General features: G+C 44.6%; 1 protein-coding gene across 1 annotated transcript; it reads right to left on the reverse strand.

Annotated features, from left to right (window-relative positions):
- Positions 1–32,177: 32,177 nt before the first annotated feature.
- Positions 32,178–95,311, reverse strand: IL6ST (interleukin 6 cytokine family signal transducer). Its single transcript, XM_048851831.2, has 16 exons — positions 95,177–95,311; positions 79,892–79,972; positions 70,250–70,561; positions 68,720–68,852; positions 67,127–67,287; positions 66,232–66,383; positions 59,131–59,290; positions 56,700–56,782; positions 55,208–55,427; positions 48,227–48,403; positions 47,119–47,220; positions 45,269–45,415; positions 43,460–43,600; positions 42,567–42,663; positions 40,491–40,572; positions 32,178–39,615 (listed from the first exon to the last, which is right to left on the reverse strand). Exons 1-16 carry the CDS (start codon positions 95,178–95,180, stop codon positions 38,884–38,886), a joined length of 2,784 nt encoding a protein of 927 aa, XP_048707788.2. The 5' UTR covers positions 95,181–95,311; the 3' UTR covers positions 32,178–38,883.
- Between the last annotated feature and the right edge of the window lie 48,868 nt (positions 95,312–144,179).

The following is a 144,179-nucleotide window of genomic DNA, read 5'->3' on the forward strand; positions in this document are numbered from 1 at the left end:
CAGCACTGTCTTGATAAGAACAATGGCTCTCAACCTTTCCAAATTACTGTACCCCTTTCAGGAGTCTTTGTTTTGCGTAAACCACATTTCACCTCATTTGCTTACAAATTCAGACATAAAACTACAAAAGTGACACAGTACATTATTACTGAAAAATGACTTAATTTCTCATTTTTACCATATAATTATAAAATAAATTGGAATATAAATATTGTACTTACATTTCAGTGTATAGTATATAGAGCCCTATAAACAAGTCATTGTCTATATGAAATTTTGGTTTGTACTGACTTGTGCTTTTTATGTAACTTGCTGTAAAACTAGGCCAATAGGTGAGTTGATGTACCCCCTCTAGAAGACCTCTGTGTACCCCCAAGGGTATGCATACCCCTGGTTGAGAACAACTGGATTAGAGCACCCTTATTCCCTTGTATAAAGACCAGGGAACTGATGAGCAGCTTGGTTTAAATCCCACTGAAAGTAATGGGAGATGGCCATTATTAACTAAAGGAAGTGTTTTGAGTTTGACTTTAGCAATTATGAGTTCTTGTGAAACTTAAAGCAAACCTCCAAACTGTAATAGAATGCTAAACTGTATTATACTGTTTGGCCAGTAGGTGGCACCCTGTGTAAAATATCTTATTTAAATGAAGCCTGGCCATACCTGGGAGAGCATTCCAGATAGGGTGACCATATTTCCCTATGATGAATAGAGGACACCTGGTAAAATTACTCGTATTCAACCACATTCAACGGCAATCAATCGTTTAAACTTTCAAATTAACATAAAGTTGACTGAGCCCCTGTTAAAAAGAAATACTGTGTAGTTGGATTCTTCTTATCTTTAGGGTTCACACACAAAACCTACCTTCCCCCCCCCCAAACACATGGGGAGAGGTGAGAGACATTTTCTTTCTCTCTCTCTCTCTCTCTCTTTTGTACACCTCTCTCACACACAGGGAATAACTGATTGACCTGACTTTCCCTGTCCAAAGCTGTCCGCCCTCCGTGCCTGGTTGGGCCCCCGGGACAGACCGGCCTCTCCTAGTACCTGGCACCTAAGTTCCCTCTAAGCTGTGTGGCTGCACAGTTGCCTATTAAGCCCCCCTCAGGGCTGTGGCGGGGAGAGGTGCCCCTCCCCGCCAGCCCCAGCATGGACCTGCCTCGGCCAGGGGAGGAGCCCCTCCTTTAGCTCGGCCCAGGCCTGCCAGAGCTGCTGGGGAGAGGAACCCCTCCCTGGGCCCAGCCTGTCCCAGCCGAGCCCTGCTGGAGCTTCCGCGGCTGGGGAGAGGCGCCTCTCTCCCAGCCCTGAGCTGCTGCGGTGAGAGAGGGCTGGGGTGGGGAGTCATCTTTCCCCACTACAGCCCCAGGGCAGCCTGCACCCCAAATCCCTCATCCCTGGCCCCACCAAAGAGCCCTTCCCACTCCAACCCTTTGCCCCAGCCCTGATCCCCCGCCCGCACCCCCAGCCAGAGCCCTCATCCCCTCTGCACCTCAACCCTCTGCCCCAGCCCTAAGCCTCCTCCCACACTCCAAACCCCTCAGTCCCACCCCCACCACATGAATTTTATGTGCACCAACATGAAGGTGATGTCCACTATTACCTCCGCACTGGTGCACATAAAATTAATTCCGCACATGGACGTAAAAAATTAGAGGAAACACTGCCTGTCACCGCATCTTCCCAAAGCAACACACTGGGGGAAGGGGGCACGTAGGGTCACATGTCCCCCATCCCCAGATTTCTGCCAGGATTCGCACCAGAATGTGGTCAGTAGCAGCCTTTTGGCACTGTGTTGGAAGGAAGGGACAGGAGCTGCTGCAGGGGCAGGGGTGGGAAAGGTGAGGGATGAACTGGCCTGTGTATTTGTAGAGCTCATCTCTTCTTTTCCACCCCACTCCCCCGGCCCGGGCTGGAATCAGCTTGTCCCTTCCTGTCCACACAGAATCTAAAGGCAGCTAACACCTCCAGGCTGCCGCTGGCCACCAACATAACCCAGCCACCTCCTGTCCCCTGGCTACAGCGTGGGCAGGAAGGGGTTAAGCCCTAAGAATCCATTGTGCACCAGGGCCCAGGGAAGGTGACTGCAGGAACTTCAGTGAACCAGGCCAGAGAGGTGGCTCAGCAGATGAGTGTGCCTAGGGGATGGAGCAGCCCCACGCGCCCTGGGGACAGGCCCCAGGGCAGGGGGAGGGAGATGCGGATGAAGAGGGTGCTAAGCCCCTGCTCTGGAGGCTGCTGTGGATCCTGCAGGGTCGGGGTGTGAACAGGCTGGAAATTGCTTCATCCCCTGCCACTCCAGAGCTTAGAGAGGCTTCCCTGTGCCAGTGCTGGGCGGGGCTTTGGGTAATGCAGGGCTTGGCTCTTCCTGGCCAGCACCCGAAGCTGGAGGGTCTTGGGGTTTCCTGGAGCACCAGACTAGCCAGAGAGGCAGTGAGGGAAGGAAGGAGCCTGCCATCCAGGCTGTTAGTGAGCGGAGTGCTCAGAACAGGGGCTGGTTCTCTGCCAACGCTGGGAGCGGGATACATCCTGCCGGAGGGGATATGGAGAAGCAGTGGGGCTGGTGGGGAGAGGCAAAGCAGGGAGTGGGGCGGAGCACATAAAGGGCTGATGGGTGGGCAGCAGAGGTGACACAGAACTGGCTGCCACCTGGTGCCTGCCCGAACTCACCAACCACTGCAGCTCGCAGCCTGTGCTGGCCGGAAATGGGATGCAGGGCAGGGCCCTGCTGGCTGAGAGCCAGCACGCAGCAGGGGCTGTGCTGATGGACCAGCAGGGGGAGCAGCTGGCCCCACACACTGCATCTTTGCCCCATCACCAGCCTTGCACACCCACCCCCATTGTTGACCAGTGGACCCAACCACTCACTGCTGGTGGGCAGACTGCTGGTGAACAGGGATCCAGCCAGCAGCAGGACCCACCAGTACTGATGGCACGGAGACAGAAAATACAGGGCAATTTGCCCATTTTTAAGAAAAAGTCGGGACACCTGCAGGAGGGCTTAAATACAGGACTGTCCCTTTAAAAACAGGATGTCTGGTCACCCTAATGAAAGGATCTTACCTTATGAGGATCACATCTGCTGTGGATAAGCAAACTCTGAAGTGACTTACAATTGCCTTCAATCCCTCCAAGAGCTGAAGTCACCTGACACAGCTCTGACTTGCCCTGGAGGTACTCTGAACTGCCTGGGCCAGTTCACCACAGAAATGACTTACGAAGACAAAAGCTAGTCGTTCAGCGAGCATGTGATCAACAGCCTCCTTGGGCGTAGCGTGGCAGTCATGATGGGCCTAGTGAGAAAGGGGGAAGAATGCGAGAAGGGATTTGGTGACATTGAACTTTTTGAAAGGAGATCCAGTGCAAATGAACTGAAGAGCCAATGTTGAAAACTATGGGGGTACAAACGCACCTACCAGAGAGATCTTGAAAGACACTAGCTGCAGATTTATACGGATTCAGAGGGCGACATTACCCGGTCGTTGGGGGCTGTTTTCCCAGCTGTATAGCAGTGATGTGTTTGAAAGCCATATTGCACGTTGCTGAGAAACTGAAGCACGTTTTCCCTCCTTTGGTACCTCCCGAACGACTAGTGATGGAGAACGGACCACAATTCGCTGCAGCAGTATTTAAGTCATTCCAAATGAAATAGGGTTTTGATCACATTATTCGTAGCCCACATTACCCATAAGTGAATGGAGAGGCTGAGAGAGCTGTGCAGATAGCCAAGAAAGTCCTACAGCAGGAGTATCTATTACCTGATCTTCTGATTTATGGATCAACACCAACAGCCGCTCTTGGATTTAGTCCAGCAGATTTCCTGATAGAAAGATAACTTAGGCTCTTTTCCAAAGTTGGAACACTAGTTTTCTCTCCCAATTGGCCAGATATGAAGAGAGTAGCCAAATTGGATAAAAACGCTGAAAGAGCTTTTACAACAGACATCACTCAGTTAGAGAACTGTTGGGTCTGGAACCTGGTGAGTGTGTTTGTCAAACTGAATGGAAAAAAGGGATAGACAGTTCCAATTGTTATGAAGAAAAAGAATTCAGCGCCTGGACCATCTGTGATCAAGACCGACAGTGGAGAGTTCAACAGGAACTGTTGGCATCTACAGTTTGTTCCTCAGAAAGAACAATCAACAGAGCAAACTCTACAGCTGGCAGATGCCGAACAAGGTGACTCAAGGATTCCAGACTGATCACAGCCAATCAGGGCTGTCCTTACCCATACGCAAACTATGCAGCTGTGTAGGGCACCAGGAAATTTGGGGCACCAAATTGCCCCAAATTTCCTGGTGCCCTACGCAGCTGCGTGCTGCTCCAGCGGCCAGCCTGATCCCCCGGCCAGCTAAGCCAGCCAAGCCAGCCAGGAAAGCTGCCCCTGCTCCCACCCCAAGCCCACTCCACCCCTTACTCATAGCCCCCACCCCTGCTCCACCCTCATCCTGCCTCTTCCCACCCCTGCTCTGCTCCAGCCCTGCCCCCACTCCACCCCTCCCCCTGAGCTACGTCCTGGGGGACTGCAGCAGGGGTCGGGCAGGCCCTGCACTCACCGGGCGGCGGGAAGTGGATTGACCCAGCCCCAACCCGCTCTGCTCCACTCTGCCGGCTCGTGCTGTGGGGCGGTTTTCCCCCTGCCCCCCTCCAAGCCTGCTCTTGCCCCCCACGGAGGCTTGGAGATGCCAGCCCCCCCTCCCATGGGGGCAGTGCATAAGGCACCACAATGTCTAGGGACAGCCCTGCAGCCAATCATTGCAGCTAATGGACGACCAGATGACCAAGTTGTTTCATGTTCAAGTCATGTAATTTGAAATGAGAGACACTTAACAGACTGATACATACTGAACTTCAAAGACAGTGTGATAGCGTAAATATTGTAAACGGCAGGAATGTAGAACTTAACAAGGGAGATGTAACGAAATGCTAAATTGTATTACTGTTCAGCCATTCGGTGGTGTGGTGTGTAAAACACCTCATTTCAGCTAACCTCATCTGCAGCCTGGCAGAGCGTTGAAGGATCTTATGACGAACACATCTGGTGTGTATCAGGAAGCTCTGTAGCCACTCCATACCTGGTACAGGAGTACAACACCCACCACCAAATATCATAGGACTTTTAATATAATTGCAGGAGTTAATGACTTTGCATTTGCTGGAGAGACTGATCACCGCTAATTGCTCAACTGTAGGTTTCTTTCAGTGATGGCTGAGAAGCTGCACTGCAGCTGCTGGCTCTGTATGGTGCGTTTATCCCTCAGGGGATGGTCCATTTGTCTGTTTTCCCAGAAAGCTTTTTCCAACACTTCTGTTCTAGTGTAAAGTTTTATTTTTATATAGTTAATGGATTTTGTTTGGCAAAATCAAGCTCATCTACCCCATTCTTTGTGTCTGTGTCTAATTTTCTGAATTATCTTTGTAATCTAGTACCAGCAGGTTCTACCAGTGTTGCCAGCTCTCACAATATAGAGTCTTTCCTTAATGCCCCAGCTCCTGGAGTCAAGTGATTATATAAGAAGTTTTTTCATTTAAAAATTGTATGTTTCTTGTATTGTATGTTTCATTTAAAAATTGTATGCCCCATGGCTGTAATGAAAAGCTTGAAAACATGATCCTACAGATTCAGAAACCAGAAGTCAAAGAAAAAGAATCTAACACTATTTTTAAAAAAATCTTATGACTTCCAAGACAATTTCGTGATTTTTGAAGCCTGACTCAAGGTATTTGAATGGCAATATAGCGTACCATTCCTTTTCTATAGCAGGCTTTGGGTTCTCCCATGGCCCTCCAGCAAGATCTGAAATGCCTAAAATGTCTCATGCTCTAATGGTTCCTTGTTCCCGCTAGCCCACTCTCTGGCACAGATGTGATTCCAAAGGAAGTGATCCTAGATTAACTCCTGTATATAAAGATCCTCATATTTCTTTAAGCTGACTTGTTTCCAGAGGGCATCCTGGGGGGTTGCCTTCACCTTCAGCTCTACAGCACCACTACTGAGCCCCTGTTAGCTCTGTAGTGAAGATGCTCCTATGCTGATGGGAGAGCGTAGTTAATTCACCTCCTCGAGAAGTGGTAGCTATGTTGGCAGGAGAAGCTCTCTCACTGACATAGCACTCTCTATGTGGGGGTTTAGGTTGGTATAAGTAGGTTGCACAGGGGTGTGGATTTTTCACACTCCTGAGCAACACAGTTATACCAATATAGCTCTGTAATGTAGACCTGGCTTGGGTTTCTTTTTTCAGATGACCTTTCCCTCAGATCTTTTCCTTTTGTGCATTGACAAATGCTCTTCAATCACCCAAAGCTCACAATCTACCAGAGCCGAGAGCACTGCTGTGAGGTGACTCAGTACGTCCTGCCATTTCTCTTGTTCTCTTTCATGTACATTTTGGAATGCCAAGTCCGTTGTCTGATGTGCTCCAGGCACGTGGGCAGTGGTTTCTTTTGCTGAGTTGAGGAGAGTTTGGGTTGCTTGCAGCCAGTAGAGTGTCCTTTCTATCTTTTAAAAATAATTTTAAAGTTCTGTCTTTCAAACAAATATTGTGAACCAGAATAGTTAAATGGAAATGAGGTCAAATGAAAAGTTTTGTTGCCTGCAGTGTAAGTTAATATGCATGAAATTAGGAAAGAAAATTGAGACTCAAGTACAAGACACTTCTCTTCTAATTCTGAGAAAAACATATGTTTAGCAAATATCAGGCATTTTTTAGAATTGCTGGTTTCCTTTGGAGTCTGCCTTTCATCCAAAGCCAGATTTCTTTGTCCATCAGAATAAGTCTTGTGAATATGTGATTGTTCCAGTTCAATCATAGGACAAAATGTTGGCAGGTTGCCAGCAGTGCACTAGCATTTTTTACATACTACACATTGCTCCCTTACTTGTTTACTCCACACATAGTACTCTAGACGTACCCTGGATGCCATTGTTCCTGAATACCACAGTTTTCCCTTTGAAAATCTCAGATGTTAGAAATGGAGAAAACAATTAAGTCATTCAGTCCAGATGTTTCTCTAACCTACATTGTTCCCCACAGTAACATTTGGGCAACAAAAATGATTAGGAGTCTGGAACACATGACTTATGAGGACAGGCTGGGGGAACTGGGATTGTTTAGTTTGCAGAAGAGAAGAATGAGGGGGGATTTCATAGCTGCTTTCAACTGCCTGAGAGGTGGTTCCAGAGAGGATGGTTCTAGACTGTTCTCAGTGGTAGAAGAGGACAAGACAAGGAGTAATGGTCTCAAGTTGCAGTGGGGGAGGTTTAGGTTGGATATTAGGAAAAACTTTTTCACTAGGAGGGTGGTGAAACACTGGAATGCGTTACCTAGGGAGGTGGTAGAATCTCCTTCCTTAGAAGTTTTTAAGGTCAGGCTTGACAAAGCCCTGGCTGGGATGATTTAGTTGGGGATTGGTCCTGCTTTGAGCAGGGGGTTGGACTAGATGACCTCCTGAGGTCCCTTCCAACCCTGATATTCTATGATTTCTAGTGTCTTTTATCTAATCTAGATGTAAACATCCCAGGTGACTAACCTTTGGAAGATTGTCACAGCTGGATACTTTCACTTCTAGGAAGTTTTCTCTGAGATTGTCTCTCAATTTTTCCTTTCATAATTTCATCTCATTACTCCCATAACACAAAAAGAAAAGGAGTACTTGTGGCACCTTAGAGACTAACCAATTTATTTGAGCATAAGCTTTCGTGAACTACAGCTCACTTCATCGGATGCATACTGTGGAAAGTGTAGAAGATCTTTTATACACACAAAGCATGAAAAAATACCTCACCCCACCCCACTCTCCTGCTGGTAATAGCTTATCTAAAGTGATCACTCTCCTTACAATGTGTATGATAATCAAGGTGGGCCATTTCCAGCACAAATCCAGGGTTTAACAAGAACGTCTGAGGAAGGCGGGGGGGGGGGTAGGAAAAAACAAGGGGAAATAGGTTACCTTGCATAATGACTTAGCCACTCCCAGTCTCTATTCAAGCCTAAGTTAATTGTATCCAATTTGCAAATGAATTCCAATTCCACAGTTTCTCGCTGGAGTCTGGATTTGAAGTTTTTTTTGTTGTAATAGCGCAACTTTCATGTCTGTAATCGCGTGACCAGAGAGATTGAAGTGTTCTCCGACTGGTTTATGAATGTTATAATTCTTGACATCTGATTTGTGTCCATTTATTCTTTTACGTAGAGACTGTCCAGTTTGACCAATGTACATGGCAGAGGGGCATTGCTGGCACATGATGGCATATATCACATTGGTGGATGTGCAGGTGAAGGAGCCTCTGATAGTGTGGCTGATGTTATTAGGCCCTGTGATGGTGTCCCCTGAATAGATATGTGGGCACAGTTGGCAACGGGCTTTGTTGCAAGGATAGGTTCCTGGGTTAGTGGTTCTGTTGTGTGGTATGTAGTTGCTGGTGAGTATTTGCTTCAGGTTGGGGGGCTGTCTGTAGGCAAGGACTGGCCTGTCTCCCAAGATTTGTGAGTGTGTTGGGTCATCCTTCAGGATAGGTTGTAGATCCTTAATAATGCATTGGAGGGGTTTTAGTTGGGGCCAGGCTTAACAAAGAAAATAACAGAACACCATTAGCCGTCACCTTCAGCCCCCAACTAAAACCTCTCTAGCGCATTATCAAGGATCTACAACCTATCCTGAAGGACGAACCTTCACTCTCACAGATCTTGGGAGACAGGCCAGTCCTTGCCTACAATGTGCATGATAATCAAGGTGGACCATTTCCAGCACAAATCCAGGCTCTCTCACCCCCCTCTCCCCCCGGAGAACACACACACACACGCACACACACACACACACACACACTCTCCTGCTGGCAATAGCTCATCTAAACTGACCACTGTCCAAGTTTAAATCCAAGTTTAACCAGAACGTCGGGGGGTAGGAAAAAACAAGGGGAAATAGGCTACCTTGCATAATGACTTAGCCACTCCCAGTCTCTATTTAAGCCTAAATTAATAGTATCCAATTTGCAAATGAATTCCAATTTGTGCTGGAAATGGCCCACCTTGATTATCATGCACATTGTAGGGAGAGTGGTCACTTTGGATAAGCTATTACCAGCAGGAGAGTGAGTTTGTGTGTGTGGTTTTTGAAGGGGGGTGAGGGAGTGAGAGAACCTGGATTTGTGCTGGAAATGGCCCAACTTGATGATCACTTTAGATAAGCTATTACCAGCAGGACAGCAGGTGGGAGGAGGTATTGTTTCATGGTCTCTGCGTGTATATAATGTCTTCTGCAGTTTCCACGGTATGCATCTGATGAAGTGAGCTGTAGCTCACGAAAGCTCATGCTCAAATAAATTGGTTAGTCTCTAAGGTGCCACAAGTACTCCTTTTCTTTTTGGTAACTGTTTATGACTAGATTCCTCAGCTTTTATTGACTCTGGTAAGCACTAACTCATAAGGGTGGCATGACTAGCCCTTAGTTTGTAGCATGGTATCTCTCATAAAGTAGAGGTGCACGTTTGTGTGCAGTAGGGGTCTAGGCTGAGTAAAGGATTGGGGATACTCATGGCTTCTATTTCTGGCTCTGCCACGGAGTTTGTGTTACCTTTGGTTAGTAGTTTAAGCTCTCTGTTCTGCAAAACCCGCTTCTCTAACTCCATTTTGCCCCAGTGATGTTGTGAGATGTAATGTACAGTGCTTTGAGGTCTGAAAATTAAAGATGCTATTTACAAATAGTTCACAGTCAACTTTAATTCTCCCCCAAGGGAGACTTAGACTGGGGATCCACCTCAATTACAGCCAGCTTGTAGTTGCACCATTATCACCTCTGCTGTAGACAGGTAAAGCTGCTGTTTGCACTGTGGATCTTACCTTGATTTCAAGCAGCCTGGATAAAAATAAAGATTTAAAAGAATTGGTTTTAATCAATTGATTTATTCACATTTTGCTTGTTCTTTACTACTTATATTCTAGTCTTAAATTAATAATATGGATATTCTGTGTTTGCTGCTTTAATTACTCCCCTAATTGTTAGTAGAATTTCAGATTTTACATAGAGCCTTTTCTCTGCTAGAAAGCCTCACACTTAATGCCCATCTGTACTGAAAAGGCCAGTATCAAGGCCTCAAGGAATCCTCTGGGGTGAGACCAACACAAATGCATATGTGAAACTGATAAGCAACCAGCTCGTGCTATCCTTGTAAGCAATACTACCTTCCAATATACTGAACATCCATAAGTCAAGACAGGTGAAATGCTTTGACCTAGCCACACACCTTCAGAATGTGCACTGGCAGGATGTCATTTGGATTAAATGTTTCAAGAGGAGAAATCTAATGGCCAGAGCCTCGACGGCTGTAAACTGGTGTTGCTCCACAACAGCGGAGAACCTGACCCCGAGTGGTGTGAGACACTGTCCAGGGAGGTGAATGCGTGCGTCGGAGCATAGGTGGGTGGGGTCACATTCACAATGAACCTGTTATGTGCACTACAGTAACTGCAGAGGGAGGAGCTGTTTGTGCAACAAGCAGTTACACCCCTGGTCATCTTCATTCATTTGAGATTGTAAACTACTTAGTGTGTAAGCTTTTGGGAGCCGGGTCCATCTTTTTGTTCTGTGTTTGTATAACACCTAGCACAGTGGTCCATGAGGTCCTGGTCTATGACTGGCACTCCTAGGAGCTACCTCAATGCAAACAATAAATAATAACAGTACTAACAATTATAAAATCAGTAGCAATATATTATTTCTCACATCTTTAGTAAATGCCACGTGACTAGTTTTTTGCTGAACAATGCAGCCAGTATAGCTAAGCTGAGGAGAGCTTGGCAAGCCAAAAGATTATATGAATGTAATAATGTAGGGCTGTTCTGCACATATTTTATTACTGTCAAAATACAGGAAAGGAAAGAACATCAGCGATCATGTTATCTATGGCCCAAATCCTGTGATGCGATGTACCCAATGTGTTCCATGAAAGTAGTGTTAACTGCTTCTGCTGGAGTTGATTAAGTATTTTAATTATTTGGTTTGGCGTACTAAAAGAAACCTTGCAGAAACAGATAAGAATGTAAAAGCTGCCATACTGGGTCAGACCATGGTCCATCTTGCCCAGCATCCTGTCCCCGATAGTGACTAGTACCAGAGCTTCGGGAGCATTTATGGAGTGATGGAACTTCTGGCAGCCAGAGGTTTAGGGTCGCCCCGAGCATGGGATTGTTTTTTGTCACTGACCATCTTGGCTAATAGCCATTGATGGACCTGTCCTCCGTAAACTTCTCCAGTTCTTTTTTCAACACAGCTATACTTTTGGTCATCACAACATCCCATGGCAGTGAGTTCAACAGGTTAGATGTGCATGTGGAAAAAGTACTTCCTCTGATTTGTGTTAAACCTGTTGCCTATTAACTTCATTGGGTGACTTCTAGTTTTTATATTGTGTGAAAGGATAAATAACACTTCCTTATTCACTTTTTCCATATCATTCATGATTTTATAGATCTCTATCATTTCCCTCCTTAGCGTCTCCTCCTGTGGAAGTTGTTCCATACCCTGGATCACATTTGTTGCCCTTCTCTGATCCTCTTCCAATTCCATTATATCCCTTTTGAGATGGGGTGATCAGAACTGAACATAGTACTCAAGTTGTGGTTGCATCATGAATTTATATAGTGGCATTATGAAATTTTCTGTTATTTTCTATCCCTTTCTTAATAGTTCCTAACATACTGTTAGTCTTTCTGATCGCTGCTATTCACTGAGCGGAAGTTTTCAAGGAACCATGCATGGTGACTCCAAGATCTCCTTATTTGGTTGTAATAGCTAATTTAGAATCCATCATTATATATGCAGAGTTGGGATTATTTTTTCTGTTGTGCATTACTTTTCATTTAGCAATGTTGAATTTCATCTCTCATTTTGTTGCCCAGTCAGCCAGTTTTGTGAGATCCCTTTAACTCCTCACTGTTGGCTTTGGACATAACTATCTTGAATAATTTTGTATCATCGACACACTTTGCAACTTCACTGTTCACCCCTTTTTCCATATCATTAATGAATATGCTGAACAGCACAGGTCCCACCCAGTACAGATCCTTGGGGGACCCCACTGTTTACCTCTCTCCATTGAAAAAACTGACCTTTGTTTCCTATCTTTCAAGCAGTTACTGATCCACAAGACCTTCCTTCTTACACCATGTCTATTTAGTTTCCTTAACAGCCTTTGGTGAGGGACAGTATCAAAGGCTTTCTGTAAATCCAAGTACACTATATTGATCAGATCACCCTTGTCCATATGCTTGTTGACATCCTCAAAGAATTCTAATAGATTGGTGAGGCATGATTTCCCTTTACAAAAGCCATATTGATTCTTTCCCAACAAATCATCTTTGTCTATATGTCTGATCATTCTGTTCTTTACCATAGTTTCTAACCAATTTGAAGTACTGAAGTTAGGCTTTCTGGGCTGTAATTGCAAGGATCGCCTCTGGAGCCCCTTTTAAAAATCAGCCTTACGTTTGCTACTCCTCCAGTCATCTGGTGTTCTCATACTACATGCCACACTTACATACTATAGTTAGTGTTTCTGAAATTTCATATTTGAGTTCCTGAGTATACTTGGGGGAACACCGTCTGGCCCTGGTGACTTATAACTGTTTAGATGATCAATTTGTTTTAACACCTCTTCTATTGATACATCAATTTGGGACAGTACTTCAGATTTCTCACACAAAGAGAATACCTCTGATGTGGGTATCTTCCCCCACATCCTCTGCAGTGAAGATTGTTGCAAAGGATTCACTAGACTTCCCTGAAATGGTCTGGTCATCTTTGAGTGCTCCTTTAATGTGTAGTGACCCCACTGCCTTTTTGGCAGGCTTCCTGTTTCTGATGTACTTTAAAAAATTACTGTTCATTTTTGCATCTTTAGCAAGTTGCTTTTCAAATTCTTTCTTGGCCTGCTGCCTTATACTTTTATATTTTACTTGCAAGACTTTGTGCTCCTTCCTATTTTCCTCATTAGGATTAGACTTCCAAATTTTAAAGGATGCCATTTTGCCTCCAATGGCCTTCATTACTTTGCTGTTTAGCCATGGTGTTATCCTTTTGGTCCTCCCATTTCTTTTTGATTTGGGGTATGCATTTAGTCCAAGCCTCTATTACGGTGCTTTTAAATAGTTTCCATGCTGCTTGCAGGCATTTAACTCTTGTGACTGCTCTTTATTATTTCCATCTAACTAGCATCTTCATTCTTGTGTAGTTCCCCTTTTAAAATGTTACTGTGATGGGTTTTTTTTTTTGACTCCCTCCTCTCTCCACAAGGATGCTAAATTTAATTACTTTATGGTCTCTATCGATCAGATCATCTATAGTTACTGGTTGGACCAGATCCTCTGCTCTAGTTAGGACTAAATCAAGAATTGCCTCTCCCCTTGTGGATTCCAAGAGTAGCTGCTCCAAGAAGCTGTCAGTACTGGTGGGTAGAAATTTTATCTCTGCATCATGCCCTGCGGTGACATTTACCCAATCAGTATGATGATAGTTGAATTCACCCATTATTATTACATTCAAAGAACTAACTCTGATGCCCTTTCCCCAACATTGTAATTTCGAAAGCATCCTCAAAGAGTTTGAATAATGGGACTCAGTGATAATTGCCATGTGATTTTTGGATCATGGATTATAATTCTTATGTTTTAAAATGTTGCATTACAAAATTAATAATGATATGTTAATAGCACAATGTTTGTGAAATTGTGTATATGAAATGTGAACTATATTAATGTTTTGGAGTGCTAAACTTTTCAGTGTTAACACTGAAGTAATTTTTGGTAATGACAGAATGTTTGCCACTTTGGATATAGAAGAGAAAACTCATGAATAAAAATACAATTTTATTATATTCCATATTTTGTTCTTTGTCAACAGCACTTTTAGTAAAATTGTAAAATTCAAATAAGCTACTCTACCAGCTCTGACTCTGACGTGAGACATTTTAAAAATATCATTTATAATTTAGTTTGTTATAAATTTTCATAAAGGGTGAAATCCTAGCCCACTGAAGTCCATGGCAAAACACTGGGGGCAGGATTTCATCCAAACAGCCTATGCCACCAGTTACACAAGTGTCCTCAGACATGGTGCTAGTGTATCAATGGAACCATAGTCTGGACCAGGAAACTACAGAATTTACTTTCCTCATCTTTACATGCTAAAATATTACTTCTTATCAGACACATTTATGTATGAAGCCAATTTTAAAAGTGATGAACTGGTTAATATTTGAAAAGCGTGACCCACAAATTATACAGTCCAGTGATTCTCCAGATGTAAGATGACGGTAGCCTGTGGCCAGGATTTTCAACAGTGAATAGGTATTTCCCATTTTTGGTTGCCCAGATTGACACCTGATTATCAGAGGGTGGGCACTGGTACTCTGCACTTTCTGAAAATCAGGCCCCTTTACGAAGTCTCAAGTTGGACGTCCAAAATTAAAGGCAGCCAAAACCAATACTAACTTTTGCACATCTTGGCCATAGGATATAGACTTCTCTAAGCCTTCAAGGGAAATGCCCTGGATCCAAAAATAACACCCTTACCAAGCCAGTATGAAGGGAAGATAGGGAGGCTAGCATCACCCTGGGAGCAGAGTTGAGGCTGTTTGAGCTGAGCTGTGGATTTCCTTACTTTCAAATGTTTAGGACATTTGGAATGATAATCGTAACTTATCTCCTATTGTTTTAATGTTTGCAAGACTAGTGTTCTTTCACGTTTCTTGTAACATTAATGCTGGATTTCCTGGTTTCCTTAGTGACTCCTGCTTGCTGCCATTTTGTTTGGTCCTTCCTCTTCTTCACTTCTTTGTTAACATTTCAAGATAAAAGTTCCTCATTCTCAGTGGGGCTTTGCAGGTTCTAACACTCCTGTATAATCTTCCATTTCCCAAGAAAATTAGAGTTGCCAGTGTACCTTTCTAATTCCTGGTAACTGGACCCCTGAGGTCCTGCCTCCTTCTCTGCCTCTTCCCCCAGGCCCACCCCTTCTCTTCCTTTTCCCCCCAAGGCCCTGCCCCTGTCATGCACTTCTCTCCCCCATCTCCTCCCCCAATTCCTCGCAGGATCATGTCAAGGAACCTGCCCTGCTGGTGGGAAGCAACCCTGGCTGAGCAGGGGCTGGTGTGAGTTAATGATCCAGCACCTCCCCCTGCCTCGCAGTAACCAGGTTTTTGGTTCGGGTGCCATTTAGGGTTGCCAGATCCCTGAAAACCGGGCACCTGGTAAATGGCACCCAGACACACAAGCCAAAAACTCCACTGTCTGGGTAAAAAACAGATGGGTGGCAATCCTAAAGAGAACTGTCACACAGACTATTCTCAGTCAGAACTCCGAGTTGTTATCGGAATTCTAATTCTGTACCTTTTTCAGATATTCCTTGTGCTTCCAACTGATTAGTTTGTTGTCTTGGTTCAGCTTATAAAGTAAATATTACCCATTTAATTCCTTTAAGTTACTTCATATCTTTACAATTTGATTACAGAATTTCTATCATGTAGCCAAAGTATACGGAGCTTGTGTGTCTTAAACTTCTGTATTTAAAATTTTAAAACTTAAATGAACTTTTCCCATGCTTGTTTGATTATTTTATTTTCTGTTTGTTTACAAGGTTGAAAAGCCAGTGCATTGACATTTTGCTATTTAATTAAAACCACTGTGTTATGTAAATCTCCCTTGAATCAAACCATGAAAATGAGCTCTGGAAACAGACTTTAAAGGCTCTCCAATAGGAGGGCTGAGAGGAGAAGTTTCCTCTTGGCTGATCCTCTTCTGTAAAGAGACTGTTTTGGAATCTGTTTAATCTCAACATATTGGCTAAAACATATGTGTAAACACATGGTGTAGACAGTTCCCAAAGCTTTACTCTCCAAATTGTACAAAGAATAGAAGCTGAATATGGTACAACTCTTTCCTGGTGTATCTAAAAAAAGCCATGGTCCTTTTCTTGTCTCCCCTTCCTTCATGAATTCTTTACAAAGAGTGTATCTGTGGAAAATACCCGCAAATTAAAGCAAGGTTTGATTAATGTGAATACTAAGGTGAACTGAGTTAAACTTGGTTTAAACACTAGTACCTGAGTGACCTGTGTGTTTCCTTAAGAAAGCCATAACCACATTTTCATAGTGCTGTTCAAACACTAACCAATCAAATTGCACAAAGAGGTCAAAACTTTCAGACTTGGGTGTTTGAAGTCTGCCAGCTAAACACATACTTCCACCCTTAACCAGGCCCCCAAATCAAGATCCTTTGACCCGACACACTGCAATCAATGAGAGTTGCAACTGCTCAGCACCTCTGAACATCAGGCCAATCTTTATTTAGGTGCTGATGTGGCTTTGGGTGCCTGACTTTAGCAACCCAAGTTAGAAAATTTTAGCCTGAGTTCCTATTTGTGAGAACACATTATTTATACTGTAGGTGCCTTCAGTGAGTAGCCTAGGAATCAGATTTCAGAGTAGCAGCCATGTTAGTCTGTATTCGCAAAAAGAGGAGGAGTACTTGTGGCACCTTAGAGACCAACAAATTTATTTGAGCATAAGCTTTTGTGAGCTACAGCCGATGAAGTGAGCTGCAGCTCAAGAAAGCTTATGCTCAAATAAATTTGTTAGTCTCTAAGGTGCCACAAGTAGCCTAGGAATGTGGCATTTATGTTAGAGAAACATCTATAGGAGAAACATGACTCTGTGTGAAAGTGTGTGTCTAATGGAGCCTGGGACCATGGTAAAGAATATAAATAACAGTACTCTTAATGTGACCTCAGGCCCCATAGGAAAAAAGATTGAAAACATGTGAGAGTGTTCATGGCATTGATTATAAGATTTAAATCAAGGGTCAAAATCTAAAATGATCACTCAGAATATATCCACAACACAAGTGAACCCAGAGTAGCCCTGTATTCAGAAAAAGGGAGTTAGAGCCCTACCCTGCTGTCCAAGAGAGAGGCAGAGTCTATGCTAGGAAGTTTGACTGGCAAAATTTGCCTTGGGTTTGATACAACCCGGCATGCGTCCATACTTAATTTTGTGTCCTATTGCAACAAACATTCCTCCAACAACAATCCCACAATGCACCTGTCCCTTCAGCTGTGACCTGTCTGGTCAAAGTTTTGAACTCAGCTGCCAGTGTCTGAAAGCCAAGGTCCTATTTGAAATACCTAGCACAGTTGCAGCTACATGTGTTCCTGTAACCAGCTACCTTTCTCACAAATGATGCAAGCATAGCTCCCTCTCATCTTTGTGTTGCTTTGTGGTCTTGGACAGTGGTTCTCCAGCAGGGGTCCTGGGCCCCCTGGGGGCCGTGAGCTGGTTTCAGGGGGTCTGCCAATCTGGGCCAGCCGAAGCCCCACTGCATGAGGCTGAAGCCTGGGGCCCTGAATTCCACTAGCTGGGGTTGAGGCTGAAGCCTGAGCACTGTAGCTCTGCAGGGGCTCCTGTGGTGTGTCCTGCTTGCTACCCCCTCACGCAGGCCCTGGCTTTTATATGTAGAAAACCAGTTGTGACACAGGTGGGCCCTGGAGCTTTTATAGTCTTTTGAGGGAGCCTCAGAAAGAAGAAGGTTGAGAGCCCCTGATCCTGGAGAAAGGGTCTGGATTTTCTCAGCCTGGGGAGAGAGGAGAGCATGTCAGAGAGAAGGGCCGAGGCTGGGCAAAGGGCAAGGAAGAGAGGCTGGCTTACCAAGTCAATCCAAACTCAACCTGACTGCCTCTTGGTGACAACTGCACCATCCCAGGAGGATGGGGATTCTGATGGGTGCAACTTCTCATCACTCCCCTGGTTAAATAAACCAAGGGATGTGGCTTGGAAACTCAGCATGCCCTTCCTCCACCCCATTCCTTCCACCGCTTCTCCATCAACCCTCCTGCCCTTCCTTCCTACCTCCCACCCACACCATAGGCCCTGACTCCGTGGGTGCTCCGGGGCTGGAGCACCCACGGAAAAAAAATAGGGGGTGCTCCGTACCCACTGGGATGACCAGCTGTTGGCAGCCAGGGATCAACTGTTTTGTGGGTGCCTTGGCAGCTGAGCTGTTTCCTAGGGGCAGCCTGTGCACAGATGCGATCAGCTGTTTCCCACCTCCCTGCTCCAGCAAGGGCTGAGTGAGTCTCACCAAAAAAAAAAAAAAAAAGTCCTAGCATTAGGTGTGGGTGGGAGTGCTGGGCTCTCAGCAGCAGCACTGCCAGCCCCTCCTCACCCTCTGCTGCCCCATATCTCTTGGGCTGATGGCCATGTCCTCCACGTGTCTGGTTGCTCCCTGCCAGCCAGGCTCCACTCTGGCCACAGCAGGCACCAGGTGACCCAAGGGACCCCGGGTGCAATAGTGGATTAGGGGGAGGAAAAGCCTTGGACCCCAGTAGGAGCCTCCCTGAGGGGGAAGGGAGGGAGGAGAAGCCCTAGACACCGGCAGGAGCCATGCTGAGGGGGAGAAGCTCTGGCAGGAGACGTGCTTGCGGGGGAGAGAAGCCCCAGACCCCAGCAGTAGCCGTGCAGGGCTGGGGGAGGAGAAGCCCTGGATCCTGGCAGAACATGTGGGGCTGAAGTCCCCAGCTCGGAGCCCCAGCCACCCTAGTGGCAGAAGTGCAGAGCTGAAGCCCTGATCCTACTCTGTGAGGAGCTGGCCTGAACCCCTCTCTCTTCTATCCCCCCTGTGGAGCTGGCTCTCATTCTTTGGCTGTGGAGAAATTCAGCCCAAATCTACCCACCTCGGTATCTCCATTTCCTCCATCATCACAGCCATGAATGGATTTAGCATAGGAGGCAGGGTCAGCTTTAGCCCCATTTGGCAGGTGGGATCTAAGAGGTGACTTTCCCAAGGCTAAGCAGGGAGTCTGTGGCAGAGCAGAGAATCAAAGCCAGAACACCTGAGCCCAAGGCCTGTGCATTAACTACTAGGCAACCTTCCCACCCAAGGAGCGGGAACCTCCTCTGCCACTTTGAGTGGGTGGGTGGGAGCAGGCACTAGAGAGAGCTACCAGGAGGTGGGGAGCAGAGAGAGATGGGAAAAGGGGCAGAGTGGGAAGCAAGAAGGGGGAAACATCAGGAAGGGGAGCAAGGGCTTAGAGAAGAAACAAGGGAAAGGGGTAGGGAGAGCGAAAGGAAGGGAGAGGAGAAAGGGGCAGGGAGAGGGGAAAGACTTTCCATTGCTTGGCCCTCCCATCCACCTTCTTCCCACAGCCATCAGTGGCCTCAGCTCCCAAACAGGCCCCAAGCAGGTGTGAAGCCCAGAGTGAACATAATGTCTTTAAACAAGGATGTTAGTGAAGACAGCTTGTAGCTGAGTGTAATGTTTTTAATATACTGTAATTCATGATAATGTAATGATATATTTCATTACTATTTTAATAATGATACATTGTTAAGATGCCAATGATAGATACATTCAATGACAGAATATAAAAGAAGTCTATAAATATGCTGAAAATTGCCAGTTTTGGGGGGAGGCTGAGCCCCCCCCAAACACACACACCTCGACTTCAAGGTGCGGGGGGGGGCAGAAAGGAGTGAGCAGGGGGCAGGAGATGCTCAGGGGAGAAGACCTAAGGGGAGGGGGCAGAGCAGGGGCAGAAAGAGGTGGCGTGGGGCAGATTGGGAGCGGGGCCTTGGGGAAGGGATGGGGCACCCACAGGCAAAACCAAAAGTCAGCACCTATGTCTCACACTCCAGTGAGTGCACTCATCTTTTAAATGCATCCCAACTAAGTGGATGGGAACCTGGGAGGCAGTGACCATGAGATGGTCAAGTTCAGGATCCTGACACAGGGAAGAAAGGAGAGCAGCAGAATACAGACCCTGGACTTCAGAAAAGCAGACTTTGACTCCCCCAGGGAACTGATGGACAGGATCCCCTGGGAGAATAACATGAGGGGGAAAGGAGTCCAGGAGAGCTGGCTGTATTTTAAAGAATTCTTATTGCGGTTAAAGGGACAAACCACCCCGATGTGTAGAAATAGTAAATATGGCAGGCGACCAGCTTGGCTTAACAGTGAAATCCTTGCTGATCTTAAACACAAAAAAGAAGCTTATAAGAAGTGGAAGATTGGACAAATGACCAGGGATGAGTATAAAAATATTGCTCGGGCATGCAGGAGTGAAATCAGGAAGGCCAAATCACACCTGGACGTACAGCTAGCGAGAGATGTTAAGAGTAACAAGAAGGGTTTCTTCAGGTATGTTAGCAACAAGAAGAAAGTCAAGGAAAGTGTGGGCCCCTTACTGAATGAGGGAGGCAACCTAGTGACAGAAGATGTGGAAAAAGCTAATGTACTCAATGCTTTTTTTTGCCTCTGTCTTTATGAACAAGGTCAGCTCCGAGACTACTGCAATGGGCAGCACAGCATGGGGAGGAGGTGACCAGCCCTCTGCGGAGAAAGAAGTGGTTCAGGATTGTTGAGAAAAGCTGGACGAGCACAAGTCCATGCGGCCGGATGCGCTGCAGCCGAGTGCTAAAGGAGTTGGTGAATGTGATTGCAGAGCCATTGGCCATTATCTTTGAAAACTCATGGCGGTCTGGGGAAGTCCCGGACGACTGGAAAAAGGCTAATGTATTGCCCATCTTTAAAAAAGAGAAGAAGGAGGATCCTGGGAACTACAGGCCAGTCAGCCTCACCTCAGTCCCTGGAAAAATCATGGAGCAGGTCCTCAAGGAATCAATTCTGAAGCACTTAGAGGAGAGGAAAGTGATCAGGAACAGTCAGCATGGATTCACCAAGGGCAAGTCATGCCTGACTAATCTAATTGCCTTCTATGACAAGATAACTGGCTCTGTGGATGAGAGGAACGCAGTGGACGTGTTGTTCCTTGACTTTAGCAAAGCTTTTGACACGGTCTCCCACAGTATTCTTGTCAGCAAGTTAAAGAAGTATGGGCTGGATGGATGCACTACAAGGTGGATAGAAAGTTGGCTAGCTTGTCGGGCTCAACAGGTAGTGATCAATGGCTCCATGTCTAGTTGGCAGCCGGTATCAAGTGGAGTGCCCCAAGGATCGGTCCTCGGGCCGGTTTTGTTCAATATCTTCATAAATGATCTGGAGGATGGTGTGGATTGCACCCTCAGCAAGTTTGCAGATGACATTAAACTGGGAGGAGTGGTAGATATGCTGGAGGGTAGGGATAGGATACAGAGGGACCTAGACAAATTAGAGGATTGGGCCAAAAGAAATCTGATGAGGTTCAACAAGGACAAGTGCAGAGTCCTGCACTTAGGACGGAAGAATCTCATGCACCGCTACAAACTAGGGACCAAACGGCTCAGCAGCAGTTCTGCAGAAAAGGACCTAGGGGTTACAGTGGACGAGAAGCTGGATATGAGTCAACAGTGTGCCCTTGTTGCCAAGAAGGCCAATGGCATTTTGGGCTGTATAAATAGGTGCATTGCCAGCAGATCAAGGGATGTGATCGTTCCCCTCTATTCGACGTTGGTGAGGCCTCACCTGGAGTACTGTGTCCAGTTTTGGGCCCCACACTACAAGAAGGATGTGGAAAAATTGGAAAACGTCCAGCGCAGGGCAACAAAAATGATTAGGGGACTGGAATACATGACTTATGAGGAGACGCTGAGGGAACTGGGATTGTTTAGTCTGAGAAGAGAAGAATGAGGGGGGATTTGATAGCGGCTTTCAGCTATCTGAAAGGGGGTTCCAAAGAGGATGGATCTAGACCGTTCTCAGTGGTAGCAGATGACAGAACGAGGCGTAATGGTCTCAAGTTGCAGTGGGGGAGGTTTAGGTTGGATATTAGGAAGAACTTTTTCACTAGGAGGGTGGTGAAACACTGGAATGCGTTACCTAGGGAGGTGGTGGAATCTCTATCCTTAGAGGTTTTTAAGGTCAGGCTTGAGAAAACTCTGGCTGGGATGATTTAGTTGGGGATTGGTCCTGCTTTGAGCAGGGGGTTGGACTAGATGACCTCCTGAGGTTCCTTCCAACCCTGATATTCTGTGATTCTAACCTGATTCTCAACATGGTAAACCTGGGCCCTGTTGTGCTGGCTGGGATGGGGGTGAGTGAGCGGTGTCCCATTCAGTGTGTGTGTGTGTGTGTTTGTGCGTGCGTGTGCTCTGGAGCACTTCACGGGGCCAGCAGCTGCCTGGACAAGGATTTGGAAAACTTTCCAGGGATGTCATTGTTGAGAAGGAGGGCGGGAGATAGGAAGGATGGACAGGTGCCAAGTGGGGGTTGAGTGGATGAGAGGCTGGGAGGGAGCCCAGCTGAGTGAGTGTTAGGCAGGCTAGGTGGGTAGCAGGAGGAGTGGGTGGATAAGAGCCTGAATGGCTGCTGATCAGCTCTCTGATGAGCCTGTTGGGGATATGGGGACTCAATGGTAGCTGGTTGGTGGGTACGGGGAAGGGCTGCAGCTTAGGAGATGGTGGTGTTGGAAAGGAAACAAGAGAAGGTCACTGGGTTGGGGGGAAGTCAGAGGGCTCTGCGTTGGTGGGTAGAAAGGGGGAGTCTTCTGTGTGGGAAGGAGGAAGGGAGGGGTTCTGGTGTGTGGTCGGGCCTGTGACTTTGGGCGTGATCCAAAGTCTGGTGCAGGTTGGAGGCTCCTTCACTAGGGAGAACAGGGTGAATTGGAAGGAGTTGCTGGTACTGTGAGTGGCAGGAGGCTCCTGCCCACTCCAGCTCACTCTCCCGGCACAGCAGCTGCAGTGAGTAGGGCCAGGATCTTAACGGATGGGTATAGTGTCAGTAGCAGCTGCTCAGCACTTGTTAGCCAACACGCCACTCAATTAGCTGCCTAACTATGACTATTTCAGCCTAAAGCCAGGCTTCTATTTAAAAAAACCCACCATGGCTAAGCTGTGCTGTGGGCTGAATTCATTTAGCCACCCTAGCTGGGATTGCAGCACCAGCCTTAAACTCTGAGAGTGCCCCAGACTCCAGGAGGCACGGTCACGTTCTGCAGGGGACTCCCATCCCCTAACAGCTGGTTGGGCAGGAGCCTCTTCCTGTTATCTCAGGAATGGAAGGGACCTCTGGTGGTTGTCTAGTCCAGCCCCCTGCACAGTGGCAGGCCCAAGTAAACCTAGACCAGCCCTGACAGGTGTTTGTCCGACCCTGTTCTTAAAAACTTTCAAGGACGGGGATTCCACAAGCTCCCTTGGGAGCCTGTTCCGGATATTAACTACCCTTATAGTTAAAAGCTTTTCCCAATATGTAATTTAAATCTCCATCACTGCAGCTTAAACTATGTCTTGTCCTAACTTCAGCCGACATGAAGAACAACTGATCATCGTCATCTTTGTTTCAGTCCTTAACATGTTTGGTGACTGTTATCAGGTCCCCCCATCAATCTTCTTGTTGCATGACTAAACATGACCAGAGGTTTTTTTTAACCTTTCCTCATAGGTCAGGTTTTTTCTAAACTTTGTATCGTTTTTGGTACCCTCCCCTGGACTCTCCCTAATTTGGCCACATCTTTCCTACCTTGTGGCACTCAGAATTGGCCACAACACTGCAGCTGAGGCCGCACCAGGGCCAAGTGCAGGGAACAATTACCTTGCTAATCTTTTTCACAACTGCATCATTTTGTTGGTGCACGTTTAATTTGTGAACCACTATAACCTCCAGATTGTTTTCAGCAGTACTACAGTTAGTCCCGTTTGTATTTGTATTTTTTTCTTCCTAAGGGAAGTACTTTGCACTTGTCTTTATTGGCTTGGCAGCTTGTTACAGCCCCATTCTCCAGTTTATCAAGGTCGTTTTGACTGCAAGTCCTGGTCCCCAAAGTGCTTGCAACCCCTCCCAGCTTGTTGTCAGATGCAAATTTTATATGTCTACAAGCCAGGCCATGCCATTAATGAAAATGTTGGCCAGTACCAGACCCCCGCTGCAAGACCCACTCGCCACACCCACCCAGTTGACAGCAAACCATTGATAGCCACTCTGAGTATGGTCTTTCAAGCAACTATGCATTCACCTTATAGTAATTTCATGGAGACCATAGGGCTCCAGTTTGCATGTAGGTGTGTCAGATGCTATAACACTTGTACAGTTTTCTCTCAGTAACCCTGGCAAAGAAGGAAATGAGGTTGGTTTGCATAATTTGTTCTTGACAACGCCATGTTGATGTGGGGGTGCACCCTATTGCCTGGCACTTAGCCCTCCCCAGCGCAAGCCCTACGCCTGCTCCTTTGCACAGTGAATCATAGCCAGTGTCGGCTTTTACATGCTAAACAACTCACCCTTACTGGGGCTGGGTGGGTCCTAGCCCAAGCCCCACTGTGTTACCTGGCAGCCAAGGATACCTGTTAGAGGATGACCACTGTACTTGCAAAAAAAAAACTGTGCCTAGCTGCATAATCCCTAACTTTTCTCCCCAGCCTGTTGCAAAGCAACACCTTGCCCCAGCCCTACCAGGACGGTAGTGGGGGGGTTTGTATGTCACCTCCCCCTCCTCCACGTATCTGCAGGTCATGCCTAGTGGGAAATGTGTGACCACAAGGGAAAAAGCTGCAGCCACTTTTGCAGGAAGCGTCTGAGTCCTGCTGCCACAGGCCGGAGCCAAAAAAATGGAGCCTCCACAGCAGGGACCTTGCTCCTTACATGCATGACAATATTTACAGCTAGCTACCGCTGCCAGATCATGCTGGCTCATTAGCAATGTCTGAGCCAGAGCTCCATGCTCGCAGCCTCCCAGTATGCGGGTCAGCCCCACCTGCCCCTCCTTCCTCCTCCCCCCCAGGGCCAGGCAAGGCATGAGCCAGCCTCCTTGAACCAGGCCAACCACTACTGGTGCCACCCAGACCCACACACAGGGGCCTGGACTGACTTATGCACTCGGGCGGGGGTTGGGGTTTGTGTGAAAGCTCTGACTGCCAACGAGAGCAATTAATGAAAACAAAGGGAACAAAATACTAAGGGCAAAATGGCTCATTGTTCAATGTAGCGGCTGGGCTAGGCAGGTGCTATGCTGAGTGAACCGCTGCCACCTACTGACAATGGAGGCAATAGGCACACCAACTCATTGATCAAGGGCACGACCACAGTAGGTCCACGGTGCCACCTACTGTGGCTGGTGTTACCAGTACAGCACTGACGTGAACATTTCTGGTTCCCTAATCTTTGGGTTCAAAACGTAGTTGGGCGGGGCCGCTTGTCCCCCCCTCCCCTGAACCTGCTCTGACGTCAGTGCACTGCTCCGTAGTGCCTGCCCCCCAGTCTGGCACGACCAGCGTCATCATGGTGAGCCAGTGCAAGTGAAGGCTTGGGGAACAAATTGAAAAGCTGCTCTTTGACAACGTGAGCAGGCCCGGGCACGCACATGTGTGGGTTTATAGATGACAGTCACGGTGTATTTTTGCTCCCGTCTCATTTTATGGCCCCGGGGGGGGGGGGGGGGGGGGAACCCAGTCAGCGCCCCTGCGTGCTCTGTGTAGTAAAGATTTAGGGCTAACTCTCTAATATATGGTTTCAGAGGAACAGCCGTGTTAGTCTGTATTCGCAAAAAGAAAAGGAGTACTTGTGGCACCTTAGAGCCTAACCAATTTATTTGAGCATGAGCTTTCGTGAGCTACAGTGACGAAGTGAGCTGTAGCTCACGAAAGCTCATGCTCAAATAAATTGGTTAGTCTCTAAGGTGCCACAAGTACTCCTTTTCTTTTCTCTAATATACGAAGGCATCGTAGCACCTAACGCCTGGTCACAGAGGGGAATTCCTATCCAGGAGTTAGGTGCCCAGGTGCTCTGTGCTTTGTATGGGGCATGTTCAGGGCATCTCACAAGGCAGCAAGCTGAGCTGGACATTACCCCCACCTAGGCAGCAGTGACGTGAAGCGGAATGGAGCAGGGCTTAGGCCCTGAGCCTCACACTTATTTAGGTGTCTGAAGGACAGGTCAGATAGAGGCTTGGTATGCTCAGCCATGAACCTTTGCCTGATGGTAGGGCTCTGAGCCAGAGCAGCCCTTTCTTATGACAAATGAGAATCCCAATGGCCAGGAGCCTCACAGTCAAAGCTCTGCACTGCCTGATTTGGACCAGAGACTTTTGCATAGATGCCAATACCAGAGGGGACCCTTGTCCTCGTTGAAACTGGCCTCCTACATGATACCAGCTGTAGCACTTCCCCAAAATAATTCCTAGAGCATAATCTTTTAGCCAAAAGACCACGACCCTCGGTAAAGTGTTCCAGCGGTTAATCCCTCTCACTGTTAAAAAGGTAGGACTTATTGCCACGCTGAATTTGCCTCGCTTCAATTTCTCGCTGTTATAGGACACTCCCACCGCCAGGGGAATGGGCCATAGTATTTGATTTAGAGGCCAAGCTGTCTAATCACTTTGGTAATAAATAGAAGACAAGATTCCCTCCTCTGCAACGATTACAGGATAAAGACAAAAAGAAAAGGAGTACGTGTGGCACCTTAGAGACTAACCAATTTATTTGAGCATCAGCTTTCGTGAGCTGCAGCTCACTTCATTGGATAAGGATAAAGACATCATCGCCACCCCATTCCCTAGCCTCTCCATTTATTTTATTGAAATGTGACCCACATTCTAAGATCCTGGCACTGGTCCTGAGTGGTGCCTCTCATCATGACTTACATGGAGCCATACATGAGAAGCTGCAATATGCCCCTGGAGTTAGAACTCAGCACAGTCCAATTTTGCAAAGAATGGGCCTGGACTCAAATTACTTGAGCACTGAACTTCAACCAGACTATTTGCCATCATCTGGTTAAGTGTTTTTACTGGAGCCTGGGAGCACTGCAATGGGGGAGGGGAGGGGTCTGATCCTTCATCTTGGTGAGGGTTAAGTTGCCATCTTGTCTCTGACAAAAGGGTGCATACAAATGTGTCTCTAGAGCTAGGCACAGGATCTTCATTGCAACCTACAGGTTCTAGGTTGCTTTGTGCTGACAGGAAAAGAGAGAACAGCCCCCACTCAGGGTAATTGTGGTGTCTAGGCTGTTTAATACTCAGCACCACACATAAAACCAAGTGTTGTGTAGTGTTTGTAGGGACAGGTTCTGTATCCATTTGATGTGCTGCAAAGTCCAAACAGTGTTTCCCCCGGTAGCCTGAGTCTGCAGAGTGCTGAACAACATCACAGTCATGGGGAGCGACTGGCAGTAGGCAGGCTCAGTCACATGGAGTAGACCCGGGGAGGTATTCCAAGGCAACTGCTCTCTTTCCTGCTCAGCTGGCAGTAACTGGCTCATCCGGCAGTAACTGGCTCATCCTCCCATCACGCTGAAGAACAACAGAGCCAGGTTGGCCTGGGATTTGCTAAATGTGCCGACCACTCTTAGGAACCCAGCTCCCCCTGACTTTCAAAGGGAGCTAGGCCTGTAATGCCATCATCTCCTTTGAAAAAAATCTCAACCTTCGAGTTAATTTTCTATACACTATGGGGCTGCTGGCCCAAGCTAGTTCTTGTTTTGTGAACATGAAGGACCAGGGAGTCATTTCGTGTACCCTGGTGCCTACCTTAAAAAATTATAAACAGTGCATCTATTTAGAAAAATAAGTAGATAATATTACTGATGGTTTAAGATAAAAACATTCTTTGTGAATACAGCTATTTCAGTACTGGCCTGCTATACCAACTTTGTCCCTTAGAGGAGCTAAGGGTTACCTACTTGTACTTTGCTTGCCTGCTTCCTTTCTTCCACAATTATGTTAATGGAGCCAAATCTGTACTCCCTGAAAGCTGGCATGGTTATACTGTTTTGATGAGTGTTCTACATCAGTATGTATTTCCTGTAGAAAGCAAACCCTTCCCGTCACTCCCCGTTCACTTTCAGTTCTGTGGGTTCCAGTAACTGTTTAAATAAGTAGGTTCAAGTTTCCAGCACTCACTAGCTATTACCCTGTTCATTAAGCTAACTGCTGATCTTGTGCCTATGCAGTCAGAGTGCAGCTGTGTTCATCGTATGTCCAGATGAAGACTAACTGGTTTCACATCCTTCCTAGGAGCTGTAATGCTTCTTGAGAGTGGACGATGCCGATATACAGAATAAAAAGATGCCAGTGCAGCTACTTAAGGAGTCCCAGCTGGAACGAAGGGGTTATCAAGACGACATACTAAAAATACAGCAGCATTTTAAACCTGAAGACTTTCTCAGGAATTATCTATAAAGGGAAAAGGGTCAGAGTCTATTTGAATTATATGCTAATTAACACTGAAGTATAGACTGTGCCCCAATTTATGGTGAACTTTACTTACTGTTCCATTTTATTTTATTTGGTGGTGTAAGACATTTGGGAAATAGAAATAATACAAACTGTGGGGAAAGAGTGGTTTTCATGATTGGACTACATGTAACTCAAGTGTTAAAGATGAGTCAAATTCAGCTCTCGGTAAAATGTTACACGACCCCACTGAAGTCAGCAAATACCCTGCTAGAGAGAAAACTGCCACTTTCTCCCACCCCATACTTGTCCTCAGTTGCCACTCTTGAAAATGAAAGCCACTGACAGTACCTTTTGTCTGAGGATCACAAAATGCTTTGCAAACAATGATTTTAATCTCAGCATAGAAAGTAAGGGACATTCCCTTTTACAGATTGGGAAACTGAGATGTAGAAAGTTTAAGTGATTTACAGAAAGTCATACATCAAGTTGATGGCATAGCTAGGAGCACCCAGACTCCCTTTGTCCCAGTCACGTATGTTAGCTACCATCTCTCTTCATATAGACTCTTTAGATTACATTCGCCATGTTAACTAAGTCTTAAGATACATTTATTTTGCCTCTAATATGATCCATTGCTTTTTGTTCTGCCCCTAGTTTCCATTCTCATGATATATAAAGCAAAATGTCTACCTGCCATGGCAATAGACACTACCATAGTAAAATACATTATTTAAGGTTTTATCTTAACGTAAGAGGGTTCCCCCCCCACCCCAAGAAGCAGAAAAAGTTATCTAAGAAAGGCAAGCTCTGGTATGCTGAGATTTGATCAGTCTTGAAAAGTCAATAGAATTGCAGCCACAAAGAATTATCTATTTAGTCCCAAATTCTTAGTGGGCAGGTAATTTAAGGAAGGGAAGCCTGTGGTCTTCCATGCATAGATATAAATTTTACAGTTGCAAGGGCTGTAACTGTGATTGCACAGCAAATGGCTATTTAGTCTGCTTTGTGTGTCTCCATCACTTCATTTGCAGGGAGAGTACAGTAAATGCAGAACAAGTGGGTAAAAGTTTTAGCACATGAACACTGGGTCTAACTTTTTAAGAGCAGAATTTTATGAATAAGTTATTTCCTCATTATTAGTGTGTTCAATATATTCTCCTCTGTATAAAGAGCTACACTCCTCAGCTCTTTATACTCACTCCCATTCCAGGTATTTTATGTACGTCCTCAACGCTGTTAGAAGTACTATTTCAGCTTTTCATTTTTTTTCCTTCTCCACTTTATTGCACTCATAGAATCATAGACTTTAAGGTCAGAAGGGACCATTATGATCGTCTAGTCTGACCTCCTGCACAACGCAGGCCACAGAATCTCACCCACCCACTCCTGTAAAACCCCTGACCCATGTCTGAGCTACTGAAGTCCTCAAATCATGGTTTAAAGACTTCAAGGTGCAGAGAATCCTCCAGCAAGTGACCCGTGCCCCACACTGCAGAGGAAGGCGAAAACCCCCCAGGGCCTCTGCCAATCTGCCCTGGAGGAAAATTCCTTCCCAACCCCAAATATGGCAATCAGCTAAACCCTGAGCATGTGGGCAAGACTCACCAGCCAGACACCCAGGAAAAAATTCTCTGTAGTAACTCAGATCCCACCACATCTAGTGTCCCATCACAGTCCATTGGGCATATTTACTGCTAATAGTCAAAGATCAATTAATTGCCAAAATTAGGCTATGCCATCATACCATCCCCTCCATAAACTTATACCACCCCCTCCATAAACTCTATTCCACTTCAGTCCCCACTTCCCCATATCCGAGACCAACTTCCCTCTAATTTTTGACAGCCCGTGTGCACAAAACAATTTCTTCTGTGCCAATTTTTGTGCGCGTGTTTTGCTGTGCGCGCGGGGTTTAGGATCTGTGTGTGCGCGCCCAGCTTAGAGGGAACAGCGCCCCAGACCCTTCCTCAAAGGCCTGAGCAAACAACTGAGCTCTGAAAGACAACAGATTCATACAGCACTTAGAAAACCACAACGTGCTAAATCAGGGGTAGGCCACCTGTGGCACGCGAGCTGATTTTCAGTGGCATTCACACTGCTCGGGTCCTGGCCACCGGTCGGGGGGGTGGGAGGGGAGGCGCCTCTGCATTTTCATTTAATTTTAAATGAAGCTTCTTAAAACATTTTTAAAACCTTATTTACTTTACATACAATAACAGTTTAGTTATATATTATAGACTTATAGAAAGAGACCTTCTAAAAATGTTAAAATGTATGACGGGCACGCGAAACCTTAAATTAGAGTGAATAAATGAAGACTCGGCACACCACTTCTGAAAGGTTGCCGACCCCTGTGCTGAATCTTCTCCACATTCCCTTTTATCAGTGTAGAGTGTCTATATAGTTCATATATAGACATTGTATATATTTGATCAGTTCCCTCACCTCTTGTCTCTGTATGCCACTGTGTTCTAGACTGTGCTTTCCTAGGGGGGTATAGAAAAAAAAGGGCCACAATCCTGCCTGAATTAAAGTAGCACCCAGAGGCTACACATTTCAATAATTCACCATAACAGCGACAATTCCCTACCCAATTAAAAAGTAATTGTGGGAACCTATTGGGAGAGCATTTATTGTGAGCAGCATCAGTCATTTATGATGCAACACAAGGAGGCAGAACCTTCCTATGCCCCAAACCACAGTGATTTCACCCCATTTTCTCAGCAACAATTTAGCAGCAGCCCAAGCAGCTCAGACTCCACCAGCCTGGGCCAGGTTGATGCGGAGGATATGAAATATTACCAGACATTAAAGTCAGAGGGCACTCGTCAGGACGAATTTTCCTCGTTTCCTGGGGCCGAGGCACAGGGCAGGGGAAGGATCTTGGGGTTTTTAAATCGGGTTATTTGCTTAATCACTAAACTTACAAAAAAACAGTTTTGGCAGCAAGTGTCCCAGTCACTGCCCTGAACGAGCCAGGTCCCTGTGGCCACCCCACACACCTGGGGGGCCCTGTATAACCGGACAGCGCCCTAAGGGCCCCCTCTCTGCCTCTCTCCACAGCCCCCCACCAGACCATTCGTCCTTGGCCACCTCCCCCAGCCCCCCCGCCCCTTCCCCCAACCGACCCCCCTCCCCCGACCGACACCCCCCCCAGATCCCGTCCTACTAACCCCCCCTTCCCCCCCACATACGGTGCCGAGCCCCGGCTCCTCGGGCTGCTCCGAGGCAGAGGCAGCCACAGCCCGCGCGGCCCTGGTGCTGCTACGCAACCCCCTGCCTCGCCGGAAAAACTCTCAATAGGCCACACTCTGTCCTAAATGACAGCCATTTGCGCCCCCACCACATCGTTGGTCATTCACGAAGTCAAGTGTCAGAACACAATTTGGCTGAGGATGCATCACATGTAGATCAGAACAAGTTAGATTTTACATGGACTATTATAATTCCTCCATGGGAGAAGCCCAACATGCTGGAAAATAAGCATATCTGTCTGTATTACTCAATTAGGGTTGTAGCCTTCCAGTAAAGGCCTGATTTTGACATCTTTACTCCCACTAAACTTAGTCACAAACGACGCTGCCTGGAACTCTATCCTCAAACTTTCAACAAGTTCTCTGCTAACTATCAGACAATGGCATATTCTTTCCTGACAATACCTAGTTTATTATGTGACTTGCCCCCACAGTGTCACATCTAGTCAAGTAAACCCACGAATACAACACAGGTTTTCTGACTCCCAGCCCATGACTCTTTTCACTAGGCTACACTGTCTCCCAGACCAGTTGCCACTGTCACATAGTACCAGAGTGGTAAAAGGCATGACATAAGCAACTAGAAAAGAGTTCAGTGCCCACCAGTCTAGCCGGTGCTCCAATATATACTCACATCCTTTTGCTCAATCTCATGTGAAAGAGACATCTCCACCTCTGGAAAGTTTTTTTGATTTTAGCCTATGGGTACAGTGGCCAAGATGCAATAGTTGCATAACAACTGTAGAAAGCCAAAAAAAAGTTCAAACTTCTTTGTCTTCAATGTCAATACATACAGTTAATCTTAGGACAACACTGACAAATGCAAACAGAGTAATGGCAGGTTTGGGATTTTTTTTTTACTTTATAAAATATAGTTATAGAAAAGCAACGTTAAGGTACAATACAATAAAGAGGAGACAGACATTCAAAGTTACAATAAAAATTGTTGACAGCACAATTCACAACACTTACATAACAATAAACATGCAGTAGCTTGCAAAGGGATTAATACTGGAATGTGATTTCAGCATGTTGCTATACAGAGGAGGCTTAAGCAGCACTTATGAGTTTAAATTCTGGTTAAATGAATTATTGAGAGCTGGCATACAAAATCAATATTAGTTTTGCAAGCCATAATTACTCTGAATATATAAACAGTATTAAACTCCATTTGGTATTTACATTCACTGTCAAATGTTACAGAGGTCTTGAAATTGTGTTGGACATTTTCATTAACAAGAAAGCATCTGTGGCCTATGCCTGAGGTTGTCTAGATGCCTATATAATCACCCACCAGTATTTAATATTTAGTAGTCTTGCCTCTGGAACCCAATAAGAAAATATTACAGCCAGTTTGTTACTTAGTAACTCATTGCCATATCAATATTTTAGGCTACATTTTTACTGCACTGAGTATAGAGAAGCACAAGTATTGTGCGTGTGCTTTCACACCTAGATTTGAAATGCACTCCCTTCCTATCTACCTGTCAGAGGGCAGACAACATGCTAAAAGGAATAACCTTTAAAAAATCGTTTGATTTGGAACAATGAAGAGCACTAGAGTGGGAAAAAAAAATACTTTGCATCCTCAGGTTCACAGTTTCCCCTTTTATTGCATTTTTTCACACATTCAGGAAAATATTTTATAATTAGGAAAATGTGACTGCAAAGTTTTAAGGGGTAGGTGTAGCACGTGTTACTACTTAACTTAAAACAAAAAAGAAACCCCCCCCCCACTAACTTGCACTTTGATAGTGTCCCCTTAAGGAATAAGTTTTGACACGGAAAAGACAAAAAAGAGGTGTGATCTGAAACAAAATAGCAGAGGCTGCTCATTTACTGCTTTAAAAGCCAGTAAGTTTGTAATTGTCAACAAAGAAATGTAACCATTACAGGTAATGCACTGCCTGGAAGACATCTAAGTCCATAAAACAAGATGGAAGTCAAACTGTTCTACTCATTATCGTTATCACAGCTCTAGTGTTATCTACTTATATTAAATCCATTGCAGAAGAAATGTGTTTCTAAAGTATTGACGCTTTTATTGCATTCCTTACTTGCAAAGATCTCTTTAAAGCAAATGTGAAATTGCTAAGGGCTCCATGCTGAGGAGCTCTCTGCTGTGCTGGCAACTGCGGACGCTAAAGTCAACAGGAGTTGAGGCTCAGCACCCATTCGGATTGGGCCCTCACAAAGTATCAGCTTCTCAAGAACAGACATGTTGAAATTACTTTTAGATTAGATTCAATACAATGAAAATGGAGACTCCTTGCTTTCCCTTAAAGAATGGTTTAGTGTGCAAAATCAATGATAAATGAGGAAGCAAATATTGAGAATAGACTGGTAGAACAATAGCTTCACCTTTTCCCTTACTTTATTTTTTTGAGTGCATAACCAAGATTTATGAATCAAGAGTCTCATGAGTCCCTGGCTTCAAAAACTCTTCTCACCCCTCCCCCACACTCCACAAAGTGCAGTTTTCTGTTTCATGAACCAAGTTTATGAGAAAATGTTAAGTTTCTGCTTGGCCCTTAATTGAAATGGGATGATGCCTAAAATAGAGACTTCAGCAATGCATTTTGTTATATTTAAAATGAATTGCAAGCCTATTATAGCCCAGGGATCGGCAACCTTTGGTACGCAGCCCGTCAGGGAAATCTGCTGGCTGGCTGGGACGGTTTGTTTACCTGCAGCGCCCGCAGGTTCGGCTGATCACGGCTCCCACTGTCTGCGGTTCGCCGCTCCAGGCCGATGGGGGCTGCAGGAAGTGGCGCGGGTGCGGGCCAAAGGCTGCCGATCCCTGTGACAGTCAAAGAAAACTGAAATAGCAGCATTTTTAGTGTCAAATTTACTTTTGGTGCAGTAGTAAAGTTAGACGTAAATGGTTAAGACAAGGCTGTCAAAATGTTTGCCCGTTAGGAGGGAGCACATTTTAGCAAAGAGATTGGGAGGACTGGGGGTTCACATGACAGACAGTCCCAATGGTAGCAACTGATTATATGGAAAAATAATATCAGGAAATTTACTTTAGCCTTTTTAAATGCAATTAAATAACTAGAAACAAGGAAGAGCATCCCATGTTCAGTCAGGTCTCCATGGACCATAAACAGCTTGGGAAACTATTTTCGGTTGAGTCAACAGGGTTCAAGCACTGCAATGATGTGAATGATATAAGAACACAGACAATGATTAGGGCTCTGTACCCCCAAAGAGCTGCATGACAGCTACTACTGAAGTCAACAAGAGGGCTTGCAGCAGCAGGCACATGATATTCACACACTAAAAGGCTGATTTAGGTTTCAATCCTCAGAAGGATTCTAAACCCAGCCATAGGAGACTCACTTCCATGCAAGCTGCAGTGGGGTCCCCTGGTGCTGAATAACTCATATAATCACCCCGTGTCAACCCTCTCCCAAATGCCAAAATAAGGAATCCCCAGCCACCCCTGACAATCAACCTTAGTGTGATCCTCAGGCTGCTGTAACTTAAGCCAGGCACCTAGCATGGTGCACAGACAGCCCAATTCTGAGGAACACAAAGGTGGCTTAAAGTCACTTCTGCTCTGCTGCCCCCAGGCTATGCCTTGCAATCCTTGGCCACTGCCAAGGACTGGGGCTTTGTCTGGGCTGACTATTTAGACATAAAGGATCTCCAACAGATCCCAGCTGCAGCCGGACAGAATATTACCAAGCCATGGTTAAGTATGGTATTAAAAAAACATTTATAGTTGTAGGAATAAAGAGACAAGCAACTAGCTAATTTGCATCACGCAGACATTCGAAGTGTGCTGGTGCACAAAAGATGCTTATTCTTAACTCTCCATGTTCCCTGCTGTTGAACAAATAACATATTTTACAAGATTTCTACTTTCCCATCTGAGGCATGCCAGTCTAGGCAATTAATCAAAATGGGCACACAGCAATGTCAGTATTAAGTGTAGTTTTATTTTAATAATGCCTTTATTTTTTCTTGAAGTGCACCATAATAAAAAAAAAGTCTGCCTTTGTGGTGTATAGTAATAGTCAGAAGACTAGGTAGACTGTTAATGCACATCCACATTTAAAAAACTGCTTGCAAGATACAGTGTCCAATATAAAATTAAGTGTAAGGGTATTTTCCAGACTTAAAAGTACAAAACTAAAGTTAACTATTTCAGGTCAAAAGCTGAACACTGCACAGTGTATAATTTTGGCACAGACAAAAATGTCATGAACAGGCTGTAACTGCTCATTACTTTTACCTGTTGTGAATTTTATGAGTACATCTACATAGATGTGGATTTACTACCTTTTCCTTTTATTTCTATCTTCTGCATCAGTCTAAATACTGAAATTTATATAGTAATGAGAAACACAGAGCTTTGTTCCTGGAGGCGGGGTGTGTGTGTGCCTTTCACACAATAGCAAGACAACTACTATTAATCTGTAGTAATGCTGAATATAAGATACCACTAGTACTAGTTCAGAACTATCATTGCTGGGTGCTCCTCTTAAAAATGGGATTCTCTTTTCTTCTGAGATTACATTTAATTTTGGCAGGAGGTGATCTGGGATTTAAAACAATGAGTCTGAAATGGCTTCCATTTACATAAATCAGAGCATGATTGCAATGTTAAGAGTAAATAGTCATCCACTCTCATCCTTCAAAAATACTTTATGTGCTATGAAATAAAGAGCCTGTATCACTGGCTTGAGGAAAGAGCTCCTAAAACTGTATCTGAAGACACTCAGGTCTCTAAACGCTAGTAAAAAGAAAAGGAGGACTTGTGGCACCTTAGAGACTAACAAATTTATTTGAGCATAAGCTTAAAGCTTGTTAGTCTCTAAGGTGCCACAAGTCCTCCTTTTCTTTTGCGAACACAGACTAACACGGCTGCTACTCTGAAACCTAAACACTAGTGTTTGTTGAAAGTCAGAAACCAGCAACCTAATTGGTTAAGTCTCAGTATAAGTTAATGGGACAAGAGCACAAAGGATGCTGAGAATGTGGATGCTGAGGCTCTTAACACACATACTTTCAGGGTTCGTCTGATCCATCTTTTTGGCCAACATGTACTTTACCTAGGGAAACCCTCAAAACAGAATATACAACTTCAATTGCAAGCTTCACAGGACCCTTTGAAATGGGCAATTCTTCTACACATACCAGATGAAGAAGAAATTAGTTCCTAAATTCTCATTTATGTGCTACAAAGATGTATTCTAGTAAAGGGGTACAGTTTGGCCTTTGGAGTACTATGATTCATATTGCAGATTTACATCATCTGGGGAGCTCTAAAGGCTTGTTGGATGCTGTTGGGTCCTCGTCCCCAGAAAAAAAATTCAAGATGGGCAGACCACCCAACTGAAATGCTATGGAGGAGTTTCTGAAAAACAAAACCAGAGTGTGCTGCAACACCAATACTGCAACCCTTACATTTCTGGGTACCAAAGATATGATACATTATTACTGAGAGAAACATGTCAGTAGGATAAGGAATTTTGCAGCACTAACTGAATAAAACAAAAGGTTTTCCAGATATCCTAGTACAGATGTTCTTAAAGTTTCCACAGTGTGGAATGCATCTTAAAGAGAGTCTCAGGGACCATGTCAACACTCTCATTAACATTACTGTGTAACTTCTCTGTGGCAATGATAGCAACTACTTACATGGAGAGTTAGGTAAATTTAAACTTGCCCTTCAACGTGAGTTAGCAGATGGAGATGAGCAAAGTTAAAACTATAGCTCTCCACATCCCACCAGCAAGTACTCCGCAGACCAGTGGTATACGGGCCACAGTTGGGAACCACTGCATTTGAGGACCTACAGGAAGATGAATCTTTATGTACAGAGATCTTGTGAAAAAATAATTATTTTGTTAAATATGAAATGAGGTTTTATTTTTCCAAACACAGCCTGTAGTGTTTCTGAATTACCTGAGAATCAAAGATTTAGAGACGAGCATGACTTATTAATACCAGACTGAAAAACTAAATGGACTAGGTTCAGATATAGTTACAAGAAGATAACGTTGTAAAGCTGATCGGATGGCACCTGGGAAAACTTAAAAAAAAATTCTTTATCAGAGTAACAAGATCTATAAGAAAGGATATCAAGGATTGTTGTCTTCAGGAACTGTATCCTCTCTAGGATGAGAGAATTGGAAAGGAGAAGAATAGAAAAGAGGTAGGTGTCAAGAATTGTAGCAGCAGGATCTAGATATTTTGCTTACAGGCTCATAATGAAAAATGGAAGGATGTTTTTACCTGTTAACTTCCAAGTTCACGGTTCTAGATTTTTCTCGAAGTATCAGCCTTACTTGCGACAGCAAGGTATGGTTTTCCTTATGCCACTTTTGGTTTCAGTGAGCTCATTACACTGTAGCAAGGACAGCGTAGAATCCCAGTATTGGCAGCACAGCAAAAAGGAAGTAGTACTTTTTTTCTAAACCATTTGTAAAAGCTAAACCTACACATGCTAATTCATTTTAGAATATTACATTTTATTACTTCTTGCCTTTCCCTGCCCAAACCTTGTATGATAAATGGGCGAATTCTAAAACAAAGATATATGGTATGGTTAGTCAGTGATTTGAGATAAACAGATATTCATTTTTAAATAAACACTTCAATTCGCCTACAGGGGAGTTTTTCTTACCTACATTTTCCTTCAAAGTTTTTAATGCTAAATATGAAACTTTAATTGCCAGGCATTTGGCTCAGATTACAAGGTCGGTAGTTTTTATGTCTAGTTTCTATATACGGGTTAGTGTATATAAATGTGTGTGTGTGTGTGTGTATATATAGAGAGAGAGGGGGGGGGCAGAATACTGATGACTACACTAGCATTCATAGGGAGTTAAACAGTGATGGCATTTTGATTGCAATTTGTGACAAGTACTTCAGTCCTTTGTTTTACAGTTCTTTATATGAGGCCTAAAATACTTTGAGACATTAGTCTGATGCTATTGCATTACAAATATTGGCCAAATCATCCCTTCTGTATCTCCGCTGAAGTCAACAGAGTTAGTCAGGGATGAAGGTGGGCCGAAATTGTTTGGTCACTGGGTAACTTTTTAAAAATATAGAATACTGTACTTTCATTTTTTCCCTTTGGAGGAACAAACTCTGGTCTAAATCAAGCTTATCCAAAGTAGGCATCTTAATATCATGCACAGCTAGAAGGCTCCTCGTATTTTTTCTCTTAGATGCCCCTTCGCCTATGTAACAAAATAAAACTTGCTACTTTCAATCCATCGAGTTTAAATGTGACATTACAAAGACAAACAAAACTGCAAGGCAGCACAAAGGCCTGTTCAATTATTCAGACAAATAAGAGAATCTATGTAGTGCTTATAGGAGGACCTCCAGTAATTCTGGACTGGAAATATCCCAATGAAATATAGTACTCATGTACCCTCCATCAAATTCTCTTCACTAAATGAATCTGAATATTTTTATCTGAAATCAGATAAAAATACTTAGCTTAACTCATCAGAAACACAGGGGAAAAAGAAATGGATCAGGCACTAGTGAAGGCCTAACAGAGCCAGTCTCTCTCCTTTCACTGGGGCATATAGCCCCCTTGCCTTACAGTTTGTGGCATGTAACTTTTTGGTATCTCATCAACTGTTGCTGTGTTTATCCCCATCGTTTCCAGTCTCAGAATCTGTCCCTCAGTACTTGGGCTTAATACATCTGCCAAAGCAGATTCAGGTTTATTTTTCTCTTGCCCAGAGCCACACGGCTGTGAACTGTGATCCGATATCTGTAGTTGTGTAAGTCCAACAAGATCCTCCTCATTTATTGGAGGAGTAACTTGCTTTGCTCTTTCAAAATGTGACCCATCTGTACTGGTTTCATCCTGACTACTATTTTGTTTGAAATACTGCTGCCTTGGAGTTGCACTTTCACCTCCTCCTGGGTTATCTTCTGGCTTCTCTTCTGAATCTAGCAGCGGCTGGGTGGATTCAGACCTTGAAAAGACTTGAACAGAAGGAATTTGGTCTCTGTAGCCATTGAGTACTACAGTTGAATACTGTACAGTGCTTGAAGTGTTTTGAGCAGATTCACTCTCATCACTGTCAGAAACACTTTGCCTAGGAGAAGACATGCATGAGGATCCTCCAATACCACTGCTATGCCCCTCTGAAGTATTTTTTTCCTTTTTAAGCAAGTTGAAGGGTTTTAGATCTTGCTCTGAAAATGACTTCTTGTCATCTGCTTCTATTTCAACCACGCTTACATCAGTAAAGCTGCCTTCTGGATACATCTGATCTTTGGAACTAAAATTATGCTGAAAGAAAAGAAAAAAAAAAGACGTTAGGTGTTGCCTATGAGGGAAAAAGAGTCACGGTGTCTCACTTTCTATTCTTTATGCACTTTGAGACTACCACAGGCTCTGCTCACTGCAGAATTTGGCAGTTCCTCTTGAGTATTTGCCATAAGATGGAAAATGTGGTTTACGTTTCCAAGTATCAAAGTCTTAAGTACACAGATTCCCTGGAGCCAGAGTTTCATGAAGGGTCTACCCAAACCCTTAATTTTCTGTGATACTGAGAATAAACTGAGCACCATGCATTACATCCTGCAGAATTATTTCAGATTAACGCCTTACAACAGAAATGCTATCTCCTCTACTTGCATATTAAATATCTCATAGGAATTTTCATTAGAGTTTGTCCTGGTTTCTTGATCAGAATTTCCCCTCCTTCCCATCCTCCACTACACACTAAAATACTGTGTAGCATGCCAGCTTGTTGCCAACTCCACATACAGATGGGAATATCTGCTGTACCCCTCTCTTTGTATTTATATTTCATTATATTTCCAATTCTCAACTCTCTAATAATTCTATTGATTTCCACGTAGTTGCTCATGATTTACACATTTGGGGAAGTGAGAGAAGAATCAAGCCCTGAACCTTAAACCTACGAAACTTAAAATTAGCCCCATATTAACAGAATCCAATTTAGGTTGTGAGCTCCTTGTGACAGGGACCGTATCTGCCTAATGCCGAACACATTGATGGTACTCAAATAAATTTTTCCTCCTATATCTCAGGATTAACAGGTTGAAAATCCAAGTTCTCTTTGAATATCCATTTAGAGGGCTCCTACTGGTCAGTTTATTCTTAAGGTCTTTTATGTACTATCAAAGATTCACTCTTACCTTAGTTGGAGTTTGAGGGGACCACTGAGCAATGTTACTTTTGGAAGGATCAGGAACATTAGGCCAGATATGCTTTTTAATTCTACAAGAGGATGAAAAAAAAAAAAGAATGGAAAATACATTTCTTGAACCCTCAAAACTTGCAAACATGGTTACAGTTGTGCTTTATATTCTTAATGTACAATTACTGGTCTTTTAAAATATTTGACAGAAGTGTTACAGATGCCGATTTTGTCCTGTCACATTTGACGTCTGGTGTGCTCATTTGCAAAGTCATACCTAGAACGCTTCATACTCACTGCCACTTCATTTCACGGCAAGTTGAGAAGATTGGCTTTATAGCCTAGTTTTGTGACATTTCTATTTGGGGCTCCCCAACCCACATAAAATAAGATGAAATAAAAGCAAAACAGAATAGTAGGGGGTTTGGGAGAGGTCATAAAATAAATCTATAGCACTTTTGAAGGCACAAAGTGACAGTTAAAACTCACTGGATGAGCATTACTCAATATACTGGAAAAAGTAAATATCTTTGGCTCTGTTTTTTTCTCTTTTCTTTTTTTTAGAACACATATATGGACCATGCGGACAGAGATGCTCTGATGCCATGGTGAGGAGCGTCACAAATGTCTAGACAGACTTTGCAATTAAAAATATAAATAAATAGAAAAAAATATAGAAAAAATGCACACACATTTAAAGACAATCCAACTGAAACTGGTTCATGACATTTTTCCTGATGAAATAGCGACAAGCTCCTTAAACATAACCAGCTATTAAAACCCAGTAATTTGTAAAGACCATCAAATATTAAAACAGTTATAGAATACAATGTGATGGCTGCTCCTAGCTGTTTAAACCTCTTTGCTAAAGAAAGGGAAGAGAATATGCCCTGACAAGTAAATAGTTTTAGTTAACAGGCATTGCCAGATAGTCTTTCAGCTAAGGCCCATTGAGAGGCAGCTCTAGGAGGGACAAGTAAAGGTAGATTGGTAGATCCCCATTATGAACATTTAATTTTGTTGGGGATATCTGCAGGGTACTCTTTAGCCAAGTGACCAGGCATAGAGACAGTTTATATATTTCCCCAGCCAAAGGCAACGTGCCAGCAGCCATAGGCGCTGACTCTGCGGGTGCTCTGGGGCTGGAGCACCCACAGGAAAAAAAAAAAAAAAAAAAAAGTGGGTGCTCAGCACCCACTGGCAGGCTCCGCTGATCAGCTCCTCTCCCTTACCCGCAGCGCCTCCCGCCCACCAAGGATCAGCTGTTCAGCAGCAGGCAGGAGGCGCTGGGGGGGGAGAGGGAGGAATGGGGGCAGAAAGAGGCGAAATGAGGGCGGGGTGTGCTTGAGAGAAGGGGCAGAACAGGGCATGAAGAGGTGGGGTGGGACCTTTGGGGAAGGGGTGGAGTGGGAGCGGGGTGGGGCCTGGAATTGGACGGGGAGTCAAGCACCCCCAGGGAACTCAGAAAATCAGTGTCTATCCCAGCAGCTACTACTTGGAGCAGAGTTTTTGAAAGAGATAAAAGACAGGACAGAAAAAGCTACAACGAAGAGAGAGGGAGACATCTTCTAGTGGTGTGGTGCCTTTGCCTCCCCATTCAAAAAAAGCTGGCTTACGTTATTTAACTCATTTTATTACACAGACTGTGAAAAATAGGTTTTTTTGGTGGGATGTAAAGAATTCCTTAATGGTGCATTAACTATATGAAACTCAGGCAATCAAAAATTTCAGTTTATACTGAAAATCAAGAACTAGCAAGGAAAAGCAAGAATTTCCTATCACATTCAGTTAATAGGCTTGAACAATCGTTTTAAAAAGAGCTCTTTGAAGTATTGTTACAGCGTTGTTATAGCAAAAGTCTCCATATCTCGAAGAGGAACACGGAACCAATTCCTGCCCTCCTCCCAAACCTGTTTTAATATGGTGCAGCTTTACTTACTTCAAAGGAGTTTCTCACAGATATAAATCAGTGAGAGATGAGACTCAGGCCCATGATACGTAAATTACAGTGAAATATTACTGTCATGCTCACATATAGTAAAATGTGATAGAAATACATGCTATATGTACTTACAAGTCCCGTTTGTTAAAGCAGAACAATACTCCCAGAAGGATGGACAACAGGAATGCCAGACACACAGGTACAACTATGGCTTCTATTTCTCCTTTTCCTAAAAAAGGGAAAAAAAGCAACTTTAGTTTTTGGAAAAGGTGCTCAGCAGAGCTCTCTCTGACAATCATTCCAAAAGGAAAAAACAGACTAGTACATACAGTATTGTCTTGTCATGAGCCATAAAGCTTACAAGATTATACCCTAGTAGAATTGAACTGAAATATGATCTGTTTTGTTATCTTTAAAGTCTCAGTGAGTCTTTTTATAGCCAACATTCTTAGCTAATTTTGCTTATTGTATCATCCCTGCATACTTTACAAGAACTATGAACTTACATGAGTAGGGGTAACAAAGAAATCCCACTTTCAGCACCTTCTCATTATAGGAGCATAGAGCAATATAGCAGTGAAGTGAGTCTGTGATATTTGGGGAGAATCTTCAGTTGCAGTTTAGAAGAGTTCATAACATATTTAAAGCACCTAAGAAAGCAGTACTTGACATTTAAGTCACAGATCCAACCATCTGCCTGCAATAGAAAACGACACTATACCTACAAAACTGTGCACACAGCTAGTCTATGAAAAAAAAATACCTGCATTACTCTTATGTGATCCTCTCCCCTTCTCAGCACCCCATTTGTTACATATTATTTTAAATTACGAACACAGAACATTTAGGGAAGAATGCCCTTTACTATATTTCTGTAGAACTCATTGTACAAAGGAGGTGTATAGGTTTGGGGCCTTAGGCATTACTAGAAGAAACAAAAATTGTTTGCATAAAATAAGAGAGCAACTGCATGACTAATCCGTTTTAAAATGAGTCCCTATACATTTTATCTGATCACTTCTTACCAAACTTTTGTGTAGTAAATGTAAATACAGGACCACTTGTGCCTCCTTCGTCTGTATGTGCCTCCATCTTCACCATGTATAAAGTGTCACTGGATAAGGAGGAGAGGGTATATTCTGTTTTGGAAGGGTCCACATTCACAGCTAGAAGAGAAAGGTTTATACAGTTATCTGGTACAACCTGTTTAATATCCACAAACATGTTAGACTAAAACACTACTATATATATATATATATGTACGGGAACAAAGTACTCAAGACATAATTTAATGGGAAGTTACACTCTTCCATAGTATTGAAAATGGACTCAAAGACAAAAATTACTGAAATTATTTTCTATATTCCACATGCAAAAGTGTGTATGCCTAAATGCCTAACTCCCATCATTAAATCTTATCTTCTGTAAAGGCACTGAAAAGAAATTAAAATATGTAATAAGTAAGGCTAAGATTTTGTCACAGTTATTTTTAGTAGAAGTCACGGACAAGTCACGGGCAATAAACAAAAATTCACGGAGCCCGTGACCTGTCCGTGACTTTACTAAAAATAACCGGCGCAGGACTAAGTAGGGGGGAGGAATGGGGTTTCATGTGGGGGAGGGGGAACTGACAGTCCCAGATACAGCAGTCGCAGCAGGGGGCACAGCCACAGGGGGAGCACAGCCCCCGCTCCAGAGCTGGCCGCAGCTGCAGGACAGGGGTGGGAGGAGCGCATGGCCCTTGGAAGCTGCGAGGGGGATACACGGCCCCTGTTGCAGCTGCAGGACAGGGGCACACTGTCCCAGCAGCAGCTCCTGGTAGAAGCCGCGGGCGCAGCCACAGGGAGTGCACAGCTCCCTCTCCGCAGCTGACTGCAGCTGCTGGACAGGGGCACACAACCCTGCAGGGTCTTGGTTCCAGCCATCCAGCCCCAGTTGCAGGACAGGGGTGCACAGTCCCGCCACTAGCCCCGACTTCAGCCGCTGACAGCTGAAGCGGAAGAAGTCACGGAATCCGTGACTGCTGTGACTAAATCACAGCCTTAATAATAAGTAGCTATAAAAGAGATCATGAGACAGAATTGTAGAGGTTAGTAGTGATGTTGTGGATAACAAGTCTTCTAATTACCTATATGTCATAAGGTTCAATAGACATTTAAACAAGTGTAGGTCTATAGTGACTGACCCCTCTCCATTTAATAGATTTTAAGGCTATCTGATCATTTAGTGGGACCTCTTGCTTAATACATGCCACCGAATCTTACCTAGAAATTCCTGTATAAAGCCCAATAATCTGTGATTGAACAAGAGCATTTCTTTTAGAAATACATACAGTTATGATTTAAAGACTTCAAGGCAATGGAGAAACCACTTTTGTTCCAAGGGTTAATTATCCTTACTGTTAAGTGTGCACCTTATTTTCACGTTGAATGTGTTTAGTTTTGTTGTACCTTTGTCTGCTGGATAAAATAGCTCTCTAGTACCAAAGGTCTTTTCCACATGTAGACAATAAAGACTAGGATCAAGTCACCTCTCAATCTTCTTTGATAAACTAAATAAATTGAGCTCCTTAAATCTCATTGTATGACATGTTCTGAACCAGACACTTGGTACTCTTATCAGGGACACTTCTGGTCTCAAATGTAACTAAGCTACAGGGGATCCAATGCAGAATCAAGTATACTTTCTCTCTGTAAAAGGTTTCTCGCTTTAAAAAAAAAAAAAAATTCTCTATCTTGCTTTGTGCAGTAGTCAGTAACTCAATATTTCAGAAAGTTAATATTCAAAGAAATACATTTTAATACTAAAAACTGGTATTATCTGGCCTTTGTTACCTGTTTCATTGCCACTGATAGTTCTGTATAATATAGTGTAATATCTGATAAACCCATTTTGCTCATCCACTGCAAGAGGTTTCCATACTAAAACGGCTTCAGCTTTTCCTACTTTTTTTGTCTGAACAGTGGGTCCTTTTTCAGGCACTATAAAAGAAGACCACAATTAAGAGTACATTATAGTCCTGTTAGGAAAAGCAGCATGTTAATAGACAACACATTTTAACTCTACATAAAACCATGCTCAAACATTTTAGTGGAATATCATCTTGAAGATGTTATCTGCAAAGTCAGTTATTTCACTTCCAGAAAATACAAAAATATTTGTACAGCAAATTCCTCTAAAAATCTGACTTCTACATGAAAAATAAAGCCACACATTTTGAACAATTAGGACATGAGTAATACCTTAACATAATTCTTATAAAAAGCAAGTAAGGGATTACTTGGAAAATGTAAAACACAAACAAATCAGTGGATCCAGACAAAGTGGATTGGTATAGAAACTTTGTTCAACTGATGAACTTTAGAAGATCGGGGAAGTACCAGATGTTTGATAGATGCAAGGATAATACTAATCTTAAAACAAAATTAAAGAGGAAAGATCTTGGCAATAGCAGCATAATAATTTTAACTTCTATCCTTTGCAAAAACTAACACACTAAAAATATGGGGTGGAAGAGGGGAGAATGGGAATTGTCTCACTTAACTTCTGAGACAATTTAAACACAAGTAGATCTTGCCAAAGAAACTTAGTACCTTTTTTGTTATGGAATGGGTACAAGGAAAATGGCTGATATTTGTACTTCAGTAATAAAACATTTGTTGATAATGTCTCATGAAGTTTTACACTCAATTCAAATAAGCATGGAAAAAGTATAATGTCTTCTGTTTAACCACACTTCAGACAAATCTGAGTTCATCTGATGCACGGATGTGTGAAGTATCAAAAGGATCTGCTAGGAGAGATTTTATTTATCATCTTTAAAGATCTAGGAGGTGGTAAATGCTTTAATGAAATTTGAAGACTATTGCTATTAGTTGCAAGTAAAGAGAAATGGTGAAAGAAACCACAAGGATCTAGAGATAAGAACAGAAACGTGGGTAGAAAGCATTCACTGTGGACAAGTGCAAACTAATATCTGTGAAAGAGTGATCCAAAAATCCATACAGGGATTAACGGGGGAGAGAAAAATATGGGAAGCTGATAGGTTTAGGACCAATAATAGACAAGTTTGGACATGAATTTACCACTGATGTGCCAAGGAAGAAGATCAATGCAATTGATAGTTGTATATGCAAAGGTATGTCATGCAGCAAGCACGTGAAAGCCCCCCTCTATACAGCTCTAGTGGGAATACTGCTTTTCGTTCTGGACACCTTATTACTAGAAAGATATCGATAAATTGAAGGGAGCTCAGATTCAGATCACCAAAATTATTAGGAACCTGGAGAGAATGATGTATAATGAATGAGACAATGTAACTTGCCTAAGGAATAATGGGAGTACAACATGAAGAGTGGAAATGCTGAGGAAAACCTTTTAGGGCAATGTGTGGGTATTACAAGAAACACTGGAATGAAGTTAAGAAAGGGAAAGTTTAAGCTGAATATCAGGAAATACCTCCTGATATTAAGACAGGGGAACTGTTTCCCCAAGGAAGGCAGCAAAGTCATTTGAAAATTACAGACGGGATAAAGCCATTAATATAAGAAGTGTACAATAGGGGAAACTGCTGCATGTGCATGGAGATGGGCGACATGACCTAGTCGGTCTCTCTCCCACTTCTATGACTATATTATGTTAGCAAGAAAGGTCAATTGAAATAAGATGTGTATTTTGTACTTACTGCTTTGCTGAAGATATGCCTTTGTAGATTGTCCATTTCCTTGACCATTAGTATACAATGGATAAACAGTTATCAAATAACACTTGAATGGCTTTATATCTCCTAATTCAAAAATTATAAGAAAAAACATTGTTTTAGTAAAGATTTCAGTTAAAATGAAATATTTAGTTCTTTTACTTCAGTTTTGCTAAACAGTTTATCAATGTACCTTACACCTGGAAACACAGTTGAATTTCTTTTTCTGAAGTATTGCCAATCAATCATTCAAAAAGAGACTAGTTAGAGGATCAATTAGATAGTTCAGGTCCAAAATTTTAAAGTTAATGAAACAAAATGTATTTCAATGAATTTATAAAAAGAAGCACAAGTTATTTCCCTGCAATTGTGTACAGGATTGTGCTGCTGTACAAGGATTGTGCTATCACTGAGAACCTGGAGGTGAAACTGGATACCAAGTCTAGTTTTACTGTCCAAGCCAACTGAATTGCCAGAGTAAAACAATGAGAACAGACAGTGGACAAATTAGATTTTAAAGTTCTTTCGTTATTTAATAATACCAGATAATATAACATTGGTTTTTTGTCAAGTCTTAATCTGATGGTGTGCCTTTCAAAGCTACAGTTCCCTTCTTGAATTGTTTCAAACCCAAGGACTTATACGCAGTTTTATTCTGAGTTGCCAGTACACAAGATTATACCAACATTCATATTATCATGTGGTAATTTTTAACTTGTTTAAAAAAAAAAAAAATTGAGGTTTTTCAGCAGTTTTAAATGCCTGCAAAAGATCCACCTGGCACTTATGTCCTGCAGCAGATACCCACTGAGCATTAGCCACCAGCGGCAGCATGCTGTTTACAATTCAGCACATTTTCTATTTTTTACTGGTTAGCTCTCTGTTTTATAAGAGTATGCATTTCTTCCAGATCCTCTTTATTCACAAAGTGAGTCTGTTGCAAAAGAGCCACTGAAAACTTCCAAAATGTATGAAGGATGATAGGTTTTGACTATTCTAGAAACCTTATTGGGTTTGAAAGGTCTTGACTATTCTTAAGGTCTATAATAATAGGTACAATATTTTTAAATATGATATTGTTTGCTAAATATACCTTTTAAAAATGTGCTTTGAGAAGTACCAAGTTCCTGCTGCCATTCTGTGGTGCAGTCCGAGTTGTCAGACACCATGCACCATTCAATCACATATTTAACAACACTATTGTCAGGAGCCGTCCACTCTACCCAAAGCTTGCCATCTTTGGGATATGCTTTAATATCTTTCACAGAAGCTAGAATGAGAAAAAAGGAATGAGATTCCATTAATATAGAACATCTTCATTAGATAGCTCTCTCCTAGCACAAACGCACCTGAACTTGCTATTCTGTGGAATCATAGTTACTCTTGCTCTAAAGTAAATTAAACCATCAAAATTTCAACATGAGAAAAGTTTAGTGGGTATAGAAAGCCATTTTGATGCAATTCTGTAACATATGAACAGGGAGCAGCAAACAGGGGAGAGGGAGAAAGGGAAATCCCCTCCTGAAGAAGGAGCAAGCACTAACTCTTGGGGGTGAGTGAGCTTGTTTGTCTGTTTGGTTTTTCTTTTGGCTTGCTTAAAGCTTACAGTGTAGTCTGTTGGTGATTTTGTATTTGGGAAGACTATGTGGGAGTAGGAGCGAGAGGCCTACTAAGCTGCTAGCTGACTGTTCACTATTAAGGCTCTAGCCTCCTGTCCTTTGATCCTTGTGTGTTACCCTGATCACCCTTCTCTTGTGTGTTAATGAGAGGAGTCGGTTGACCTAGGAGAGATGGGCTTAAAAGCCAGATGCTAAGCGACCAAGGGGAGCTAGTGAACAGGGGGGTGCAGACAGGGGAGTTTGAGAGGAAGAAAAAATAAAATCACCATGGTTTGAAAAGGCACACATTGCTAATACCAACACTGCTCCTGGCTCCTCCACCTGCACCTCTGTCCAGACAGAGAATCCAACAATGGATTCCTCTACCCAGGTCCTGGTATGGATTTGCAGAGACTGTGGCTTGCATTTCCTGGTCTCCTCACAGGCTGAGGAGACCATCTAGTGAGAGATGTGCCTACTGGTAGACTCTCTTAGGAGGCAGATAGGAGAGCTACAGGAAATGGTGGCTAGGCTGAGGAGCATCTGTGCACATGAGGAATTCATTGAAAATATGCATATGGAGACCTCCATGGTTGAGAAAGCAATCCAGCTGGAGAGGACTGCAGTATCACCACCAAGGGAGGAGGAAACAGCTCCTTCACAGGGAGGAACCTGGCTATTGGCTACTTCTAACAGCAGGCAGCGCTCCACTTCTGCTCCCAGCCCACCATCCATAGAGTGAAAAATTGGTATGGTGCCCTGGCAACAAAGTCTCCCCCAAAAGGTGAAGGAGGAGAAGCTATGTACGAACCAGGCTGGAAGGATCGTGGCCATCACTCCCCAGAGGAAATGAAGGGTGGTGGGTCTGTGATTCCCTTTCAAAGGGGGATGGAGGCATTCATCAGCCATCTGACCTGGCATCCCAGGAGATGTTCTGTCAGGGGCCCATATCTGAAACATTACAGAAGGATTGCAGAGGATCATGTGGCCCTACATTACCCTGTCCAGCTCATTCAAGTGGGCACTAATGATACTGCAAGGTATGATCCTGAGAAGATCAGAAACGACTACAGGGTTCTGGGAATGAGGGTGAGGGAGCTGGGGGGTGCAGGTGGTGTTCTCATTGATCCTTCCAACCAAAGGTAGGGACCCAGGCAAAGACATCCTGGAGTTGAATGCATGGCTGTGTGGATGGTGTTGCCAGGAGGACTTCAGCTTCGTTGGCCGTGGGATGCTGTTCTAAGAAGGACTGCTGAGCAGAGATGGGGTTCTACGTGCTAAGGAAAGGGAAGAGTATCTTCGGATACAGACTGGCTAACCTAATAAGGCGGGCTTTAAACTAGGTTTGACAGGGGCAGGAGACAAAAGCCAACAGGTAAGTCCAGAACATGGACACTTGGGGGTAGGGTCGGAATCTGGCAGGAACATGGGCAATCACAGCAGGGACAAGGGAGAGAGAAGAGGGAATAGAGAGAGGAAATCTAATTAACATCTTAGACGTCTGTATACTAATGCAAGTAGTATGGAGAATCAGCAGGAAGAACTAGAAATACTAGTGAATAATCACAATTATGACATAAGTGGCATCACAGAGACTTGGTGGGTCAATTTACATGACTGGAATATTGGTATAAAAAGGTATAGCTTGTTCAGGAAGGACAGGCAGGGAATGAAGGGAGGAGGTGTTGCCTTGTATATCAAAGATGTATACACTTGCACTAAGATTGAGATAGAAGTGGGAGTCAGACCTGTGGAAAGTCTCCACCTAAGGATAAAAGGGGTAAAAAACAAGGCTGATGTCATAGTAGAGGTCTACTATAGACCACTTAACCAGAAAGAAGAGGTGGTTTTTAAACTAACAAAACCATTCAAAGCACAGGACTTGGTGGTGATGGGGGACTTCAACTACCCAGACATCTGTAGGGAAAATAATACAGTAGGGCACAGATTATCAAGTTCTTGGAATACACTTTTTGGAGACAACTTTTTATTACAGAAGATGGAGAAAGCAACCAGAGGAGAGACTGTTCTAGATTTGATTCTGATAAATAGGGAGGAACTGGTTGAGAATTTGAAGGCAGAAGGCAGCCTGAGTGAAAATGATCATGAAATGAAAGAATCTGTTATTCTAAGGAATGACAGGAGGGAAAACAGCAGAAATAAAGATAATGGTATTTCAAGAAGGCAAACTTTAGCAGAACTCAGAACTGAGAGATAAGATCCCGTGGGAAGCAAGTCTAAAATGGGGGAAAAAAAGGCTCAGGAGAGTGGGCAGTTTTTTAGAGAGACTTTATTAAGGGCACAAGAGCAAGCTATCCTGATGCTTAGGAAGTATGGTAAGAGACCACCCTGGTTTAACCAGGATATCTTCAATGACCTGAAACTCAAAGAAGTTGTACAAAAAGTGGAAACTAGATCAAATCACAAAGGATGAATATAATAAAAAACAAGCATATACGAACAAAATTAGAAAGGCCAAGGCAAAAAAAAAAAAGAGATTAAACTAGCTAGGGACAAAAATGGTAAGAAGAAAACATTTTACAAATACACTAGAAGCAGGAGGAAGATGCAGGACACCAGGTAAATTACTCAATGAGGAGGAGAAGATAACAGAAAACGCAGCAATGTTCAAAGTGTTACATGCCTTTTTTGCTTCAGTTTTCACCAAATTGATCAGATGACTAACACAGTGAACATCAGGGTAAATAGGGTAGGAACGGAGGCTTAAAAAACAGGGAAAGAACAAGTTAAGAATTACTTAGACAAGTTACATGTCCAAGTTGGCAGGTCTGGACTAAATACATCTTAGAGGAATACTAAATACATCTTAAGGAACTGGCTGAAGAGATGTTTGAGCCACTAGTAATTATCTTTGACAACTCATGGAGTGGAGAGATCCTAAAGGACTGGAAAAGGACAAATACAGTACCTATCTATAAAAAGGGGAATAAGGACAACCCAGGAAATTATGGACCTATCTGCTTAACTTTAGTACTCAGAAAGATAATGGAGCAAATAATCAAACAATTTGTAAGTACCTAGAAGATAATAACGTGATTAAGTATCAGTCAACATGGATTGGTCAAGAACAAATTGTGTCAAATCAAGCAAATAGCTTTCTTTGACAGGGTAACAAGCCTTGTGGATATGGGGAAGCAATAGGTGTGATGTATCTTGACTTTGCATAAGGCTTTTGATACCGCCTCACAAGACCTTCTCATGAGCAAACTAGGGAAATATAGCCTAGATGAACCTCCTATAGGGTGAATGCAAAACTGGTTAGAAAAGCATACTCAGAATAGTATCAATGGTTCACAGTCAAGCTCGAAGGGCATATCAAATGGGGCCCCACAGGGATCTTCCTAGGTCTAGTTCTGTTCAATATCTTCATAAATGATTTGGATAATGGCATAGAGAGTACAGTTATAAAGTTTGCAGATGATACCAAGATAGGGGTAGCAAGAGCTCTGGAGGAGAAGATTAGAATTTAAAATGATCTTGACAAACTGGAGAAATGGTCTAAATAAATAAGATGAAATTCAATAAGGACAAAGGCAAAGTACTACATTTAGGAAGGCATAATCAACTGTACAGATAGAAAATGGGAAATGACTGCATATGGAATCAGTACTGCGGAAAAGGATCTGAGGGTTATAGTGGATCACAAACTAAATATGAGTCAACAATGTAATACTGTTGCAATAAAAGCAAACATCATTCTGGGATGCATTAGCTGGGGTGTTGTAAGCAAGACTTGAGAAGTAGTTCTTCCACTCAGCTCAGCACAGATACACCCTCAACTGGGGTACTGTGTCCAATTCTGGACACCACACTTTGGGAAAAATGTAGACTAATTGGAGAAAGTCCACAGGACAGTGATTAAAGTGATTAAAAGTCTAGAAAACATGAGCTTTGAGGAAAGATTGAAAAAACTGTGTTTCTTTAGTCAGAAAGGGAAGAGTGAGGGGGACACGATAACAGTCTATAATGACCTTTTACATATTTGAAAAGAGGAGGGTGGTAAATTGTTTTCCTTATCCAATGAGGCCAGAACAAGCAGTAATGGGCTTAAATTGCAGCAAGGGAGATTTAGATTAAACATTAAGAAAAACTGCCTATCTATAAGGGTAGTTAAGCACTGGAACAAATTCCCTACTGAGGTTGTGGAATCTCTGTCATTGGAGGTTTTAAAGAACAGGTTAGACAAATAGCTGCCTGAGATGATCGAGATCAGAGGTTCTCAAACAATGGGGCAGGCCTCCAAAGGCAGGTGTGGGAATGTGTCAAGGTGTGTGTGGCTTTTTTTTTTTTTTTTTTTTTTTCAAAAGAGCTCTGGCCATTAGGCCCGAGTGGCTGGGGCTCCTGCAGAAGGGCTGTGCACACCTGGAGCCCTGCTGGGCTCTCCTTCTCCCTCCCACATTCCCTCAAAGGAGGCAACCCAGGCTCAGGAGGGCTCTCCTTCCTTCTCCTGCCTAATCCCTCAAGCTGGAGGTGGCGGGGCTCTGGCTGTCAGCCCCAGAGCAGCAGCAGCAGCATAGAAGTAAAGGTGACAACGGGGTGCTAAATCTGCTGTGAAAAGTGATATCACTTTTCACACTCCCACCCTTACTTCTGGGCTGCTGCTGGTGCGGCGCTGCCTTCTCAGCTGGGCGCCTGGCCAGCAGCCGCTGCTCTGCATTCTGCCTTCAGAGCTGGGTGGCAGGACAAGTACTTGTGGGAGGGGGAGGTTAAACAACTACAGACACAAAGAAAGAACCAATCAAGTAAATTTGAGAACCACTCATCTAGATAATACTTAGTCCTGCATCAGTGCAGGGGACTGGACTAGATGACCTATCGAGGTCCCTTCCAGTCCTACATTTCTACGATTCTATGGACGTATGAGAGAAGACATTGAGAAATCAATGTTTTTCTGAACATTCATTAGAGACCAAAATTAATCTGCAATTTCTTGGTAGGATAAGAACACAATTTAGCATTCTGCACTTCCCCATATTCACAAGCACTTTTCAAATATCAACTAGTAAGTAACCCCATGTTATAAGGTAGCTGAGAAGAGGGAATATTACAAATAATGCAGAGACAGCAGTGTCTTTTTCCTAAAAAGCTAGGATCACAAGGTTGGGAAAATTATTTTTCTTCCTTATGCCCCTCCTCCACTAAGAACCCGAGCTAATATTCGTGTGACTTTCAGAGGAAGATAATCAGATCCTTTTCCCTAATGCTGTACAACAGCAGCAGAAGAATAGAAAACGCAGATGTTTTGCTCCAACCATTACCTTTCAGTTTGCTCAAACCATTACCTTTAATTTAAAGAAGTGGTTTTCAAACAGTGGTCTAGAGACTGCACCTTACCTTACTGATGGTGTGGAGAGAACTGGCAGGTAACATGATGCTGGCTCCACATTTCTAGCTGCTTGTACAGGTGACATCCAGGCTCTTCTATAGAAAGAAGAGTCTGGAGATCTCAATGGTTGGAAAAAGGAGGAACCAGCTATGCTACCTTTATTAGGGGGCATTCCGATACATTAAGAGGAGAGGGAACAGGTACTGGCGTGACCAGTAAATGGAAGGAAATAAGGGAAGCACAGAGAGATTAGATTACAAAATGCCTGGGTAGCATACACAGAGAAAAGGTGATCAGGTAGCACAGAAAGATGTGGAAAGGCGATCAGAGAAAGAGTAACAGCATGGATGGGAGTGGAGGATGAAATGGAAGGGTTAAACCAGGGGTAGGCAACCTGCGGCATGCGAGCTGATTTTCAGTGGCATTCACACTGCTTGGGTCCTGGCCACCGGTCCGGGGGGCTAAGCATTTTAACTTAAATTTAAATGAAGTTTCTTAAACATTTTAAAAACCTTATTTACTTTACGTTCAACAATAGTTTAGTTATATATTATAGACTTATAGAGACCTTCTAAAAACATTAAAATGTATTACTCGCACATGAAACCCTAAATTAGAGTGAATAAATGAAGACTCAGCACACTACTTCTGAAAGGTTGCTGACCCTTGGGTTAAACTTTTCCACTAAAAACAAAAAGCTTATCACATTACATATGGCTAAAAATACACAAATAATTTAATATTATGACAGTTAGCACAGGGGATGTTATGCAGGAAGTAGTCTGCACAATCACTATGGGGAAGGGAGACTGATTTGTGGTCAATCAAGATGTGGCCATGCTGTGAAAGAGACAGAGAATCCCCAGTTGGAAGAGACCTATAACAAGGAGTGTTCACATTTATTCTCACAGTTTATAAATACAGTGGTAGTTTAAATACAAAGAAATAATACTGGAAGACCCTCAGTTTTCTATTGCAATTATGAGACTTAAGTTAACTCATTAAAAATAATATCTCAAGAGAGTTACTTTTTTTTTTTTTTTTTTTTGAGAATTCTTATTTGGCAGACTTTCCTGATTGTATAATTACAAATACATTTGATTTCTTAAAAATCAAGAAAGAAACTAACCTTTTGAGTTACTTGCTGGAATAAGCAAAACTGATGGGGGAGATCCACCAATCCTGTTATGAGCAGTTACTGTCACATCATATGTTCCATTTGTTAAATTTAAAGTCAGGTGTGTGCTATTAACACTGTATTTTTCAGGTGGACGTGACAGAGATGGTCTTGCTCTGACAGTCACTTCATATCTCAAGATTATTCCATTGGCTTCAGAACGATCCAATTCCTGTTAAAAAGTGGTTTAGTTTTATTTCATGTTTTATTGATGTTGACCTCTATCACCCGTGCCTTTCAAAAATAAAGATTAATTTCTTTACTTAGTCTTAAAAAGTTTGATTTCTTCTGCTGTGTGCATGTGATATTTCTACTCAATTATGAAAAAAGTGTGACAACAGAAACCAAGAGTCCAATCCCATAAAGCACTCTCTCACCAAAAATCCTTACACATGTGAAAAAGGCTTGCATGATTGGGCCTCAGGCTTTAATTGGAATGCAAAATGACATTAAATAGGTTTTCATTAAATGTACTATATATGAGCTAGGTATTATTATTAGTCAGAAAGAAGGAAAAAAGACACTTCTGTCTCTACATTATTTGTAATATTCCCTCTTCTCAGCTATCTGAGCACCCTAAGCAATCCTCCCACTTCTCCTTCATCACCACATATGTTCTCTAAATAGAGATAAGGAATCAGCAAATTTCAGTTCTAAATCCTCTTGTTGAGACTAGTGAACACACCCCCTTTGCAGATGTTAGGTAGTTGTGACATAGAGAAGATAATGGAGTAACCGAAGAGCTTTTCCCACCTTCTTTTTCCAGACAGAGCTAGCAACAGATGAGTGTTAAAAAGAAGAACTCTGGGTCTACCTTGTCCCCAGGTTTCTCAAATTTGGACTGATTAGTCCAAATAAGAAAGATAATCTCTTGCAGATGAGAGTATTGTAGGTGACACCATGGTCTTTAGTTTATGTACCAGTTACATTCAGAAGGTCAAATAACACCTCTCACAGTTGTTTCAGGCTATGACATGGGTAACACTGGGAAGGTGATACTTTTCTTTTTTAATGAAAGCTTGTATTTTACAGAAACTGACTCCAGTAAGCAGGCAAATTATGGTCTGTGGGCGGGGAGTCAGAATATGCCTGAACTAAAAAGAATACTCTGTTCACTGGTTATACCTAATATTTACATCATTTAACTTAGTTCCAATACAGTAAGACAGATGATAGCTATTTTTTCTATCCACACTCCAATGCACATGTAAATATTAATGGAAAAACTATTTTTGTTACACAACGTAAGTGTAGAGAACGCAATAGAGCATCATAAAACATGGACTATTTTGATTACATATTCAAGTTTTGTTAGAGATGAAGAAACTGTTTCACTTCCACACACACACAAAAAATAAATCTGATTTTAAAGCGTGCCTATAAACTTTTTCTATTGTGCCTTAAAGACTTGTGCAATCAGGTAATCATTTTTACTACTACTTACCTTCCATATCAGATGCACAGTCCAGGAGTTTGGAGAGTGAGATATGTCAATCTTCCTCCACAGAGGTGGTCCCTTAGATGGTTCTGATATGAAAAAAAAAAAAAAAAATTAAGAGGGATACAGATTATTTTTTCATTGGTTTTAAATCATAATACTTTAGCATATCATTAGTCTCCTGCATCTCTTTAAAAAAAGTGTATCCAAGCTAGATGATGCTGTGTTTCAGTATTTCCTTGGGAACCCTTCCATACAGATACAAAAAAAATACTTTAAAAATAAAAGATTGTATATAGTGTTGTTATAGGCATGTTGGTCCCAGGATATGAGACACACACAAGGTGGGTGACCTGAAGAAGAGTTCTGTGTAAACTTGAAAGCTTGTCTCTCTCAGCCACAGAACATAACAACGGCCATACTGGGTCAGACCAATGGTCCATGTAGCTCAGTATTTTCTGACAGTGGCCAATGCCAGGTGTTTCAGAGGGAATGAACAGAACAGGTAATCATCAAATGATTCCCCTCGTCACCATTCCCAAGTTCTGGCAAACAGAAGTTGGTTTAATAGAAGATATTAGTTCACTCATCTTACCCCTCCCCCCAAAAGAAAAAAAGAGATTGTTAACTGGAATAATACCATGAGCTTTCTTAGAGTAGAGCCAGTATCCTCCTGGTGTATAAGACAGGAGAATGACAGGTTTCAGAGGAACAGCCGTGTTAGTCTGTATTCGCAAAAAGAAAAGGAGTACTTGTGGCACCTTAGAGACTAACCAATTTATTTGAGCATGAGCTTTCGTGAGCTACAGCTCACTTCATCAGATGTATACCGTGGAAACTGCAGCAGACTTTATATACATATATGTATGTAAATAAATGTATATGTATATAAATGTATATGTATATAAAGTCTGCTGCAGTTTCTACGGTATACATCTGATGAAGTGAGCTGTAGCTCACGAAAGCTCATGCTCAAATAAATTGGTTAGTCTCTAAGGTGCCACAAGTACTCCTTTTCTTTTTGCGAAGACAGGAGAATGCGCTCAATCTTTTAGAAGACCTTCCACACAGGGGTTACTATCGCTACAGAAATATGACTATTATCTTTGTTTACTATTTCTCCTGGCAGTTGTATTCCTTGGAATCTGAAATCTCACCTACGAATGTTTTAAAATAAAAATCAAAGTGATTAATAAAAAGACCCACAGACCAGTCATGATTTACAACTTTTGGCAGCTTTGCTGCATTTTATGGTTTTATCCAAGGTTCCAAGAACATCAAGGTAGAGGCTCAACAACGGCCACTTTCCGCCTCTCTTGTGGAGTGGAACGAAAACCAAGAGGAAACAATTTGTGGGTGGCAGGAGGAGATTTTTCCTCTTCTGTGCCTTACATTATGTTGTAAGTGAACATTTGGGCAACTGTTAGTAATTTGGAAAGTTTCTGGAAAAAATGGAGCATAGACCTTTGATCATTAAAAAATACCACACAAATATTGCCATTCATAGACTTTAAGGTCAGAAGGGACCACCATGATCATTCAACCTTCTTATGGGAGAAGCAGAGATTTGGTTCCATTGGGAACCACCAACACATATTGCATTCATGTCACTGCTAGTATCAGACCAATTAGCACAGAGGAGCGACAAGTGAATGAGGTGAGCAAGAGAGAGTTTTTCAATCCCCACTGTACCATTACAGCAGCGAATGTGGAAAAGGAGCCTATTATTTCCCATCAACTAGCAAGACTGCTGCCAGTATTCCTGGACAATAGTATGTCAAATTATACACATTTGCTTTCTTTTAACCCTTAAAAATCAGGTAAGTAACTAGCTTGAAGGTGGAATGCACTTTAAGCATTATAAGCTTACATCCACTACACTCCCTCTCAAAGAGAAGATTGCTCATGGATAATTACCCTCTGCTAAAAATTCCACGCAAGTCAAACTGTAACATCTACCAAAACTAAGACTATTAACACAAAAAGGATAGCACCAAAGTGCTGCTTTAATTGCACCTTTATACTGCATTGTATTGCACTGCATTGCATTTAATACTGTATTGTTAAAAAAAACCAACCTGACCCCGTTCTTAGGGTTTGGCTTTATTAACAAGCAAACGAAGATAGAGTTCAACTCAAGCCTTTTCCCCTGGCTTGGCTCCCACTAGGGTTACCACCTTACGCCTACTACTCAGCCCACATCCTAGATCCCTTCAATAAAGCTATTCCCACCATTCTTGAGAGTCACTGGCCACAAGGGGTAATTAGTCATGTGACCCAAGTCAGCAGAACACACTTAAATCTTTCCCAACAAGATCAACACCTACTAAAAGGGGTAACATTTCAGGCAACCACAGCCAGACATCTGCATGTATTTTGGAGTATCACAATAGTTAACTCCTTAGAAAAATAAACATTAATATCAAATACTACTTACTAGCTTCAGATGTGACCCCACTCTTTTCTTTACTCCAGTCACTCCAGTAGCCCAACCCATCTTTCTTCATACAACGAAGTGAAAACACATACTTTGTATAAGGCTTAAGGGACTGAACAGTGAATGAAGTTCTGTGTGAAGCTGTATCTTCAGGAGGAACCTGCAAAGGTAAAAAAGAGGTCTTGAAAAATGTTACTAGCCACCCAGCAAGATCAGTTAAACCCTTGTACCACTACAATCCTCTTTTGAGTAGACTTTAACACTAGGAGCCCTGTGCCTTGGATTATTGATTTAGCACAGCACTGAATCAAGCCCTGAAACTTCAGTCAACTCTGCATTCTTTGACTTCCAGGAGCTTCATTTCTCAATCAGAGTGGAATTAATATATTTTTTTTGGTGCAGAATATATACATACAGGGTCATGATGTCCATATGAACAGGTGTATGTATTTTGCACTTCACTTGTATTATAATCCATCTCATGCAGGATTATTTTTATTATTCCAAAATTTCTGAGTAGTTTTTAAGTAATTCACATTTTTCGTTGTAATATTCGAAAAACACCTACTGCAGAAATCCCACCCCTGCCTTCTCATACATGCAGTTCCCCCTCCCACTGGTTAAGATTATTCTGATCCCAGCTTCAGAGGTAGGAATATTTGCTCTGGCCCATTCACAACCTTACTGTGCAATATACTGCAAGCCATCCATGTTATGAACCCCTCATTCATCCAGTTTAAGAGCTAGGAATCACCCTGTTCCCAATGATGTAAAGTATTTAGGGTTTAGTCATGCTGATTTAGGATACATTTGACCTTAAATCATGACACCAGAGTTTTCCATAAAAGCTATTTTTAGAATTTTACACAGAAATTGGCAAAAAAAAAATCTAAACATTTTCTCCCTCTAAAGTCTGCACAATAGACTCATGGTAGTATACAAGTTTTTACAAGCAGAGATATTAAAAAATTACCAGAAAACAAGATTTATGTCATATACATGCAGAGAAAGATCAATGTGAAGAGCTATAAAGGTTTTATTCATGCTTGTTTAAGATGGCTCTTCATAACTCACTCAGAAGCTTTGCCACTGTGATTAATGTGGCCATTCTAAAAACTCACACTAATCCAAACTTTACACTACATATTGTGTACGTGTTTTAGTTAACATTTAGAAATGTTGTAGTAGGTAAAGACCTTTCTATAAAAGTGCCTCAGAATTGTCACACACACATTTTAATATTCATACTGTAGCAGTGGCAAACAAAATTAAACAAATTTGTATTTCATCCTGGAAATACAATCCTCAGAATTATCAGATAACAGGCCCAGAACCTCCAGATAAATAAAAGTCACATCTACCCTATGACTATAATATCCTACTATTATAACTTTCAGTCACATTTGTCATAGCAAATCCCTCACATGGCAACAAAAGTGGCTAACAGTTTATCATGCACAGTATTAACACCCTGAGAGTTCAGAGTAAGACCAGTAGAACACCTGACAGAAGACCTCTCAAAGTGCTCATCAGTGGTTTAGTCTTCTGGCTGAAATTCCTCAGAGGAAAAGAAATTAACCCCTCCACCTGAGTACAATGAAATATATCACCCTGTGCAGTAACTGTAGTTCTTTGAGATGTGTGTTCCACTTTAGGTGCGCATGACCTCCTGCACCTTTGATTGGAGATTTTTGGTAGCAGTGCCCATTCAGCTTCTGCATGTGCTCTACCCATCTTTGTGCCCCATACTGAGGCTACATAAGGCTGCGCGGGTGAACCATCCTCAGCACTTTCTCTACTGCAAAGCCCCACAGAGGCAGCTCCAGAGAAGAAGGGAGGAGGGTTGGCTGTGGAGCACCCACATGGACATACATCCCAAAGAATTCCAGTTGCTGCAGAAGGCATATAACCTCTCCTTCTTTGAGAAAAGTGTCCCTGTGGATGCTCCACTTTAGGTGACTCCCTAGAAGTAACCCCTTAAGGAGGTGGGAGTTTTGGATCAGTCTATTACTGAAGAAAGAACTGTGTTGCCTGCTGCAGCATCTGATCTTGCAGCATGACCTAAGGCACAATGGTCGGAAAACGTGTGCACTGAGGGCTACGTTGCAGCCCTGTACATTTCAGCAACTGGAATAGGGCTGCAGACTAGACTGATCTAGAAGAGTGCACAATCAAATCTATGAGGAGGTGACGCCTCAATAAAACCATAAACAGGCAATAATGAGAGATCCATTTAGAAATTTCTGAGTGGAGACAGATGCTCCCTTAGACCTCTCTGCAACAGACAAAGTCTATGGGTCTTCCTGAATGGCCTAGTTCTGTCCAAGTAAAAGACTAACGCCCCCTTAACATCTAGTGTATGAAAGAGACTCCTACATAAATTGATGTGGCTGAAGAAAGAAAAAAAAAAAAAAAAAAAAAAACCTGGAAAGTGAAGTTTGGTTAACGTGAAATTCAGAAGAAACCTTAGGTAAAATCTTTGGGTGGGACTGTAATGATACTTTCTCCTTGGAGAACACAGGAACCCTCATCCTTCCCAACCCTTCCAGCAGAAGTGATGGCCACCAAAAAGGCTTTGTTCATAGTCAGATGTAGCAGCTAGCACGTAGCAAGTGGCCCAAAGGGCTGTTTCACGAGATGGTTAAGAACCAGGTTGAAATCCCAAAGCAATGTAGGGGCCCTAATCTGTAGAGAAAGATTCATAAGGCTTGTTAGGAATTGCATTGTGGTCAGAGGAGTGAAAAATCGAGAAACCTTCTTCTGGCACATGGAATGCTGTTACTGCTGCTAAATGAACCTTGATGGAACTCATACAAAGGCCTGAAGTTTTCAATTCCAATGGGTAATCCAAGATTGTGGAAAGAGACAACTGGATATGAGAAAGATGGTGCTGGTTACACCAAAGATTATATCTTCATCGTTTCTGAAGTATGTCTTGTAGATTCTTTTCTGCTATTTTGTACATTTTGTACTTCCAACGAACAGGCAGCTTTTAGTCCCAAGAGCCACTGATGAACCATGCTTGCTTTTGCAGAATGTTCAGACTGGTGTGAAGCATGTGACCTGCATCCTGATACAGCAGTCAAGGTTTGATCAGGAGCTGCCATGGACAAGAGTCAAGTTTGATGAGGTAAGGAAACCAAACTTGTCTTGGCCATGTTGGCGCAATCAAAATGACCTTGGCTTGGTCTGATATTGATAAAGACCTGTCTGATATTCATAAAGACCTTTAAGAGTAATGAAGTTGGAGGATAAGAAAAAAACCTTTTGTCCATTTAATGAGAAAAGCATATTGAAGAGACTGGGAATTCAGTCACTCTCTGGAACAGAATTTCCTACACTTTGTGTTGAGAACCATGGCAAAAAGAAGGCTAACCTCTGGAAATCTCTAAGCTATGAATATTTTATTTAGGACTTGAGAGTCCAACTCCCATTCATAATTTAAGGAGAAATGTCTGCTGAGTGTGTTGTATATCCAGGAGGTAAGAAGCCAAGATGACTATGTACCAGTTTCAAAAGATTTATCAGTTTGGCGCAAAGTGAGGGGCAATATGCTCTACCCTGATGACTGATAATACATGCAATCTACATTGTCTGTCATGATCCTGATGGACTTGTTTTTGAGTAACGGAAGAAAATGAAGGCAAGCATTTCTGACCACTCTTAACTCCAACAGATTTATGTGCAAGTGCTGTTCTTCTTGGGAACATCTTTCCTGGACTGTGAGAGGACATAAATGTACTCTCCATCAAAAGAGGGAAGTGTCTAATGTTAACATGACCATAGAGGGATTCTGTCTGAATGGGATTCCTGCACAAATCTTGGATAGATTATTCCACTAGGCGAGTGACTGTCGGACTTGACTGGCTACAGATACCTGCTTGTTCAGACTGTGTTTGCTGGGTACAGAAACTGTTCTGAGCTACCCCTGGAGACATCAAAGGTGCAATCTGGTGTTTTGTGTAATAAAAAATGCAAGATGCCACATGTCCCAGGTGTTGCAGATGTGTCCTTGCTGCAACTTGAGGGCTGAGCTGCACTCTTTGGATAAGGGCCTTTAGAGCAAGGAACCTGTTGAGAGAGATCAAATCCCTCCATTATCAAATCCAGAAATGCTCCTATAAAGAGAATGTGTTGTGTGGGGGTTAAGATCTATTTCTACATTTATCTGCAGGCCTAGACTTCAGAACGAAGTTGTTGTTTGAACTGCCGACCACATCTGAAATGACTGACCCTAGAGAAGCCAGTCATTAAGGTAGGGAAAGGCACGTAGTCCTAGACGACAGAGGTAGGCAGCTATGACTGCCGTGATTTTTGAGAACACCCTTGGGGAGGATGACAAGACAAAGGGTCTATTGTCAGAATATTTAATTATGAAATAAACCTGCAAACTAAACTAAATCTAAAAGTCAAATATTCTCCAGACAAAAGTACATTTAAAGAGCACCAGTTCATACATGTCTAATGAGACATACTGGAAAATCAAGCACAACGCATACATTACCAGGACCAAAGTCACAAATTAATCCTGTGTACAATGTATGTATCTTTGATGGGTGCTCGAGTGACACATTCCACACTGAAGATGAATAACCAGGTTTACATTCAGAGCACGTAAGTAGTTAGCCTGAATCAAATTCCATCAGTCCTTAATGTTTGTGGACAAGAACTTTATAGTAAAAATTGTTATTGTCCTTCTCTGATGTTAAAGTAAAAAAGCAAAGTAAGAACCATTCTATTTTAGATTTTCTTGTTGCAATTGTCACTGGATATCATCCAACAAGATGGAAGCAATTAGCAGAAATGTGTTGTTAGAGACTGTCAAACGAAATTCTCTCTCTCTCTCTCTCTCTCTCTCTCTCACAAAATTTAAACTCCGCAGAAGTGCTGTGGAACGATTTCTAATGAAGGTAGAAGTTCTGAAAGAAAGCATTTGAAACAATATTGCAAGGTAGACTAGCACTGTGAATACCTGAAAGTGAAAATGACAACAGACTGTTTCATTCACATTATCTGAGGCCATGTCTACACTAGTGATCTTACAGTGGCACAGCTGTAGCGATGCAGCTGCGCTGCTGTAAGATCGCTCATGAGAGCTCTCCTGTCAACATAAAAAAAACCACCTGCATAAGCAGTGGTAGCTTTGTCGGCGGGAGAAGGTCTCCCACTGACACAGCACTGACCACACTGGTGCATCTGTCAGTGTAACTTATGTCGTTCGGGGTGTGTTTTTTTTCACACTCCTGAGCAACATAAGTTATATCGACAGAAGCGGTAGTGTAGATATAGCCTAAGGGATTGCACAACCTGAACTCCAGTCAATTTTTAAGAAGTGAGTTAAATAGTTTCAGATGCTAGATCAGTTGCCAAATCTCCCAGCCAGTTTTTATTTTGTTCTTTAAAAATGTTGTTCATTCCCTATTGTTGTGAGAAAAAAAAATATTTACAATAAAGGAGAAAATATATAAAGGGTTCCTGAAGAGGGACAGGGAAGGACGTTGGAAGGGCAGGAAGAAGGTAAATTGGATAACGTAACCCAAAGTAATGGCCTCCAATATCTATTTGTCCATCAAGCCTCCCATGCTTGATGAAAGAGAGAGAGGAGGTGCCCAAAATGAGGAAGGGGAGTTGTGTCATGCAGCTGTGAAAATCTGGTCATTGGGTGGCTTGGATTCTTGCTGTCCAAACAACAAAACTGGTGTTTGAACAATGCTGGAGACTAGGATGAAGTAGTCCAGGCAGTTTCAGGTTTTTTCTTTGAAAATCTTGACCTCTTAGCTGGTTTTTCTGGTGGCGTATGGTAGGTAGATAATTGAGCAGAGCAGAATCTTTGTGCCGACTGAGACCTGCTAAACGTCCTCTTTTTTGTAGGGTGTGTATAACCCTAAAGACTGAAGTGTTGTCACAGAGTCCTTCAAAGGTATGAAGCGAGTAGTCTGTGGAATCTGCAAAAAGCTTCTGCCATCGAAAGGTAAATATTCCACTAGGGATTGTGCCTCTTGTGGAAACCCAGACAACTGAAGCCAGGAAGTTCACCTCATCACTACTGTGGTGGAAACAGACCAGGCTTCAGTGTCTGCTGCATTGATTGAAAACTGCAGTGTTTTTGCCGAGAACCGACCCTCCATTATTATGGCGATGTACTGTTCTCGATGTTCCTTTGGCAAATGGTCAATAAAAGCATTGAACTACTCATAGTTCAGGTAGTCATATTTTGACATCAGCGCTTGGTGATTAGCTATCCTGAACTGTAAACTGTAATGTTGCTGACAAGTAGCACCTACGACCAAAAAGGTCCAGACGTTTCTGGTCCTTCTTATAAGTGGAGGTTTCTGAATATGTTGCTTGCCCCTTTCATCGATTGCATCCATAACTAGAGAATTTGGTGCTGGGTGAGAGAATAAAAACTCAAAAATACTATGTCCCAGCCAGGGCTTCTATTAACCTGCTTTCATGTAGTGGGGGTAGTAGTGGTAGGCTCCAGCTGTTCTTGGCTGACTCTAGGAAGGCTTTATTAATTGGCAGTACCACCATGCTGAGGCAGAGGTGTGCAAAATGTCGAGGAGCTTGCGAGGTGAATCCTGGACTTTTTCCAGGGAAATTTGCAAGGTGCCAGTGACCTGCTTCATTAGTTACTGGAATAGCCTAAAGTCACCAGCCAATGATAGCAGTGGTGGCATTATTGCCTTGTCAGGCGACAATGACATGTTTGTAAAAGGGGGTCACCTCCTTGTCTATCCTTGCCTCTTGTTCCTCAAATGTCTACTCAGGCTCAGAGCTGAGACACCCTTCCCAAGAGCAGTAAAGCAGCGAACTAAATGAGAGAAAGGGTACCAGCAGTCACAGGTATCAATACATAATGGGATGGAACACCCCCCACACCCCCAAAGAAACTGTCATTGAAGAGAAATAAGTTATGTAGTGCAGTAAAGCAGTACTTCTGGAGGTGGCAATACAGTGAGGAAAGTATGGCTTATATAGTACCAAGGAAGGGCATTGAAGCAACAGATGAGCTTCTGTTGCTCATGATGGTGAATGGGGACTCTGGATTAGTGTGGCAGAGTGCACAAGAAATCAATAAAACATTTAAAATAAGGTTACCTCCATCCAGTCTGTGCTGTCACTGATCCTGTATCGAATATTAAATTTCAGCTCCATCTCAACAACTATGATTTGGTTCTCCCATGACAGTTTCAAGACAGTGGGAAGTTCTCCCGAACTGACTGTTAAGATGCGTGGAGGTAGAGGTTTCACTAGAAGAGAATGAGAAAGTACTGAATTTTCCAAGTGCTGTATTGTTTAATTCATATGTATAGCATGAAGTATGGTATTTAATGCACCTGGCATATTTTTATTGGTTTACAAGTTCATTTCTCTTTTATATTCTCTAGACTACTCACTGACAGTACCAGATGCCTGAAGAGTGCACTTTCTTTGGAGGAGATGATGTACTGTAGAAAAGCTGAACAATGAGGTCTGTAATTTTCCACCTTTCAGAAATGAAAGGCCAGATTCTAGTCCTGCTTACGGCTGCATAAACCTGGCTGGAGTAGTACTATCCCTGACTAGGTGACTATACTATAGTGGTTCCTATGGCACCCCGCCAGTCCCGGTGTAGATGTGACTCTACTCTGGTGATAACTGGCTGCCAGAAAGGCTTTTTTGGGGTGAGAATTGGTAGGTCCAATAGGTTGCTACACTTTACATTAGAAATTGGCTGGATAGCAGGCTGCTTCCCCCCCCAAGATCTGGAGCGAGGTGGAGAGAGAAAAATCAGCATCACCTTTCATATCAAGACTTCTGCCCAGCACTGCTCAGGATCTAGTCCATAGTATACTACTTTTTGGAGCACAGAACTACTGTTGCCAACAGCTTAAAGTATTTTACAATATAGAAACAGCATCTACACGCTAGTTCAACAATATTCAGAGAGGTAGCAATTCGTTCTATTGCAATTCTCCAGTACTTCAGGATCTTAATTAAAGCATATAGTTACCAATGTCCACAGGATCAAAATTAATGTGCTCAGATTCAGCCTTCCCAAGGGCATTCTTAGCTTCCACCCAGACCTCCAGGTTGACAAAAAACTGAACATTGGAAATCTCACAAGAGTTATTTACGCCTTTTGGTTTGCAGTCAGGCAAGGTTTCTAGTGGCCTAAATTGAGAGTTAAAGAAAAAGCAAGGGTAAAATAAAGCAGTAATTTGCATTTATACAAAGCACTTTCTATCCAAAGATCTCAAAGTGCTTTAAAAAGGAATGAATCTAGCCCTAGTCATCCAGTAAATGTGCAGCAAAGCTGGTACTAGAACCCTGGTCTCTCAAATCCAAGTCCCATGCCTTAACAAGAAGCCCAACCATCCTTAGTTACGGAATTAAAATACATAACTTTTTTGTAAAGTGATAAGGTGGGTGAGATAATATCTTTTATTGAACCAATTTCTGTAGGTAAAAGAAAAACTTTTGAGCTACAGAGACCTCTTCCTTCAGGTGAAGCGATAGGTATAACATGAAAGGGACCCAGGCTTCAGACTGGGACACGATATGGAGACAATATTAACAGCTCTAAAGGATGACCTATGGTGTATATTCATTAAAAGCACTGAAGTTTTATGACACTGCTTTACTTCTCTGCAGCTTTCAACACAGCAACAAGGTGCTGCTGACTTGCTTACAGCTGCAATAGACAACACATCACCACAATGGCTTCAATTCTTTTCAAAAGCTACCCAGAATTGGGATGGGAATCTATTCCTCTTCCCTAAAACTGATCAGCTGGGGAGTCTTGCATCCTGTCCATCTCCACCCCAGTAATCTACATGAAATCTCCTGAAGAGGTTGAGACATGTAATGGACCCTGTAGTGAACAATTCATTGACGACACCCTTACCACCAAGCTTTCACCTCATTTTGAACAGATATTACCAGTGCCTTTCTTGTGAAGTTTAGTTACGATTAAAAGAGACATCAACTTTTGGATGCAAAGCGGTTGGCTGGTTCAAACTGAACCTAAGCAAGACTGAAGTGACACTAGTGGGAGAGTACAAGCAATCTGAGCAGCTCATAGCTTTCTCACCATAACCAGAATCAAGGTTAAAACAAACAAACAAAAAAAGACAGACACCCAACCAAAAAAGCTGTCTTCAAGGGTAAAGAACATAACCTACTGGACTATCACCATTCAGATTTATTTACCTGTTCAGCATCAGTTACAGTGATGCTTGCCACAGAAATACCCATAACTGATACAGAATCTGGTTCAAGCTGTACAATAGCTTAATACCAATGAGATGTGTACAGGACTCTCTTCCCTAGACTTTCTCTGTCTTGGAAAAAATCATTTTATTTGCTTAAGTTTAAAATCTTAAACTGTAGGACAAACTTGAGCTGTCAAATGTTTTACCCTGACAAACAGGCTACAGCAGCTTCAGAAGTCTAAATTTACAGTCTAACTCAAAATATATTCTTTCAAAAATTTTTTTAACCATCTTAAAATATTGGAAAATTTTATTTAGCCTACATGCAAAACCCTAAAAACGATGAAGACGTGATATATCTGCCTTTTATAAAGTTTAAACAAGATACTTACCATTGAGATTTTAAACAGAAATCAGTGGCTAGGAATGTATCCCTTCCAGGATTCCAGGTACAAGTCATAATAAATTTATTTTTTGACATTTGACGCACAATGCAACTCAAATTTTCAGGCTTCTCTGGGGGCACTGTATGAAAAAAGTTACTGTCTGTAATTTATGTGCACATACATTTGATTCCAATGAAAGCAGCGATGAATACACTGTTGCAAGAGTAATTTAGTTAAAATGAGAAAATTTATTTACTGTTGCATTTAGTAAATGCTAAATATTATGAGATAGAGAACATCTAGTGAAGTGTAATGCATAGATGCCTTGAGAAAAAAAGTGTGCAGTGGTAGGAGTCATCACTGTACAGAAAACATGATCTGGGGATGGAATGAAGTTTGGGACAGCGTAAGGCCTAGAAGGCTAGCACAGAATGCACTGGAAAGGAAGGCAGCAGTGATGGCAGCAGATCTGTTTGTGAAGGAAAAGGAAGAAATAAGAGACCACACATTGCTGTAGTATTGATAATATTTCAGGAGTTTTAGCTATGAAGATGTTAACAGATCACAATGGCTTATTATTATAGATAGGTTCTCTCACATACACAAGATACCATGTGTACAGAATGGGTAAAATTCACCCCAATATAGAGAGCCCACACCTAATCCCCAGATATTTTTAATTGTCTGGGGCCTAAGCATGGGTTTTCTGCACTACATTTTGTTCTTCACCTTTTTGCAAGTACTAAGACAGACAACACGATACTCCAGGCATGGCTGAGCTAATTAACCTTGGAGTTGGATTTCTCATTTCTATATGTTAGAAATATTCTAGTCTCCTACCACTAACTTCCAGAGGATTGCGATTTTTGTGGTGTTGCAATATAATGTCCCAAGAATACTTCCTTTCTTCAACTACTGCATTCCAATGGTAATATGCGATTTTGACAGCTGTGAACCTGATGAAGAGCAGGTCACTTGATATCCCCATCAGAAACTGAACATGAAGTTTTATGAACTTTATTAAAAAGGAAAAACAAACTAAGTTAAAAACCAAACAGATATTATGAGCATGAGGGACAATCATTAAAAATATGCTTAAGAAAAATCAGACTGTTCAAGAACCATATTCTTTCTATCAAGCCCTTCATTAGCTCAATGATCTCTAAGAGGTACCATTTTAATTGTGACATGTTCGCATTTTCTTCACAGAGCTTCATGCATGTGCAGTTCTCTTGGTACCCTTTTATGTATATGAAATACTTAAAAATGTATTTTCTGCTTTGTGGATCATCTTTTTCAAAGTACTTTCATTTGTTCTGTGTGTTTAGATTTGGGGGATTTTTTTTGTACAATTGTTCGAGAGGAAGAAGGGTTAAGAGGATATGCCAAAATGTCCTTGAAAAACATTTTCTACAAGGCAGAGAAGAAAATGGAACATTCTTGACAACTTTATATAGTATCTCGGTGTACGTAAACATTTAATGGAAAATTTACAATATTCAAAGAAGAAAGAGAGAGGAATAAAAAGCTACTTACAGCCCAGTGTAACTGCAATTCCATAGATATTCTGTTCAATCTGTCCATCTGCTAAAACATTGCATGTCAGAGGAGTAGCTAAAGTAGAGGTGTCTCTAAATGTGACGCTGGAAACAGTTCTGTTTATTACACGGTATTGTTCTTTAGGCACTACAGAACTTTTGATTTTCCAAATAATCTGACTGGCATGTATATTGCCAAAGTCAAGACAACTTTCATTGAGAATGCACAGTGCTGTAAAATTGGAGCCAAGGGTCAACAGTGGAGACTCTGGGATGATGTAACCGCATGACTGCACAAGTCCCCCTGAAACTAAAAAGGATAAAATCAATTTGAAACATCACATTTCCATATGAAATCTTTGTATTACTATTGCTACAAATAATCTAACACTCCTGCTATTGAAAGATTAGGAAAAATATTTTTGAAGACTATTTTGTGCATCTGGCTGTATGTGTGTATAGACAGCTACACTTGCCCTGCACAATACAGTGTATTTCTTGTCTAATGCACTAGCATGAGCAAATCACTCCTGCACAGATTTAGGGGAAGTCCATGTGCATACTCTTCCTCAGGTATTGCAAGAGAATGTTACCAGTAACAACAGAAGAACTGGAATTGAAATGACAGAGACAGAGAAAATGAGGTTAAAGATGGGAAGCTTAAGTATCTTTTTTTTTCTCCTACACTCATCCTCTCCCCACTGCTGGAAAGACCTTTGTAAACAACAACAAAAATACCCATTACAAAAATTCTGTACATGCTATTTTAAAAGGTGCTCTATCAAAAACGAGACTTCTGAAATTATTCAGTCCCGTCCCCCCAAAAAGTTGCTTGAGTAGCAATCATCACAACAATTGTATCTTTAGGAAATTCAGTAAATTTTTCATTTAAAGAATCTCTATCTAGCACAGGGGTGGGCAAAATACGGCCATGACTAACATTTCTGTCCGGCCTCCTCTGCCCGGTTGCGATCTCCGAGTCCGGGCCGCTAAAAGTCCTGTGGCGCAGCAGGGTGCTCAGGCAGGCTGCCTGCCTACCGTGGCCCCACGTCGCTCCCGGAAGTGGCCGGCTGCTGCTGGCACATCTCTGTGCGTCCCTGGTGGGGGGATGGGAGGCGGCTCCATATGCTGCCCCCACCCCCAGCACCATCCTCACAGCTCCCATTCGCCGGTTTCCTTGTGGGGCGGTGCTTGAGGGCGTGGGCAGCACATGGAGACCTGCTGCCCCTCCGTGCAGAGACATGCCAGCAGCAGCCGGTCACAGCCACTTCTGGGAGCAGCATGGGGCTATGGCAGGCAAGCAGCCTGCCTGACCCCTGCTGTGCTGCCAGCCAGGAGCCACCTGTTGGAAAGCGCCTCCCAGCCAGAGTCTGCACCTCGCACCCCTCCTGCACCCCAACCCCCTGCCCCAGGTCAGAACCCACTCCTGCACCCAAACTCCCTCCCAGATTCTGCACCAGCTCCTGATCTCCAATCCCCTGCCCCTGCCCCAGCCTGGAGCACCCTCCTGCACCCAAACTCCCTCCCAGACCCCGGACCCTCTCCATTAATATAGTAGAAATGTGTTGCCCGTGACAGCTTGCCAAAATTCACGGAGTGGCCCCCCTGTGAAAATTATTGCCCACCACGATCTAGTATATTGAAATGAATGGAATATATATTCATCAAAATAATGAATACAATCCATATCTGTTTAGATTTCCACTCAACAGTTATTTTCCCTACTAAATTCCCCCGGACATGTAATGAACCAAACAAAAGAACTTTTGGTTTTTCTGAGTCAGTCAACTGGTGACCAGCTAGCAAAGCCCAATCATGGGGAATATGCAGGTCATCATATTTCTCACTAGGAAGGCAGTGGATTTCATACAACTAATCACAAAAAAAAAGCCAGTTACCTTGCCTATTCTGTAACTGTTGGTCTTTGAGATGTGGATGCAGACACGTATTCCACTCAGGAATGAGCATGCCCAGTACATTGAAGCCAAAGAACTTTGCCTAGCCATATCCATAGGGTCAGTGCTTGCGTCCTGTGGACATTAGCCCCTCCCCAGGCTATTTAAGAGCAGCACTCTTCTTGGTTCCTTTGCACTGAACATCAAGGGCAAAGACTCTGATGTGCGGGGGGGGGGGGGGGGGGAAGAGGGGCAGAGGATGGGTTGGGGAATACATGTCTGCACCCACATCTTGAAGAACACCAGTTACAGAACGGTCTTGCCTTCTCTGAGTGGTTGCAGATGTGTATTCCATTCAAGGGACTCATAGACAGTACTTGTAGAAGGTGGGGCTCAGAGTCCATTTCAACAATGACTTTAGAACTGTCTTGCTAAAGTTTGCATTTGACAGTGATACTGCAGAAACAGCATAATGTTTGGTAAACGCATGTACTGAAGACCATATTGCAGCCATGCAAATATCCAGTATTGAAATATTGGTAAGTAATGTATTCAGTGTTGCTTGGGATCTCAAATGACACCGTAATGTCTGTGGGGGCAAATAATAAGATACTTCATATGCCACGGTAATACCCACTTGAAAGTAGTCTGCAAAGAGACTGCCTGACCCTTCACAGGAGACGAAAAGTTGAGGAGAGGCCTGAAAAAGGATTAGTCCCCTCTAAGAAAAATCCCAGACATTGTCTCACCTCCAACATCTGAAGTCGTTGTTCATGTGAATTCGAATACAGTTTAGGAAAGAATGCTGGCAAGTAAATCACTTGGTTAGAGGGAAACTGCAAAACAATTTTTGAGAAAAATTTTGGATGTCACCATAGGGCCACTTTGTCTTTGAAAAACTGAGTACAAGGGGCTCCAACATAAAAGCCTGAAGCTCGCTTACTCTCCTTGTAGATATTATTGCAAGAAGAAAGGGTGTCTTCTAGCACAGAGTGACAGAAAATATGTTGCCAGAGGCTTGAATGGAGGCCCCATCAGGGCAAATAAGACTGGATTAAGGTCTCACAAACTGAACCCGTCTTTCCCAGGAATGTGGAGATGAATGACTCCTTTCAAAAATCTCACTACTATGGAGATTGAGAAAATTGACTTCCCTTGGATGGGCAGATGAAACACTGAGATCACTGCAAGTGAACCCTCAATGAACTGATCAAGAGACCAGAAGATTGAAGACATAACAGATATTCCAAAATGTCCTGAATACAGGCCAGTATTGGCTGAATACCCCTGAGCTAGCAACCAAACTGAAATTCACTTCCACTTGGCCAAATGCATAGCCCTAGTAGAGGGCCTCCTACTATTAAGCAACACTTGTCAAACAGCTTCTGAATGTCGTTCCTTCTCTTCATCTAGCCATGCCACATCCACGCCATGAGATGAAGACTGTTCAGTGCTGGAAGCAAAATCTGACTGTGGTGGTGGGTCAGTAGGTCAGGATAAAGAGGTAGACATATGGGCAGACAAATCAATAGACTGAGAACCAACATGGCCTCAGCCAAGCTGGTGCACTGAGAATCAGTCTCAAACTTCAGTCTGAGAATGACCTTTGGGATGACTGGAATCTGGGAGGTTTGGGGGAGGGGGGGGGAGGCATACATGAACACTGATCCCCAGTTCAGGTGGAAGGCGTCTGTCAAGGAGCCTGGACTCAGGTCTGCTTGGGAGCAAAACAGATGGCCCCTATCTTTTGTCGCAAACAGGTCGATAGCCAGAATGCCCCTTTCCCAAAGATGGACCTTAACACACTGTTCAGAGACCACTTGTGATTCTGAGAAAAGACACTGCCAAGGTGATCAGCTGAGCAATTCCACACCTTTGATAGATAAGCTGCTGTGGAATGATATTTTCCTTGACACAGAACTGCCAAAACGTCACTGCCTCCTGACAAAGCTGGCTGGCGTGAGCTCTCTACTGTTCGTTCACACAGTATACCATGGTAGTATTTTTGGTGAGAACGGCTGTGTCTTCTACGTGTAACTGAAAGGGCCAGCACGCACTGTAAATAGTTCATAGCTGCAGGACGCTGATATGAAGGGAAGCTTCCAGATCTGGCCACAGTCCCAGAACTTTCGAAGTCCCCAGATGTACTTCCTAACCTATTGTGGGGGCACCAATCACTCCTGTTATGACTGGTGGAGAATGGCTGAAGGGAACACCCCTGCAAAGATTGATATGGTCTGTCTACCACTCAAGGAACTGCAGAACGGGTGACCACACTTGCACTAGGGAGTCCAATGTCTGACAATTTGGGCAATAGACCCAGTTTGGATGATACAGCTTGAGCCAGGCCTGAAGAGGACAAAGATGCAGTCTCGCATTCTGGACTGCATAAGTACATACAGCCATGTGACCTAGCAATTTCAGGCATACTCCAACTGTGGTGGAAGGGTGAGCTTGGAGGGACAGACAGATGATGACTTGTCTGAAATTGCTTCCTTGGCAGAAATGCCCTCACACTCATAGAAGTAGTAGGGCCCAAATTAACTCATTTTTTTGCGTTGGTACTAAAGTTGATTTTGCTTTGTTTATGATCAGATCTAAATGATTGGAAAGATACAGAGAGAACAGGACATGGTGGAGGAGTTGGTCTCTGGACTTGACCTTCACCAGTCAATCATCCAGGCAGGGAAATACATTGTATTCCTCTTCCCCGAGAAGTGCAGCTATTACTGCTATGCATTTGGTAAGAGCTTGAGGAGCAGAGAAGCCAAAGGGGAGCACTGATATTAATAATGCTGACCTACGACCACAAAACTTCAGCAGCTTCCTGTGGCTCAGGTAAATCGCCACTTGGAAACAGGCATCATGAACACTGAGGGCAGCAAACCAGTTGTGATTCAAAGCAATAGCTAGGGTAACCATGCAGAATCTCATATACCTCATGTACCTGTTAGGTCTCACTTCTACCTTGCATCTGGCAATCAGGAAATACTGTGAGTAGAATCCTTTTCCCTAGTGCTACAGAGGGATTTCCTCTATGGCTCCCATAGTTCAGACCTGCTGAAGGAGAGGTGACTCATCAGAGGGGCCCCTCAAAAGGGATGGGGTGGGAGCATGGAGAGGACTGAATGACATAACCTAATCCCACAGTGCTTAGGACCCATTTGTTTAAGTTTATAGCTTCCCAAGCACTGTGGAAGTGAGAAAACCTGTCTGCAAATGGCAGAAGGTTTGCAACTGGAATGCTACTCTGACAATCAAAACTGCTGCTTGTCTGAAGCTGAGGGAGGATGGGCTGAATGATTAAAGTTAGAGACCCAGATGGTCTTCTCCTGTGTTATTTATTCTGCTTCTTGGAGTAGTCTCACTGTCTTGCCTAATATGGCTCCTGCCAGAATACTGCTGGGGCTGATATTGCTGTTGCTGCTGCGGCAGGGGTATAAAACCCTAATAAATGGAGACGCTCATAAGTTTTTAAAACAAAAATAAAGTCTCATCCATTTTGTCAGAGAACAAAAATGGACCATCAAAAGGTAGGTCTTCTGTGCTCTGCTGGATCTCCAGAACTAAGCTGCAGTTCTGCAACCACAAGGCCCTGATCATCAAACACTGATGCCTTAACTCTGGAAGCAGTGTCCGTTATGTCGAGCACCTACTGGAAAGCCATCTTGGCAACCAGACAGCCTTCTGCAATGAATGCCTTGAACTCTTCTCTAGAGCAGTGATTCTCAACCTTTTTTCTTTCTGAGCCCCCCAACATGCTATAAAAACTCCATGGCCCAGCTGTGCCACAACTGTTTTGCTGAATATAAAAGCCAGGGCCAGCATTAAGGGGTAGCAAGCAGGCCAACTGCCCAGGGCCCCATGCCCCAGGGGGCACCGCAAAGCTATGTTGCTCAGGCTTTGGCTTCAGTTCTGGGTGATGGGGCCCTGGGATGTAGTCCTGCGTGGCGGGGCTTTGGCATTCTGCTCTGGGCCTTAGCAAGTCTAACGCCAGCTATGCTTCACAAACCCCCTGAAACCTGCTCATGGTCCCCCAGGGCCTAGAGGATGCAGTAACTTGTCCTTGAATTTTGCTACAGACTCCCAATACACAGAATCATATTTCAACAGCAGCCTGCGGGTCTGTACTGCACATTTCCAAGGATGAGCTTCTATAAATTTTTCTCCCCATGCAAAGGTGGATTAAGATTTATTGGGGCCGTGGGCACAAAGAACATTGGAGCTGCCCACCCCCTGCCACAGCACCCTGTCCCCTTCTTCTCCCTTCGTGCCAAGCCCCACCTACTGACCTCGCCGGAAGCTGGGCTGCTGTGGGGAACCCTGGACCCTCGACCTGCCCTGGGCTGCATGCCCTAGTGGGCAGGGACACAGACTGGGGGCTGCTCTCAGAACTTCCTCCCAAATAAGTCTAGCTTCTTGCCCTCTGTTTTTAGGGGACTGATGCCTGGTGCTCCTGTCCTTCTTTCTCACTGGTTGCCGCCAACACAAGGGAGCCCAGAGGAGAATGATTATATAGGTGCTCAAACCTCCTCTCCACTCTTTTTGCAGTCAGGGCAGGGAAGCTGGGGTCTGCTTGAGGACCTTGGTAGTTTTAAAATGTCATAAAAAGGAAGAGCTATTTTAGCTGGGGCCACAGATGCCAAGATGTCCACCAGCCTGTGGGATTTTTCCCAGACCTCCTTCGGGTGGATGTCTAGGGCCATAGCCATCCTCCTCTACAACTTCTGATGAGTCTTAAAATAAATCACGAGACGGAGAAATAGGTTCCACTATAACTGCTTCATCAGGGGATGATGAAGAGGATGCCTATGTTACCAAGGGCTGGTCCAGTTTCTGCTCCTCTTGTGGCTGCTCACGAGAGGGATCCCAAATCTGTTCGGTGCCAGGCTTGGCACTGATGCTAGGGTGCTTGCAGCATCGATACTAGACAGCCAGTAGATAGACCCAGCTGAGGTAGCTGTAGGGATGCTCTTCATTGAGGGGGGAACTCCCACCAGTTCCAAAAGGGCCACTGTTATGGCCTTGGTTCCCAAAGGTGCCTGGCCCCAAGGTCCTTTCAATAACCCCCTTACTCGTACTGATGCTGAAATCAGGACGGGCAGGTGGTATACCCCAACAGTGGAGCCAGCTAGGTTGGGACGCAGACTTCTGCAGAGTCCAGTGAAGATAATGACTTCCTGCAACCAAGGTGGTGCCGTACCTGTCAATACTCGTGAAGAAGGTTCAGACTATGAAGGGGAACTGGGGAGATCATCTGTGGCTTTCCCCTAGACGGTACCACTTTAATCAATACCCTGATAGGTGAATCAGCTGGAACTGTGCAGTGCAGAGGTAAAGCCACTGACGTCAGTATCTTGGATGCCAGGCAAGTCTTTTGAACTGCTGGTGAAAGTGGCACCGCGAGCTTTAACAACTCTCTTGACACCTCAAATGCTTCAGGAGCAGATGGTACTGGGAAAACAGTCTGTGATACCAGGGCGTGAGGGTGTTTTGGGAGCCAGTCTTGCAGACCTGCACTAGGCTCTAAAATCAAACTCCAGCGCTTAGAGGTGTGCTCTGGGAAATGTGTCCGCTTTGAATCCCCTCATGATTCCTTAGAACAGCTTGACCTCTTTACCTCTTTCAATGATCCCAGTACAGAGTCCAGTTTCTTATGCCTCTTCTTTGGTATCAGCAATGCCAATCTGTCCCATGGTACTAGTAACACCAGAGGTGTGCTACAGACCGAAGCCAAGGTGCTCGGTACTCGGCCCTAAGTAGATGTCTCAGATAAGAGGATGTAGTGTCAATTCTAGAAGCATATATTTCAATCTAACTGCCCTGCCCTGGTTTTTTTTGTAATGGGGCTTAAAGTCCTTACAAATGCCACACTGGTCACTCATGTGAAGCTCCCCCAAGCACTTAAAGCAGCTGGGGTGAAGGTCGCTATTAGGCATTACCTTACCACAAGACTGGCAGAGCTTGATACCCAAAGAGTGAGGCATCTCTCTGGTAACAGGGCTGGTACCCAAAACAACATTTTTTTTTAAAACACTAATCAACTAACAACTAAAACTACACTAACTATACAATGTGTACTATTTACAAGTTCAACTGAAGACTTGCAGATTCAAGGAAAGGGAGCTCCAACAATCATCATGGGAGGTTGTGGGTGGCTCTGCCCTTAACACCTGCATGCAGTGCGTGAGGCACCAGACGACGCTCATGCCACCCCGGTGGGTACTGCTAAAGGGAAAAACTGACAACCCTGCACTGGAATGCGCACAACGACAGTGGAATTGACATGCGCAATCGCTCAATGTGGCATTTTCGGTTGACTCACATTAATTCCTTTCTTTTGAAGGGAACGCTTCATGACTCTCACAATTGTGAGCCTAAAATAACTAAAATCTCTACTGAAGAGAGAAAAGTACAGTCTGTGTACTGAAATGCAGAACCAATGTAAGAATTACCACACCGGCACAGGATTTATTGATTACATATACTATCGTAGGCCTCAGGTACGAAAGGGAATGAGTTACAAACCCACTTTTTAAAAATCTGTTCAGTTATTCAGTATGCAAATTAAGCATAAATTAATAGATCACTAGTCTAAGAATTACAGATTTAAAGTTGCTACTTAGCCCTTAGTATCCATGAATGACACCAGATTATCCCACTGAAGAGACGTACTAGATATTGCTCTCAATTCTCCTGAAGAGGAAGCGATGGTTATGAGTGAGCCAGCCTGCATGAGAACCACTATGTCACACCTAGTGATCCAGTCTGCAGCTTCACCTTCCTTTGCTGGAAGTATATGGGCAAAGTAGGGAGCAAAGCACACAGAAGTGCTGCAGTAGTGCAGCCAACTAAGCAGGACAGCATTCCTACATTAGAGGCTGTATTCTAGGGAGATAAAGAAAACACAACATGTGTGTCTGCAAGGTAGGAAAGGGACAGAGAGAAAACAGAAGGACAAAGGAAAGAAAGAAAAAAAAGAGGTGAAAAACCAAGCAGAGAGGGAAACAGAAAATTACAGTACGAGACAAAAAAATAAAAATTAATCTAATCAATAACAGCATCTGCTATCGATCAGATAGAAAATGGAAAAAAAAAAGACAAAAATTATAAAAGGAGAAGAAAGCCATATCTTTTGGGATTAAAGTGCTTTCCGGCGGCACCTTTTAAGAGGTATAATTCAAAGAAGGAAGTACCTCCAAAAACTAATTCTCAATCTCTCCTTTATTTCATTCTTAGATGTGTAATTTAAGGTGAGGAATTCTGTATGTATGAATGTTTTACCTAGAATGTTACATATGAAAGAAGACGGCTATAACTGACAATTTTAAGAAACATCTATTTTTCCCGGTTAACTCTGCATTTGACAGCACTGTGCCCAATTTGTTCTAGTGCTACCCCTGTATAGTCAATTTCTGCCTTTTGCTTTGCTCTTCCCACAGCAACAAGGGAGAGACCATAAGAAAATGTGACCACAGAGCTTCAGGTGCAGCACCTGGAACTAATTTTAATTTGGTTTTTTTTTTTTTTTTGAGATCAGCTGGCTAAAAGGACATCAATGCCAGTTGCCATAATTGAGCGAGAACTCTGTCTCTTTGGATTATTTGTTTCTACAAATAGCTAGCACAATGGTGCCCTAATTCCTCATTGGGACCACTAGGCACTACTGCAACATAAACATCAGTAGCAACAGCTTGCTGCTCTAATAAGTCCATGACTTGTCCAACATTTTCATTTAGTCTTACCTCCAAGAGAGCAAATGCTCACGAAAATATATACAGCATTCATCACCCAGCTCCATCGAGAAGACATTTTGCTTACAGTTCCTGTAAAAAATAAAGATTTTATGTAGTTTCCATTTACTGCATTTGTGTGACCACCAGCTTCCCTTTATTGCTGCAACCCTTGATACCCTGCAGAAAGTCAGGACGGGAGAAGGAAAAGAACATCCCTTTTTTCCAATCACTGCAGGAAAAACCAGCAAGCCTACGTGATATAAATAGACGGGCATGGAATTAAAACTGTGCGTCTACGCACTGAACTCAAGTCTGTACACTCAAACTTCTATTTCATATGAGGCAAAGTATGCAAGCAAAGTATTTCATTCTTTAGGAAAGCTGTTGGGTTTCTAGACTTCTGTCTGTCTCCAAGTCTTTCTTTTTTGAGCTTGGGATTCTGGGATCATTAAAACAAAACACTAAGGCTTAGACTAAGGCTTTGTCTACACTACGAAATTAGGTCGAATTTATAGAAGTCGGTTTTGTAGAAAGCATTTTTATACAGTTGATTGTGTGTGTCCCCACACAAATACTCTAAGTACTGAGGCAACCGACGACTTCCGGAGCGTTGCACTGTGGATAGCTGTCCCACATTTCCTGCAATCTCCGCCACCCATTTGAATTCTGGGTAGAAATCCCAATGCCTGATGGGGCTAAAACATTGTCGCGGGTGGTTCTGGGTACATATCGTCAGGTCCCCCATACCTGCCTCCCTCCCTTCCTCCGTGAAAGGAACGGCAGACAATCGTTTCGCACCTTTTTTTCTGGGTTACCTGTGCAGACGCCATACCATGGCAAGCATGGAGCCTGCTCAGCTAACCTTCACCGTATGTCTCCTGGGTGCTGGCAGACGCGGTATTGCATTGCTACACAGCAGCAGCTTATTGCCTTTTGGCAGCAGACAGTGCAGCATGACTGGTAGCCGTCGTCGACATATTCCTGGGTGCTCTTTTAACCGACCTCGATGAGGTCAGGGGCGCCTGGGCAAACATGGGAGTGACTCAGCCAGGTCATTACCCTTTTAAGTTTCATCTCATGGCGATTCAGTCTTACCAGCAGTCCTACTGCACTGTCTTTTAATGAGCAGCCAGGAGATGACGATGGCCAGCAGCCATACTGCACAGTCTGCTGCCAGCAAGATGTATAAAGATAGATGAAGCGGATCAAAACAAGAAATAGACCAGATTTGTTTTGTATTTATTTTCTCCTCCCTCCCTCTGTGAATCAATGGCCTGCTAAACCCAGTTTTGAGTTCTGTCCTTGAGGGGGCCATTCTGTTTCTCGCAAAGCCACCCCTTTCGTTGATTTTAATTCCCTGTAAGCCAACCCTGTAAGCCATGTTGTCGGTCGCCCCTCCCTCCATCAGAGCAACAGCAAACAATCCTTTCGTGCCCTTTTCCCTGGATTGCCTGAGCAGGAGCAGACGCCATAGCACAGCAAGCACGGAGCCCGTTCAGCTCACCGCAGCAGTTATGACTATTGTAAACACCTCGCACATTAGTGTGCCTTTTACACAGAACCAGCACCTGAAAAACCAGGCGAGGAGGCGACGGAAGCGCAGTGATGAGGACATGAACACACTTTTCTCTAAAACTGTGTTCCCCTGCAATTTGGAGATCATGGTGTTAATGGGGCAGGCTCATGCCATGGAACGCTGATTCTGGGCTTGGGAAACAAGCACAGACTGGTGGGACCGTATAGTCTTGCGGGTCTGGGATGATTCCCAATGGCTCCGAAACTTTCGTATGCGTAAGGGAACTTTCATGGAACTTTGTGACTTGCTTTCCCCTGCCCTGAAGCGCAAGAATACCAAGATGAGAGCAGCCCTCACAGTTCACAAGCGAGTGGCAATAGCCCTGTGGAAGCTTGCAATGCCAGACAGCTACCGGTCAGTTGGGAATTAATTTGGAGTGGGCAGATCTACTGTGGGGGTTGCTGTGATGCAAGCAGTCAACGCAATCATTGAGCTGCTTCTATCAAAGATAGTGACTCTGGGAAATGTGCAGGTCATACTAGATGGCTTTGCTGCAATGGGATTCCCTAACTGTGGTGGGGCTATAGACGGAACCCATATCCCTATCTTGGGACCGGACCACGAGGGCAGCCAGTACATAAACCGCAAGGGGTACTTTTCAATAGTGCTGCAAGCACTGGTGGATCACAAGGGACGTTTCACCAATATCAGCGTGGGATGGTCGGGAAAGGTGCATGACACTCGCGTCTTCAGGAACTCTGGTCTGTTTAAATGGCTTCAGGAACGGATTTACTTCCCAGACCAGAAAATAACTGTTGGGGATGTTGAAATGCCTATAGTTATCCTTGGGGACCCAGCCTACCTCTTAATGCTCTGGCTCATGAAGCCGTACACAGGTAGCCTGGACAGTAGTAAGGAGCTGTTCAACTATAGGCTGAGCAAGCGCAGAATGGTGGTAGAGTGTGCATTTGGACGTTTAAAGGGTTGCTAGCGCAGTTTACTGATTCGCTCAGACCGCAGCAAAACCAATATTCCCATTGTTACTGCTGCTGCTTGCTGTGTGCTCCACACTCTCTGTGAGAGTAAGGGGGAGACGTTTATGGCGGGGTGGGAGGTTGATGCAAATCGCCTGGCTGCTGAATACACGCAGCCAGACATGAGGGCGGTTAGAAGAGCACAGCAGGAAGCGCTGCGCATAAGAGAAGCTTTGAAAAACAGTTTCATGACTGGCCAGGGTACTGTGTGACACTTCTGTTTGTTTCTCCTTGATGAAAACCCACCCCCTTGGTTGCCTCTAAATTCCCTGTAAGCCACCTGCCCTCCCCGCTTCAATCACAGCTTGCTTGCAAAGGAAATAAAGTCACTATCATTTAAAAAACATGTATTCTTTATTAATTGGGAGATAACTCACAAGGTAGCCCAGGTGGGGGTGTGGGAGGAGGGTAGGAGGGAAGGAAAAGGCCACTTTAAAACTTGTTGAATGCCAGCCTTCTGTTGCTTGGGCTGTCCACTGGGGTGGAGTGGTTGGGTGCCAGGAGCCTCTCGCCCCCTCCCCCCCCACGTTCTTCAGCATCTGGGTGAGGAGGCTATGGAACTTGGGGAGGAGGGAGGGCGGTTAAGCAGGGGCTGCAGCGGCAGTCTGATCCTGCTGCCATTCATGAACCTCCACTAGACGCCAGAGCATGTCCGTTTGATCCCGCAGTAGCCCCAGTGTTGCCTCATGCCTCCTCTGATCTTGCCGCCACCTCTCCTCATGTTCATTGGCCACTGTCCTGTACTCTGCTATTGTGTCCCGCCACGCAGCTCTGTCAGTGCCGGACGACTGCATGAGCTCAGAGAACATTTCATTGCGTGTGCGTTTTTTTTGCCGCCTTATCTGAGATAGCCTCCTTCCTCCGTCCCAAAGGCTTGAAACATTTTCAGCTGCTGGAGGAAAAACAGGAAGTGAAGTATTTAAAAAGATACATTACAGAACAATGGCTATACTCTTTTACGGTGAACAACACATAGCACATGTGATTTTGGTACAAGGTCGCATTTTGCATCTTATATTGAGTGCCTGCGGCTTTGGTGTTAGAGATCACACACGCAGTGCCAGGCAACAGAATTCGGCTTGCAGGTGGCCATGGTAAGCCACAGTCTTTCGGCTTCTGCAACCTTCATAACAGCAGTACCCTCCTTTCCCATACCAAGCAAAGCCCATTGAGTTGGCTATTTAGTGCTGCGTTTTTTTTGTTACTGTGCAGCAGCGGAAACCAAACTAACCCCCTCCCCCCATCCAATTCTCTGGGATGATCGGTTTTCCCCTCCCCCCACCACCTGGCTGGTATCAGGGAAGATCCCTGCTAGCCAAATGCGAACAGCTCAGCGCCAATGCCATGCCCCCCCCCGCCCCCCCCACCGCGTGGCTAACTGCGGGGAGGATTTCTTTTCAGCCACAGGCAAACAACCCAGTAGGAATGGTTACTTCTGAATGTGCCCTTAATTAAATTCCCCTATTTCAACCAGGTTACCATGAACGATATCACTCTCCTGAGGATAACACAGAGAGATAAAGAACGGATGTTGCTTGAATGCCAGCAAACACCGGGACCATACGCTGCCAGGCTTTGTCATGCAATGATACCAGATTACTTGCTACCAGAATGGCATGGTAAAGTGTCCTACCATGGAGGACGGAATAAGGCTGCTCTCCCCAGAAACCTTCTGCAAAGGCTTTTAGAGTACCTCCATGAAGCTCTCCTGGAGATGTCACTGAAGGATTTCTGCTCCATCCCCAGACACGTTAACAGACTTTTCCAGTAGCAGTACTGACCACAAATGCATTCCAAGTCCTCAGGGCTACTTAATCATTAAAAAATGTTTGCTTTTATAACATATTATATTTAAGAAGGTACACTCACCAGAGGTCCCTTCTCCGGCTTCGTTGGGTTGGGAGGGTATTTCAGTCAGGGTGATAAAAAGATCCTGGCTGTCGGGGAGAATGGTGTGCTGTGTGCTCTCCCCAAGCTCGTTGACCTCCTCATCTTCCCCATCTGCAAAATCCTCAGGTATAGCGGAGAGTACCCCATCATCGGAGTCCACGGACAGGGGTGGGGTAATGGTGGCGGCCCCCCCTAGAATTGCATGCAGCTCAGCGTAGAAGCGGCATGTCTGGGGCTCTGTCCCGGAGCATCCATTTGATTCTTTGGTTTTCTAGTACGCTTGTCTGAGATCCTTAAGTTTCATGTGGCACTGTGTTGCATCCCTGATGTAGCCTCTGTCCCTCATGGCCTCAGATTTTTTGAAATGTTTTGGTATTTAGTCTTTTGGAACGTAGTTCTGATAGCACAGATTCCTCTCCCCACACAGTGATCAGATCCTGTATCTCCCGTTCGGTCCATGCTGGCGTCCTTTTGCGATTCTGGGACTGCATGGTTATCTGTGCTGATGAACTCTGCATGGTCACCTGTGCTGATGAGCTCGCCTGGCCAAACAGGAAATGAGATTCAAAAGTTCCCAGGGCTTTTCCTGTACACCTGACCAGTGCATTTGAGTTCAGAGTGCTGTCCAGAGCGGTCACAATGGTGCACTGTGGGATAGCTCCCGGAGGCCAATACCTTCGAATTGCGTCCACACTAACCCTAATTCGAAACAGTGATGTCAATTTCAGCGCTAATCCCCTTGTTGGGGAGGAGTACAGAAATCGGTTTTAAGAGCCCTTTATGTCGAAAAAATGGCTTCGTTGTGTGGATGGGTACAGAGTTAATTCAGATTTAACTCGTATTGTAGACCAGGCCTAAGGTTACCAGAGTTACTTCACTTTTAAAGTAATTGACATTTAAAACCTGTTTTTCAGAGGTGAAGACTCCACTGCAAAACCAAACACCTCCCATTCATGATTAGAATTTAAATTTACCTTTTCATGTTCGGGGGCAAACTTCATATTTAGTGACTAACAGTCTGCTAATTTTCACTGCTAAGTGTTCACAAAAGAGAAACACACTACAAATTGCTTAATAATCTCAAAATATAACAATCATTTTATAGCCTTTGAGTAGACTCGTATTTCATTCCTCCAAGTCTGAAAGTTCTAACCTCTCATGCTCTTCCCTGCTTCCAACCTGCAGCTCCAGATCTAGATTTGGAGACCTGGAAGCATTCCATCGTACGCTTTCCCCTTCATACAGATGGGTTGCAGACCCTTCTCCTTCTTAAGGGGTGGAGCTAGCAGGCCTATTCTGGATTTCTCACTCCGTAATGCAAATGGCAAACCAGCCTAATTACTACAGAGAGTCTTCTCCCCCCATAGTTTGAGGTGCACTACTGAGGGTAGTTCCAGTGTCAGCTGCAGTCAGGGGACATTTGGTCACAAAGCTTCTGCTGATAGGATCTAGACTATTTCACTGGGAAGGGGGAGAGGGGTAGGAAGGGGAACTACTCTCCTATGGGAAAGTAACCAATGTAGGGAAGAATTTAGTCCTGTTTGGTTATAAACCAGGCTGTACTTAAATTCCATGCAGCTTAAACTCAATGGCCACTCATCTCTGCAATCTATAAATAGCATATTCAAACAATCATAGTATGGGAGTGTACAGCAATTAATTTACTGTAGTGTTTACCACAAACTAGGATTCTTACAGTGATTGAAAATACAAGCTATTTTATTTCTGCAAGGGACCAATGAACTACATTCAGAGCCTCTGTTTACAGTTATTTTTTCCCCTCATGTTCAGTGTTTTCTGGAACAAGTGGAAATGTTAGCCTTAAAAAAGTAAACTCAAAATTAGAAAATGGTATGGAAGGAATAGGAGACTGGCAATGCAATAGGTAAACTTTCGCTACCAAATCATTATCACCCTCCCCACATTTCACACTCAGAGAGAAAATTCCACGATAATTATTAAAACAAAAAACCCACTCACATTCTCTCTTCTGGATTTCCCAGTGCACTCCCAACTTCACTTCCCACATGTTATTGGACAAAATTGCACAAAGAATTCTGGGTGAGAAAATAATGGGTGGCTTTAAAAGTCAGACATCACAAGTTCTAGTCTGGCTCTGCCACTGGCTTGCTACATGGCCCACAGCAAATCCCTTAACCCTAGAGCCAGATAATGAGCTGATTCAACTGTAGTGCCCTACTTAAGCAGTGCAAAACACCCTCAATTGAGATTTTCCCAGTGTGAGAAGTAGGCAGATGGAACAGAACTAATGTTAGGCAAGTTCTACAGGACTCTCTAGAGTCCCCCATCATAGACAAAACTACATATTAACAATCCCCAGTTGGTGTATAGCTTCTTGGGGGTCTTTAATGTTCAGAATAATTTAAAGCAGCACTCCTATGCTGGGTACACTTGGAAATCTGGACATGTGTCTAAATTTCCCTACCTGGAAAAAATGGGATTTATTTAGCTACTTCACAAGGTAAAATATTTGGAAGCTTACTTAATATTTGTACAACCCCATGAGGACGAAGCATTAGATAACTGCTGAGTATTGTTAGCAATCTTTTCAATGCAGAAACAAAAAACTACACAAGTTATAGAGAATGTTCCAGGAAAAAAAAAAAACAAAAAAAATCTTACTACCCCATACATATTAAACACATGTTCAAAGAATAAGTTGGTTCCTTTTCCTAAATTTTCAGTTTTGATCACTCAAATGCTTTTTACTTTGTCCACTGTTTTCCAACAGCTAGTAAAATATCACCTCTTATACACACTCATCAGAACAATAAATAGTCACATTCTTCATAAATCAGAAAGGAAGTGTCACCTAGAAATTACACATAGCAAAATCTCAAACTTCATATAGCTGGTCACCTTGTCTTCTTTTACATCCTCTCCATAAAACCTGCCTCTGTCATAATGCCTGCAGATTGCTCTCATCTGACACTGGATAGGCAACTGCTAAGTGGAGCTGCCATTTTTGCTACATTCTCTTCAGCATATGGGTCTCTCATCATCCCAACCTGCTCAAACTCTGTTTGGCTACCCGTTGTCATGTAGATTGTGAGGGCGCTAGAGTACGGACTATCTTCTTTGTCATTTGTCTGTACAGCACCTAGCACAATGGTACCACACAGGTATAATTTTTTACTACTAACTGCTGTTTCTTGAGATTAATATTGTATATGTAAATTGGTGGGAAAGTACAGAATGTTATCAATTTACGATAAAGTTAAGTATGTGCACCTGCATTTGACATTGACCAGTACGTTAACTTAGGCAGACCCCAGTCCTGCAATTTGATATGCAGAGATTAAGGGGTCCCCACAGTTTCTATATTTATTTTTAGAAGGATTTGGGGCCATATTTGTATTTTCAGACTAACGATGAAAGAACTGTATTTATTCTGGACCAGAGTTAATTCTGTGGTGTTCTGAAATATGCATCTTTTTGCACTTGAGAAGTGGCACTCAGATGCTACAGTGGTGAGGGCCTGTACAAAACTCTAAAACAGATAATTTGATTTTGCTGGACAGATAGAGGGACACAAAGATTAGACTGAAAACATGATTAGAAAAAGCTACTTTTAAAGTCAAAAAGAAAAGGAGTACTTGTGGCACCTTAGAGACTAACCAATTTATTTGAGCATGAGCTTTCGTGAGCTACAGCTCACTTCATCAGTTTCCACGGTATACATCTGATGAAGTGAGCTGTAGCTCACGAAAGCTCATGCTCAAATAAATTGGTTAGTCTCTAAGGTGCCACAAGTACTCCTTTTCTTTTTGCGAATACAGACTAACACGGCTGTTCCTCTGAAACTTTTAAAGTCTTAATTTTTAAATAAATATTCAAAAATTTCAGAAGGTATTCTAGTTGAAAGTGGGATCTAATCCTAAAGACTTGAAAGCATAAGAATTTCTCTCTTCTTTTTTTCAATTACAAAGGGGTTCAAAAACAGCCTTAAACTATGGAGACCCTACTACTTCTCCAGAATAGACAGCAGGCTGGCTGGGACTTGAAGCCTGGTCTTACAGATGAGAAGAACAAAGAACTCTACTAAAATTCTCTGCTGATCACAGGCAACAGACATATCTTTACAATGTAAGGAGCAAATAGCCATCCAGTAGACATATAGTGGAGAAGTGGGCCCACATTTGCACAAAATGGAGGATTTATCTGTACAGAGTGTGAAGTGGCCAGGGTGGATAAAAATCAATGATTTAAAAAAAAAAAAATTAAGAAAACCAGATCTAAATTTAAAATTGGATTTTTTTGATAAAATGCTTTTTGAGGAAAAAACCTAAAGATAAAGATACATTATAGCTCAAAGATATCTCATCATGGAATAGGGATTATAAATTCTAATTCTATAGTATGAGACAATATATTCATGTAATGTTTAAGAAAAGTTTTGTAAATGAGTTCCAATAGTTCATGGATTAGGGACCCAATTTTGTAGGGTTCCAGGGGCTTCTGTATAGATTATTTAGGTTAATCTTTCTATCTACCCTATGGGATTCAGTGCTCAGTCTAGAAGATACCATCAGAGATGCTAAGTTTTGCAGTTCTCAAACTGTGGATTTGTGTTTCCAGAGATAACATGATGGTTAATAGCAAAAATGTTTTTAAATAAATAAATTACAAAATATATAGAGGTGAGAAATAACAGACCTCAACTGTATTGTCCCTCTGCAAATTTGTGTACACAGAGTCAATCCCTTACCTCTCTCTAAAAGTGCAAAGTTTCAAAAAATTCAATGAATAGAAGATTGTTGGGGGCGGAATAGAGCTGGACAAGGAAAAGAAGTCTGGAGATAAATGTGAGAAGGGAGGGGCAGGCAGTAGAAACAAAAGTTAAACTGTTTGAGCAGCATATTCCAGAAGTCTTGATGTCTTTCTCAGTGCAGCCTTTGTTGAATTGAGATCTACCATACCATTCTCTCACTAGAAGGGAAAACCTATAATGGCAGCAGGTGGAAAGAGATCCAATTTGGGAATAAGAACCATTCAAGAAATATGTCTGCTGATGATGTTTCAAAGAAAGTCAGCAATAGCTTCTTCTGCCAGTGTAGAAAGAATATTTTCTTCCTTTGAACTAATTCATTCCAAATTGAGAAACTGTTTGGGACCTGAAAAAGCAGGAAAGCTTGTTTTTCTTTTCCAGATTATGAACAAACAGGAAAATGAAGGTGAAGATGACTGAGTTAGCTACAGAAGACAATATGTTAAGTTTCTCATGTTGACCTGGCTGACACAGTCTATTTAATTTTTGTGTTTTTTTTTTAATATTTCATTTAACTATTTTAGTTAAAAACAATTTTAACAAACCCTAACCTGATTTTAAAAAACCTGAATATTTAACTAAACTCAAAAATTCATATGCTTGTTTTGTTAAAATATTATGTTTGCTGTTGAAGAAAAAAAATCCAGAATACATAATGTTGTTGTTTTAGTTAAATAAAACAATGTAAATGTTTGTCTGGTGATGTTCTCCTCCTAATACAGCATGGCAAGAAAATCCTTCAACTATTAACGATTAACCTGTTGATTTGGAGATAGTTCACCTCCCAGTGACTTCATAAATATCTTCTTCAGTTACCTTTGGTAAATGAAATAACCAAACAATCAGAAAAGGAATGATATAGCTGTAAAACTAATCTGAAAAGTTTTCAAAATAAATCACTTAAAAAATGTATAGTGTGTACCTTCTAAAAATGAAACCTACATCTATCTCTGAGTTGTGAAGAATACGTATTAAGGTTATACCAACCAACAAGAATGCACTTCTTATGTAGAAATCCATGATTAAATTGAGTCTTCCTGACTAGTGATTTAAATCAAATCCACCCTGGAAGGGGCTATAAAACACTACCAAATCAGAACAGTATTGTCTCTCCCCCTCACCCCCCGACTTGTTTTGCATAAGTGTAAAAAGGCAATAGAGAAACAGGTCTATCATGATCAGTGCTGCTCTCACTAAAGCGAGCAGCAACCTCCTCATTGATTTCAAAAGGGGTACGATGAGGCCTCAAAGCTAACAAAATTAATAAGTAACATTGCTTCAATTACAACCTATTTTTTTCAAGTATATCTAGTACACAAATTTTCAGGTACATTTAACCTTAAGGAAAGTCGTAAATAGTGACAAACTATTTTTGAGGAACATGGAGACAGAAGTTAGTAGTTTCAAATCAGTAGTGAAACAAGCAATTTGTGATTCCACTGGATTACTGCTTCATAATTATAATGACTCAGTGCTTACCTGAATCCAGGCAACTGGCAAGGATTTCTCCATGTCCCCAAAAAGATTCTCCCACCCATTCATTACCCACAATCTTAGATGTTAAGGCTATCTTCTCTCATGAGAATGGCTGAAATTACTAGCTTCTGCATCAGCAAACCTGTTATTGTAGTCCATGTTAGAATTTTTTAATTTAAATTTTTTTAAAATGATTTATTAATGGTCCTCTGAATGTTAAAGTTACATGCCCAAAAAGCAATTTGGCTGCCTTTTTTTTTAAATTAAAAATTAAGTCTTTAAAAATAAAGTTGTGTTGAACACTAGACATCTTGTATGTATCTTCCATGGTTGGACTTATGTTTTGTCATTCAGTTCACTTATTACTTGTTACGTACTTTTCTCACCACTTGAAAAACCAAACACCACTCTAGATTCAGAGACCATGCTTTCTTGTTAAAAGACTGGGGTGGAAAGGGAGAAGATGCTTAAGTGAATATGGGTTTGTGATAGAGCCTCTGCTCCAGGATGGGTAAAAAATAAAATCATCAGATTTTTTCTGTTAAAAATTTAAAATAAAACTATTTAATATTAAATTTGAAATTATGACAATCTATGTCAAAGCTTCACCTAACTATAACTACTAAAATAATTTCAAAAGATTAAGTAGTACATGTTTGCTGCCAAGTTTTAAAGAAAGTCAAAGCACTGAACTGGTGGAAGTCACTGGCTAAGCACAAGGAACAAGAGTTTGTTGAAGAGCTAAACCAGCTTTTGACAGCAATAGCCTCTTCTGCCTGTACAAAAAGATTATTTTCTTCATTTCTGCTTATTCCACTAGTACAGCTCAACGACCTGTTTGCTCAAATAAAACCAACTGTGAGTTGAAAACATAGGAAAGATTGTTTTATTTTTTCCATTCTATGAATAAAAACTAGGTATAAGATAAAATCTATTAGCTCTAAACTCATGGAGGACACGGTCTTCAGCTCAATTCAAGATGCATAATACTTTTCGTTTAATAAATCAATTGTAAATGCAAATCACGTTTTAATAAGAAAAAATATGTATCCAGCGCATTTAAGTTTTATTTAATAAAAAAAGTTTGCGCATTTTTAATTGAATTCCAATTTCCATACAAATAGAGCTTGAACAAAAAAATTAATCTAATAAATAGGAAATGCATCATTCAGCATTATCTAACATAAAAAAGTAAGACAAGAATCTGAATAGATGTATGTTAAGATATATAACTATATAGATAGAGTATCCTCCTGGTTAACAAAAAAGTATTTAGTGTAAAGACTATAATTAGTTCAACGTGTTTTATCGGTTAACAACAGAGAGTCAACCTCTCTTTAAGAGAATAATCAAAAAGTAGAAATGCAAAACAAGATTAAAGTTTAAATAATTTAAATCAAGGTTTCCTGCTTGCTGATTGAAATCATGGTTAAAATCAGTGATTTAATTTGCTCTGATTAAAATCAATCCATCCTGCTCTGTGGCTTTAAGGCTTTATGCTGGGGATGAGGAGAACAGAGACACTGCTGTTGCTGCCTCTTATCCACAAACTCAATTTGGACAAAAAGAAACATTGGTCTATGTTGTTTCTGGGATTGGTGACGAGAAGCAACCACACAAGCTTCTGATCTGACTTCTACTTACAATTTTGGGTACAATTTTGACTGACTGGTACATCTGAAAAAGACTGACCTTCCACCTTAGTTTCCCCATGTACAATAAATGGCACTGTTCAGCAGTTGCTTCCTAATGTGCACTTCACAAGTCAAGGACATACAAAAGTCCAACATGTGCACTCTATAAATAATGTGATACTAGAAAACTCGAGGGAGAATTTAGCAAGTAGAGGGCCCAGTGAACAAAACCTAGGGAAGGCCAGTTTTCATTTTCAGTGTTGAGCAGAACTGATTGGTCAGCAGAGAAACACAGGCGTCTTAAGTGCAGATCAGCAGTGCGTGACAGGAAGCAATTACATTTTGCTTGTCCACAATACATACTAGATTGTCCCAAACTGCTGCACAAAAAGAGATTTCCTAACTTATTTCAGTCAGCCACAAAATGACAAGAAAGGAAAAGGAAAAAGATATCAAAGAAGTGATGATTCCAAGGGCCTCACAAATTGCTTTCACAGCTCTGTCTGCCTAACAAGCAAGGGATCAAGCTGTTATGTTACCATTACTAGCCAACTGATCTATTTTCCTTGTTTGCTCAAATAAGAATGTAAACGTTCTGACAACTTTTCATGAATTCAAATAAGAATATAAATGTCATTTCAACTTTTCTGGACAATCTCCTAAGTGCTACCGCAAAGTTGTTTTTCTATAAATTTTCTTGGTATTATTATAAAGAATATATATTCAAATAGATTGAGTTCACTGATAAATACAGACATACATCCCCCGCCTGCAACACACACACTTGCCTTACACCTCATGGTGGAATCTTAAACCCATTTCACATTGTAAGTATCAAATCAACATGTGGCAAATGTGTATCAAGCAGTGTTTTTGCCTTTTCTACCACAAGATTGTTCTTTAGTTTGTCTCCTTCAGCTCCTTTAAAGGGAACATGCTGTAGTCATCTAACGTTTTCCTATAGTATCTCAGTAGTGACATAATGAAAAAAGTCAGTGATTACCAATACCTTAAAAACTGGTCAAACTGAAGTCAATTACACTAAATTTTTGTTTGCAATAAATTAAGGAACATAATTAAACTACTATTATATCCCTATACTGCAGATCTCAACACTTTTTATGAGATAACATATGTACTATACAGATAACTTTCTGTAAACTGCAGTCACTTTTCAGACTTTAAACTATGTAAAAAACAGCACACGTTTTGAACTTGAAGTCACCAATAGGGATTAATCTATTCAGTTTACAAATAAAAAAATGTTTTCTAACTACCAGCCCTAGATATTCAATCTTGTATTTGAAAGTCAAGTTTGTTCTTTTGGGCTCATCCATCAGCAAACAACAGTTTTATTTATAAGAAGGGGGGCAGAAAAAAAATCAGTTACCTTTCATATGGTGGTACTAGCTCTCCAATGTTAAAAAGAGTAGGTAGTGGATGTAGGCAGAAGGCTAGTTGATTACAATAGTACCAATTTCACCCAGAGTAGAATCATACAAATTTGTTATCCTTAAGTAGATACAGCATATAGAAGGAAAAACTGTACACCACCTTAGAGAAAAAGCTCTTATTTTCAGATTTGTAGTTAAATAATGAAGCTTTGTTTTTTATTAATAGATTACTGGAAGGAAAGTATCTCCATTTTCAATTCTGTGCTCTCTTGATTTGGTTAGAGATTTAAAACATTTAAATTTCCATTCTCTCCCCCCAACCTCATCATATAGTGTATTTCAGTTCAGTTACCTATATTAAAAAGTATCATACTTGTCTCTTATCCTTGCACTTTTCCTCTGAAAAGGTCAGAGAGCTTTATAAAGGAAGTCAAAGCACAGCTAATCCCATTTCATATATGGGAAAACAGGTACAAAGAAGCAAACTGATTTACCCAAGGCCACACAGCAGGCAAGCAGCAGAACTGGGAACAGAACCAATGCCTTGCAACTCCCAGGTCAGCTTCCCACTCACTCTACAGGATCACCCTTTCAGAGCACTAAAAAATCCTCTAACCTAATTACACCTTGCATACAATGTGTCCGAGTCGCTTGTAGCATTTTATTATTGGCTGTTATGAAAGCAGTATGAATGCTGGCATTAAGTTATCTTAGAGGGTATTTTGGTGCCAAACTAGGCTGCCATTTCATTTATGTCAGGGATTGGGTTATAAATAGGAGTAGAAGAGGACGTCACAGGCCGCCTCTTTCCAGGCATTACACGTCTGCCTTTCTGAATGTGATGGAAAGACCAGAATAATTAAGAAGTAGTTTGAGGGGACAGGAAAAAAGGGCTGGCAAGCGTGCAGTCATGTCGCCTTTTAAACCCACGCCACGGGGCTGCAGGCTCCGGCTCCCCGTGCAGGCGCGCCGGGGAAGTCAGGACATCGGCAGAGCTAGCGGGAGCACTAGTAAAAACGCCGTTAGCTCAGTTCACCGGGCACCCGCCCGCCGGGGCAGCGCTCCCCAGCTCCGGGCACGATCAGCGGGCGGGACAGCGCGGCGGCCGAGCGGGCGCTTGCCAGACACCTCCTATCCTCCCCCTGCCCGGCCCGGGGCTGCCGCTCTGCTCCCGGCTCCGCCGGGGTCACGGGGCCAGTTAACGGACCGTCTCAACGGCCACCGCGGAGGGTCTGCTCGACTGGCTCCTCACCAGCACGCTCGCCCCACCCAACGCGCGCGCCGCCCCGAGCGGGCCCAGCAGAACCGGCTCGGGGACCCGCACAGAAACACCCGGGGCGGCAAGGGGGGAGTCTGTGGGGCCTGCAGCCCCAACACGTTATCGGACGGGGGGGGTGGGGTGTGAAGAGTGTACGAGGAGGGGCCCTGGGGCGAGAGGAGCCGCAAGCAGCCCCAGTCCGGCCCTGACCGACCCCCCACCCAGTTCCTTGACACTCCTGGGGAGCCCCCACCCTCCCCGCCGCCTCCCTCACAGCCCAGCCACGGTACGGGTCCCGCTCACCCATTCGCTAAGTAGCGGCGTCAGCCCAGGCCTGGACCATATTCCCGATCCCGTCCTGTACAGGCAGTACGGGTCACTGCCGTCCTCCCAGACCCAACTCGGATACCCATTGGCCCAAGCCCCCCAGGGGATGACGTCACGAAGAAGGCGGGGCTTCCCGTAACGAGCTTCCGGGATGTCAGAATTCTAGGGTTGCGGGGTCACTGCTAGCGGGAGAGGAGGGAACCAGGGCGATTTCATTGTGCCTGTAGGGCGCTCCCCCCCCGCGGGTGTTTGGAATATTCTGCCTGGCCCTTAAGCGGGTGGAGGGGAATGGTAGGAGTTTACCCCCCCGCATGATGGGGGCAGCGGAAGGTTCTATTCCTTCTTGCACCTGAGGGGTGGTGGAGGGGTTTGGAACGTTCTAATCCGCGGGGATGCGTATGGAATGTTCTGTTCCTCCTGCAGTTCTAGGGGTCTACCTCTGCCTTGTCCCTGCGGGTCAGACCGTGCTGTCGGACCTGTAGCCGCGGGGTCAGAGGCGTTTGTGGCGGGTTCTAACGGGGGTGGGGGTTGGATTATTCTGAGCCTGCCAGCAGACCTCTGTGTGCGGGGGGGAGGAGGGGGGCAGCTGTTGGACTGTGCTAATCCTCCTGTAGCTAAGGAGGGGGGTTCATAGATTTGTAATCCACTTTCAACCGGAGGGGGTGGGAAAAAGGGTCTTTGGAGCATTCCACTTGAAATCAGGGATGTCTTGTCACACAGAAGAAGAAAAGGAGTACTTATGGCACCTTAGGGTATGTCTACACTATGGAATAAGGTTGAATTTATAGAAGTCGTTTTTTTAGAAATCGGTTTTATATATTCGAGTGTGTGTGTCCCCACAGAAAATGCTCTAAGTGCATTAAGTGCATTAACTCGGCAGAGTGCTTCCACAGTACCGAGGCTAGAGTCGACTTCTGGAGCGTTGCACTGTGGGTAGCTATCCCACAGTTCCCGCAGTCTCCGCTGCCCATTGGAATTCTGGGTTGAGATCCCAATGCCTGATGGGGCTAAAACATTGTCGCGGGTGGTTCTGGGTACATATCGTCAGGCCCCCGTTCCCTCCCTCCCTCCGTGAAAGCAAGGGCAGACAATCATTTCGCGCCTTTTTTCCTGAGTTACCTGTGCAGACGCCATACCACGGCAAGCATGGAGCCCGCTCAGGTAACCGTCACCCTATGTCTCCTGGGTGCTGGCAGACGCGGTACGGCATTGCTACACAGTAGCAGCAACCCCTTGCCTTGTGGCAGCAGACGGTACAGTACGACTGGTAGCCGTCATCGTCATGTCCGAGGTGCTCCTGGCCACGTCGGCCGGGAGCGCCTGGGCAGACATGGGCGCAGGGACTAAATTTGGAGTGACTTGACCAGGTCATTCTCTTTAGTCCTGCAGTCAGTCCTATTGAACCGTCTTATGGTGAGCAGGCAGGCGATACGGACTGCTAGCAGTCGTACTGTACCATCTTCTGCCAGGCAGGCAAGAGATGAGGATTGCTAGTAGTCGTATTGTACCATCTTCTGCCAGGCAGGCAAGAGATGAGGATGGCTAGCAGTCGTACTGTACCATCTTCTGCCGAGCAGCCATGAGATGTGGATGGCATGCAGTCCTTCTGCACCATCTGCTGCCAGCCAAAGATGTAAAAGATAGATGGAGTGGATCAAAACAAGAAATAGACCAGATTTGTTTTGTACTCATTTGCTTCCCCCCCTCCCCTGTCTAGGGGACTCATTCCTCTAGGTCACACTGCAGTCACTCACAGAGAAGGTGCAGCGAGGTAAATCTAGCCATGTATCAATCAGAGGCCAGGCTAACCTCCTTGTTCCAATAAGAACGATTAACTTAGGTGCACCATTTCTTATTGGAACCCTCCGTGAAGTCCTGCCTGAAATACTCCTTGATGTACAGCCACCCCCTTTGTTGATTTTAGCTCCCTGAAGCCAACCCTGTAAGCCGTGTCGTCAGTTGCCCCTCCCTCCGTCAGAGCAACGGCAGACAATCGTTCCGCGCCTTTTTTCTGTGCGGACGCCATACCAAGGCAAGCATGGAGGCCGCTCAGCTCACTTTGGCAATTAGGAGCACATTAAACACCACACGCATTATCCAGCAGTATATGCAGCACCAGAACCTGGCAAAGTGATACCGGGCGAGGAGGTGACGTCAGCGCGGTCACGTGAGTGATCAGGACATGGACACAGATTTCTCTGAAAGCATGGGCCCTGCCAATGCATGCATCATGGTGCTAATGGGGCAGGTTCATGCTGTGGAACGCCGATTCTTGGCTCGGGAAACAAGCACAGACTGGTGGGACCGCATAGTGTTGCAGGTCTGGGACGATTCCCAGTGGCTGCAAAACTTTTGCATGCGTAAGGGCACTTTCATGGAACTTTGTGACTTGCTTTCCCCTGCCCTGAGGCGCATGAATACCAAGATGAGAGCAGCCCTCACAGTTGAGAAGCGAGTGGCGATAGCCCTGTGGAAGCTTGCAACGCCAGACAGCTACCGGTCAGTTGGGAATCAATTTGGAGTGGGCAAATCTACTGTGGGGGCTGCTGTGATGCAAGTAGCCCATGCAATCAAAGATCTGCTGATATCAAGGGTAGTGACCCTGGGAAATGTGCAGGTCATAGTGGATGGCTTTGCTGCAGTGGGATTCCCTAACTGTGGTGGGGCTATAGACGGAACCCATATCCCTATCTTGGCACCGGAGCACCAAGCCTCCGAGTACATAAACCGCAAGGGGTACTTTTCGATAGTGCTGCAAGCTCTGGTGGATCACAAGGGACGTTTCACCAACATCAACGTGGGATGGCCGGGAAAGGTGCATGATGCTCGCATCTTCAGGAACTCTGGTCTGTTTCAAAAGCTGCAGGAAGGGACTTTATTCCCAGACCAGAAAATAACTGTTGGGGATGTTGAAATGCCTATATGTATCCTTGGGGACCCAGCCTACCCCTTAATGCCATGGCTCATGAAGCCGTACACAGGCAGCCTGGACAGTAGTCAGGAGCTGTTCAACTACAGGCTGAGCAAGTGCAGAATGGTGGTAGAATGTGCATTTGGACGTTTAAAGGTGCGCTGGTGCAGTTTACTGACTCGCTTAGACCTCAGCGAAACCAATATTCCCACTGTTATTACTGCTTGCTGTGTGCTCCACAATATCTGTGAGAGTAAGGGGGAGACGTTTATGGCGGGGTGGGAGGTTGAGGCAAATCGCCTGGCTGCTGGTTACGCGCAGCCAGACACCAGGGCGGTTAGAAGAGCACAGGAGGGCGCGGTACGCATCAGAGAAGCTTTGAAAACCAGTTTCATGACTGGCCAGGCTACGGTGTGAAAGTTCTGTTTGTTTCTCCTTGATGAAACCCCCCGCCCCTTGGTTCACTCTACTTCCCTGTAAGCTAACCACCTGCCCCTCCTCCCTTCAATCACCGCTTGCAGAGGCAATAAAGTCATTGTTGCTTCACATTCATGCATTCTTTATTCATTCATCACACAAATAGGGGGATGACTACCAAGGTAGCCCAGGAGGGGTGGTGGAGGAGGGAAGGAAAATGCCGCACAGCACTTTAAAAGTTTACAACTTTAAAATTTATTGAATGACAGCCTTCTTTTTTTGGGGCAATCCTCTGTGGTGGAGTGGCTGGTTGGCCGGAGGCCCCCCCACCGCGTTCTTGGGCGTCTGGGTGTGGAGGCTATGGAACTTGGGGAGGAGGGCGGTTGGTTACAGAGGGGCAGCAGTGGCAGTCTGTGCTCCAGCTGCCTTTGCTGCAGCTCAACCATACACTGGAGCATACTGGTTTGGTCCTGCAGCAGCCTCAGCATTGAATCCTGCCTCCTCTCATCACGCTGCCGCTACATTTGAGCTTCAGCCCTCTCTTCAGCCCGCCACCTCTCCTCCCGGTCATTTTGTGCTTTCCTGCACTCTGACATTATTTGCCTCCACACATTCGTCTGTGCTCTGTCAGTGTGGGAGGACAGCATGAGCTCGGAGAACATTTCATCGCGAGTGCGTTTTTTTTTTTTCTTTCTAAGCTTCACTAGCCTCTGGGAAGGAGAAGATCCTGTGATCATTGAAACACATGCAGCTGGTGGAGAAAAAAAAAAAAGGGACAGCGGTATTTAAAAAGACACATTTTATAAAACAGTGGCTACACTCTTTCAGGGTAAACCTTGCTGTTAACATTACATACATAGCACATGTGCTTTCGTCACAAGGTCGCATTTTGCCTCCTCCCACCGCGTGACTACCCCCTCAACCTTCCCTCCCTCCCTGTGGCTAACAGCGGGGAACATTTCTGTTTAGCCACAGGCAAACAGCCCAGCAGGAATGGGCTCCTCTGAGTGTCCCCTGAAGAAAAGCACTCTATTTCAACCAGGTGACCATGAATTATATCTCACTCTCCTGAGGATAACACAGAGAGATAAAGAACGGATGTTGTTTGAATGCCAGCAAACATACACTGCAATGCTTTGTTCTACAATGATTCCTGAGTACGTGTTACTGGCCTGGAGTGGTAAAGTGTCCTACCATGAAGGACGCAATAAGGCTGCTCTCCCCAGGAACCTTTTGCAAAGGCTTTAGGACTACATCTAGGAGAACCGCAAATGCCAGGGCAAAGTAATCCTTTCACATGCTTGCTTTTAAACCATGTATAGTATTTTAAAAGGTACACTCACCAGAGGTCCCTTCTCCGCCTGCTGGGTCCAGGAGGCAGCCTTGGGTGGGTTCGGGGGGTACTGGCTCCAGGTCTAGGGTGAGAAACAGTTCCTGGCTGTCGGGAAAACCGGTTTCTCCGCTTGCTTGCTGTGAGCTATCTTCTTCGTCCCCAAAACCTGCTTCCGTATTGCCTCCATCTCCATTGAAGGAGTCAAACAACACGGCTGGGGTAGTGGTGGCTGAACCCCCTAAAATGGCATGCAGCTCATCATAGAAGCGGCATGTTTGCGGCTCTGACCCAGAGCGGCTGTTTGCCTCTCTGGTTTTCTGGTAGGCTTGCCTCAGCTCCTTCAGTTTCACGCGGCACTGCTTCGGGTCCTTGTTATGGCCTTTGTCCTTCATGCCCTGGGAGATTTTCACAAAGGTTTTGGCATTTTGAAAACTGGAACGGAGTTCTGATAGCACGGATTCCTCTCCCCAAACAGCGATCAGATCCCGTACCTCCCGTTCGGTCCATGCTGGAGCTCTTTTGCGATTCTGGGACTCCATCATGGTCACCTGTGCTGATGAGCTCTGCATGGTCACCTGCAGCTTGCCACGCTGGCCAAACAGGAAATGAGATTCAAAAGTTCGCGGTTCTTTTCCTGTCTACCTGGCCAGTGCATCTGAGTTGAGAGTGCTGTCCAGAGCGGTCAGAATGGAGCACTCTGGGATAGCTCCCGGAGGCCAATACCATCGAATTGTGTCCACAGTACCCCAAATTCGAGCCGGCAACGTCGATTTAAGCGCTAATCCACTTGTCAGGGGTGGAGTAAGGAAATCGATTTTAAGAGCCCTTTAAGTCGAAATAAAGGGCTTCATTGTGTGGACGGGTGCAGGTTTACGTCGATTTAACACTGCTAAATTCGACCTAAAGTCCTAGTGTAGACCAGGGCTTAGAGACTAACCAATTTGAGTATAAGCTTTCGTGAGCTACAGCTCACTTCATCGGATGCCTAAAGTTTATCATACACATCCTTACAATGTGTATGATAAACACCCATTTTTTTCATGGTCTGTGTGTATATAAATCTCCTCACTGTATTTTCCACTTTATGCATCCGATGAAGTGAGCTGTAGCTCACGAAAGCTTATGCTCAAGTAAATTGGTTAGTCTCTAAGGTGCCACAAGTACTCCTTTTCTTTTTGCGAATACAGACTAACACGGCTGCTACTCTGAAACCTGTCACACAAGGTATGTCTACTTTGCAATCAGCTGGTGAGACTGGAGCTGGCGTCCATAGCAAGCTAGCTTTAACCTAGCTAGCCCAGGCTAACTCCTGAGTACCAGCAACCCCATGAAGGACTCTGGGTGCATACCTGAACTGCTAGGCCATGCCATTGCCACCCAGGCTGCTGTGGGAGGATACTGCTATTTATCAGAGGGGTAGGTGTTAGTCTTTATCCACAAAAACAAGGAGGCCAGTGACACCTTAAAGATTAACAGATTTATTTGGGCATAAGCTTTTGTAGGTAAAAAACTCACTTCTTCAGATGCATGGAGTGAAAATACAGATACAGGTGTAAATATACTGGCACATGAAGAGAAGGGAGTTACCTTACAAGTGGAGAACCAGTGCTGACAAGGCCAATTCAGTCAGGGTGGATGTAGTCCACTCCCAATAATTGATGAGGAGGTGTCAACACCAAGAGAGGGAAAACTGCTTTTTGTTGTGAGCCAGCCACTCCCAGTCCCTATTCAAGCCCAAATTAATGGTGTTAAGTTTGCAAATGAATTATAAGCTTTGCAGTTTCTCCCCCTAAGAGCAGCTGTGCAGGGGAAGAGGAAGTTGTTAGGATATAGATATTCAGGCTTGTCTGCAAAGGCCTGTACTTTAAGTATTTAGGTGTATTCTTATCACTTGGCTAGTTATAGAGATATAAAAAAATCAAATCACTGTCTGCTTGTGTAAGGGCCTTCTCTTTCTGTGACAGTCTGAGGCCCTGTTCTTAGGCTAAGGCCTTTGGCTAAGCAGCAGAGGCAGCCATAAGCTGGGAAGCAAGCGGTCACATCCTCACATTCCAACCTAGTCACATTGAGATAAGGTGCTATTGGGCTGTTAGGAATACAATCCTGTCCTGATAGTGCCTATCACCTCCAGAGAAAGGGAAGTGCCTAGAAAATGTAAAAGAAAATTTAGTTTGATAGCATCCTGTCTGGCAAGAACTCACTTATCAATAGCTGGGATGTGAAATCCTCACTTCTGCATTGTTTTGCCATTATAGTTCCCACTTTGCTATTGTTTGTCTGTATAATCTCTGTCTGGTTCTGTGGTTGTTGCTGTCTGCTGTATAATTAATTTTGTTGGGTGTAAACTAAGGTGGTGGGATATAATTAGTTACATAACCATGTTACAATATGTTAGGATTGGTTAGTTAAATTTCAGGAAAATGATTGGTTAAGGTATAGCTAAGCAGAATTCAAGTTTTACTATATAGTCTGCAGTCAATCAGGCAGTGAGGGGGTGGGTGTGTGGGTGGGGGAGATGGGAACAGGGAATGGGAGTGGGGAAATTGGAATCATGTTTTGCTAAAGGGGGAAATGGGAACAGGGAATGGGAGTGGGGAAATTGGAATCCTGTTTGGCTAAGGGCAGGAATGGGAACAGGGACACAAGTGTAAGGCTCTGTGGTGTCAGAGCTGGAAAGGAGGAAGGAAGGAAACTGGAATCATGCTTGCTGGAAGTTCACCCCAATAAACATCAAATTGTTTGCACCTTTGGACTTCGGGTATTGTTGCTCTCTGTTCATGCGAGAAGAACCAGGGATGTAAGTGGAAGAAGGAATAAGCCACCTAACAGAAGTCCTGTCCCTCCCCAGCCTGGCGGAGAGCAGCTGGAGCCCAGTGAATGGTAGGAGCCCCTGGCTGGAGCACCCCTATCCCTCCAATAGCTAGATTTTATGGGGAAGGTCTGATTTCATGGTCTGTGACATGGCCCGTGAATTTGGTAGGGCCATAGCTATCAACCAGGATGGTCAGGGATGCAACCCTATGCTCCAGATGTTTCTAAACCTCTAACTGTCAGAAGCTGGGACTGGATGACAGGGGATGGATCACTGGAAATTGTCTTATTTTCTTCATGCTCTTTGAAGCATCTGGCAATAGCCACTGTCAGACAGAATAGTGGGCTAGATGGACCCATTGGATCCAGCCCTTCTTGCATTGGTTATGCAAAAACCCAGCTTTTTGAAACTACATCCTGAGGAGAGGACCATTGTCTTCTGATTACCTCTTGTGCAGTCTCAAGCTCAAAGGCCCAAAGCTGTATAAAGGAAAGATTCATGGGTGTGCCAGTTCTGAGCTAAGACTGTCACCTATGTGTAACCACAAAAAAACCCGTTTGTGGGGTGTAAAGAACTGAGTCCTACCAGAGCCCTTGTTGGAGTTTGGGTGTATGTTTTCTCGGTAAAGCTTTCACTCTCCCGTCGACCCCCTACGGTGTAGACCCTGCGATAACTCGACCTAAGGTACATAATTAGAGTTGTGTAGCATAGGTCAACTTACCACTGTAGTATAGACATTGCCTAAGATGCTTTGCTTTTTCTCCAGAGGCCACGAACAACTTTAATTGCCAGCAGTTACAAGTTACCATGCAACCCTTTCTGAGGCCGTCTGGCTTGCTGGGAATATCACAGAAAACTGCAGCCTGGAAAAACCCTGGTCAGGAGGGAGAGAGGCACAGTTCTCTACCCAAGAGGTGACAGCTGAGGAGCTGGGAGGCTAGAGTGGTTGCCCTCGGTGGACCATGGAAGGGGAAATACAGGTGCAGTTGCCCTGAACTGTGACAGAGGGTGTGCAGGCCAAATTATTATATTGGTTACACTTCTGCATCCACATCAGAATTGACATACTGGATCAGACTTAAGGTCTATCTACTCCAATATGTCTCTGTGGAAGAGTTGACTCACAGCTGGCATGTCTCCTCACAGCTTGGTGTGACATATTCAGCTTTCTTCTTCTAGTGCCTCCTGCTGATGGCTACTTCAGTCCTGTGGTGGTCTGCTGCTTCTCAGGACTCAGCTCTTTGACAGGGCATGTTTAGACTGCTCTTTTTGTGGTAACAGGAAGTCCAACAAAAACAAAATGACTCATCCCTCTGTCTGGTCTGCCACCCACAATTCTGGGCCCAGTGGTCCATACACCCTTTTCTCAGGGCTGCCAGTCGTCCATATCCCTTTCTCAGTGGCTTCACGCCATCTTATCTGTGGCTGGTAAGGGAATCCAGGCCTGCCTGTTGCACTGGGCTCCAGTCTAGGGACCCTATAGCCATCACCCCAGGTCTGCTCCTTAAGACTCCTTGCTTTTGTCTCCAAGACTCCTTCCTACCATAGCTGGTCAGTAGGCTTCTTCCATAGTTTCTCTAAATTCACCCCTGTTTCAGGGGCAGGTTATCCTCTGGAATCCCCCAACAAATCCCCAAGTGAAGGTATAAACTTACACCAACTTCCGGCCTCCTCAGATTTGAGCTGTCTTTCCTTTTAGGTTTGCCTTGCTCTCTTCCTCCACTGAATGCCTCCCAGGGCTCTCTTCCTGGAAGTCCAAAACCTGCCTTTTTATCAGGGCTCCTCACCACCAGCATCTGCTACACCCCTAGTGACTACTCTGGGTCTCTCCTAGCCTCCTGCTTGACTTCTCTACCTAGGAGAGGATCCCAGGGCCAGCTCTTCCTCTGGACTTCCTCCTTAACTCTCTCAGTCTCTCCACTCTCTAGTCCCAGAGCGTCGGAGTTCTTTTCTCTCCCTGCGGCCTCAAACTTCAATCCAAATGCCTCTTAGGCTTTACCATCACTGGGCTTCGCTTCCTCCTGACTTAGAACAATCAGTCTGGTCCCAGGCTTCGCTACCTCCAGCCCTACTCTCACTAACTTTCTGTTACTGATGTCCTTTCTTTATTGTCATCACCAAGCTTTACCAGCTGGGACTCATCTTTAATGGGGCTGGTCCACCTCCACATGCAGCCACATGGATTAACTGGCCTCTCAGGTTGACATTAATCCTTTCAGAACCAGGATAGGGTATATACTTCATCACAGTCTCCAACAGTGGCCAGCACCAGTTGCATCAGAAAAAAGTATAAGAATCCTGCAGTGGGTAGATATGAAGGGCAGATTATTCCACGTTAGGTCTCATCCTGATCTCTAACAGTTAAAGATGGGCTTAAACCCTGAAGCATGAGGTTTAACATCCCTTCCAAAATTTGTTAGTATCAACTAATAACTCTGGATATTCATCTTATCCATATATATCTCTTCACACCCTTTTTGAATCTTGCTAAATTCTTAGCTTCAATTATTTCATGCAGCCCTGAGTGCCACAATCTATGGATTGTACGAAAAAGTATTTAATCAGTCTTGAATTTGCCACCTTTTAATTGGTGTTCAGATGATGCTTTCAGTGATAGCTATGCAACCACATTGTTTTAGGATTATGCCCTGAGAGATAGCTTGTGTTACCCCATTAGCCATTGGTTTGTTTACACAGGTGACACTTAAAGCATAATCTAAGGCAGGGAGTATGCACAAGGCTATAACTTGGCCTGTAGGCCCTCTAATAATACTGATGTGTGAGATGGAAAGAGCAAACTATTGTGACAACTGTGAGTATCTAGGTGACCAAGGATCTGGTATACACTTCTCTTGTATTCTCTAGTTCTCCTTTGGGTTTCTTCTAATATATCTTTTTTTCCTTCTTCTCTCTCCAGTTTCTCACTTCTTCTAGTGCAGGGGTCGGCAACCTTTTAGAAGTGGTGTGCTGAGTCTTCATTTATTCACTTTAAGGTTTCGCGTGCCAATAATACACTAACATTTTTTAAAAAAAGAAAAGGAGTACTTGTGGCACCTTAGAGACTAACCAATTTATTTGAGCATGAGCTTTCGTGAGCCACAGCTCACTTCATTTAGAAGGTCTCTCTCTATAAATCTATATATTATATAATTAAACTATTGTCATATGTAAACAAGGTTTTCAAAATGTTTAAGAAGCTTCATTTAAAGTTAAATTAAAATGCTTACACTGCTGGCCCGCTCCCGGCCTGGGGTTCTGTTCACCTAGGCCGGCAGTGGGCTGAGTGGGGCCTGTGGCTGGGACCCTGGCTGGCAAGGGGCCAGCAGCCAGAACCCCAGACTGACAGTGGGCTGAGCGGGACTGGCAGCTGGGATCCCAGACTGGCAGTGGGCTGAGCAGCTCAGCCCACTGCCGGTCTGGGGTTCCATCCACCGGCTCCTGCCAGCCAGGGTCCCGGCTGCCAGCCCCGCTCAGCCCACTGCCGGTCTGGGATCCCAGCCCTGCCCACATAGAGTGGGTACCTACCTTCTCCCTGGTTCTAGCCATTCTCTTCCTCTCTCTGCACTGAGATGAGGGGTGGGAGTGCACCGAGAGCAGGGCTGGGGGTGAAGGAGCAGGCTGGGGGTTGAGGTGCAGGGTCTGGCCAGGAGCTAGAATGAGGGAGGGGGCTCAGGGTTGGGGCAGAAGGTTTGGGTGTAGAGTGCTTACCTGGGCAGCTCCCATTTGGTGTGAGCGGTGCAGGTGGGAATGTGTGGGGGGGGGTGCAGAAGCTCCCGTTTGGTGCTCAGGGTGGGGATGGGGGGGTGCAAGAGTCAGGGCATGGGGTGGCTGGGGGTGCGAGGAGGGTGCAGGAGTCAGGGCAGGGGGATGAAGGGGCTGGGTATGTGGGGGGTGCTGGAGTCAAGGCTGGGATCGTGGGGGGGAGAGGTCAGGGCACGGGGCTGGGGTGTGTGGGGGTGCAGGGGTGAGGGCAGAGGGCTGGGTGTGTGTGGGGAAGGCTCAGGGCAGGGGGTGTGTGAGGGTATGCAGTGGGTCAGGGGAGAGGGCTGGAGGTGTGGGCTGGGGTCATGGGGGTGCTCCCAGCTCCCTGCCCTGAACAGCTCACAATAGGGGGCTGGAGGGGATATGCCGATTCCACCCCCTTCCCCAAGGTCCCCGGAGCAGAGAGCCCGCTGCAGCTCCACTTTTCCCTCTCCGTAGCAAGGGCCATAAGCTGATCGCCCTCAGGGAGGGAGAGGAAGAGGAGCAGGAACCCAGCATGCTCTGGGAAGAGGCCAGGGGAGGGGGAAGCTTGCCTGCCCTGCAAGGAGAGAGCGGTGACCGGGGTGTGGAGAAGAGTGGACTGGGTCGGGCAGGATTTTTAATGGCATGCTGCTGTCTGCTATGGTCCCCGGCAGACAGCAGGGTGCCATTAAAAATTGGCTCACGTGCCATCTTTGGCATGCGTGCCATAGGTTGCCGACCCCTGTTCTAGTGGGTCTATGTCCTATCTATCTTATATAATTGTGCCCCCCCCCCCTTCCTGTTGAATCTGAGCATCTCACAATCTTTAATGCAGTTAGCCCAACAATATAGTATCTCTAATGTAGGAAAGTACTATTATCCCCATTCTACAGATGGGGAAATGAGGCCAAGAAAGGCTGAGTGAGTTGCCGAAGGTCACACAGGAAATTTTGTGGTGGAACATGGCATTGAAGGCTGGTCTTCTGAGTTCTAGGCTGGTGCCCTAATTTCCTTTGCACCTTCTGTCTCCCTTCCCTCTTATCTCTTAACTCTGGTTTTGATCAAAAGCCCACTGAGGTCAATGACAAGACTCATTGATGTCAGTGGGCTTTGGATCAGGTCCTCTGTGCTCCCTTCCTTTCCACAACTGTCACTCCCCCCTTGTTCAATGCTAAGAGTTCCATTGTTGCTGGTTCCCTTTATTCTACCCTGTTCCTTTCTTCCTTCCCTCCTTCCCCTTGCTTTCCTGTTCTATACCTCTTATAGTGCTTGGGCTCGCTATGGGAATTGTCCTTATGTGTCCCTCACAGCATCCATCTATTCCTATGGTATTGCCTTCTCTTCTAACTCTGCTTGATCCTGCATAAAAGTCATCCAACCTTTGCTATACCTCCGCTGGAATCTTGCCAAAACAATTTGCGTAGTTTATGTCCCACTTTAGCATGTTTTTTGCTTCCTGCTAACAAAGGATGTTAGATGTGCTACTGAAGACATCCTAAATAGCACATACTCAACTCTCTTTCTACTTAGAAGCAAGAAAGAACCTCCTCTGCTTACTCTCTCATTCAGTAACCTGACAGCCCCTAGCTGCCTCAGAGGCAATTTTTAAAATCAAGATGATTTTTTAGAAAAACATTCATTCTTTAGAAATTATGTTGGGAAAACTCTGGCCTGTGTCATACAGGAGGTCAGACTAGGTGATCACAATGGTCCCTTATGGCTTTGGAATCTATGAAGCAATTTCTGATATGTTTCCAGAGTGGGGTGGAACAAAAAGTCCTCCTCCACCCTAGCACTACATCAGACTGCAGTCATATGTTGCATGGGTGGCTCCTGGCTCCCCTGATAAAGAATTGTTATACTTCACAGGCAGTTTAAGGACTCTACAGTAAATTATTTCCATGTCACTGGGTTTGCTCACTGTAAGTGTGCCTCACCTGATCGCTCTGGGGATTAGCTGATTGCAGGTCTGACACCTTTCTGCCTCTCGCTATACACCCTGCCTTCTCTTGCTGGCTCTTAGCCTGGCAAGATACTCTGTGTTCATGGTTTAGCCCTATGACCAAATTACATGTGCCCTCCCCTTCTGGGGCACCAAAATCCCTTCTTACAAACAGGCTCAGGCAGTCTTCCCATTCACTGCCCAGATGGTGCCACTTGCCCAGTGGCTGGTAGGGGAACCCAGGCTTGCCCTCTACTCTGGCTTCCAGTTCAAGGACCCTCTAATCAGCAGAGAAAGCCTGTTCCATTCTAGACCTTACTGCTTCCTCCCTGAGCCTTTCCTAATCTCCTGGCCCCTGCTTCTCTGCATTTGCCAGCTGCAAAACCATGGTGGATAAAATCAATGATTTAAATAAATACATGGGTTTTTTTTTTAATTTATATCTGATTTTTTTGATAAAATGCTTTTTGGGAAAAACCTGTCTAAAGATAAAGATACATTATAGCTCAAAGATATCTCATCATGGAATAGGAATTATAAATTCTATAGTATGAGACAATATATTCATGTAATATAATGTAAAGAAAAGCTTTGTAAAGGAGTTCCAGTAGTTCATGGATTAGAGACCCAATCTTATGGGGTATCAGGGGCTTCTGTATAGATTTAAATTAATCTTTCTATCTACCCTATGGGATTCAGTGCTCAGTCTGGAAGATACCATCAGAGATGCTGAGTTTTGCAGTTCTCAAACTATGGATTTGTGTCTCCAGAGATAACATGATGGTTAACAGCAAAAATGTTTTTAAATAAATAATGAAAATCTATAGAGGTGACAAATAACAGACCTCAACCCTATTTGTGTACAGAGTGTCAATCCCTTTGTACCTCTCTCTAAAAGTGCAAAGTTTCAAAAAGTTCAATGAATAGAAGCATAGACGCCAACTCTGTGGGTGTTCCAGGACCGGAGCACCCACAGGTAAAAATTGGCACCCCCCGGCAGCTCCCTGCCCCGCCCCAGCTCACCTCCGCCTCCTCCCCTGAGTGCGCTTCATGCCCGCTTTTTCCCCCTAGCTCCCTGCGCTTGTGCCGCAAAACAGCTGTTTCACATGGCAAGCGCTGGGGAGGAGGGGGAACGCGGCGCGCTCAGGGAAGAGGTGGGGCCTGGGCAGGGATTTGGGGACGGGGTTCAATAGGGGCAGGGATGGGGCAGAGACTTTGGGGAAGTGGTTGGAATGGGGGCGGGGAAAGGGTGGAGTCGGGACAGGGCCAGTGGCAGGGGGGCGTGAGCACTCACCAGCACTGGGGAAAGTTGGTGCCTATGAATAGAAAATTGTTGGGGGCAGAATAGATCTGGATAAAGAGAAGAAGTCTGGAGATAAATGTGAGAAGGGAGGGACAGGCAGTAGAAACAAAAGTGAAACTGTTTGAGCAGCATATTCCAGTAGTCTTGAGGTCTTTCTCAGTGTAAGCTTCATTGAATTGAGATCTACCATACCATTCTCTCATTAGAAGGGAAAACCTATAATGGCAGCAGGCAGTAAAAGAGACCCAGTTTGGAAATAAGAACCATTCAAGAAATAGATGTTTGCTGATGATGTTTTGAACTGGTGGAAGTCACTTAAGCACTTGGATTCAGACTGTTGAAGTGACAATCTCACTTTTAACAGCAGTAGCTTCTGCCAGTGTAGAAAGAATATTTTCTTCCTTTGGATTAATTCATTCCAAATTGAGAAATCATTTGGGACCTGAAAAAGCAGGAAAGCTGGCTTTTCTTTTCCAGATTATGAACAAACAGGAAAATGAAGGTGAAGATGATGAGTTAGCTGCAGAAGCCAATATTTTAAGTTTCTCATGTTGACCTGGCTGACAGTCAATTTAATTTTTTTTTAAAAAAATATTTCATTTAACTATTTTAGTTAAAATTGTTTAACAAAACCAAACCCGATTTTAAAAAACCTGAATGTTTAACTAAATTCAAAAATTCATATGCTTGTTTTGTTAAAATATTATGCTTGCTGTTGAAGAAAAAAATCCAGAATACATAATGCTGTTGTTTTAGTTAAATAAAACAATGTAAATGTTTGTCTGGTGATGTTCTCCTCCTAATACAGCATGGCAAGAAAATCCTTCAACTATTAATGATTAACCTGTTGATTTGGAGATAGTTCACCTCCCAATGACTTCATAAATATCTTCAGTTACCTTTGGTAAATGAAATAACCAAACAATCATTCCTTTTCTGATATAGCTGTAAAACTAATCTGAAAAGTTTTCAAAATAAATCACTTTAAAAATGTACAGTGTGTACCTTCTAAAAATGAAACCTACATCTATCTCTGAGTTGTGAAGAATACGTATTAAGGTTATACCAACCAACAAGAATGCACTTTTTATGTAGAAATCCATGATTAAATCGAGTCTTCCTGACTAGAGATTTAAATCAAATCCACCCTGCCCAAAACATCTTCCTCCCAGAGAGTAACTATAGGCTACTTTGGCTCTGTAGCCCCCAAGCAGACGCCCCCCCCCCCCGTCCTTTCTTCCAAAGAGTGACTGCAGACTACTTCACTACAGCGCCCTGACTTCCTATCTGGTTAATTGGCCCCCTTCTTAGTTTACATTAACCCCTTCAGGGCAAGTCTGGGGGTGAACATCCTATCACACCATGTACTTGTATTAGTTACTCAGAAGAATAGAACAAATTCTTCATGATAAAGACTAATTTTTCTGTCTTCACATGAATTTTCATTAATGTGGTTGTAACGGAGCTGCCCTATCACTGTGCACTGCTTACTGGCTGTACTATCTTTTCTGAAGATTTTCCATGGGTCTGGAGTAGGGATGATGTGTCCCTTCCAGTTCACACAGTCTCATCCCCCACGCTTGTGCAGGGCTTGGATATGTGGAAAGGTACCTGGAGGGTCTGTGTGGGCAGTGGTGGTATGAAAGTGGCTGAACTCCACTTCCATACGGAAACAGGGATATCAGTACATGGAGGGTCTTCATGATTCACTACTCAGGGCCGGGGTACAATCCTGCTGTGTGACCATCAAGACAGTAATATTGAGTGAAGGCTGCTATTTTATTTTACATATACTGAATACTCAGGAGAAACACATCATTTGAAATTCATGTTGCAAATGAAAGTAAAAGAAATAAGATGTGGCTGCTTGTCTCAAATGAGTAACATCAACCCAACAATGTGGTAGAGATTCATTCTTTTACAGGTAAATTGAATAACTTTGGTGCAATAATGATGCATCCTACAACGTGAGTAAGTTTTGTTTTCATTCATATGAAATGTTTTTTTAGTAGGTCAGGACAGTTGCAAATGTTAGTATAAGTTCCAGTCCTGTACCAGATCTTCCCTAGTTTTAATTGCTTCATTTTGAATCTTATTAGTGAAAATGAAACTTACACCTATGGTTATAGATTCTGGGCCAAATTCTCTGTTGGTATAAATGGTGCAATTCAGTAGAGTTGCCTCAACTAACATCTATCTGTAGGACTCCCACACCTAACAAACCTGTCCTGTTCCCTGACCGCCCCATCCAACTGCTCCCTGACTGACCCCTGCAACCTCCTGCCCCTTATCTAACCCCCCACTCCCCGCCCCCTTACCATGCTGCTCAGAGCAGCAGGACTGGCACCGGTGCTGCCCAACCGGAGCCAGCCACGCTGCTGTGCTGGCCGGCAGGAGCTCGCAGCCCTGCCGCCCAGAGTGCTGACGGCACAGTGAGCTGAGGCTGAGGGGGAACAGTAGAGGAGGGGTCGGGGGCTAGCCTCCCCAGTTGGATGTGGCCTGCAGACCGTAGTTTGCCCACCTCTGCTTTAGGGAGTACTTGGCTCACATTTTAAGGGTCTTCTCCACAACCAGGAAGCTCAGAAATCTTTTTTTTTTTTAAAAAAAGAAAAGAGAGCCTCACCTTATCAAATTAATGCAAGAGCTGGGGCTTTAAGACAAATATCAAATATGCTGAGATGCCCATCTACCCAGCCCTTCAGAGGTGGGGCAGGAAATAGAGCAAGGGCTGGTGCTGTGAGAGATCAGAGCCAATTGGAGGCATAGGGCATACATGAAGATGGCTCTGGCCTCTTGCAGATCCCAGAACTTCATAGCCTATTGCACAGGTTGTGCAAACCCAGCCCCCAATGGAATGACAGAGGAGGAACTCCACAATAGGATTCTTGAGGAGTTTTCCTCCTACAGAGTTCCCTCAGAGAGTGTTTTCCACTTGAGCAGAAGATCCAGTCCTATGATATCTTGTTCACCATGGAATAGTCTCTGAAGAGAAATAATGGAAGCCCCATTGCTTGGCTTTTTTAAAACATATTGTAAGGAACTTTTGGTGTTTCTGGGTTGGGGAGAGGATGGACTCAAAGTCCCCCCCCTCCCTAATTTCTGTAATTATATGTTAGTCTTGACTTGCTTATAACCTGTAACAGCATGGCACCCACCTCTCACAAGCACCCCTTCTGGTTAGGTGTGTCTGCAGTCTAAATAGTCTGCGCCCTGGTATTGGGCTGTACCCCCAGGGCTTCCTTCCTGCAGGCAATGGTTTTGCCCTCTTGGTTCCTTGCGGCCCAGCTGGGCCGCTAAGTAGTTCAGTTTCCCCATGGGCCCAGTCTTCGCCAAAGTTTCACTCTTACCTCAGGGCTCATCTAAGTTCAGGCCCAGCAGCCAACCAGGAGCTCTGCCTCACCACCTCAGTCCCTGCCAGCACTAAGCTATCCCTTTGGCCAGCCAAGAGCACCATCTGCATTCCTCTGGCTCCAGCAAGGAATTGACTACCTCTGGTTCTGCAGCTCCTTTTATATGGCTCACCCTGGGCCCTGACTGGCTGCTCCCTGCAGCCACTGTAGGCTGCTTGGAGGAATCCTCTGCTGCTCCTTTCCTGGGACAGGTATGGCAGGACACTGAGGCCTCCAGCAAGGGCCTAGTCCACTCTGTCACACCACCACATAGCACTTCCTCTAAATTCACACATGGTTTTGACATCTCTTATTTGTTGTACTGCAGTATGTTATGTTGTACAAGGCTGCATTAAGCAGAAACTTGTTCCACTAGGAAACATGGGCTGCCAGATAACACAACTTGTGACTTCTCCCTACTGTGTGGTCAAGGCTTCTTAAAAAGCACTGTATATGAAGCCCATAGTTCACAGGTTTAAAAATATATTGGGGAGAAAAACTGCTACCATCAAATTTCCAACAAACCCTTCCAATGATATGTTTCTTTATAGTAACTGTAGGTGTACATAAACCAACAGATGATTTCCAGGAAGACAGACACTATACAATGTACCTATTGTTATATAATTACCTACTTCATATTGAGAGAGGTTAAAATAGAAGTTTCGCCTGCATAAGATTGCTGCATCTGAGCCATTAAAAAAAAATGAAGGTCCACTCTTGACACTACAAAGACTGTGGAATTTACAAGGGAGCAAGGGGGAGGAATCTTCATCCCTAAAACTGAAACCAAGTTGCTTGCACCTACACAGCTGGTTAATTACCATCAACAGATAGGCAGGAGGAGAGAAGCAGACATAGCCCATTATTGCCCTTTCCTTCTTAAACTTTTGGTTACATTGATCCATGCTGTTCAGAGCAGGTAAGACTATTTAAAATTCTGTGTTCAGTTCTGTGTACCAGAAAGATATTGAAAAAGGGGAGTAAATTCAGAAAAAGCAACATTATTTGACAAGGGATGGCGAGAATAACTTAGGAGGAAAGATTAAGATAATTAAATTGTATACTTTGGCAACATGATGACCAAAATTGGTCTGACAACAGTATACAGGTGTCTGAAGGACACAAGAGAGAACTTGTTCAGATGGCAAACAGCAATTGTATAGACAGTGGCATAACTAAATCAGATGAAACTGAGCAAAGGAGAAATTAGGCTGTATATTGGGAGGAATTTCCTGAAAGTGGTGGAAACTTCAGGGCTTGAGTCATTGACATCTAGAGGGACAAAATTCTCACGAACACAGGAAATTATTCTGTACTGTCTGGGAGATGGAAAAGCTGATGAAGATTTTTTAATATTTACATTATTGTATGTACGTATTGTGACAAAGTTCCTGCTCTACCCTGGTGGGTCTTGCGCTTATTTGCAGATTTGCTCGCCTTGGAGCTTCACAGCAGCCCTCAGCTTGGCCATTTTTCTGAACCCACAGTCCAGGTTGACTCCTCCTGTGTCTGACCAGGAGTTGGGAGGATTTGGGGGGAACCAGGGCCCGCCCTCTACTCCAGGTTCCAGCCCAGGGCCCTGTGGAATGCAGCTGTCTAGAGTGCCTCCTGGAACAGCTGTGCAACAGCTACAATGCCCTGGGCTACTTCCCCATGGCCTCCTCCCAACACCTTCTTTATCCTCACCATAGGACCTTCCTCCTGGTGTCTGATAATGCTTGTACATCTCAGTCCTCCAACGGTCTGCGTTCTCACTCTCAGCTCCGAGTGCCTCTTGCTCCCAGCTCCTCACATGCACACCACAAACTGAAGTGAGCTTCTTTGTAAAACCCAGGTGCCCTTATTAGCCTTCCTTAATTGATTCTAGCTGCTTCTTGATTGGCTGCAGGTGTTCTAATCAGCCTGTCTTAATTGTCTCCAGAAAGTTCCTGTTCTGGAACCTTACCCAGGGAAGAGGGACCTACTTAGCCTGCTCTCTTGCTACTGCCCTCTGGCCTGGGCTTTCCTTGCTTTTTGCCCCTGCTTTCAGCTTCCCCCCCGACCGGGCCAGACACTCTCCCCCCTTTCTTTTCCTTGTGTTGTTTTTTTCTTTCTCCGCTGTTGCTAGAGTGCTGGCCTGCTGCTGGCCGGCTGTTAGCACCTGCCTGCCCTTGGATGCTGCTGCCGCTCCAGCTGAACCCCCCCCCTGAGAGAGGGGGTGCCTGCTGGCCCGCTTCCCCGGAGTGGGGAGTGGAAGGACCCAGCCCCCAGACCCAGCCGCTTGCTGTTTGTCTGCGGACCTGTCTCTGGTTGAGAGGAATCTTATCACTTGCTCCAGCATTTCTGGAGTGCAAAAAAGAAAACCCAGAACAGACAGAGAAATAGCCGTCTACCAGAGGAAACCACCCGGGGAACTTACAAATCGCCGTGGAGGGGGCCCAAGACTGAGTAACTTTTGAACTGTGCTCTCGTATGGGGGGAGGCATTGACTGTGTCATGACTGTATTTGTAGGGACACGGGGGTGTGACACGGAGCACGGTGTTCGATGCCTCCTGGTGCCCGCCTCGCCCCATGTGGAGACCTATGTGCGGGCGTTGGCAAGGGTGGTGGGGCCCTTGGCCATTGTGGCGGCCTCCAAAATGTATGGGAAGGTCGTCTTCTTCTTAGCATCGGAGGCTGCCACCCAGGAGGCGGTGGAAAGGGGCCTGGCGGTGGGGGGTGTTTGTCCCCCTAGAGCCACTAGAGGACCTGAGCGTCCACCTGGTCCTGACCTCTGTCCCTCCTTTTCTCCCCAATGCTGCCCTGTTACCTGCCCTTTCCACCCTGGGGAAACCTGTTTCTGTCATCAGCCCTCTCCCGTTGGGCTGCAAGGACCCCACCCTCCATCACATCTTTTCGTTCCGCCGGCAAGTGCAGCTTCTGCTGCTGTCGGTGGCGTGTGACGGAGAGGCGTTTGAGGGGTCCTTCCTAGTCCCCCACCAGGGGGCCAGTTACCGGGTGTATTTCTCCACGGGGGAAGCCCGGTGCTACCTCTGCCGGGCGTCAGGGCATGTCCGGAGGGACTGCCCCTTAGCCTGGCAAGGAGGGGCTTCTGGGATCCCCAAGACCCGGCAGGACATCGGCTCCATCATTGCCGACACCCCTGGCTGCCCGATACCCGAACCTGCCCCCCCTCCTCTTCGGACCACCACTTGTCCCGCTCAGGCCCAAGGGGCACCTCCCCTACAATGCCCAGACGAACGGGAGAGCCCCACCCTCGCTGCTGACAATCTGGCGGGGCCTATGGAGGAGGGTGTGGCAGAGATACCACCAGGCATGGGAGAGAGCCTGCCCCAGGGAGAATCCTCCTTCCCTTATGCCGCCCCACCGTTCCCCCCACAAGTCCCCGAGGCATCGCCTTTACTCCCTGACACAAACCCTGCTAACCAGCTCCCAGATGATGCCATGGAGGGCTGGGCCTTAGTCCAGGGGAAGCAAGGCAAGAGGAAGGCTCGAGCTCTGCCTCATCTACCCGAGGCAGAGGCCCCCCGGAAGACCAGGAAGTGGGACACCGATGCCAAACCTTCCGCTTTGCCCACAAGTGCGTCCCATCCACTGGTGTCAGCCGGGAAAGACGTGGTAGCACTGGAAGGTAGTGTCTCCCCTCCCCTCCGAGACCCTCGAGGAAGCCCCTTCTGTCCTGACACTACCTGAAGCCCCCGTGAACCCCGAGGCAACCATCGTGGCGGAAAGTGTCATCTCCTCCATGTTCGAGGAGATCTGACCCCGGTCGCTCAGGGGGAGGACGACCTTTTGCCAGCTAATCTGGATTTGGGTGACCTCACTCCACCCTTCTTTTCCCCATGCTCCCTCCCCCTAACAGCTGCTTCTGCCACCACCTCCGAGGAGCCCCTGGACTCTCCGCAGGTCCCAGGTGCTCTCCTTCCTTTGGGAGGGAGGGTACTCTGTGATTTTCCTGCAGGAGACCCATACGGATCCGACCGCCGAAGACAGTTGGCGGCTGGAGTGGGGGGACAGGGTCTACTTTAGCCATTCCACGATTTGGCAGGCTGGAGTGGCGACCCTGTTATCTCCCGACCTACGGCCCGAGATGCTAGGGGTCGCCGAGGCCGTGCCGGGTTGCCTGCTGCATCTCCAGGTCTGTATAGAGGGGCTCATGGTTAACCTCGTTAACGTCTATGCCCCGACATTGGGCCCGGAGCGGCTGCAATTTTATCAGCAGGCGTCTGCCTTCCTCGGCACCTTAGATTCTCATGAGTTCCTGGTCCTGGGAGGGGATTTTAATACCACTCTCGAGGAGCGAGACCGCTCGGGGACTGAGCAGTGCCCGGCCGCCGCGGACACCCTCTGGGAGATAGTTGAATATCACTCCCTAGTGGACATCTGGCGTGACCACCACCCAGATGACACTTCTATGTTCACCTTTGTCCGGGTGGAAGCCCATCAGTCGAGCCACTCCCGGTTGGACCGCATTTATTTATCACACTTCCATCTCTCACGAGCCCACTCCTCCAGCATTCGGCTGGCCCCATTTTCTGACCGCCACCGTGACAGCCTCTCTCTGTGCGGAGAGGCTGGGGCCGGCCTATTGGCATTTTAACAACAGCCTGTTGGAGGATGAAGGCTTCGTGACGTCCTTCCGGGAATTCTGGATGGCCTGGCGAGGGCAGCGGCATGCCTTTCCCTCGGCGCGGCGATGGTGGGACCTGGGGAAGGTGCGCGCCCGGCTTTTCTGCCACGACTACACCCTGGGCACCAGCCAACGGAGAAATGAGGCGATAGAGCAGTTGGAATGGGAGGTCTTAGAGCTGGAGAGGCGTTTGGCTGCCAGCCCCAAAGATCCGCTCCTCTGCGGAGCGTGCCAGGAGAAGTGGGAGGAGCTCCGGGCCCTCGAGGACCATCGGGCCCGGGGCGCCTTTGTTCGATCCCGCATCCACCTCCTTCGGGAGATGGATCGCGGCTCCTGCTTCTTCTATGCCCTGGAGAAAACGAGGGGGACTAAGAAACACGTCACCTGCCTCCTGGCAGAAGACGGCACCCCCCTCACGGAACCAGCGGAGATGTGTGGGAGGGCCCGAGCCTTCTACGCAAGTCTTTTCTCCCCGGATCCGACCGACCCTAGCGCTTGCAGAGTGCTTTGGGAGGAGCTCCCTATGGTCAGCGCGAGCGACCGAGACCGGCTAGAATTGCCTCTCACTCTGGCCGAGTTCTCGGAAGCCCTCTGTCGTATGCCCACTAATAAGTCTCCAGGCATTGACGGGCTGACCGTGGAGTTCTACTGCGTGTTTTGGGACATCCTCGGCCCAGACCTAGTCACCGTCTGGGCTGAGTCTCTGCAGAGTGGGGTCCTCCCTCTTTTGTGCAGGCGAGCTGTGCTCACCTTATTGCCGAAGAAGGGGGACCTCCGCAATTTATGAAATTGGTGTCCCATCTTGCTCCTCAGCACGGACTACAAAATCGTAGTGAAAGCAATCTCGCTGCGGCTAGGGTCTGTTCTGGCGGACGTGATCCGCCCAGACCAGACCTACACCGTCCCGGACCGCAGTATCTTTGATAACCTATTTATGGTTCGGGACCTTTTGGAACTCGGGCATAGAGACGGTCTGTCGTTCGCCCTCCTGTCCCTAGATTAGGAGAAGGCATTCGATAGGGTGGACCATGGGTACCTCCTGAGCACTCTGCAGGCGTTTGGCTTTGGACCCCAGTTTGTGGGTTTTCTCTGGGTGCTGTACACTTCCACAGAGTGTCTGGTTAAGCTCAACTGGACCCTGACTGAACCGGTCAGCTTCGGGCGAGGAGTACGGCAGGGGTGGCCCCTCTCGGGCTAACTGTACGCTCTGGCGATCGAACCCTTCCTCTGTCTCCTCCACAGGAGGTTGACAGGGTTGGTGCTGCGGGAGCCGGAGCTACAGCTGGTCCTGTCGGCATACGCTGATGACGTGCTCCTCGTGATCCAGGACCCCGGCGACTTGGTGCGGGTGGAGGCTTGCCAGGCCATCTATTCGGCAGCCTCCTCCGCCCGGGTCAACTGGGTCAAGTGCTCTGGCTTGGTGGTAGGAGACTGGCGGCAGGTGAGCTCCCTCCCACCTGCGCTTCAGACCATCCGGTGGAGCGCGGGTCCACTGCTCTACCTCAACGTTTACCTTTCTGCCACACATCCCTCTCCGCTGGAGAACTGGGAAAATTTAGAGGGCGGGGTGATAGAGCGGCTCTGGAAATGGACAGGACTACTCCGATGTCTCTCCCTCTGAGGGAGAGAGCTGGTGCTTAATCAACTAGTCCTGTCCATGCTCTGGTACCGGCTCAACAACCTGGTCCCGGCCCTGGGTTTCCTGACCAACCTCCGGACATCGATTCTGGGGTTCTTTTGGTCAGGAACGCACTGGGCCCCTGTAGGGGTTCTTCATCTACCCCTGAAGGAAGGAGGACAGGGCCTGAAGTGTCTACACACTCAGGTCTGTGTCTTCCACCTCCAGGCCCTACAGAGGCTCCTCTATGGTGCAGACAGTTCGGTGTGGAGCACACTGGCGCACGCCATCCTGTGCTGCATCCAAGGGCTCCGATATGACCAGCAGCTCTTTTATCTCTGTCCGGGAGGTCTTCCACAAGACCTCTCAGGACTGCTGGTCTTCTACCAGGACCTCCTCTGGACTTGGAAACTGTTTTTAACGACCAGGTCTGTGGCGGCCACCGAGGGGGTAGATCTCGTCATGGAGCCCCTGCTACACAACCCCCAGCTGTGTGTGCAGGTGCCAGAGTCCCACTCGGTGCGCCAGAGCTTGATCCTGGCGGAAGTCACGAGAGTTGGAGACCTCCTGGATTACGACCGGGGAGACTGGCTGGATCCCCTGACGCTCACCCTGTGCATGGGGCTCTCCAGACCTCGCACCCCCCGGTGCGTACTTCAGGAGATGAAGGCCGCTTTGCCGCCCGCTGCTCAAGCTTATCTCGACCGGGTCCTGCTTGAGGGCACACCCCGCCCACCCCTCTACCCCAGGCCCGCTGGACCTTTTAATTGGACCCCCTGACCCCTTCACTGCGAGCCGGCTGCATGAACTACAGCCGGTACACTTCCAAACCGTGCCAAGGAAACATCTATACACGCTCGTATTCCACACCCTTCACCCCCTCACCCTAGTGTCCCTCCCCGACACAAAGTGGCGAGACCTTCTACCACCTTTGGAGGGTGAGCAGCCCCGGTGGGCCAGCCTATATTCCACCTTGGTTCCGAGGCCTGTTGGAGACATCAGTTGGTGGCTCCTTCATGGAGCTGTGAGCACGGGCGCGTACTTGGCGCGGTTCACCCCCGTCCCAGATACTTGTCCCTTTTGTGGTGTGAGGGAAACCCTGGCGCACATACATTTGGAGTGCACCAGGCTGCAGCCCCTGTTCCAGCTCCTCACAAATCTCCTATTACGTTTTTGGTTGTATTTTTCCCCTCACCTTTTTATTTATGCACTCCCCATCCATGGCCTCACAAAGTCGCGGGATCTCCTAGTTAACCTCCTCCTGGCCCTGGCTAAAATGGCCATCTATAAAACCAGAGAGAGGAGGTTGGCCGATGGAGTTTCCTGTGACTGTGGGGCCATTTTCCTCGGTCCGTTCACGTATTTGGATGAGTTCATCTGGGCGGTGTCCACCGACTCCCTTGAAGCTTTTGAGGAGCAGTGGGCGCTGTCCGAGGTTCTCTGCTCGGTGTCCCCATCTGGGTCCCTTTGTCTGACCCTTTGATTGGAGGAGAGAGTAAGGGGCCCCAGCCATTGCTGCTGTGGACACCACCACCTTAGAGGGGTCCTTTCACACGTGGGTGCACGTGCCTCCGCCCCGGATTGTCCACCCCACAGCCTGCCCCTCTTGTTGGGTGTTTTCAGAGGAGGGAATTGTTGGTGACACTTGGGTGTGGCGCCAGGTAACTTGAAGGGGTGGAAGACCATGAGAGTCGATGAAGCCCCCTTGCTCTGGGCCACCAGGTAACTCGGAAGGGTGGAAGACCACAAGAGTCGAGGAAGGCCCCCGCTCTGGGCTCAGGCAAGTTTGAACACTTCCCTCCCCTGAAGCTAATGAGAAAACGATTGCGATTGGTTGCTGTGTGACACATTGCATATGCTGTTGTTTTTACTTTGTAAGTGTTATGCAAATAAACAAATTACTCTCCTATAAAAAAAAAATTACTCTCCTATAGCCATCTGGCCCGACCCCGTCACAGCACGCAGGCTCCAGACAGGATTGGTGCCTTAATGTGCCAGGAGCTATACAAAGCTAGATGTAGACATGATCTTTGCTCCAAAAGCCTCACCATATTTGGAGATCTGTCTTTTCCATCTCTGATTTCTATATTCCTAACCTCTGCTCCACCACTGCTTTTCCCTTATTCAGTGGGCTTGTCTAAATGAACACTTACACTCCAGCTTGCCAGGAGCTAACTGTACCCCTCATTAGCCTATTGTACACTAAAGTGTCCATAGGACCCTGCCAGCACACTCTAAAAATTCCCTAATGCACTTTGATATACCCTGCTTGTCAAAAGGCGCATGGGAACTTTTAGTGCATGGCAACAGGCTCCACAAAGACACCTCAGCTAAGTGCATGGCAAGTTAGCATGGGGCAGATTCATATCCTACCTTATCATGAACTAAGTGTTCATTTAGACAACCTCTGTGGTTCTCTGGTTCCTTTCTTTCATCCTTAGTGGCGCTTGTGTCTGCTTCTCCTATTGCTATTTGCCTTTTTATGTCTCCTCTTTATTTCCTTCATATGCTAATACATTTTTATATAGATATTTTCATATGGTGGACCAGATCAAATCCTAAATAGTAGCATTTTTTAAAAAGTGTAGTTATAGTTAGAAAAGTGACTTAAGAATAACATTATAGGGTTCCATATTTAACATTTTATTTTAGATCCTGTTTACTCAGTTTATTTGTCCAAATAGGTTTTTTCAGCCAGTTTTGCAAGCTCAATTTGAAATCTGAGAATCAAGCTAAATTCTTTCTCCCTCTTACATAATTTGCAGTAATAAGCATTCTGCAATCAGAATTTAGCAAACAAACATTGGTGTTGATCATGCATAAGGCAGAATAAAATCCAACCCACTCTTTCACGGCTGAATTGGTTCTGCAGTGCTAGCAGTAGGGAAAACGTTAACAGTAAAGTAGACAGATATGACTCAGACATGCTAGTATTACATACTGTGCAAGGAGGTTTCAATTTTCTGCCTACTAACCCACTTCTGAAAGTGTCACTGTTGGTTTAAGACTCTCTCAGATAAGTTTCATTCTTGGATGAATAAGTGTGATCAAACGAAAATCTCCCAAGGACTCAGTTTTGTATTGGGTATATTGAGGGAACTTTACCCCTAGTGGTGATGTTCTTATTGTAGCATGCCTATCTCAGTCAGGATCAGGGTCCCATTGTACTAACTGCTGCACAAACATATAGGAACACAGTCCCTGTCCCAGAGTTTGTAGTCTAAAAAGATGAAAGACAAAGGGTGGGTGAGGGGATGGGACAGGAATACAACATACAAATCAGGTGGTTAGGGTGATGTAAAGGGCTCCACTCACAGCAGGTGCACTTCCTTGTGGCTAGGTCTGGGAATTTGCTTTTGCCCCATATGGCACTCTGTCATTGGTTGCTTGCAGTGTGGCCCTCTCTCTCTTCATGACTCAAAGTGCTCCCTCTTCATGATTAGGCCCTCTGGTCAGGTCACTATACAGTCCCCCCTTCTGGGGTATCAAAGTCTCACTGGACAAGCTGTCCAGATGCTTCCTCAGATGGTCTTCCATTCCAACTTCCCAGTGGTTAGTAGGGAAATCAGGCTTGCCCGCAACTCCCAGTTCCAGTCCGAGGTTCCTAGGACTAGCAATCCAGGTCTGCTCAGTCTCAGTTGCAGTTTCCCTGGACTCTTTCCTACCCCTCTTGGTTTATCACCAGAGCTTCTTTTGCTCCCTGTAGTAGGGTGACCATATTTTCTTATGCTGAATACAGGACACCTGGTAAAATTACTCGTATTCAAGCAAGTTGAACGGCAATCAATCATACAAATGTTCAAATTTGACTGAGCCCCTGTTAAAAAGAAATACTGCGTAGTTGGATTTTTTTTTATTTACCTTTTCATCTTTAAGGTTTTATGGTCCACATAGGGAAGGGTGACACACACACTCCGGTACATCTCTCACACAGAGGGGGTGACCGACTGACCCAACCCTCCCTGCCTGGCGCTCTCTCCACCCTCCATGCATGGCTGGCCTCCTGGGATGGCCCTGGCTCTTCTGGTACCTGGCACCATGTCTTCCTGACGCAACACAGTGGGGGCATGCAGGGTCACATGCATGGAATCCAAACTGAAACTGCTGCATGCATTGGTCAGCTCCATTTTTCTATATGTGTGTAAGACATGGACCCTTATGGTAGAACTTGAACGGAAAATACAGGTAGTAGAGATGAGATATTTCTGTAAAATCCTGGACATCTCCTACTTTGACCAAATCACTAATGAAGAGGTCCGCAACATCATCACCCAAAGTGCTGGGTCATATGAAGACCTCCTGACAACCATGAAGTAGCACAAGCTGAAGTGGTACGGCCATGTAACAAGATCATCTGTCCTATTACCGGGGAAGAGAAGAAGAGGTAGACAGAAGAAGAGATGGATTGACAGCATAAAAGAGTGGACAGGAATGGACTTTGCAGAGATTCAAACACTGACACATAATTGTCAGGGGTGGAGACAATAGGTTGATTGCTCATCAGTGATGGTGCCCCAATGACCAACGCAGTTGTGGGAGTGATGATGATGATGTCCATTACAGATAGCTTCTAGTGAAATATCAGTTACACTGCGAATGAAACTACTGGACCTAACTTTTGGGGCTAAAGTTAATGGGAACTGTAATACTGAAAGCACCAAACAAGTATGAGGATTGGTGGGAATTTGATAGGTAAACTATAAAATGTGATGTTAGAACTCAACATGCTATTTGAGTTGAAGTTGAAGTTTAGAGGCAGAAATTAAAAGACAAGGAAAAACTGAACAATGTCAAAACTTTTAGACATGGGAAAATTAGTTATGGATGGAAAATCAAATGTCTAAATGTGGATTTAGATTTATTTTATAAACTTAAGGGTAAAAAGAGACAGTAGGTATTAAAACGGCAGTGTACCAAGATATAGATGAAAAATGGAGTAGGTTTTGTCAAATAATACAGTTGGGTCCAAAAAAGAAAACCCAGGCAGAGTAGGGACAACATATTGTACACCAAAATTTGGAATTAGTCCATCTAAAAAATATCCAATTTTGTAATTATCATGATAGCCAAATTAGTAATAATTACACTAGCACTAAATTAAATTTGGGATGCGTGTCCAGCAGTGGTCCTTTTGTTGGATTCAATCTCAGGCCATATGGAAATTTTAAAAAAGGGTGTCTCAGCACATAGAACTGATTTAATCAATAAAATTATATTTCTAATATGAGAGTGAGTACAGATGGGGATTCTTGCAGCATTAACGTGGATCCCAATGCATATCAGGGTAACAGGGAATGAAATGGCGGACAAAGCGGCAAAAAACACTCGAGTTCACAGGAATTCAAAAGTCTACTGCAGAAAAATTTAAAAGAGGAATGGCAAAAAATTTGGACTTCGGGAAAAAAAGAGGAAGAAGAGTTTTTTGAATTGTGCCCCAGAATGGAGGCTAATGATATACTTCAGGACCTGGATAGTAAAAATGAATTGCTTTTGTTTAGAGTACTAACTAGCCATTGCAGCTTAAACAAAAATCTTTTTCAAATAAATAGACACAAAGATAGACTATTTTCAGAGTAGCAGTCGTGTTAATCTGTATCCGCAAGAAGAACAGGAGGACTTGTGGCACCTTAGAGACTAACCAATTTATTTGAGCATAAGCTTTCGTGAGCTACAGCTATGTGCACTCTGGAAAGTGAAAGAAACAATGGGTCACTTTCCATGGGTTTTAAGGACTTTCATAAAGAAAAAAGTTTTCTGAGAAATTGAAACATCTTAAGGGAACAAGTTACATCATGGTATTTAGTAAAAGTATCAGGGAAATAGGGTAGTGCTAGAAAGGCACTGTTACGTTACCTGAAGGGCACAGGACCAAGTGACACTATAAACTGCTAAGTAGTAAAGAATGACATTTGGTGGTTGCCATAGACCATTCAGTTAAGTCTGCTTTACCACTTAAAAAAAAAAAAGGAAGGGAACAAAAGAGGGAAGAGGCTGCAGGGAAGGAGCCTGTAGTCACTCTCTAGAGGGAGAGAGAGTTGTCAGGGACAAGGCGGAAGTCTGGTTTTGGGGAGTGTGTGTGGGGGGGGTAAGCTTTGGGATCCTGACCTGGGCTAGGGAGTCTGGCAAGAGACCGAGATGAGTGAAGTGGATAAACGGTAGGGTGACCAGATGTCCCGTTTTTAAAGGGACAGTCCCGTATTTAAGCCCTCCTGCAGCTGTCCCGACTTTCTTAAAAATGGGCAAATTGTCCCATATTTTCTGTCTCCCCCCTAATACCTACTGTCTTCAGTACTGGTGGGTCCTGCAGCTGGCTGGATCCCTGCTCACCAGCTGCCTGCCCACCAGAGGTGAGTGGGGGGGATCCAATGGCTGACAATGGGGGTGGATGTGCAAGGCTGGTGGTGGAGTCCTTTACATGCTTCCCCTCTTGCTATCCCTGCTTTGCCCCTTCACCTCCTCCCAGCCCCGCTGCTCCTCCATATCCCCCTTCTACTCCCAGCAGGGCATGTCCCACTCCTAGTGCTGTGCAGAGAACCAGCCCTTGGTCAGCATGCTCAGCTCATCAACAGCCAGGCTGGCAGGCTCCTTCCTGCCCCCACTGCTTCTGGCTGGACCATCACCCCCGGAAAGCCCAAGACGCTCTGGCTGGGGGCGCTGGCCACGAGGAGCCAAACCCTGCACATGCCAAAGCTCTGCACAACGCTGGCATATGGAAGCCTTTTTGCCCCGCAGTTAAGCTCTGGAGTGGTGGGGGTAAGCAATTTTCAGTCTGTTCACGCCCCGAACCTGCAGGCTTCACAGCAGTCCCCGGGGGCAGGCGCTTAGCATCCTCTTAGCACTGGACTGCTCTATCCCCTCAGCGAAGAGGGTGCTAAGCCCCTGCCCTGGGGGCTGGTGTGGAGCCTGCAGGTTCAGGGGGCAGGTTTTGTAATGAATGCACATACAGGTACTGTAATAAATACACTGCATGCAATTCATAGTGCCTGGGTTTGTACTAAATACAACTTTTTAAATTCTGATTTTGATGATGACCCAAAAGCTTGGCAGCCATAATCTGTTCTGATTAAGGCTGTGTGTACCTTCAGCAAGGTTTGTTTATCCACCCCTTAATTAGTCCCACCAAGACTTCTAAGCAGATTAATTCTTCCTGTACATTTATCTTTAACATAGTCTATATGATCTTTCCAAAGTCATTTATCAAATATTGCCCCATGGAATTTAAATCTTTATATCTATTTGTTTTCCCTACAGATACAGTTTACATTCCTTTATAGCTTCCCTTTTTGTCAAGATCAGTTCTTTGGTTCTGGCAATGGAAAACTTGAAACCCCATCCATTTCCCCAATCAGACCTCTTATAATACTTGACTGGTTCTATTTTCTGCCATTTTAGTATTCCTGCTTCTAACCCACAGAGCACAATCATGTGTGAATTGAGTGACATCTACTCCAGCACATATTCATTTTGGGAGATCACTTATCATAATATTAATGAAGTAACATCAGGCTGATAAAAACAGTTCTCCACAGGGAAGTGTTAATATTACATACAGCCAACATAATTTTCCCAATCCTGACATGCATGGTCCTGTTACTTAAAAAGTATCTAATCCACCCATTGTAAGGCTCAGCAGCTCTCAGCCTGGGCCTGCAGAGTTGCCACGAAACAAACACGTTCACGCTGCCACACAGTAGCAGCTTGTGCTCCCTTACACGTGACCCACTGGGGGCAAAGTCCACATGTAGTCCTGATTCAAGGGGTTTGACAGACTGCAGCATCATGGCCCCTGATTGGCTCCCCCCCCTATATAAACCCAAGGGGCTTTCTGGGAAGTATCCAGGGAACAGTGTGGATTGCTAGCTAGTCGCCATGACTATCTGGCATTCTCTCTCCCTGAACTCCTGGTATTAACCTCAGATCCGACTTGACAATGACCCCTGCTTGAATCCCAGACTGCTCACATGGATCCTGATATCTGGTATTGAATCTCGGTCTGATCCCTGACCTGTCTCTGATTCTGTCCTTTGGCCTGACTATTGACCCTGATACTGACTGAACTCTGGCAGTTGCTCCTGCCTACCAAGCTCCTGCCACTAGTCCCCCCTACCTTTGGCCAGAGTCCTGAAATGCATACATTCCTCCCCTTATCCCTAATGCACCTACTTTGTAAAGCAAGCCTTCCCTCCATAGCACTCTATATGCCTTTTCAATATCTAGTAAGACAGCTTATCATGAAACCTTGGTGCATCATACTTTTTTTGTAGTTCAGTGTCTATTTTAGCAATGATCAATGGTTCATCTTCCTCTCCTAAAATCACTCTTCACCTTGTCGATACCGCCATTGTTTTCCAAATGGACAACCAATATTTCATTCACCATTTTCCCCATAATTTTATCCAGACAGGACAAAAGAGCAATAGATCTATAAGCATCCACTTGTGTGGGTCATTTTCTGGGTCTGCATAGTCTGACACTTCCAGTATCACTCCCTTTTCCCCATATAGTATTACATAATTCTAAAAGAACCCTGAAACAGTTTTCAGAGAGATATTTAAAGGCTATGTTGCATATATTATCTTTACCTGGGGATGTCTTCTTTTTGCTATCAATAGCTTTTTCAAGTTCCTGCATACTAAACCATTCACTCAGTATAGTATTTTCATATTTACCCCCACCTACATAAGAGTACATGTTGCTGTTGAAAGACTTGTCTTTTAATCTAGCAGAAAACTGCACTTTGATTTGCATCATTACTTGGCCTCCTCCTGCTCTCACTTCCTGGTTTTATAATCCTATCCCAGCTCCACCCCATTTGCAATTAGTCAATTTCTGGCTCCCCTCCAGCTGCACCATGTAAGGTTAATTGGCCCCTTCTGGCCCACATTAACTTGCTCACAGCTTGTGTGGGGTGAACACCCCATCCTAGGTGATCACAGACGAACACTCCATGTTAGTGCCCCGCTTCCTTTTTTCATATGTATATACTTTTTATTTGTATTGGAGACTTTTGTTTTTGTTTGTTTTGGGGGGCACTCAGGATTGAGGCAGGGGAAAAAGAGGTGAGAAACTGAGGAGGATGAAGCCAGAGAGGAGGAAGAGAGTGGGGAGAAGCATCATGTACAGGGAGAGTGAGGTTGAGCCTGTGAAAGGCTGGTTTGGTAGTAGATGGGGAGGATGATGGACACCAAACCATAGCAGTGTGACAGATGTGAAAAAATTCCAGAGTCTAAGTTTCAGAGTTGAATGAATCATGGTTTCAAGGGGCCACAAAAGCTCCCCCTGGCTACACCTCCCCTCATGAAGATGGGAGAGAGAAGTTGGTGGGTCTCATACATCGGGCAGGGTCCTCTGGATGTGGTGGAATGGGGCTGGAAGACCTTCATCTTATCTTAACTGTAAGACTCTCTCAGCATTCAGACATTTGAATAATCCATCCCCTGTGAGATCCTCCTGGCTGTTACTGTTCTTCGTGTGGATGGGGGTGACAAGGGAAGATAGAAGGATGCTTGCTGGGCCTACTGCCTGGGTTGTTTCTTTTTGGGCTAGTGGGTGAGGGCAGGGGGAATGGGCCAGAGGGTCCCAGGTTATCCCTGCAGTCTCCAATTTAGCTGCTTATGAAGGCTGTTCTGGGAAAGTAGCCCCAAGTATTGTGATGCTAGAGCTAGACAGGCTGCCTTTTTCTCCCGGGATGGATATGTCCTGATACACATGGAGCAGTCCTAGCCATGTTTTTGACTGGAAAGAGATTGTGGAGTAGCCTTTCTAGCTCTTTGAAAGGCAGTGAGACTCAGAATAGAAAATTCTGCCCTGTGCCACCCTTTGGTTTTTGCATTTTCTGGCATATACCAATGTGTAACTGCCAGCCAGAATTTGCCCTAAATGGATCAAATAAAGTACTGCTTGAATCATAATTATATTATACAACTGTATTTGACTTTCAAGCTAACTTAGAAGGGAATTCATTCACCAGTGCCAGTCCGTACAACAAGAAACATGAGTTTCCCTCTAAACTGTTCTTTTATATGCTGTCCTCAGCAAGATGAATAAATGTTTCAGTAATAGGCATATGTAAAGATTTACTGTTACTCCCTAATTGCTTGATACATTACATACACTAAGACTGAAGCATAAAATATTTAGCAGTTTAGACCTTATGACTAACATGTTGCATTTACTGAAAATTTCTTATACAGTTCCTGTTTACTGAGTGGTGATGCTGCATATCGCATGTGTTTCAAAATATAAAATTACTGTGACATTGCACTCCATAATGTTTTATGGAAATATGCTTATGAGTGTAAATATGATGTCACTGGAATATGCTTTATGCAAAAAGTCTCTTGTAAGGTACCATTACAAAGCTTATAATCTATTGAGTGTGTTCATCCTATTTGTATGAATGTATCATTCTTGTATCTGAAGCTAGAAATATAAAGTATAACTCTGAGGTCCTATTGAAATTATGCAAAGTGTGGGCCATTGATGGTGGTTTAGAATCTTGATGTCTCCCATTGACTAGGATAATTGCTTGTAAATGGCTCTGTTGACTGGCAAGCCTTCCTGTGTTTGTGTAAGCCAGCCCAGGAAGAATGGTGGAATCCATCTTAAACCTGGTAGTTTTCCATTTAGCAGGAGGGGTGGGGATCCAGAGAGACACAAGATTGCTGCCTTGTGCCAAAGCTGTAAAAGGGGGTGGAAGAGAACAAAGGGGGTCCCAGTCATGAGAAAGCCCCTGCTTTTCACCTAAGATGCCTGCTGGAACTAACAAGGACTGTACCAGGGGAAAGGATTGGGCCCAGACTAGGAAGGAGTCTAGTCTATGAAAGAAGCTTATTGGAACATCTCTGAGGGTGAGATTTACCTGTAAACATTTTCTTAATGTATTAGGCTTAGACTCGCGTGTTTTGTTTTACTTTGCTTGGTAACTTACTTTGTTCTGTCTGTTATTACTTGAAACCACTTAAATACTACTTTTTATACTTCATAAAATCACTTTTGTTTATTAACCCAGAGTAAGATTAATACCTGGGGGGGAGCAAACAGCTGTGCATATCTCTCTATCAATGTTATAGAAGGTGGACAATTTATGAGTTTACCCTGTATAAGATTTATACAGAGTAAAATGGATTTATTTGGCGTTTGGATCCCATTGGGAGCTGAGTGTCTGGGTGCTGGAGATAGGAGACCTGCTGAGAAGTTTTTAGTTAAAGTTTGCAGCTTTGGGGCACTGACCAGACCTCAGTCTGTGTTGCAGCAGGCTAGTGTGTCTGGCTCAACAAGACAGCGTACTGAAGTCCCAAGTTGCCAGGGAAAACAGGCTCAGAGGTAATTCTAGCACATCAGGTGACAGTCCCAAGGGGGTCTCTGTGACTGAACCCGTCACAATTATTACATACTGGATGGCTTCTTTTAACTACTGTGGTTGGAAAATGTTAATCTACTTCCAGTCTCCAGAGGTGTCAGATGCTCACAGTTCTATTTTCTTCACTAATAACCAATGCTCATCTCTGAAAATTGGTCCATCACAACATGGGTCATCCTATCTATGAGCTGCTGTTAACGGAATAGATTGAACCAATGTTTTTAGATTTACAATTAGATAATGTCCTTATACTGGCAAAATTCAAAATTTGGCATGCACAATTACGCACACAATCTGTGCACACAATTACTGTGATTGTGCATGCAAAATGAGTAGTTGAGCTCCTAAATAGTCAATTATTCATCTCCGCATATGTTCATGGAATTACCCACTTAGCACATACAACAGTGATAACTAGAGTCACACATTAGGCACAGAGTTGCACACCTCTAATTTTGAACAACAGCCCTGTATAAATGGAAGATTGTCTCATTTTCAAAATCTAGCCAACCATGCTTTTCTCCTGCAAAGTTCTCCAAATCGTTCAGAAACTACTGTATAGCCCTCACCCCATAGTCTATACCCCAGTGGTTCCCAACCTGTTTATTTTGGAGCCCTCACTATCCCTTGGGATTGATTGGCAGATGGCTACCCTCACATTTCCTCTCCATGTCCTTACATAGTTGCTGCCACCTCTCCTTTTTTCTTTTTGTTTCTCATTTTTAGTCCACCCCCCCCCCTTTGTATATTTCTTCTTTGCTTTCTGCTCTTTTACATTTTTTGATGACTTTTCTTCTACTGTCTGGGTGTCAGTTGTTTCCATCCAAAGCTGAACTGAATGCTAAGGAGCAGCACGTCAGTGCGTGAGCTGCTGCCTGAGCCTGCAGGCCTGTACATAAGTGTCACTGCAGCCAGATACCTTAGGGGCCTGAATAGGAGCAGGGAGGAAAGGTAAGTGGCTTTCGATAAGCCATTTCCCTTATTATGTGCAGATGTATCAGCACATTTCCAGTGTTTGTATGAGATGAGGGGGGAACGGATATCTGGGTTCTTGCAGCTTGTTTACCTCTCATGCTGACACGTTCTCTCCTGTGCCCCATGCCTCTCCTGCACCAGTCAAGTGTTCTCCCTGCTTCGAGAATGCTGCCTTACACAACGGGAGGTTTGCTTACATGAAGACAGCAAGATTAAGCCTGATTCTATGATTTTGCACTCCATCGATTTCCACCATCTCTGGCCTGAAAGTGGCAATTGTTTAATAATATACAGTCCTGTACAGTCACTCAGCACCTGGCAGGATCGGGCCCTTAACACATAATGATATGTGACCAGCATAAAAATACTCTGTGAATGTTAGAGATCAGAATGACATCTGATACAACTGTAGCTGCAACTTCCAATTCTGCACAAAAAGTCAGTTAAATGACTGTGTACCTTATACTGAAGCTTTTCTGGTATCTGTCTCATACTCAACTTTCTTAACATGCAGGTGTTTTTCCATGTAGTAAGTATTCTATGTACACACCATTTTGAACATGATTGTTTTTTCTATGCTGGAAAATGCACTGATGAATCTATATAAGCATTTCCTGGAAGAGACGAGGGCTTATAAACTCAGCCAACAGAGAATATCACACTGCCATAATGGGCTACTTTAAACATTTGTTTTAATCAAAGTAACTGACAGGATGAAATTTAGCATCATGAAGATATCTAAACAAGAATGCAGCTGCGTCCTTAAGACAGGCTGCCCTTTGGTGTATTATAAAGTACTGCAACCTTAAATGGTGTAAATACTTATCTTTTTGTGTCTCTATTGTAGCTTTACAGCTATCTGCAGATTTACAGGGGTCATTGTCTAGCTGTCTTGGGCCATTTAAATACGTTTTAAAATATCTATATTCAAACATACAGTTCTTTCAAACCTGCTACAGCATCTTCTGGTTCTTGATGTTGTTAGTGTTAAGGTAATAAATGAGAAATGATCTCTGCCAGGTAGGATCTAATGCTAGTAGGGGAAATCTTTCCTGACACCAGCAGTGATCAGCTTAGCCATGAAACATGATATTTGATACTCTTTGATACTGCATGCCCATTTTTCAAAGGGACTACAACCCAGCGTCCAGTTTGCACACACACATCATTTCCCTGAGCCATTTTTGCACATTATTAATTGTACACATAAATGTTAGAATTTATATACACAAAACAACTTCGAGCTTGATTTCTGCATATAAGTAGGATTTTCTGCATGTAGATGGATCATTTGTGTGCACAAAAATTGTTTGTCCAAGTAATCGTACACACAGAGTTGACTATGTACAAATAGAAGCCTTATGACAATTTAGCTCAGAAAGGCCTAGTGTTTAAAAGGAGAATTAGGGTAAATCCTGGTTTGCCATTAACTTTAATGGAAAACTAATGGTGAAATTGTGGCCCCATCTTAACATAGGGCTACGTGTAGTTGCAGTCTGACAAAAGTAGGATGAAGAAATTTCACTTTAACAACAGACTTTTGGTTTTGGTTCCTTGAAAATCCAAAAATCTGTTGAATATAATAAGGTTTTGCAGCTATTAAAAAGTGTGAGTTTTGAACAGCAATGAAGATAAGCCAGTGCCAATTCCTTTGTGAAAGGAATGTAAAGCAAAACAAGAGTGTAGGGGTCCAACGACAGGATGCCACTACCTACCTCATTTGTTTACCTGCGGCTTGAATGGAAAGGAAACACTTGCAGCAGATCCACTTCCTACGCTGGTGCTAAAAAAAGAATAGGTTGATAACAGCAAGGCAATTTTCTTACAAGGGGCCACAGTTGTCATGTTTAAAAAAGAAACAAGCCCCAAACAACCAGATTACTGTATGGTGTGTAATAGTTAGCGTTGCGCTTTCTGTTTTAGCAGTCTTAACAATCTTTGGATGAAGCAGGACTTTTAGATCATTTCTATAGAAAAAAAATCACTGGTCACTTTATTTTAAAACTCTAGTACATTTTCTGGAATATTTTCCTAAACGTTTCTTAGATTGAAGCCCATTCTGTTTCTTCTTTTAAAATACCTGGGGCCTCAGTCAGCTTCCATTTACAGTAATAGAGTAACTGGCACACATGGGCCCAACTCACTCTTGTGTGAAAAACAACTTTGTTTATCCAGTTATTAATGAAATCTGTTATTTTTATTAGGTGACCCTATGCCTTCTTGGAGTAACTCCTGCTTAGCCTACTTAGATAAATAAAGGTGTTATCCCTACTCCTTAGTATAACAACCTATCATTGAACTGCAAAGCGTGGACAACACAGCCTGACACACATGAACATATGTGACATAGGGTTTTTAACATAACACAGAGAACTCCACACAAGAGACAGGGAGAGAAGGAGCTTCTGGTGCTCTCCTGGGTTAAGATTAGGCAGGGTGATCTTTTATAAGAAGTTTGTACTGTGCCTAGTATAATGGGCACTTGTACCGGTGCTACTGTAATACAAATAAAGTAACAAGTGGATAATAATACATATCTGCCTTTGTAAAGTGCTTTGAGATCTACAGATGAAAGTATTAATATTCTATCACCTAATGCTGGTAGGGGAAATCCTCCTGACCACAACAGTGATCAGATTATGCCATGGAGGATGAGATCTGATCATTTTATTATTTTTGCTTGTGCAGTGAAAGCTATAAGTGTTATTATTAGTAACAGAATATATCCTATCCTGCCCTCCTTAGATAATGAAGGTCTTGAGGAGTAAAAGAAGCAAGGAAGAATAGACATTTTAAACTGAGGCAAAATACATTTAAATAAAAAATTTGAGTTTGCTAATTTTGTAAATCTACAGGATTTATTTTTCTTTTTAAATCAAGGGTATAAAGCCAAATTATTGGCTCTAGGCCTCTTACAGCCTATGAAATTTTCAATTTTAAGGACATTTTTTATTTTGCTAAGCCAGAGCACCAAACTAGGGGCTTGTGTTCACTACTAATTGTGACTAGCCATTTGGCAGCTATCAGTAGACGTAGTTTCCCAAACTATAATTTCTTTTAATTGCTATGCTAGTGGGACAGCAAGGGCTCCTCTGTGAGTGTCTCTTGTTGTATTTAAAAAAAATATTTCCAGTATGTCTTCCCCATACTTACTCCCAAAATAAATAAGGCTGTTATTTTCAGCAAATGTGGACCAATGTTCCTTTCCCTCACATTCAGCACATTTCCAAAGAATGCTGATGTCTATTTCTGGCAGTAACAGAAATAATAATGTTTCATAACAGTTTTCTTTGATGGTTCCAAGTATTGATGAGCCAATGGGTGTCTCTGACTTGATGCTATTGTTCAGAAACTACTACCTTACCCATCTCTTATGGCTCACTTTTGAGCCAGAATGTGCTCTAAAGGCACAGGCACGTGTTGGAGATGGTGCAGAGCCACTCACAATACCTCCTGGAGCAACTTGGTGCATAGAAGAACCCCCATTCCTATTATACTACCTCTCATGGCCATTTCTGCATTAGCAAAAAGCATGTTAACCATGACCAGGAATCATGGTTTGTTTTTTTTTTAAACACAGCTGTCCCAGTCTACACAAAGGACAAATTCATGTTCAACGTTGTGCTAGTTAAAATGTTTTAAAAACACCAAGTTTTTTCCTAGTGTAGACATGACTTAGGCAAATTGCACATTATGACTGAGACTATTTGCTATAGATTCTAGTGATTTAACATTAGAAACCAATAGTATGCTTTGCACTTCTATAGCATCTCAAAATCCTTTACCTATACTAGCTAAGAAAATCCCACAACACACACTCTGGTACAGTATGAATGTATGAACCACCGCTATCACCACCACCACAAGATTGGAAAGCACCAGCTTTTTAAGTTTGTATAGCAATTCTACACACCCATTCGAACCAGGCATTTTAAGCGTATGATATCCAGTTGAAACTGCAAAGGAATTTTGGCTGGTTGTAACTTGCTAAGTTTGAATTTGTCAATGAGATAATCTAACACTCTTCTTCTGCATTTTAAATTGGGGGGGGGGGAGGGGGAGAAAGGAGGGAGGAAATCACCTTTATTCTGCAATGCTGCCGAAAAGAAAAATCGGAGCACTCCTATAAGCATTTTGAGTACTGATTTAACCCCTTCCTTAGAGAGATTAGACCAGAGATATGGGTTTTCTTAGCAACCATGTTAGTACATTCACAGTAAAGCAATTCTGTACTGAACCTAAGGCATATGAGCAAGAAAAACAGTAACACTAGTCTTATCTTTGTGGTTAAATTCTTGTGGTAGCAGAAAAATCTGCTTTCCCAGATCTCTTCATCAGCCATTTAATTCAAATCAGCAGTTCTAATCATCCTGGTTAAATTCACTGGCATTTAGAAAGCTGGCACAGGGCTCTCTGGAACACTTAAGTCCCATAGCAAATTTAAGGTTATGTCTACACTGGCAATTGAACGACAAAACTTTTGTCTTTCAGAGGTATTAACCCCCTGCACACATCCCGAAAGACAAAAGTTTTGCTGTGACAAGCAGCAGTGTGAACAGCACATTGTCTGCAGAAGCGCTCTCCTGCTGACAATGCAAATGCCGCTCGTTGGGGGTGGAAGCGTTTTGTCAGCAGGAGAGACGACAAACAGTGGCTACACTGAACAACTTTTAGCAGCATGGCTGTAGCAATGCAGCGATGTTGCTAAAAGCTGTGTAGTATAGACATAGCCTAAGAAAAAGGGACTGTGGGCAGAGTGGCTGCTAATTAGGCTTCTGCATCCTCTCTAGATAAGGGAGGCCTGGACAGACAGGATAGGCCAGGGGTCTCAAACACGTGGCTGCGGTGCCCCGTTCCCGGCCAATGGAAGCTTTGGGGGAGGTACCTGGAGGAGTGGCCAGGGCAAAACACAGACCACTGTGCCCCCCCACCCCAGGTCCCGGCCGCTTCCTGGAGCAGCGCGGGGGCAGGGCAGGCAGGCAAGGAGCCTGCCCTGCCCCCGGTGCGTGCCGGGCCAGACTCGCCCCCCCCCGAGCCCCTCCTGCAGCTGAACCCTCTGCCCTGAGCCCCCTGCTCCACCCCAAACCCCTCCTGCACCCCGATCCCATGCCCTAAGCCCTGCCACACCTCTCCTGCACCCCAACCCTGATGCACTCCACACCCCTCCTGCACCCCAACTTCCTGCCCTGAGCCGCCTGCTGCACCCGACCCCCTCTGCCCTCAGCCCCCTGATGCACCCCACACCCCTCCTGCCCCCCAACCCCCTGCCCTGAGCCCCCTGCTGCACCCTGCACCCCTCCTGCACCCCCTGGGGGCAGGGAGGGGACAGAGTTGGGGTGGGGATTTCAGGGAAGGGGTTGGAATAGGTGGGGCAGGGGTGGGGCCTCACAGAAGGGGTGGAGTGGGGGCGGGGCCGGGGCAGCGGGGGTGTGAGGTGGTCAGTGGTGTGGCCCTCAGGCCAATGTATTAGTCCTCATGTAGCCCTTGTGGTCATTTGAGTTTGAGAACCCTGGGATAGGCCAACATGAAAATTCGGGGGGTGGGGGGAGCGAGCCAAGGGACAGCCCATGGGAACTGTGATAATATTTCATGGCTTCCAACCTTCATGGGGGGAAAGCAGCTGCTATTCCAACCCATACTCTGGAGTAGTCGGTGTGGAAGGACTGTGTTGCGGTTCCTCAGGCTGCCTGCCATTCTTTCACCTTTAGTTCCTGGCATGTAACCTGGTTTTTTTTTTCTGACTTGGAGGAGGGAGGGGTGAATTTCACTCTGTGCAGGAAAGTACCCTCTGTGTATAATCCACTTGACATTGCTCCTGGACACCTGCCACATTTTCTAGTTGGACTTAAAGCCTCAAATGGTTTGACAGGCAACCTTATTTCTGGAAGTATCAGGGTGCATAAAATCTATATCTTAGCATCTTTTATGTAGTTACTAGAACTACGCAGGCGATTTGGGTGAGGCCCAAATTGGAGTTTGTCCTAAAAAGAAAAAAAATCAATATTATTTGATGAACAAGGTGTTTTTCTCTCCATTTTCTACGTGAAAAAAATGTCAGAGCTTGTGGGTACTGCTTATAGTATTTCCTCTTTGTTTCTTGTAAGCCTGCTCATCAGTGCAAACAGCTCACAGAATTGTTGCCACAGGCATATCTAACATGTAGAAACAGGAAAGGTTTTTCTTTTTTGCTCCCTTTGACAGCAAAAGGTCAGGGTGCCTTGAGAGGTAAAAGGAGAGGTGTGGCGTGAAGGCAAAAGAAGAGATTAAAACAAAACACCCTACAAAAGTTATGGACCCTACTAGCCCCAGGCCAAGCCTCCACTCAATTGCTTTGCATCCCATGCCCAATCCCTTATTTTTCCCCTCTACTTATGCCTTGATTCTACAATTTGATCCATACGGGCAGACTCTTTCAGGGAAGTCAGTGGAGCGCTGCACTGGTGCAGAAGTCTGCTTGTATGGATGGATTGTAGAGTCAGGGCCTTCTACTGTAAACTCATTGGGGCAAGCACTTCTTTTCTTAGATGTCTGTAAAGTGCCTAACAAAGTATGACTACTATTGCCCAATTCTTCAAAGCACTTAAGTATGTGATTAAATATGTGATTAAGTCACATACTTGAAGTTAAGCATGTATGTAAGCGCTTTGCTAAATGTGTGTATAAATAATAGTCTAAATTGAACCTAACTGATGTCACTTCTCATGATTATTTAATACCATCAATAGAAATACTAGATACAATCTAAATTATATAAAGACAGACAAGCATCTTCTTGAAAGCAGATAACAATGCTAGAGATAGACCTGAGCCACAGAATTCATTATTATTATTTTAAAGTAACATCTCAAATTAATACTGATAAGGGAGTAATTATTCAGAGTAGCTTAAGGAGGGAGGTAAAACAAGGAAAAGTTGCTCAAAACGAAAGAAGGAAAATTAGAGACACACATTTAGGGCCTATTCTAAAGCCCTTTGAAGTCAGTGGAAAGACTCTCAGTGACTTCAGTGGGCTTTGAATCATGCTCTTAGTCCTGCACCCATTTGAAGCCAGAAGGAGTCTTCTTGAGTAAGGGATATAGAATCACTCTCTAGAAAATTCTTAGCTACAAAGCCGGGCAGGGAGTGGAGTCATTTACCAAGGACAGTAAGTTTGGAAGTCATTCTTAAAGAGCACGAGTGAGAAATAGATACAACACCAAGATAAATAGAATAGAGGAAGGGCTCCTGCAACTGTGCGGGGGGAGAGGGAAGGCTGGCTTAAATGGGCAAGGTCTCTTCCAGCCATAAAATCTGTGATTCATTCATCCTAATTTGTCACTGAGGCAGGGGCCATCTCTTTGGCAAAAGGCAAACACTGTACTTTTATTCACCAGAGGAATGCAGAAGAAAGAAGTGGCAAGAAAGATTATATATATAAAAAATAGTTTAAATATCCTGCAGCTCAGTGACAGGGTGCATAACATCTATATCTTGTGAACACATAAATAATACTACTACTAATTAATACTAGTCTGCATCTTGAGGTCTTGGTGACATTAGCAAAAAAGTATTCCACCCCCTGCCTCCACACTAGGCTGGTAGCGGACCATCTTGACCATGCCTTGGATCCACACACAGCAGCTCTTCCAGGAGTTTTACAAACATTGATTGTAAATTGCTTACAACATCTGGGACAAAGTCTTCAGCTCTGGTCTGGCTGAACCAGTGTAGTCTGTAATGGCTTCAAACCAGTGCTGACAGAAAACCACAGGAGTTGCAGCTGCATCAATTCAGCCAGTCTTCCTTATTCTGTCGCACAATATAGTCTCTTCCTTTTGCAGATTACCCAGAATGCCCTGCTCCTAGAAATAGTGCTGTGAATTTTAGGAGCTTTACAAATTTCCTGAAAGAATCGTGCAATTGCGATTACAAGGGATGCTGCGCATGGGTAGATTAAAATGGTTTTGTCAAAATGTGAAGCTGTGTAGACACACTAAGCCACTGCAAGGACAAGCATTGCAACAAACCATGTCCTGCAAAGTGGGACATTGATTGCCCAGTGTACACTCACTTGTGCAATAGTTTCCTTATGAGGTGCTCAACCCATTAGCGTCATCACTTTAAAAATAATTAATCTTTACAACAAGCCTGAGAGGTTCAGGTATATATGAGGTTTATATTTCAGCCCCCTCTGGGATGGAACACAGCAGCTGTGTAACAGCACACGTCAGCACTACAAACGTCATATGCTTCCATGCAGGAGAGTGTAATTCAGGAAGGCTTCTGGACTCTCACTCTCCAGGCCACTGGACTTTGGGAGAAAGCAAATACTAGTAAAGTTTTACATTCAGGATCGGTAGGATCAGGGCCGTCCTTACCCATACACAAAGCGCACAGCTCCATAGGGCGCCCTGCGCAGCTGCGTTGCTCCAGCCCCCTCCCTGCTCTGCCCCAGCCCCGCCCCCACTCCCCTGAAGATTCCAGCCAGGCCTGACCCTGCACTCACCGTCTGGTAAGTGGAGCGACTTGGCCCCAGCCTGCTCCGCTCCCCTGGCTCTGCGGCACGGCTGGGAGCCAGTGGAGCAGAGCAGGCTGGGGCTGGGTCATTCCTCTTCCCGCAGAAGCAGAGCAGCCTGGGGACCCAGGCCTCCGCGGGCAGGAGTGGGGCTGGCCCCAGGCCTCCATGGGGCTGGCCACTTCCTGCGGGACCCGGCCCCACCCTGCTCTGCTCCCCTGGCTCCCAGGCTTAGGGGGAGGGGGAACTGCCCCCCAGCAGTCGCTGGTGGCGCTGCTGTGAGCCAGTGGAGCAGAGCAGGCTGGGACCAAGTCACTCCACTTCCCGCAGGAAGTGGGCAGCCCTCGTCCCCCACGGAGGCCTGGGCCCAGCCCCCGCGAAGGCCTGGGGCTGCACAGGGCACCAAACTAGCTAGGGATGGCCCTGGGTAGGGTGTCACCCTTGTTCACCATAGCAATGTGTATGATGCATAACAGGGTGGAAGCAAAGACTGTGTGGGTAGCAGAGATAAAAGACCACATCCATAGGTAAAATGGGTGGTGGTGTAAGTCAGGGTACATTCGTGTGTATCTTAAACACTAAGGGTTTGATTTTCATTTATACTAAGCCCCCCGTGTACTGACAGAGCACTGTAAAGGAGCTTCTGTGTTAGTAAGACTCAGATCAGACTTCCCAAGGGAGCAGGGAAAACAAGTAACAGGCAGGTGTAAGAATGAGTAAGGAAGACCCTGACACTCACACTAATTTACCAAAATATAATTTAAACTACTAATTATGCCACCTCTGAACATGGCTCAAAGAAAAGAGAACAAAGTCCCGGAGAAGCTATTGCACTCCATGAGTTCCATTCCTCATTTGTTTTAGGAAGAAATGAGCAAATACTACAATAGATTCTCTGTGAATATACTTTTTGATTGGCTGGTAATCAGAGGCAGGTAGTGCAGCTATGCTCCCTGCCCCATGTCAGGCAGGGCCTAGTAGGCATAGTCAGGCCCCAAAGAAACACTAATATCCATTTTATACCTAGACTCTTGAGGCTGACAGCTAAAGGTCAATTCCACATTCCCATGCCCAGAGATCATTATCTGGGTCAGATGCTGGCAAGGGCTGCAGGGGAAAGCTGACAGGAATTCCATCCTCAGGCTGTAGAACAGCCATGGGATTGCGCTATGTAAGCTACACCACTCTAAGAACTAGAGCAGTCTGTGTCCTTAGCCCCCCATTCAGTTGTGGAGAAGCACTGGAAGACCTGCCCATCACCAGATTCTCTTTGCCTATCCCCATTCAAGTCCCATACCTGCATATGGCTATACAGGGATCACTCTTGCATATGGCTATATAGGGGTCACTTGTCCATGAACCCCTTCTCAAGGCTAACCCTGATGAGAGGGTGCGGGCAGCAGAGTCTATTGCATCAAGGGAGGCTTGAAGAGAGGTTCGTGCCACCGTCTTCCCTTCATCAACAATGGCCGTGATTCAGCCCTGGAGTCTGGTGGAATTAGCTCCTTGAACTTCAACATGGAGGCCCATGAGTTGAAGTTGTATCTGCTGGGACAGCTTGTTGGTTAGCTATCCTCAGCTGCAGGCCCCTGTTGAGTAGACCTTTCTACCAAAAAGGTCTCATCTTTTAGACTCCTTTGACCACGGTCACTACTAGGGAGCAGGGCTGCAGGTGTGAGAACAATCCCTAGGATGGGACAAAGAACTTGCGCTCCATGCCCCTCGCCGTAGGCGGGATCGATGCCGGGATCTGCCACAGGGTTTTGATATTGCTCTGTATAGTTTTTATCGGGGCAGAGCTACCCTGGAGGGACACTCCAGCATCAGGATATCAACCATGGGGTCCTCTGGTTTGATAACCTCCTCCGCCTGCAATCCTATGTTGCGGGTGATTCTGTGCAAGAGGTCCTGGTGTGCGTGGTGGTCTATCTGGGGAGGTCCCGAGGGTGAAGTCCCTGCAACCGCCTTGTCCGGGGACAAGGATGAGGAGGCTAGAGGTGGTACCGGGTCCTCCTGATCATCCAGCTCTCTAGCGTTCTCCTGGTCAGTGCCTGTGGGCTCTGCGCTGACCGTTGTTGCAGCAGCAGTAGTCTGGCTGACAGTCAGGGCTGTAGTTGTGGTTGTGTCGATGGTGTCCTGGACAGGCTGAGGGCCCTGTGCTGGTGTTGATTCTGATCCCCGAGGTGCCGGACGATCTTTATGTGGCCGCGGCGCTCGGGTCTCAGAGGCTACTGACTGTGTGCCCTGGAGAACGAGCCCTGGGCCTGGTGATAAGCCCAGGGAGTCCAAAAGGGCTATTGAGGCTGTGGCTGCCAATGTGGAGGCCATGCTGCCAGTGCCTCAACTTTGTGCTGATGCGACCTGCGCCTGCTGTGGCATGGATAAAATGCGTCCCTGTCTGAATTAGACGACACTGATCTAGATCGTGATGACCATGGCGGTGCAGAGCAGTACTGAGCTGGGGACCGGTGCTGATGCTTCCACACAGGGGATCGGTGCTGAGAGGCCGATAATGGGGACCGATGCCATTCCACCAGCGCCAGAGACTGGTGCCGCGAAGCTGCTGACGGGGACCAGTGCCATGAGGCTGGTGCTGGAGACCGGGCTCCTGAGCTGGGGTATAGTGTCTCGGAAATGGTGAACCCGAGCAGTGCCGAGGTGAATGGTGCTGTGCTGGAGAAGGTGATCACCACATCATGGCCAGCTTGCCCCTAGATGGCGCCGGGCACAGCAGTACTGGGAGCTTGTCCCTGATAGCTAGAGGTTGAGGGGCCATCATTGCTATCAAGTCCCTGGCGGCTTTGAAAGTGTCCGGGATGGAGGGGGACTACCACTCCTCCACCTGGCACTGTCTGTCCGGGGGGTCGCTGGGCACCGGACTCAATGGTCCCCTCCGGGGAACCGAAGTCAATGGCGCCGACACCTGGTCTTTGGGCACTGAGTGCTCCTTCGTGGGATGCACTGCTGTTGTGCTTGGCACTGCCTTCGGCACCACGGAATGACTGCTGTCTGTCTTCTTGTGCCGCGTCTGCGGCACCAGTGAGTGCAAGCGGTGCCTGATCGTCTGCACCACTTGCGATGCCAGGGAGTGCTGGTGCCGAGGGTCTCTTGAATCAGAGTCTCTTGAATCAGGGTGAGCGTGTTGCTCACCCTGCGCTCCGTGGCAGGCGGTGGACAGAGAGCAGACTCCATCACAAGTTATTTCAGACAGAAATTCCTCTCTTTCTTCATCCTAGGGCGGAAAGACCTGCAGATTTTGCACCTGTCTGTTTGGTGCTCTTCCCCCAGACACTTCAAGCACACGTCGTGGGGTTGCCCATTGGCATGGGCTTACCGCAGGTCCCACACAGTTTAAACCCTTGGCCCTGAAGCATGCCCTGGAGCTGAGGGGAGGTAAGGGATATGGGATGACCCCACATCCTAACCCAAACTACTATATACGCTAAACTAGACTAACTACTAACTGAAATCTAGACTAGAAAACTACAAGCTAAAGAAGAAAACTAAGGGAAGCACTTGCAAGGCAAGTGAACACAGTTCCAATGTCCGTCATTGACAGTAAGAAGGAACTGAATGGGGGGGGTCAGGTCCAGAGTTATATATGGAGCACCATAAAGGCAGCACTCCAGGGGGTTCCACAGCCGACCTGATGGGAGCTGCTAAGGGAAAACTTTCCTATGTCTGTGCACGCAACTCATGCACACCTGATTGGAATCGACATGAACAATCACTCAAAGAACTCCTGTTATAAAAACAAACATACCTTTTGCCAAATAGTGCATTTATGTATCTCTTCTCCAGTTAGAACACATCCAGAAATCACTGGGAACATCATCATCCAATATTTTAGTCCTAGCCCACTGAGACACTGGTCAGCAATCACTGCTCCAGCTGATCACACTGCAGGTAGGATAATCACGAAGAAGTGCTAATAAAGATGTTAAGTGGAAAGTACCAATATGATCACTGGCAAGAGGGGAGAGTAACACTAGTACAAGTTACAATAAAAGGGAAAAATGACAAATCCTTCCCAGCGTAGGATGTTACCTATCAATTTACTATTTGTGTTAGGAGGTAAAAGGCCAAA

The sequence above is a fragment of the Caretta caretta genome, chromosome 5 (assembly GCF_965140235.1).
Source record: "Caretta caretta isolate rCarCar2 chromosome 5, rCarCar1.hap1, whole genome shotgun sequence".
In the NCBI taxonomy this organism is placed as follows: Eukaryota; Metazoa; Chordata; order Testudines; family Cheloniidae; genus Caretta; species Caretta caretta.

Bases quoted from the DNA above. Each gene is read 5' to 3' on its own strand.
- IL6ST (XM_048851831.2), bottom strand. The intron at 45,416-47,118 runs GTAAGTACAAAA...CTTCTTTTATAG, and splicing joins GGCATATCTTCAGCAAAGCA to TGCCTGAAAAAGGACCCACT. The intron at 42,664-43,459 runs GTAAGAAGTGAT...TCCCTTTTTTAG, and splicing joins ATTTACTACACAAAAGTTTG to GAAAAGGAGAAATAGAAGCC.